Genomic DNA, 144,179 nt, shown 5'->3' on the forward strand with positions numbered 1-144,179 from the left:
CAAAAAATGCATTCCGAGTATTGCATATATTGTAATGGACACCTATGATGTGTGTAAAATACTTTTTGGAAAGTTGCACTAATTATAATTAGCTAAGCTATCTGCCAGCTATGTGTGGCGCCATGTTTGTTGACATTATACAATGCATTCTGGGTGTCATGTAATCTGCCAGACCAAATATGTTATAACGAGATGAAGGAATGGTTCACTCATCTTTCGGGTAAACTTCCGGGAAGTGAATGAAGGGAAGTGGATGATCGTAGACGACACACCCCCTTCAACATGCATACTATAAACAGACCAAACTCATCTTGTCTCTTATTATCTTTGGTTGATGCGGAAAAAAGAAGCATGGCGGCGCGCACAAACTGATTACTTTCGATTGTTTTACTCAATGATTTTGATCAATGGCGAGCGCACCAGTGATGTGATTAATTATAAATAGTAATTGCTATTAGCTAATTCATATTGTAGTTTGTCAGCCTAGGACAAATGTAGCCTACATCTTTCCGGTTTGGATGATTGTGTTATACTGTAGCTGTAGCTACTCTAAAAATAAACTGCTCACATTCTGGACATTACTTTGTAAGGACTTTGTTTGTGCAAAATGTTTCTGAAAAAAAAAAAACTGTGGCCAGCTCAAATGCTGATTGTTGCATCATGAGTCGAAACTGGACATTCTAAATACGCATTCTAATCACACCGGTTTGATCATACACCACAGGCACCACTGTAGAATGATCACACCCTTGTGTTGGTATGTGTGAAAAGGTTAATCAGCACAACAGTTTTCAGCTGTGCTAACAACCGCAAAAGGGTTTTCTAATGATCAATTAGCCTTTTAAAATTATAAACTTGGATTAGCTAACATAACGTGCCATTGGAACACAGGAGTGATGGTTGCTGATAATGGGCCTCTGTACGCCTATGTAGATATTCTGTAAAACATATCATCCGTTTCAGCTACAATAGTCATTTACAAAATTAACAATGTCTACACTGTATTTGATCAACTAGATGTTATTTTAGAAATGGACAAAAAAATAGCTTTTCTTTCAAAAACAAGGACATTTCTAAGTGACCCCAAAGTTTGAACGGTAGTGTGTGTGTGTATATATCTCCTTGTTTTTTTATTAGGGGGTAACGATAACTTTGCTATATACAAAATGGGTACCAGTACCGAGTTGATGTGCAGGGTTACGAGGTAATTGATGTAGATATGTACATGTAACTAGGAATAAAGTGAGAGATAGTAGAGTATGCGATTAGTCAAAAAAGTGTTGGTTTCATGTTTTATGAGCTGAAATAAAAGTTCCCAAAAATGTTCCATACACAAAAACAGGCTTATATCTAAAATGTTGTGCAGAAATGTGTTAACTTCCCTGTTAGTGCGAATTTCTCCTTTGCCAAGATAATCAATAAAATCGATTAAACAGCATGATCATTACACAGGTGCACCTGTTGTGCTGGGAACAATAAAAGGCCACTCTAAAATGTGCAGTTTTGTCACACAGCACAATGCAACAGATGTCTCAAGTTGATGCAATTGGCATGCCAACTGCAGGAATATCCACCAGAGCTGTTGCCAGATGATTTAATGTTAATTTCCCTACCAACGTTGTTTATGAGAATTTGGCTGCACACCAAAGTATACAATTCCTGGAAGCTGAAAATGTTCTTCCATGGCCTGCATACTCACCAGACATGTCACCCATTTGAGCATGTTTGGGATGCTCTGGATCGACGTGTACGACACCGTGTTCCAGTTCCCGCCAATATCCAGCAACTTTGCACAGCCATTGAAGAGGAGTGGGACAGTATTCCACAGGACACAATCAACAGCCTGATCAACTTTATGCGAAGGAGATGTGTTGCGCTGCATGAGGCAAATGGTGGTCACACCAGATATTGACTGGTTCTCTTATCCACGCCCATACCTTTTTTAAGGTATCTGTGACCAACAGATACTTTAAATTCCCAGTCATGTGAAATACAGAGTTGGGCCTAATTCATTTATTTAAATTGACTGATTTCCTTACTGTAACTCAGTAGAACTTTTGAAAGTATTGTATGTTGCGTTTATAATTTTGTTCAGTATATTTTGCAGTCTTATGGCTTGGGTGTAGAAGCTGTTCAGGGTCCTTTTGGTTCCAAACTTGGTGCATTGGTACCGCTTGCTGTGCGGTAGCATAGAGAAGTCTATTGCTTGAATGGGTGGAGTCTTTGACAATTTTTAGGCCTTACATCTGACACCGCCTGATATATAGAGGTCCTGGCTGGCAGGGAGCTTGGCCCCATTGATGTGCTGGGTCGTAGAGGTCAGATACCAAGCAGTTACCATACCAAGCAGTGATGCAGTCAGTCATGATGCTGTCAATGGTTCAGCTATATAACTTTGAGGATTTGAGGGCTCATACCAAATCTTTTCAGCCTCCTGATGGGGAAGAGGTGTTGTCGTACCCTCTTCACGACTGTGTTGGTGTGTTTGGATCATGATAGATCCTTAGTGGACAACAAGGAACTTGAATCTCTCGACTCGCTCCACTACACCCAATGGATGTGAAATGTGGGCATGCTCCGTTTCCTATAGTCCACGATTAGCTCCTTTGTCTTGCTGACATTGAGGGAGAGGTTGTTGTCCTGGCACCACCCTACCCGGTCTCTGACCTCTTCCCTATAGGTTGTCTCATTGTCATTGGTGATCAGGCATACCCCCATCGTGTTGTTGGCAAACTTAATGATGATGTTGGAGTCTTGCACGGCCACGCAGTCATAGGTGAACAGGGAGTACAGGAGGGGACTAAGCACTCATCCCCAGGGGCCCCCAGTGTTGAGGGTCAGCGTGGCAGATGGGTTGCTGCCTACCCTCACCACCTGGGGGCGTCCCATCAGAAAGTCCAGGATCCAGTTGAATCTGTTTAAAGGTCTTTCTCACATCGGCTATGGAGAGCGTAATCACATCCGGAACAGCTGATGCTCTCATGCATGGTTGAGTGTTGCTTGCCTCCAAGCGAGCATAGCAGGCATTTAGCTTGTCTGGTAGGCTTGCGTCACTGGGTAGCTCGCAAATGGGTTTCCCTCTGTAATCCCTGATAATTTGCAAGCACTGCCACATCCAACGAGCATCAGAGCCGGTATAATAGGATTTGATCTTAGTCCTGTATTGATACTTTGCCTGTTTAACCCTAGAGAGGTATGTGGGATGCTAACGTCCCACTTGGCCAAAAGCCAGTAAAAATGCAGCGTGCCAAATTCAAATAAATTACTATAAAAATCTATCTTTCATGAAATCACACATGAAAGACACCAAATTAAAGCTACACATGTTGTGAATCCAGCCAACATGTCTGATTTCAAAAAGGATTTACGGCGAAAGCACACCAAACGATTATGTTAGGTCGGTACATAGCCACAGAAAAACTCAGCCATTTTCCCAGCCAAAGATAGGAGTCACAAAAGCAGAAATAGAGATAAAATGAATCACTAACCTTTGATGATCTTCATCAGATGACACTTATAGGACATCATGTTACACAATACATGTATGTTTTGTTCGATAATGTGCATATTTATATCCACAAATCTCGGTTTACATTGGCGCCATGTTCAGAAATGCCTCCAAAATACCTGTAGAAATTGCAGAGAGCCACGTCAAATAACAGAAATACTCATCATAAACTTTGATGAAAGATACATGTTTTACATAGAATTAAAGATTCACTTGTTCTTAATACAGATCTAAAAAAAACTTTACGGAAAAAGCAAACCATGCAATAATCTGAGACGGCGCTCAGATATAAAAAACATTTCTCCGCCATGTTGGAGTCAACAGAAATTCGAAATTACATAATAAATATTCCCTTACCTTTGATGATCTTCATCAGAATGCACTCCCAGGAATCCTAGTTCCACAATAAATTGTTTTGTTCGATAATGTCCATTAATTATGTCCAAGTAGCTACTTTTGCTAGCACGTTTAGTACACATGTCCAAACGCTCGCTCAGGTCCAAGCGAACGTCAGACGAAAACTTCAAAAAGTTATTACAGGTCGAATAAACTGGTCAAACTAAGTAGAGAATCAATCTTCAGGATGTTGTTATCATAAATATTCAATAACGTTCCAACCGGAGAATTCCTTTGTGTCTACAGAAGTAATGGAACGCAAGGCGATATCATGTGGAATGCGCGTGACCAGTAACTGGCTCTCTGCCAGACCACTGACTGAAACACCCCCCATCCGGCCCCACATCACAGTAGAGACTTCATTCAACGTTCTACAGACTGTTGACATCTAGTGGAAGGAGTAGGAAGTGCAAACAGATCCATATCTTACTGGGATTTGAATAGGCGATGAGTTGAAAATCGACCAGACTCAGAATTCTCACTTCCTGTTTGGATTTTTTCTCAGGTTGCCTGCCTGCCATATGAGTTCTGTTATACTCACAGACATCTTTCAAACAGTTTTAGAAACTTCAGAGTGTTTTCTATCCAATAGTAATAATAAAATGCATATATTAGCATCTGGGAGAGTAGGAGGCAGTTCACTCTGAGTACGCTATTCATCCAAAGTGAAAATGCTGCCCCCTATCCTAGAGAAGTTAATGGTTCGTCAGAGGGTGTAGCGGGATTTCTTATAATTGTCTAGGTTAGTGTCCCGCTACTTGAAAGCGACAGCTCTAGCCTTTAGCTCAATGCGGATGTTGCCTGTAATCCATGGCTTCTGGTTGGGATATTACGTACGGTCACTGTGGGGACATCGTCGTCGATGCACTTATTAATGAAAACAATGACTGATGTGGTAAACTCCTTATGCCATCGGATGAGTTCCGGGAACATATTACAGTCTGTGCTAGCAAAACTGTAGCTTAGCATTCTCTTCATTGGACCACTTCTGTATTGAGCGTGTCACTGGTACTTCCTGTTTGAGTTTTTGTTGTAAGCAGGAATCAATGGCATAGAGTTATGGTCAGATTTGCCAAATGGAGGGAGAGCTTTGTATGAGTCTGTGTGTGGAACAAAGGTGATCTAGTTTTTTTCGTCTCTTGTTGCACAGGTGACATGCTGATAGACATTAGGTAACACGGATTTCAGTTTTCTTTATTACAATCACCAGCCACTAGGAGTGCCGCCTCTGGATGAGCATTTTCTTGTTTGCTTATGGCTCTATACAGCTCATTGAGTGCGGTCTTAGTGCCAGCATCAGTTTGTGGTGTTAAATAGACAGCTACTAAAAATAAACAGGGAAAACTCTAATTGGTAAATAGTATGTTCTACAGCTTATCATGAGGTATTCTAACTCAGTCAAGGAATTTAGTTTTAATTTCTCAAATATTTTTTATTTTGCTCTTCAATTTCTTTGTGCTCGCGGTAAAAAAGCTCAGCGTAGAGCCCTGTGCTGTAAAATTTGCTTATTTTAGTTTGGGAGAGCGTGAGGGTTCTTGCATGCGTGACTCAAAGGAAACACACAGATGCATGCAAAACACAAACCACGCACACACTTCCTCATCTTTGAGATGCCACAATATGAGAAAAATGGGGGAAAAGTGACTTTAATCTTTGTTTCATGCTTTGCTTGAGGAGACATCCTAGCTGTCCACACATTCTGACAAATGAATGACATTACATAAGAAAATCATGACCAAAAATGCATCCACAGTGTTCTGTCCATCAAAACAATGAGGTATTCATGAATTTTCGGTTTGAATGAAGACTACACATTGGACAAGCATTCATGTGCCAAACTCCCAGTCCATTGCATATACAGTATCAGCAATTAACTCTAAACCTGTCCTATAAACATACCACTATGGAGAAAAACATGCCTGCGTATATGGTAGGCCTAGGCCTATATGTTGTTATACCAACTGAAGTAACCTAGTAAAGTACTCCCAAACAGCAGAGTTCTCTTCACCTGTGCCTCTGATATCGTCTCTGTCCGTCATTCCCTGACAAGAACCAGGGCTTTAAACGCCTGCAGCTCTGTCACAATGAAACAGGATCTCATGCCTTATTCACGTTACATCCGAGCAGTTCATTGCGTTGCGCCGGATGTCATTCATTTCAATAGGGACTGTACGGAAAGTTCAAGGCTCCTTTGCGAAATGGGTGGCGCAAACTTTGCGTTGTCTTCAGTGCGCTTCAGTGCAGACCGTCTGTCAATAGAACAGAAAGTTAGCAAACTACTGAACATGATTAAAACGTGGTTTTCGCCTATGGCTTTATGGGATTCCTATAAGTGAGTAGTATTTTAATAGTAATGTTAAATAATACACATTGACTGTTAAGCCAATTATATTATGACTGTTGCCTCTCGTTTTAGTTTGTGATGGTAATGATTTTTTATTTTTATTTTTTATGTTAATTATTAGGTGGAGGTTACTAGCTACAGTATCTTCAACCTAGCCTAGCTAGGTGCTCTGTAAGCTATTTTGATATGCTAGAATTTAGAGAAACAAGTTGAGGAAAAAATAACTAAGCATGTTTCATTATCACCTGAAACAATATGTTTCTCCTATCTTGAATGAAAACGTCATATTTTGCAATCTCCCAAAATAAAAAAAACTGACGAGAGACTAGGCTCTCCTCCATCTTGTCTTGCGTTGTGAAACCCTATGCTCGTTCTCCCTCAATTTTCAGTCTTTTTTTTATCCCCACACACAGAGCAGACCCCTGGGAGAGCTAATAGCAGAGTTATGGGTCAAGCACATAGCAGCGTGTGTGTGTGTGCGCGCACGTACTGTATGTGTCAGTGAGAGTGGGGGAGTGAAAGAGACACCTCATCTCTGTCCTAGCTGCTCTGGTCTGGTGGTGGTGGCAGAGTCTGAAATGCTCTCAATGGTCACACAGCGGTAGATTACCGAGAACACAGCTGGAGTGTGTAAAGCCTTTAAGGAGCAGCTGCTCCACAAGATGTTTACTCCCACAGGAGCTGAAATATTGATCGCTCCCAGCCAGACAAAGCACAGGACTGAGCCAGCTCCATGTATAATTGAAGTAGGATTTCCAAGCATGGCTGTCAAAAAGGGAGTTACCCGGCGAAACCCAAAGCCCCACCAGTTCCCTTTTTCTATGTATAATTGTGTATGCAATTGAAGTTGACGAGAAGTTGGGAAGTGAGGAATTTGGATTGTTTTCGACCACTGGTTGCATTAGTTTTTATCTACACTGAAGAAGAATATAAACTCAACATGTAAAGATGTTGGTTCCATGTTTCATGAGCTGAAATAAAAGATCCCAGAAACGTTCCATTTGCACAAAAAGCTTATTTCTCTCAAATTTCATGCACACATTTGTTTACATCCCTGTTAGTGAGCATGTCTCCTTTACCAAGTTAATCCATCCACCGGACAGGTGTGGCAAAACGAGAAACTGATTAAAGAGCATGATCGTTACACAGGTGCACCTTGTGCTGGGGACACAATGCCACAGATGTCTCAAGTTTTGAAGATTTTGATGCAATTATGCTGAATGCAGGAATGTCCACCAGAGCTGTTGCCAGATAATGTAATGTTAATTTCTCTACCATAAGCCACCACATCCGGCTTCTTCACCTGCGGAATCGTCTGAGACCAGCCACCCGTACAGCTGATGAAACTGTGGGTTTGCACAACCGAAGAATTTCTGCACAAACTGTCAAAAAACGTCTCAGGGAAGCTCATCTGTGTGCTCGTCATCCTCACCAGGGTCTTGACCTGACTGCAGTTTGGAGTCGTAACAGACTTCAGTGTGCAAATGCTCACCTTCGATGGCCACTGGAATGCTGGAGAAGTGTGCTCTTCACGGATGAATCCCGGTTTCAACTGTACAGGGCAGATGGCGGTGTATGGCAATGTGTGGCCGAGCAGTTTGCTGATGTTAACATTGTGAATAGTGTCCCATGGTGGTGCTGGGGTTGGGCAGGCATAAACTACGGACAACGAACACAATTGCATTTTATCGATGGCAATTTGAATGCACAGCGATACCGTGACAAGATCCTGAGGCCCATTGTCGTGCCATTCATCTGCCGCCATCACTTCATGTTTCACCATGATAATGCATGGCCCCATGTCGCAAGGATCTGTACACCATTCCTGTAAGCTGAAAATGTTCTTCCATGGCCTGCATACTCACCAGACATGTCACCCATTGAGCATTTGGGATGCCCTGGATCGACGTGTACGATAGCATGTTCCAGTTCCTGCCAATCCAGCAACTTCGCACAGCCATCGAAGATGAGTGGGACAACATTCCACAGGCCACAATCAAAAGCCCGATCAACTCTATTCTAAGGAGATGTGTCGCGCTGCATGAGGCAAATGGTGGTCACACCAGATACTGACTGGTTTTCTGATACCTTAAAAAAAAAAGTAGGGGTGTATCTGTGACCAACTGATGCATATTTGTATTCCCAGTTATGAGAAATCCACAGGGYCTAATGAATTTATTTCAATTGACTGATTTCCTTATATGAACTGTAACTCAGTAAAATCTTTGAAATTGTTGCATGTTACGTTTATATTTTTGTTCAGTGTATTTTGGTCTTGGGGAAAAGTTTAGTCACTGTTGAAAACAGGACAAAAATGGACAAATGTGTGATGTCTAACATTGCCACACATTTGCTATTCTAGGCTAAGCGCAGGGAGGATTTCTCCTTTTGAAACCACTGTGCTCTTTAGAGAGCGCATATGCAAAAACAAAATTGCTCTACTCACGGATGTTCAAATGTTTTCCCAGTAGTGACTTACTGCCTTTCAATAAGTTCCATTTAGAAGCTACGTAATGCTGTGCGTGTTCAGAACAAAAATGCCTTACCTGTATCACTCACACATAAAGTACCAAGTGCATCAACAAACCTGGGCATGCTTTTGGAAAGAGATGGCACCATAGGTTCTTATTAACGGTCTAACAAAATGGAGTGATCAGAATGAGAGCATGAACTACAGAGCAGAGCTACATACTTCCACCTCCATGAGGCTAGCTCTCTCCTCAGGCCACCTATGGCACAACAGAGCCATCTACTGACCAAAACTGGCATTGCCTCAAACTCACAGCGAGGGTGGAGAATGAGAGAACTATTACTATCACCAACACAACTTAAAATGTCAAGTTTGACCAATAAGCTCAACAGGTACTATTAATGAGGCCTACTGTCAGAGAATGAGTGGAGCTGGTTGACATTATTGGAACACTTGAGGAACCAGGTGACATCCCGTATTGCTGAGAAAGTAGAAGTAGTGAAGGGGACAACTTCCAGCTTCATTCCAAAACTATTCCAATTTCCAAAATTCCTTAATTTTGCTAAACAAAACTTTAAGAGACTAAAAGAGGTGCTATATTTATCATTTTTATAATTCCGACTAACAAAATACACAGAACCAAAGCCTCATGGTTAAAACATTAACCTGCAATCTGTTGTATTCTTCTATTTGATTTGTTTTTATAAGGACAATGTTTCGAACCACAATAGGTCTTTGTCAGCAACTGGAAAATGTCACTGGATGTGGACATACTATGCCTAAAGAACACAGCAAGGTTTTGAATTTGAAATATAGCTTATTGAAAAAATATACACCAAGGATACAAAACATTAAGAACACCTGCTCTTTCCATGACACAGCTTTCACCTGGATTCACCTGGTCATTCTATGATCCTTTATTGATGTCACTTGTTAAATCCACTTCAAATCAGTGTAGATGAAAGGAAGGACACGGGTTAAAGAATGATTTTTAAGCCTTGAGATAATTGAGACATGGATTGTGTATGTGTGCCATTCAGAGGGTGAATGGGCAAGGCAAAATATTGAATTGTCTTTGAACGAGGTATGGTAGTAAGAGCCAGGTGCACTAGTTTGTGTCTTTCCCCCCCTCTGATAACCAGGTGGTGAATCGCATCTCTGCATGTCTGGCAGACATATCAGTGTGGATGACGGATCACCACCTCAAGCTGAACCTCGGCAAGACGGAGCTGCTCTTCCTCCCGGGGAAGGACTGCCCGTTCCATGATCTCGCCATCACGGTTGACAACTCCATTGTGTCCTCCTCCCAGAGTGCTAAGAACCTTGGCGTGATCCTGGACAACACCCTGTCGTTCTCAACTAACATCAAGGCGGTGACCCGTTCCTGTAGGTTCATGCTCTACAACATTCGCAGAGTACGACCCTGCCTCACGCAGGAAGCGGCGCAGGTCCTAATCCAGGCACTTGTCATCTCCCGTCTGGATTACTGCAACTCGCTGTTGGCTGGGCTCCCTGCCTGTGCCATTAAACCCCTACAACTCATCCAGAACGCCGCAGCCCGTCTGGTGTTCAACCTTCCCAAGTTCTCTCACGTCACCCCGCTCCTCCGCTCTCTCCACTGGCTTCCAGTTGAAGCTCGCATCCGCTACAAGACCATGGTGCTTGCCTACGGAGCTGTGAGGGGAACGGCACCACCGTACCTTCAGGCTCTGATCAGGCCCTACACCCAAACAAGGGCACTGCGTTCATCCACCTCTGGCCTGCTCGCCTCCCTACCTCTGAGGAAGTACAGTTCCCGCTCAGCCCAGTCAAAACTGTTCGCTGCTCTGGCACCCCAATGGTGGAACAAACTCCCTCACGACGCCAGGTCAGCGGAGTCAATCACCACCTTCCGGAGACACCTGAAACCCCACCTCTTTAAGGAATACCTAGGATAGGATAAAGTAATCCTTCTAACCCCCCCCCCCTTAAAAGAGTTAGATGCACTATTGTAAAGTGGTTGTTCCACTGGATATCATAAGGTGAATGCACCAATTTGTAAGTCGCTCTGGATAAGAGCGTCTGCTAAATGACTTAAATGTAAATGTAAATGTGTCAAGAACTGCAACGCTGTTGGGTTTTTCATGCAGAACAGTTTTCCATGTGTATCAAGAATGGTCCACCACCCAAAGGACATCTAGCCAACTTGACACAACTATGGGAAGCATTGGAGTCAACAAGGGCCAGCATCCCTGTGGAACGCATTCGACACCTTGTAGAGTCCATGCCCCAATGAATTTAGGCTGTTGCAAATTCAATTGCAGGCCTGCCGAACAATATAGTATTTTATGATAGCATTCAACACAACATTATTTCTGTTTTCTCTGCTCATGAATGGGCAATAGCCTACATTTCAAATCTAAACAAAATATAGCTGCGTGAAGCAATGAAAAGGGCTCACAGGTTGACAGAAAGGACAACATTTGTTGGATAACAAAGCAAGTACTCTATCATGTAGGAACTACGTTCCTTTATGTGCAATCAGTGAAAGCACTACCATGTTGATTTAAAAATATCAGTTGGTACACTTAGGGCTGTGGCAGGCATTCAATTTTGTCAGCCTGATTGTCAAGCATATAACTGCCGGTCTCACGGTAATTGACCGTTAATTAACATAAACACATTTAGTATCTCCTTGCTTCCATGCATAGCCTACAAGCCACTGATAAAGACCTTTTGAACATCTACATTAAAAAGTGTAATAAATCCATGTAACATAGCCTACACCATCACAATAAATCCATTATTTATTTTAGACCGGTCTAAAGAAACATGATATGATGAAAATGTAGTCCATTTCAGAAGAACAGAATAGCTGTTATGCCCTGATCTGGCTATGCCATATGGCTGTGGGCTACACTAGTTCATCTAGCAGACAAGATTTGCTTAGACTTCCGTGGCATTATTTTTTAGTATGAAGAATATAATTGAACATAGCTGGATAAAATACAAAGGATATTTTCTCCAAACGATTTGACGGAGTGTGCACATGCGGCTATTCTATGTTGAGTGGCTAATAAAGAAACAAGTACTTCTATATGCTTAATCTGGAGTTACATACAAGTTTTGGGCTATATGTTTAGATTTTTTTATACCTTCTAAGGCTGCATGATACAACTAATGATGATTTTTTTTTTTAAGTCGCATGAAAGGCATGATTTCTGCTTTGTTTTTTTACGCAGGCTGTACACACTTCATGAGTCTCTCATTCACAATTTGACAAGCACTTGATAATACCTCGAATTTCCCAGCTGCATCCCCTTTGTGTGGCCGTAATTCCCCCTAAAACAAATCCATGCCTTTTGCGGCCAGTGCCCTTGGGCTGAATATAATCATTATAATTCCCTTCTCCCGGCTGCGTGCCAAAGCACCCCTCACTCACATGGCTCTCCGTCACGTGATCAGGTCTTTCTCACAGGCTACAGATGAAGACATACACATTGGGGACGCAACTGTGTACGTCCTTATCCAATTCCGAGGTGCATATTGAAGATATTGGAAGAACTGTCCACATTTACTTTTCGTCAGCCAACAAGATGGGTAGGCCTAACGAACAGCAAAAGCACTAGCCTTTGCCAATCTACTATCCCCCATAGTACAAACGTTGACCTATTCTATTTTGTACCAGAAATAAATATTCCAAAACATAGTCTGGGACAGTTGTGGGATGCGATAGATCCCAAATTAATACAACCACTAGCATAAAAAACGTGTTTTAAGCAATTAGCCTGACGCAGCAGATGAGAACGTTTAGCTTAAAATGTTCAATCTTCACATTATAAGCTCAGCAATGTGCACACGGCAGTAGGCTGGCTATCAGCGCAAATGTTACATTAGCAGGAAAACACCATTCTCAAAAGTGCCCACAAATGTGATTATGTATGCAATGCTTTAATTATAAAAGGTGCATTTTTTATGGTGAAAATTATTTTCACAAACTTGGAACTCACGCGCGCTGCGTATATATACCACTTAGACTCTACACCCGTTGTAAAGTGAATTAATGTGCTTCACTTTAAGAAGTTATTTGGCCACTTTAGTTGTGATACAAACCTTATCAAAACATATAGGCCTATGGGCTAGGCTACATGAAGTGTGCGACTATGATTTGAAAACAAATGGAGAAAAACATTTTGCACTAAAAAAGCATGTGCCTTTCTTTCCTTAAACTGGGCATCATTCACAAGTGATAATATATAATTCACAAGTTAATATTGTCACCATCACACGATTCTTGATTTAATCTTGTCTTTACATATACTAAATATTATGTGTGTGAAATTTGTTTTGATTTAGAATGGACCATTATCATACACCTGTATCGAAACGGGCAGCGGAAAAAATACATGTTATCAATGTACTTAAATTGCGAATGGACACTTTTCCCATGGTTCATTTTCATGCCAGCCTGGTAGGCTATACTCCTCTTGTAACAATGTGCTCTTTGGGCTAGATGTGCCTCAAGTGACCCACCTTGACAACATCCGGTGAAATTACAGAAATTGTAATAGTAAACATTCATGAAAATACAAGTGTCATACATCATTTTAAAGCGTAATTGTTTGTTAATCCAGCCGCGTTGTCAGATTTCAAAAAGGCTTTACGGCGAAAGCACACCATGCGATTATCTGAGGACAGCGCCCCGCATACAAAAGCATAAAAACCTTTTCCAACCAAGCAGATGCATCGCAAAAGTCAGAAATAGCGCTAAAATAAATCCCTTACCTTTGAAGATCTGGTTGCAATCACAAGGGTCCCAGTTACATAACAAATAGTCATTTTGTTTGATAAAGTCCTTCTTTATATCCCAAAAAAGTATGTTTTTATTTGGCGCGCTTCATTCAATAATCCACGTTTCCTCTCATTCAAAATGCATACAAAGTTAATCCCAAACATTACCAATAAACTTGGTCCAAACATGTCAAACAATGTTCCTAATCAATCCCCAGGTACCCTAATATGTAAATAAACCATACAATTTAAGATGGAAAATAGTATATTCAATACCGGAGATAAATAACCAAGTGCGCGCCCTCACCCGAGCGCGTCAAACATTTTCTGACCAAGCAGATGCATCACGAAAGTCAGAAATAGCGCTAAAATAAATCACTTACCTTTGAAGATCTTCATCTTTTTGCAATCCCAAGGCTCCCAGTTACACAATGAATGGTCGTTTTGTTTGATAAAGTCCTTCTTTATATCCCAAAAATGTTTGTTTTATTTGGCGCGTTTGATTCAGAAATACACCTGTTCAATACACCTAGATTCCTACAAAGGAATCTAAAAAGTTACCTTTAAACTTGGTCCAAACATTTCAAACAGTGTTTCTAATCCAACCTCAGGTACCCTAATATGTAAATAATCGATCAAATTTAAGACAGAATAAACTGTATTCAATACCGGAGAAAAACAACAAGGAGCACTCATTCACGCGCACCAAAAGACTAGAGTGCTTCTGAGTGACACTTTGAAAGAATACGAATACTTCTTCACATCTTCATACTTCTCCACAGCCCCCACCTCCGGGTTAGATTTTCTCAGGTTTTCGCCTGCAGAATCAGTTTTGTTATACTCACAGACCATATTTTGACAGTTTTGGAAACTTTGGAGTGTTTTCTATCCTAATCTGTAAATTATATGCATATTCTACGATCTGGACCTGAGAAATAATCCGTTTACCTTGGGAACGTTATTAAAAAAATATTTTTAAAAATCTGACCCCTAGCGTCAAGAGGTTAAAGTTGGTGGTTACTACTGGTTTCAGATTGTGAGGGAAACTGTCTGCCATGTTTGGTGTTTTGGTAAGGGTTCGGAGTGACGTCACGCATCCAAGAAGCCTCGCCCAATCATTTTGCGACATGATATGCGATAACCATACATCCCTAAGAAATATAAAAAAGAGAGAGAGAGGACTGAAAAGGCAGGCACATGGATTTTATGTTTTGGTGCAGTGGGGAAGCCTTGGGGTTCTCTCTGAGCCCCAGGAAGAGTAGCTAAAGAGTAGCTGCTGCTTTTTCAACAGTGAATGGGGATCCTAATAAAATACAAAAAAGCTTTGCTGTGAACCCCTAATAAAAGTAAATACAGCAATAAAAGCCGTTTAAAAGTTGGGTTCTTCTGTCATTAAAAGTTCTACCTGTGAAGGAGTAAATGATGTGTCCATAAACATGAACATCCTCATTGTCATGATGTCAATGCCTCAATTCTACAGAGAGAGAAAGTGAGAGACAGGGAGAGTGTGAGTGAATGAGTGAGTGAGAAGACTTAATAGGAGCCTTTTCTTTCTGCCTTAATCACTTTGATTGTTTGTGAGTCATTCTCTTTGCCCGATATTAAAACCAATCCATCGGGACCTATGCAATTTCACTGAGCTCCCCCGCTGCTCGGCTAGAATCCCTGAGACTTTATTTGGAGATCAAACAGCAACTTGCCACTCATAAACACCAACATGAATGCAATACATCGGCCCAAATCAAATCAAAAATGGATATGCCTCTTGCAGCCTGACAGAAACCAGACCGTAGTCACTTAATAATCCTGATAAGATATATGATGTGTTACGACCGCCTGGGGCTGATGGGATCTGAAATATGGAATTAATGAAGGCCTACAGTATGCGTCTGTGAATGCAGTATTTCTGCTGCTCAATGGTGTTTGTGAACAACAGCCGTGGCAGGTAGCTTAGCGGTTAAGAGCGTTGGACCAGTAAGCATAAGGTCGCTGGTTCAAATCCCGGAGCTGACTAGGTGAGAAATAGGTCGATGTGCCCTTGAGCAAGGCACTTAACCCAAGTTGCTCTGGATAAGAGCGTCTGCTAAGTGACTAAAATATAACAGGCATGGGGTTAATTAAATTGTATTCAGTCAATTCAGGATTATTTGAAAAATACCTTAACTGAAAATGGCCATTTAATTTGAGCACAAATCCTAAATTGACTGCGTTACTGGAATTGACCCCAACCTTTGAAGAAATCTATTTACTCACTTTTATTTTTATTAAGTAGCTGACAAATTCTTAGTGCTCAAACAACATTCTTAATAGCTTGTCCTCGGAGGGGTCTAATGTGAAATGCATAATGGCATATTGCACCAAAACAATATTGGCCAATAGCTACTTAGCGACTGAGCCCATTTAACAGCTAATTGAGTGTCAGCTCTCCCTTGAACAAATTCCTTATAACTAGTCTAAAGACTGCTGACCAATGGAAGCCTTCTTAAGAATGGACTTCCATTTCCTCCATTTCCAAATATTATTGGCCTAGCCCGTGCCCCTATAGATCTCTATTTTCGGCTGGCGTTAAGGCGCGGGTGTCAATGCACATTCGTTGGGAATTTTGACCTGATGAAGGGGAATGTACACTTTAGGAAGTAAATCTAAGCAAAGAGATGTATTCAATCCACTAATACTAAAAACATGTGCATTTAACGTAAAAACATCTCTATATTTAGTATTTTGATCGCCGACAAGGTTTATTTGAGCTACGGTCAGCGCCATTTTAAATTGCCATAGTAACGACTGACGCCAGTGCGTCACTGGCAGGCATCAGCAAATTGTCCGTGGTATTGAGTTTTGCGCGGAGAGTGAATGAAGAGAGTGAGGTTAGGGGCGGACAACGAAGATGGTAACAGCAAGTTGTAATTCAAACATGAACTGTATAGCGCCAGGCTGTATGAATTGGCTCCAAAAAAATCCCTCTGTAAACTACCATCGGCTTCCCAAGGACCTACAACTTTAGAAGAAGTGGCTCCATGTCCTGAAGAGGAAGGACGTGCCAGCTTGACCTAGCAGGATCTGCAGACAGCACTTCGCGGAGGTAGACTTCGCAATGAAGGGCACTTTCGATGCGGAAACCGGGAGTTTCCGAATGGAAAGGAGTCATAGGCCTACGTTGAAGCCCTCTGCTTGCGCCTCCATTTGAAATTTAGGGTTATGGTGTAGGGGTTACCGACCGACCATCATGAACATCACTGATTTGAGTCAAGCAAAAGCAACTGAATGGAGGAGGCGACACGAGTAAATGCAATGGAGCCTGAGGTAACGTTAAACGGTCATGACTGAGCCTCTTAAAGAAGAAGTTACAGATCTGTGAGAGCCAGAAATCTTGCTTGTTTTGTTTCCACCATAATTTGCAAATAAATTCATTAAAAATCCTACAATGTGATTTTCTGGATTTCTTTTTCTCATTTTGTCTGTCATAGTTGAAGTGTACCTATGATGCAAATTACAGGCCTCTCTCATCTTTTTAAGTGGGAGAACTTGCACAATTGGTGGCTGACTAAATACTTTTTTGCCCCACTGTATTTGGGTTGAGTTGTCTTAACAAAACATTTTTTTGTTTTCAGGATGATATCTTCATCCCTGAAAACGTTTTCATCCTGGAGGAGACTGTGCTGGAGGCAGAGGTGGTACATGCAAATCCATGTTATTTCTAAGGCTATTGTTTATTTCAAGTATATGCAGTGATTCTTGAATATTACTACAGCCTAATAATAGATGCCTTAATTGTTTTCTACCAACAGGAAAGAACAGTTAGTACAGCATGCCAAACTGACTCCTGGGTGCCAGTGTTCCCATGCTGCGGTGGAGAAGACGTCCACCAGGACCATCACTAAATAGCTCAGGGCCCAGCTAGATTGCGCTCACAACCATCAGTATACAACCGGGTCCTGCCCCTATACGCCACAGATGGAGCTGACGGAGAGCGAGATCAGTGAAGACCATAACTCGCTGTATGAACCTGAGAGCTCAGAATCACAATCATCCCAGAGCGAGCCAAGATATACTATCGATCACTTTGGGGGAGCAGGATGGTGTTCTGAAAATGGAGAAAGAGCAGGCCATTCAACAGCGAATTCAAAGATACACCCATCCATAAAGGGAATCGGAGTGGAATTGTTTTAACGCAGATTTTTTTTAACCCGTTTCAATAGATGATGTGCTACCTTGTCCCGGTTCTGCTGTTTCGATTTTCTCTCTCTCAACCTATGAATGCTCAGCTACGAAAAGACAACTGACATTTGCTCCTGAGGTGTTGAACTGTTGCACCCTCTATAACCACTGTGGTTATTATTTTGATGTAAAAAGGGATTTTGTMAAATACATTTGATTGATTGTTTGCTGTGCTGGATGTTGTGTATTCACTAACTCTCTGAGTGATGGGCCATTTTTATAGTGTCTAACATATGTGTGTATTTAATCTCCATCTTAACTTTTAAAGTGGCAATCAGCAGTAGAAACAAAGTGTCTCCCTGCTCCTCTTTCAGTAAAAAGCTGAGGGATGGGGCTGGAGAAATGTAATCACTCTCAAATTCATAGACGGAGCGATAGATGCAATGACTGACCATCCATGAAATCAAAATTGTAATCATGTTTCTATGATCTATTTCCACTACCATCTACCCAGTTCACTTTGGATAAAGGCGTCTGCTAAATGGCATATATTATTAAAGTCTACTTTGACTCTGCCAACTAGCTACCCAGTGGAGTTACCATTCCTTTCCAATAGATGGCAGCCAAAGCTAGTTCAAGTCACTACTCTAGCACAGGGACATGGGATTAGTGCTCACAGAAAGTAGTTTCATTTTTTATTGAACCTTTATTTAACTGGGCAAGTCAGTTAAGAACAAATGCTTATTTACAGTGACGGCCTACACCGGCCAAACCCGGACGACGCTGGGCCAATTGTGCGCTGCCCTATGGGACTCCCAATCACGGCCATCTGGTTACGCTTGAACCTGTTGTTATACTATACAAGCTAACTAATACTTTTTTTTACATAAGGCTCAGGCATTATGTCTATGTCTTAGGCTAGATTTACTAAATTACTTTTAATCAGTGCCTTTGCTTCTGGCTATGCGCGCCTTGGAATAAACGACACACGCAGAGGATGAGACGCCGTACACCTCGTCCAATTCTCCCTTGTACCCATAGGGTGAACTGGTGATAAACTGCCAGCCTGAATGCTCTGCAAACAAAATCATGAGAAAAGTTAGTCTGATACCTAAACCAAATCACAATGTATTTATAATGACCACGTTTGAATGAGATTTCATGAATCATGATGCTGTCTGCGATTCCAACTCTGGTCGTCTAATCTAAAAGTGAATGTGTTACCAACGCGCCAAACAGCGCTGATGATAAACATCGTTATAGGATATATATATATAAAATTACAGGATACATAGAGATAATATATATATAAATAAACATAGCAAAAAAAGAAACTCATCCTCTCATTGTCAACTGCATTTATTTTCAACAAACTTAACATGTGTAAATATTTGTATGAACATACAAAACAAGATTCAACAAAAGACATAAACTGAACAAGTTCCACTGACATGTTACTAACAGAAATAGAATAATGTGTCCTTGAACAAATGGGGGGTCAAAATCAAAAGTAACAGTCAGTATCTGATGTGGCCACCAGCTGACTTAAGTACTGCAGTGCGTCTCCTCCTCATGGACTGCACCAGATTTGCCAGTTCTTGCTGTGAGATGTTACCCCACTCTTCCACCAAGGCACCTGCAAGTTCCCGGACATTTCTGGGGGGTGGCCCTAGCCCTCACCCTCCGATCCAACAGGTCCCAGACGTGCTCAATGGAATTGAGATCCGGGCTCTTCGCTGGCCATGGCAGAACACTGACATTCCTGTCTTGCAGGAAATCACACACAGAATGAGCAGTATGGCTGGTGGCATTGTCATGCTGGAGGGTCATGTCAGGATGAGCCTGCAGGAAGGGTACCACATGAGGGAGGAGGATGTCTTCCCTGTAATGCACAGCGTTGAGATTGCCTGCAATGACAACAAGCTCAGTCCGATGATGCTGTGACACACCGCCCCAGACAATGACTGACCCTCCACCTCCAAATCGATCCCGCTCCAGAGTACAGGCCTCGGTGTAACACTCATTCCTTCGACGATAAACATGAATCCGACCATCACCCCTGGTGAGACAAAACCGTGACTCGTCAGTGAAGAGCACTTTTGCCAATCCTGTCTCGTCCAGCGACGGTGGGTTTGTGCCCATAGGCGACGTTGTTGCCGGTGATGTCTGGTGAGGACCTGCCTTACAACAGGACTACAAGCCCTCAGTCCAGCCTCTCTCAGCCAGTCTGAGCACTGATGGAGGGATTGTGTGTTCCTGGTGTAACTTGGGCAGTTGTTGTTGCCATCCTGTACCTGTCCCACAGGTGTGATGTTCGGATGTACCGATCCTGTGCAGGTGTTGTTACACGTGGTCTGCCACTGCGAGGACGATCAGCTGTCCGTCCTGTCTACCTGTAGCGCTGTCTTAGGCTTCTCACAGTACGGACATTGCAATTTATTTCCCTTGCCACATCTGCGGTCCTCATGCCTCCTGGCAGCATGCCTAAGGCACGTTCACGCAGATGAGCAGGGACCCTGAGCATCTTTCTTTTTATGTTTTTCAGAGTCAGTAGAAAGGCCTCTTTAGTGTCCTAAGTTTTCATAACTGTGACCTTAATTGCCTACCGTCTGTAAGCGTCTTAACAACCTTTCCACAGGTGCATGTTCATTATTTGTTTATGGTTCATAGAAAAATCATGGGAAACAATGAAGATCCGTGAAGTTATTTGTATTTTTACTAATTATCTTTGAAAGACAGGGTCCTGAAAAAGGGACATTTCTTTTTTTGCTGAGTTTATATAGAGCACCTACCCACTACTGATATTAACAAACAATTTATAATCAAGCTAAATTTCACAAATGATTTAACTGGAATATCAGCTGCTGACTGGTCGAGTAACCACTTCTGCCAGGAAATCCTTCATAAGGATTAGTGACACTAAATACATCGCCATCCAGACAGACTGACAGGAACCTCTGACTGGATATAATACAGCCATCATTCGCTGGGATTTTGTGCTGTATCGCCACCATCTCTCTACAACATACTCATACTCTAGCTAGCCATTACTTGGCAGCATCCCCACTCACACCAGTTTGTGGTTGCAGTCCAAAAACTTAAAACACACACCCTACATCCTCTGCCCTCAAATTAAGTGGACACTTCTGATGACGTGTCATGACGTCTGACGAGTATACACTTGAAGGGCAAGGGAGGGAATGATTTTTAAAATGGACCGCCCTTGCCCGGAAATTCATCATTCATTCATCCCGCGATGATTGTGTTTTCAGCCACCAGCACCTTGTGGGTGCTTTATATGCGCTACAGTCAATTATGATTGCATGTCTACTTATATTAACTATATAATTGAGGAGAGGCCAAGATGGCGGCTTGAACAGACGCTTTTTTACAGAGTTCCGCACCAAACTTCAGAAAGATTGTGAGAAAAAAAACAAGTTTACAGTCATTACTATTACTGTCTTTATTTGTTCAAGATATAAGAACTTTCCTGTGACTGGAATAATAATTGGATAATTTATTTTGACATGTCCATGCGAAGTCGTGACAAATAAAGGAAGAAGCTAGCTGTTCTATTGCTAATCAACAAGAGAGAAACGTGCTTACAGACAACTGCCATAACAACGCTTGCCCTATGGATAATATCATGCTTTCGAATGCTGTTGAAGATGACGAGATCCCCTCTTTACCGGTTACTCTGTGCAAACCTCCACCCTCCAAAAAACCCAACATGAACTCTGACATCGTGGCTACCTTCTCCTTAATCATCAACTCCAGGTCTGACGCCATTGAGAAAATGGTAGGCATGAACACCATGGTTATCGAAGGCTTGAAAAAGACTGGACTTTGCATGTGGTGAAATCAAGGATGTGAAAACGAGAGTGGCAAAAGTTGAAAAAAGTGTGGAAAAGGTGGAAAAGAATAACAATGTCTACCATAGACGTCTCACTGATCTGGAACAATACACAAGAAGAACCTGAGACTGTACGGCGTGCCAGAGGTGGAGAATGAAGATGTGCGACGAGAGGCTATCCGCATCTGCCAAGAAGTTATGCCTGCAGAGATGAACAAAGTTGGTGATACCATTAACGTTGCGCATCGCCTCAGCAAGAAGCAACAGCAAAACGATTCAAGACCAAGGGGTATCATCATCCTCTTCACTGCCAGATTCTACAGGGATGCTGTCTGGAAAGCTGCTAGGAAGAACGCCTTCCTTCAGAGCCATGGTATGCGTTTCGCCGAGCATCTCAGCCCGGAGGACATAGAAAGAAGGAACAAGTTGTGGCCAACGATCAAGAAAGCACGAAATAAGGGAAAGGCTGCTTACTTCGTCGGAGGACGAGGCTTCATCAACATTTCAGAAATCCATATTCCTCCCTTGTATCTCACCCGAAGGAACAGATTGATGGTTTCAGCCATGGTATTCTCATTTTCCTTGTACTGATTAACGTTACCTAACAAGCATCAGGTGACTATTTTTCAGAATACTCAGGTACCTCAATGTATTAGTTTGTTCTTGTATGACCAGACCAGAAGGCCTATTATGTTTACAAACTTACGAAGAAGACTGGAAGTTGTATTTACTGTTTTAAAGGGCATACAGGTCTGCTCTGACTTTACACGGTTATTGTTCCATTTAGTTATTAATACTTATTTCCAAGTGAAAAAGGTCTTAGGAACCTGTATATGTAAAACATTTTTTATTCAATTTTTTTTATGATCAATTAAAATAGTAGGTACCCTTTTATTTAAATTATTATTTTGTATTTTATTTCTCAGAATAGTTCTTACACTAAAGATGGTTTTTAGTCTCTCTTACTACAGAAAACCCTTGGTTTAGTCTTAACATAATTTTCTGTTCAGTTGAATTTCAAAAGCCGGATAACAACTAGCTCAGAGTTTATGGTATAAGCTATTTTAACTTTAAGTTGACTTAAATGGTGCAGATCTCGGTTCCTTATCGTTTACGTTCACTGCTCCTACGTCTTTGACTCATCCTACAGTTTATACTTTCATGTAATCTTTGTGGTTTTGTCTTTGTAGTTTATCTTAATGCTAGGGGGTTACAAAACAATGTGAAGCGCAAGGCCTTGTTTTTATTTGCTAAACAACTTCGAACAGATTTTTGCTTTTTTCAAAAGTCTCACTCAATTTCTGCTGATTCCAACTTCTGGAGGTCACAGTGGGGCAACGATATTTGGCTTTCCCATGGATCTGAATGCTCCGCTGGTATCACTACAATGAAAAATACCTTTGGTGGTAATATTCTACACTCGGAAGGTGACCCTTTTGGTCACTTTATTTGTCTTGTGATCAGTTACAATGACATTACGCTCATTACTGTAAACTCCTACAACACCAAACATGAGAATGATGAGTTGCTTGAATCTATAGAGAAACATATACTTCATTGGTTATCTAAATTTCCCAATTCGTTATTATTGATAGGAGGGGACTTTAACATTACTATAGATAATTCAACTGATAGATGCCCCCCAGGTAGACCAACCAATCAGAATTTGGGTTTAATACTTTTTATGGAAAAGTTTGATCTTACTGATATATGGAGAGAGCGTTTTCTGGCCGACAGATCATTCACTTGGAGTAACAAAACAGGTTCCAGACAGTCCAGAATAGATTTTTGGCTAATATCCAAATGTATTGATAGTGTGTTACTACAAATATCTGTACTACTCCCCTCACAGACCATAGGGCCATTTACATTGATATCAAAATATTTACCCCTGATACCAACCTTGGTAGAGCATCCTACTGGAAGCTAAATAGCTCGTTATTAAATAATGATATAGTTAAGATTGAGGTTAAAGATCAGCTTTCACACTTTTGGGATGGCTTGTGAAGAAAAATCTTATTGCAAGAATAGGGAGCTCTTTAAATTTGAGGTGTCTAAATACCTTAGAAAATATGGTAGTAATCTTGCTAAGACCAGAAGAGCTGAGGAGGAAAGGGTGATCATTAAGATAACTTTCTGGATAATATATATATAGAGATTCAATAAACTGGATAATATATATAGATTAAAAGCAGAAAGAGCCTTTATTAGATCTAGGAAAAAAAGGATTGAGGAGGGAGAACAGAATTCATCCTATTTCTTTAGACTTGAGAAATTTCACTCTACAAATAACACTATCCATAAATTAAACGTTGATGGTGTTATTACAGATGACCAGAAATGAATCGCTAAATACTGTAGCAATTTTTACAGGAAATGGTATAGCTCTACGTACTGTCAGGAATCCACAGATATGTTTTTTGCCTCACTGAATAATGTTCACTCTGTCAGTGATACAGAATCTAAACAGTGTGATGAACCCATCAAAGTTGAAGAGTTGCATCTTTTTTTGGCATTGTATTAATGTAAGGAAACTGTGGCAAGACATCAGTAGATTTATAACTAAACAAATTTATGATGATTTTACTGCTTGGATTCTTTACCTACGATAGAAATAAGATGACACAATTGTATGTAATTAACATTAATTTCATTATTCTTTTGGACAAATTTCATTCACAAATGTAAATTTACAAACAAAACACCACATTTTCTTACATCACAAAAATACATTTTACTATATTTGAAGACAATTAAATACTCCACTAACAAAAAAGCTGTTAGAATTATAATTGTATGTATGTCCCTTAAGGTTATTGTGTAATGTGATATTGTACCCCCTAGCCCAATTGTCCTTTGTATATTATTTATATATTCCTGTGTTCCCACATGTGTACTTCCTGTATTGATTTGTTGATGATAAAAAATAAATACAAAAAACTACATATATATTTTTTTACCTTTATTTAACTAGGCAAGTCAGAGCAAATTATTATTTTCAATGACAGCCTAGGAATAGCCTTGCTCAGGGACAGAAAGGCAGATTTTTACCTTGTCAGCTCGGGGATTTGATCTTGCAACCTTTTGGTTACTAGTCCAACGCTCTAACTAGGCTACCTGCCACCCATATAGTTATTAATATACGCCTACTGTATGATAGCTAGCAAATGAATTAGCTAACTAACTTTAGCCTGCCTAGCTGCAACTTCTGAAGAAGGAACATTTTTAATTTCTACAATTTCCAAAAGTTAACCAGACAAAAACATCATTACTTTACGAGACGTTTGTACCGCCATGTGCATCAGTAGCAACCTTTTTACTTACACTTGTATGTTGACTTCTCCATTGGTGTTGTTTGTAAGTTTTGGCTGACTTTTCTTAGCGGATGTACAATCGTCGTGAATTGAACTGTGGGGAGTTTCAGGCCCCGGAGTGAACATAATTCTACACTCACAAACTCGACTAAAAACGAGGGCTGAGGGGCTTGTTGTAAACTTCCCTTGCTTGGTTAATCATTTGGACCGCCCGCCAAGATGGTGACGGGGATTCCCCCAAGGGCATAACGCGAGGGTAAATTGACGAGGGTGTGTCTTTTGAGTTGAACTGAACGAAGTTATTCTTCTATGATATCATGGTCCGCAAACAAATGTTTAAAGTGCATGCCGCCACCTACTGTGTTGGAATGTACTATCAACCATGATCTGCCAAATTCTGTACTACCATGAAAATAAAATTCAAAACCAAATAAATCCTTAATTTCTACCACACCAAAGAAACTCCCTAACCTCATTAAGCTTTATGTACATCATGCTGAAACACTCCACCCTTGAGTCGTATTGATAACCTTACCAATAAAAGCTATGAAGTCAACTTAATTAATTATCAAAGTGTCCATTGACACCACACATTCATGAGCACAATATTTCTTAAGGCCTCGAAACCATGCCAGACCCGACAGTAGGTCCACTTACTACAGGTACATCCATGTAAGTTTAATCAGTCGGCACTGTAGATCAACCAATCTGTTTTACTGCCTCCGAAACTGACTGTGTTCGTGCTAACGTTTTCTTCTTTAAGGTTTTATGGCAGACTACATCTAGTGGTGTATTGCCACCACCTACGGGGTTGTTCATGCAAAAAAAAATATGTTTAGAATTTAAGTGTTTTTAAATATGATGTAGTTTGTTGATTAAAAATGACCAACCAAACATATAAAAAATGTTTATATAATTATAAAAAAATAAATAATAATACAGCAGTTGTCGGGTTATGCATAAAGTAGGCAATTTGAGTAACGGGAGTACCCTACGGCTGTACCAAAGATGTTTTATATCTAACTCAAGATAGACCAGAGCCTGTCATTTCCAAAGGGAGCAAATTAATCATAGTGGGCAGAAAAAGCAAGGAGGTGGACAGAGCCAAGCACAAGCTAGTGAGATCCTATTGGCGCGTTCATACTCTGTGAGTGCGCGTGTGCAATAACTCAATTTGCCCTTGCGCTTCTTCTAAATAACGCTTCTTTTTTTTTACTTTGGCAAAGGGTAAAGTCTATAAAACGTAGTCCACTCTGTTTGCTACAGATTTTACTTTTGGAAACAGAAAAACTGTATGGATATCAAATGTTTAATCGATAAGAAAATTAGCAGTGTGTCGACCAAATATCATCTCGCTCCATCTTCTCACACTGCCGGCCACCTGACTTCCTCTCATCACCATATTTGATAGTGAGTGGAAACGCAAACCGGATGCTTCAAATTTATACATCCGGTAAAATATCTGGCTCATTGTTCAATCTGTGGCTGTACCCTACTCGGTGGCGTGGTCACGTTAAACCTTGTAACACCATTATTGATATAATGTTCATATTTGAAGATTGCCAAAAGAACAGTCTCTTTGGAAAATGAAAGGAGTGACAGAGAGTGGAATGTAATAGCTGAACAGAGACGGCAACCAGGCTACTTTTTATCTGCATCTGCCTCAGGATATTTTAAGCAGCCGTGACAGTTTATAATTTAGAAGTCAACTGTGTGCACGTGCTGTTCTGAAACACTAGATAGCAGTATATTGCACACTGCCCACAAAACGAGGTGGAAACTGAGCTGCACTTCCTAACCTCCTGCCAAATGTATGGCCATATTAGAGACACATATTTCCTTCAGATTACACCAGACCCACAAAGATTTCGAAAACAAATCCAATGTTGAGAAATTCCCGTATCTATAAGGTGAAATACCACAGTGTGCCATATTTGTGACTTGTTGCCACAGGACAAGGGCAACCAGTGAAGAACAAACACCAATGTAAATACAACCCATATTTAGTTTTTAAACTTTGTTTCCATTGAACATGCCATACAAATAAAGGCATTTCAATTAATTATATGAAGAGTGCCTTGGTCCTCCTTTCGTTTTGATGACCAATTTAACCCTTTAACCAAAGAGCACCTTCTGTCTACCAAAATGTACTATCGTACAGTCGTGGCAAAAAGTTTTGAGAATGACACAAATATTAATTTCCACAAAGTTTGCTGCTTCAGTGTCTTTAGATATTTTTGTCAGATGTTACTATGGAATACTGAAGTATAATTACAAACATTTCATAAGTGTCACAGGCTTTTATTGACAATTACATGAAGTTGATGCAAAGAGTCAATATTTGCAGTGTTGACCCTTCTTTTTCAAGACCTCTGCAATCCGCCCTGGCATGCTGTCAATTAACTTCTGGGCCACAACCTGACTGATGGCAGCCCATTCTTGCATAATCAATACTTGGAGTTTGTCAGAATTTGTGGGCTTTTGTTTGTCCGCCCGCCTCTTGAGGATTGACCACAAGTTCTCAATGGGATTAAGGTCTGGGGAGTTTCCTGGCCATGGACCCAAAATATCGATGTTTTGTTCCCCGATCCACATAGTTATCACTTTTGCCTTATGGCAAGGTGCTCCATCATGCTGGAAAAGGCATTGTTTGTCACCAAACTGTTCCTGGATGGTTGGGAGAAGTTGCTTTCGGAGGATGTGTTGGTACCATTCTTTATTTATGGCTGTGTTCTTAGGCAAAATTGTGAGTGAGCCCACTCCCCTGGCTGAGAAGCAACACCACACATGAATGGTCTCAGGATGCTTTACTGTTGGCATGACACAGGACTGATGGTAGCGCTCACCTTGTCTTCTCCGGACAAGCTTTTTTCCGGATGCCCCAAACAATCGGAAAGGGGATTCATCAGAGAAAATTACTTTACCCCAGTCCTCAACAGTCCAATCCCTGTACCTTTTGCAGAATATCAGTCTGTCCCTGATGTTTTTCCTGGAGAGAAGTGGCTTCTTTGCTGCCCTTCTTGAGACCAGGCCATCCTCCAAAAGTCTTCGCCTCACTGTGCGTGCAGATGCACTCACACCTGCCTGCTGCCATTCCTGAGCAAGCTCTGTACTGGTGGTGTCCCAATCCCGCAGCTGAATCAACTTTAGGAGACGGTCCTGGCGCTTGCTGGACTTTCTTGGGCGCCCTGAAGCCTTCTTCACAACAATTGAACAGCTCTCCTTGAAGTTCTGGATGATCCGATAAATGGTTGATTTAGGTGCAATCTTACTGGCAGCAATATCCTTGCCTGTGAAGCCCTTTTTGTGCAAAGCAATGATGACGGCACGTGTTTCCTTGCAGGTAACCATGGTTGACAGAGAAAGAACACGGATTCCAAGCACCACCCTCCTTTTGAAGCTTCCAGTCTGTTATTCGAACTCAATCAGCATGACAGAGTGATCTCCAGCCTTGTCCTTGTCAACACTCACACCTGTGTTAACRAGAGAATCACTGACATGGTGTCAGCTGGTCCTTTTGTGGCAGGGCTGAAATGCAGTGGAAATGTTTTTTGGGGATTCAGTTCATTTGCATGGCAAAGAGGGACTTTGCAATTAATTGCAATTCATCTGATCACTCTTCATAACATTCTGGAGTATATGCAAATTGCCATCATACAAACTGAGGCAGCAGACTTTGTGAAAATAATATTTTTGTCATTCTCAAAACTTTTGGCCACGACTGTATACCTTAGCAGCGCTTCCCTTCCTTCTTTTTTCTACAACCATATTTGTTTTTTTATTTTCCCTTTTGTACTTTAGMTATTTGTACATCGTTATAGCACTGTACGTAGCCATAATATGACATTTCAAATGTCTCTATTCCTTTGAAACTTTTGTGAGTGTAATGTTGACTGATCATTTTTGATTGTTTGTTTATTTCACTTTTGTTTATTATCTATTTAACTTACTTTGGCAATGTAAACATACACTACATGAACAAAAGTAAGTGGACACCTGCTCGTTGAACATTTCATTCCAAATTCATGGGCATTAAAATTTAGTTTGTCCCCCCCTTTGCTGCTATAAAAGCCACCACTCTTTTGGGAAGGCTTTCCACAAGATGTTGGAATTGCTGTGGGGACTTGCTTCCATTCAGCCACAAAAGCAATTGTGAGGTCGGGCACTAATGTTGGGCGATTAGGCCTGGCTCGCAGTCGGCATTCCAATTCATCCCAAAGGTGTTCGATGGGGTTGAGGTCAGGGCTCTGTGCAGGCCAGTCATGTTCTTCCACACCGATCTCGACAAACCATTTCTATATGGACTTCGCTTTGTGCACAGGAGCATTGTCATTCTGAAACAAGAAAGGGCCTTCCCCAAACTGGTGCCACAAAGTTGGAAGCACAGAATCGTCTAGAATGTTATTGTACTCTATGCTGTAGTGTGTCCTTTCTTTGCATGTTTGGACAATGGTCTTCATAGAAGAAAAGGCACAATACACAAGCATTTTGCTACACCCGAAATAACATCTGCTAAACACGTGTATGTGACCAATACAATTTGATTTGATTTGCCTTGACTGGAACTACGAGGTCTAGCCCGAACCATGAAAAATAGCCACAAACCATTATTCCTCCTCCACCAAACTTTACAGTTGGCACTATTCATTGGGCAGGTAGCGTTCTCCTGGCATCCGCCAAACAGATTTGTCTGTCGGACTGCCAGATGGTAAACCTTGATTCATAAATCCAGAGAATGTGTTTCCACTTTTCAGAGTCCAATGGCGACAAGCTTTACACCACTCCAGCCGGCGATTGGCAATGGTGATTTTAGGCTTGTGTGCAGCTGCTCGGCAATGGAAACACATTTCATGAAGCTCCCGACGAACAGTTATTGTGCTGATGTTGCTTCCAGAGGCAGTTTGTGCTACGCACTCAGCGGTCCCGTTCTATGAGCTTGTGTGGCCTATCACTTTGCAGCTGAGCTGTTGTTGCTCCTAGATGTTTACACTTTACAATAAAAGCACTTACAGTTGACCAGGGCAGCTCTAGCAGGGCAGAAATTTGACGAACTGACTTGTTGGAAAGGTGGCATGCTATGACGGTGCCACATTGAAAGTCACTGAGTTCTTCAGTAAGGCCATTCTACTGCCAATGTTTGTCTATGGAGATTGCATGGCTGTGTGCTCAATTTTATACACCTGTCAGCAATGGGTGTTGCTGAAATAGCCGAATCCACTCATTTGAAGGGGTATCCCCATACTTTTGTATAAATGGTGTATGTTTCTAATGCTAATAAAGCTTTTGAATTKAAAATTGCATAAGAGACAAATGTTCTGAATGGACAACAGTAGTATCAAAAACTGGAACAAAAAGGAAATTGTCTAAAATTAGAGTGGAATATATGTGTGTGAATCATAATGAATCGCATCTTGTTGAGATGCGTTTGTTGAGTAAGGATGCATATGTGGGAAATCCATTTGAGGTGTCGAAAATGGTGAAGAATGCGCTTGGAAAAGTGGAGTCTGTCAGAGTGACCAGGAGTGGTGTTATTGTGATTAAATGTATTTCTGAAGAGCAGAGGAAGATTGCAGTGGGGCTCAGAAGAATCCGGACAACAGAAGTTTTGTGTTTTGAACTTCGGAGTAGAGCACCGGTCAACGGAGTCATCTCAGGGGTGACAACAGATGTTCAGGTTGAATACATGAAGAGAATTCCTGGTGTGATTGGTGCCTGGCGTCTGACCGCTGGGTGAATGGGGGAAAATAAGTAAGTCTGTTGGTCCTGTTGTTTTTTGATAAAGATTAAATACCTACGCATGTGAAGCTTGGTTATGTAAGATAAGCCGTAAGAGCTTTCGTCCCCAAACCACTGTAGTGTAAGACTTGTAAACGATTTGGCCATCTTTCAAGTGTGTGCAGACGAACAAAGTATACTGAAGAACGGTGTGTAGAAGGACGACGGTGTTGCAATTGTGGTGGGGATCAGGATCCTGAGTTCCTGAAGTGCCCTATAAGGGTGAAGGAGATTGAGATGGCAAAAGTTAGAGCTGTCAATCGAATATCCTATGCAGAGGCGATTAAAAGAATTGAGAAAACATGTGATGCTAGTGAAGAAATGGTAGTGGATACACCACAGCCTGTAGTAAATGTTTTCTGCCAGACAAAAGATACCCTGCGTGTTAAAAGGGTGGATTTTATTGCGTTCATTGCCACAGTTATAAACTATACACCACAAGTCTCAAAGAAGAAACTGGACATTATTGTGGCTGCGGCAGAAAAGTTTTCAGGACTTAAGGATTTTTCATCTGAAGACTTGCAACGGGTACTGGTGCCGGAAGACCCACCCTCCCAGGCTCCCCTGTGTAGTGACCAGATCGGTATAATTGTTTAAATGATGGTAATTTGTTACGTTTTTTGGGGAATCCTGTTTCCATCCGGAAATCACATTAAATTGTGTGATCGCCAATATACCATAGAAGAAGATTATTGGATAATTTTACATCCTGTCCAGTAGTAGGCAGTATGAGTCCTTTCTTTGCATGTTTTTGCACAATGGTCTTCATAGAAGAAAAGGCGCGATGTTTGGACTTTTCAGAAAAAACAAACTTGTCAAAATAAGAAGTCTGAATGAAACTACAAAATATGGGGTGGCTGCAACAAGTCTGAAAGAGCTTCTCAAAAAGGGGAGTAAACTTCTACAGGTACGATTTCGCCCAGTAGTTTAGCAATATTTAGCACATTCTACTGCTACCAGACCGAAACAGCAGGTCTAGATCTGCAATAAGGAAATGGCGATAGTGACAGTTACATTGTTCTTTTGTTGAAATTATGTGAATCCTTTTCTTATAGGTTCCACTCGTCGGTTCGCATATTTGCTTGTATGAAGATGGAACAGAATTGTCAGAGGACTATTTCCGAAGTCTTCCAGACAATGCTGAACTTGTCCTTCTTGCCATGGATGAGAGATGGAGCGGATGTGAGTTAAACATTGTAACTGACTGTAAAAAAACAGTTAAAACAAACAGTTGTTTGTTAGTTGTTTCCAACTAACCACCTCAGACTTGGTTGCATGCACATTAATATAATGATGAGACCTACTTTATGTAGCTGTGCATGGTAAATATATGATAACAATACTAATTTAAATATGCACTTCTTCAAATACTTTATGTAGGCAAATAATTGAGTTAATTGATTTGAAAAGGATGGATTAGCCATGCTTTCACTTGTAGGAAGAGCAGTTAACCACACTCACTAATGTATAGCTTAACTTTACCTGCCAGTGATGCCTGGTCTCATAGACTAGACGTAACATAGTAAATGTAAATCCGGGGTACCCAAATTAGTATGATATGTTTGGTATGGTTGCATAAGACAGAAGGTTACTTAAGCAAAAAGTAGGGTGGATAACGCGAACATCTAGCAACCTAAAGGTTGCGTGTTTGAACCTCATCATGGACAGCTTTAGCAACTTTGCGACTACCTTCTACTTTACAATTATTTAGCATGTTAGCTAACCCTTCCCCAAACCCAGTGTTTCCCAGACTTGGTCCTGGGAAACACTGCCCTAACCTTAACCCTTTAACCTAACTACTCATCTTGATTCTAACCCCTGACCTAGCTAACGTTAGCCACTTAGCCAATGTTAGCAACAACAAATTGGAATTAGAAACATATTGTACGAATTGCAATTTGTTACATACAGTATTAATATGAATTTTAATTCGTAAAATATCATACAAAATGGATGATGGACATCCACAAATTAATACATATCATAAGAAACGCAACATATCATACTAATTGGAGTGTTCCAGATTTACATTTACTATGTTACGTCTACCTCAGAGTCCAGGTTGGCCAGTTAGGCTGTCTGGGCTTCAAACCCAGTTGGTCACATTGGTGCCATGGCTTAGATGTGTAGCTAACAAAAGTTGTTCTGTGAATCAATTTAAATAACAGGTATGATTTGTTATTATTCCAGTTGTCTGTGACATAGGCCGGTTGCTGGACACCGACAGGAACTCAGATCTTCTGATTGATGCGGCTAAGGGGCTTCTCTCTGACGAGCGGTCTCCAAAGAGACGCAAACTCCTGGGGGAACTGCTGCTGCATTTGAAGGACAGCTCTGAGACTGAAAACAGAGAAGACGATGAAGACTGGTTCCAAGGTAAAAAAGTCCTCTATCTTGAGATGGAAATAAATCCTGCAGGAAACAATGTGATAGCCTAAAGCAAGATGGAGCAAAGTATAAGACACTTTTTATATTTAGCTGAAACAAACTGTGCCTTTTAAAGTTGCACTCTTCCATTTCTGTGCTTTCAGGAATTGATGTCAGATTTAAGACCAAATCGGCCTACATGAAGTACAACTGTGAGAGCAGGATTCGTGGATACATGAAGGAGGTAAAACTGTATTACTGATGCTTTGGTTTGACACTAAAAGTGGTTGGGACTGTCAAGAAGTGATCCTCAAGGAGTACCTCATTATAACAAATCTACTCCAAATTGTTATCTGCCCTTCTATTTCCTGAGGGGAAATAATATACTTAATCATGACTGATTTTATAGTTTGCTTATTCACAGGTGGATAGTTATGCTCAAACAATCCAAAAGCCTAAACTCAAGGCTGAATACAAGAAGAGTGCAGAGTCCTTGGTGATGCAGCTGAAGTCTGACAAGTACAATGGCTGCTACTTCAACAGGACAGAGAAGGAACTCAATCGACTATGCACCAAGGATGGATGGTTCTCCTGTCAGGTAACATTTATGAACCTGAAAGTGGCTAGTAATGCAGGATTTGACTAATAAAGCATAAACACAACATAATTAATTATGTGATGTACAATAGTAAGTCATGATGGAGATGTGAATGGTTACCAACAGTACCAGATCATGTTTGGCTCCATAGCATCCTGTCTTATAGCCTGTGTCCTTCCCCCATCCCTCTCCCTTCCTCAGGGTGCATTTGACCAGGATGAATGCATTTCCCTCCACTCCATCAACCCCTATGGCAACCGAGAGAGCAGGATTCTCTTTAGCACCTGGAACTTGGACCACAGGTGGGTTTAGTGAATAACGGTTATTAATATCATTCAGAATGTCAGGCTCACAATCGTGTTTGAAACAGTATTACAAAAAAGCTTGCTTAATTATCAATTGGAATGTTATGTATGTGTTATGTATGTCCTGTCGGTTATGGATCAAATCTGTAGAAATCTCTGTCCCAGGATTGAGAAGAAGAGGACGGTCATTCCTGCCCTGGTGGAAGCACTGCAGAACCGCAAGAGCAGCAACATAAACCTGGACTATTTTTATAAACTGCTGTTCACTCGGGAGAATCTAAAGCTGGTGCATATTGTATGCCACAAGAAAAGTGCCCATGACTTGCTGTGTGATAAAAGAAACATGTACAAATGGGGCAAACGAAAATGATTATAAAGGGAAAACGCTTTTTACATTTCAGGGCAGATGCTTTTTGTAGTGTTTGTTGGTTATTCTTAAATGGATAAAGTACAAGACTTATGACTACTGGTAAATTGAACTAAATGTAATTCTGGGCAGGGAACATTGTTTTCTGCTGCTCTCAGAACAGCTGATTTGTTGATCATTTTGTGCTAGTGATATTAAAAAGCACTCAATTATGAGCCACTGATTGGGTAGTAGTCAATGGGCCAATCCCAAATCGTCACCTTATCCCTGTGCATTCAGTGCAATTCAATGCTTGCTACATTGTGTGACGGTTTGTACTGAAAGACACGTGTCCCCAAAATGGTGCTCACCATGCTTCAACAGCATTTGAGGTAAATGTGTGCCCGTTTGGTGGTTGTGGCCTGATCAATATGGATGTGACTATTTAAAATTTGAAACACGTGAAGCACACACCATACAATCTTCTTCTGGACCGCCATAATCGCACTGTTCTTCAACTGGTCGTTCACTACCTTTTTCCGTTGAATTTAAAATGCAAAACACTGTTTTGTTGTACTGAAGGCCCCCCCTCTCCTATCAGATGTCAAGGTGGAGCTATTACCAGATTGATTACCCCTGTCAAATCCATTTTTTATTTTACCTTTATTTAACAAGGCAAGTCAGTTAAGAACAAATTATTATTTTCAATGACGGCCTAGGAACAGTGGGTTAACTGCCTTGTTCAGGGGCAGAATGACAGATTTGTACCTTGTCAGCTCAGGGATCTTGCAACCTTTCGGTTACTAGTCCAACACTCTAACCACTAGGCTACCCTGCCACCCCAATGCATAGAGAATGATTTGTTTGGACATTTTCATATATATATATATATATAATACTTTTAATGTGTTCTCAGATTATATTTGGATGTATAACGTGTATTCTAATTTCATTACTGTTTCCACGATAGTTGTGTGGGGGGAACCAATAAAGTATTGAAAGAGAGTTGTCTCAGGTTTGACTATATTGTTTTGGAGTCACGCAGATGTTATTACAGCAGAGCTGTTTACGGCCATAAGCAAACAGGAAGACGCTCATCCAGAGGCGGCGCTCCTAGAGGCCGGGGACTTTAATGCAGGGAAATTTAAATCGATTTTGCAAATCTGACCGTAATTATATCYTCCTTATTCCTGCTTACAATCAAAAACTAAAGCAGGAAGCACCAGTGACTCGGTCAATAAGAAAGTGGTCAGATGAAGCGGATGCTAAACTACAGGACTGTTTTCCTAGCACAGACTGGAATATGTTCCGGGATTCTTTCGATAGCATTGAGTACACCACATTAGTCACTGGCTTCATCAGTAAGTGCATCGATGACTTTGTCCCCACAGTGACCGTACGTACATACCCCAACCAGAAGCCATGGATTACAGGCATCATCCGCACTGAGCTAAAGGACCCGGAAGCTTGTAAGAGCAAAGCTTCAATACAGGACAAAGATTGAATCGTACTACACCGGCTCCGACACTCGTCGGATGTGGCAGGACTTGCAAACTATTACAGACTACAAAGGGAAGCACAGCCGCGAGCTGCCCAGTGACACGAGCATACCAGGCGAGCTAAATTACTTCTATGCTCACTTCGAGGTAAGTAACACTGAAACATGCATGAGAGCATCAGCTGTTCCGGACAACTGTGTGATCACGCTCTCTGTAAGAACACTAAAATATCATGCCTAATTGAATACCAACCCATAGCACTCACGTCTGTAGCCATAAAGTGCTTTGAAAGGCTGGCCATGGCTCACATCAACACCATTATCCCAGAAACCCTAGACCCACTCCAATTTGCATACCACCCCAACAGATCCACAGATGATGCAATCTCTGTTGCACTCAACACTGCCCTTTCCCATCTGGACAAAAGGAACACCTATTTGAGAATGCTATTCATTGACTGCAGCTCAGCATTCAACACCATAGTGCCCTCAAAGCTCATCACTAAGCTAAGGACCCTGGGACTAAACACCTCCCTCTGCAACTGGATCCTGGACTACCTGACGGGCCGCCCCCAGGTGGTAAAGGTAGGTAACAACACATCCGCCTCGCTGATCCTCAACACGGGTTGCCCCTCAGGGGTGCATGCTCAGTCCCCTCCTGTACTCCCTGTTCACCCATGACTGCATGGCCAGGCAAAACTCCAACACCATCATCAAGTTTGCAGATGACAACAGTGGTAGGCTTGATCACCGACAATGATGACACAGCCTAAGGGAGGAGGTCAGAGACCTGGCCGTGTGGTGCCAGGACAACCTCTCCCTCATCATGATGAAGACAAAGGAGATGATGGTGGACTACAGGAAATGGAAGACCGAGCACACCCCCATTCTCATTGACAGGGGCTGTAGTGGAGCAGGTTGATATCCACATCACCAACAAACTATCATGGTCCAAACACACTAAGACAGTCATGAAGAGGGCACAACAAAACCTATTCCCCATCAGGAGATTGAAAAGATTCGGCATGGGTCATCAGATCCTCAATAGGTTCTGCAGCTGCACCATCGAGAGCGTCTTGACTGGTTGCATCACTGCCTGGTATGGCAACTGCTCGGCCTCCGACTGGAAGGCACTACAGAGGGTAGTGGATATGGCCCAGTACATCACTGGGGCCAAGCTTTCTGCCATCAAGGACCTCTATACCAGGCGATGTCATTGGAAGGCCCTAAAAATTGTCCGACTCCAGCCACCCTAGTCATACTGTTCTCTCTGCCACTGCACGGAAAGCTGTAACAGAGCGCCAAGTCTAGGCCCAAAATGCTTCTACACCCAAGCCATAAGACTCCTGAACAGCTAATCAAAGGGCTACCCAGACCCCTCTTTTACCTCGACTAACTGTTGCCCTCGCACATTGACTCTGTACCGGTACCCCCTGTATATAGCCTCGCTATTGTTATTTTACTGCTGCTGTTTAATTATTTGTAACTTTTATTTTCTATTTAACACTTATTTTTCTTAAAACTTCTCAAAGCATTGTTGGTAAGTAAGCGTTTCACTAAGGTCTACACCTGTTTTATTTGGCGCATTTGACAAATACATTTTTATTTGAGATCTGATTGCAGCTCCATGGCCTGTAACCGTCATCAGATAATTATGTGATAAAGTTATGCTTTCATTTGGGCAAGTGTAAATGTGTTTGTACAGACACGGGTCATTGAAAATTCAAAAAAGTTTACTTGCTCCTTGTATTGGCATTGTAACATTACCTATGTTTAACTTCTACAATGATTTTTATTGTCGACATTTACAAAGTTGGCATTGAAAATATACTTAACAAAAATATAAAAAACATGCAACAATTTCAAAGATTTTACTGAGTAACAGTTCATATAAGGAAATCAGTCAATTGAAATAAATTCATGTCTAGTCACATGACTGGGCAGGTGTGCAGCCATGCCTACCCACTGGGGAGCCAGGCCCAGCCAATCAGAATGAGTTTCCATTACCCGTTTAGGCAAATTGCACTCATAAACAGGCAACAAGCCTTTATTCTCTCCCACCTATCGGTTTCATGTCTCAGGTAGTCCGAGAAAGCCAGAATGGATATAATGCAATAATTGACTAATATTGTGCCAACGTTTCACCACAGTCCATGCCACTGAAACTTCGCTCCTGCAGATCAGAAATAATTAAATGGTGGAATTTGCCAGCCAACCAATTGAAGAAATTGATTTTGCAAGCAGTAGGCATTTAGAATTAAATGTAGCTTATAGTTACATGATGACATCACTTTCCCCATGAACCTTCCAAAGTATTCTGCAATCATTTATTCCAAAAACACCATTTCCATCATTTGTCACAAAGAAAGTTTGAAGGAAAATCCCACCTGTCGGAACAGATAGAAATGTTGTAATTTATATGACTTATAAATGTATATCATATATATAGAATTTATAAATGTCTTCAGAAAGTGTTTCCTATTTCTGCCGTTTCCATTACACATCCCCATTTTTTGTCGCTACATTGCTTTTGTCTAATAAACCCGGGTCAATGGAAACCTGCCTAAAGACTACAAGATTTATATGTTTCATTCATTCAGTCGTGCTACTACATAGCAATATAAAAACGCCAAATAAAAAGATATTACTGTGCATACATACTGACAAGGCAACCAGTAACTTACTAAAAGACACATTCAATAAAAATATAACGAGTGCTTACCCTGTACCAATTAAACAATATATACACACTATAAACTATAGGTCCTGATAATTGAAAAGCAAGAAGTTACTTTGTTAGTGCAAATAGCTTTTTAAATATCAATACAAATTTAAAAACTTTGGGGTACATGCTGGCAAAAAGTTAACTTGATACCCTCGTTCCATTGAACAAATCCACTTTCCCAGGCTCGTCTGCCATTAGGCTAGTAAAAGGAGATTTTAATCCATCCCATTGATAGGATTTAGTTACTTCTATAAACTAAGTGCCACCTATGTCCTCTTGCTGCATGTCAGTGTAGCCCTCTTCTTCTTCACTGTCCTCTTTGGCGTAGTACTGTTGTCTCCGGTGCTCCCTCCTGCTGAAGTTCGAGGAGGCTGCAGATCTCTGTGGACAATCCTACAAGGCAAATGGAAATAACACTATTTGAAATTAGGCCACATACTCCAAACATCAGACCAGTATTTCACCCATCACACCAAGCACATTGGACTTCTTATAAAAATCTCCTCTCACCTGTACAACTTCCATGTTTCCAAAGAACTTTTCCACAGGAAGAACCTGGTTACTGTCATCATCAAGGAAGATACTCTTGTCAATCACAACACCCTCTTCAGTTTCGTCACCCTCCATATTCTCTGGTAACACATTTGTTCTGCGGTAATTCAACTCAAATCTCAGACCGTTCTCTTTACCCTCCCACAATTCATCCATGTCTGGTGGTGCGCCACACCGTGTCTTCTCATCCCATTTATAACCGTCACAGATGAGCCTCTCAGAAGTAGTTGTTGACTCCCTACAACCGCCAACCATACAGTCATTCAGGGGAATTTCGGTTTTTGAGTCTTCCATTTTCGTTTTTTTAACATCCATCTTCTTCACTGAACTCTATGAAGGCAAAACAGATTATTAAAAATACTAAAAGGCTTCTATAACACTGATGGACCAGCCATAATTTAACATGTAACGTAAACTCACCCCATTCTGTACAAATGTGCGTAACCGCGACATTCAAACGAGGCTGCAATGACAACGAATGGGACTGTAGTGACTGTGTTGGCATCAAAATCCAGGGTGTGAACTACGTTTCGATTCAGCGTTGATTGACATAATGGCCTAACAGTATTGGAGAAAAAAAGAAAAAAAAATGACCCCTCTGATGCTGTACGTTACATCGTGACGTGTGACTACGTAACGTCCAGCGCGCATTTGCAACTCATTTTGTGCCTTACAGCCTCTTTCCACCAGGGGTAGCCCTTCTCTCGAAGATTAAAATCATGCTGAACCATATACACTTGTAAGAAAACGTCATTATTTGTCTAAATTAATATAATTATTGCTAATATTAAACTAATATTTCATGACTATGGTGATTAGTTGGACAAATCGGGTGAAAAAAACTATTTTCACACAACATATTTCCCCCTTTCAAGATCACTTCGTGGCGTTGGCTCCCCACCCGCCATTTGTAAAAAGACGCGACGGAGCTCATTGCCTTGTTGAATTATGCAGAGATGGGCATCATGAAGGTCTCGTCATTAATTTAGTTGGAAAGGGGAGAACTTGTGTTTTACAATGGTATTTATATTACAGTTGATCTGGAAGTATTACGTTTAATGGGCGCAAAAATAAGGTCAATAAGGTCAATTGTACGGACCAAGGCGATGTACAAAAGTGAGTGAGTTTACGTTATCTAAACCGAGAACTAAAAACAACATTCACCTTATCTGAACTCTTCACCTTGAGGTTTAGGTCGCTTGAGGCAACAGCGCACTTCTCCTTTCACCGCTTCAAGTTGCTAACTCGACATCTGAAATGAGTTTACACATTTTGTTAATCAACACAGTTGCAGACATTAACTAGCTAAGTAACTAACACTTCTTAGCTGGCTACCGTAACCAACAGATAGTTAGCTAGCTAACTACTGCCCCGCTAGCTAACAGACTACCATTAGTTAGTCGATGAAAGAAGGACTAAACAGGATTCCCACAGACAAACAATTAAATCGCTTGCTAGGTAGAATTTTGTTTTGCTAGGTAGGACAATTTAATCGCTAGCTAAATACTGTTAAATAGTATATATTGTGGGAGGCTAACTAGCTAACGTTTGCTAGCTACTAACTCGAACAAACTCACCTGTTTCTTCCTCATTTTCGGAAGTTAGCTACATGTCAGTCACTGGATTGCAATCTTGTTAACAGTCGCTTTTGCACAAATTTCTGTGGACGTAGCTAGCTAATTCAACCAAAAGAAATGTCGTTCTAAATACAGGTTGTCAGCAAACGGTAAAATCGTCGTGATAAAAAGACAGCGTGTTGTTTTCTAATCCGAGTGGTGAATCGAGACAGCGTTCGAATTCTGAAAAATATAGCTACGTCTAGAAGTCACGTGCAGTTCAATCAGAGGTCGAGTTCTCTTTGATGTTGATTGATCAAGAAACAATTGATTCCTTGTGCCAGTCAATGGTGCCTACTAGCTACTGTTTGCCTTTGTTATTTCGACTAAAACTTGAGTGTCGTGTCTTACTGCACTAAATACATGTTTATACAGAGCATAAATAAGGTCGTTGTTTGAGGTGGAAAAACACGACACATTTGACAATTTCCAAAACCGACACACGGGGGTGGTAAAAGCTTGTAATGTATTTCCTCACACAGCCCCAAGGCACCGGTTTCCCCTTTAATCTGTGCTTGGGCGTCTAGAGTTACGCTGATTTTGTCCCTGTGGATCTCTCTTTCTCTTTGTGTGTATGTGTGTGATAAATATATTTTTGTGTTAATGGGTGATTGCTGCAAAACAAATGTACCCTATAATTTATAATTACGTTTTCTGAAGCTACGTTGATGGTAGCTAAGGGACTTAAGTTTAGTTCCTTAGCTACGTTGATGGGCAATTGTATGTAGGCTGTGATATTATAATGCATATAATAATGCACAATAACCTATTATATAATACAGTATTATTATCATTATAATACGACAATACACTGTATTGCTTGATGGCTGATAAATAAATAGCAGGTGCAATCAAATGGACAATATAGCCTCAGCCTTAGTTTTTCAAGTAGTTTATGCCATTAGATATCTAATTTAAAGCCTAAAATATGAGTGAGCCAACAGGAGACGCAGTCTAGTGAGCCACCTGTGATGTGAAATAAGAAAACTGCATATTGTCACAGATAGGTGAATTGGGGAGAGGAGAAAAAACCCAGTAAGCAAAATAATGTTGAAAATACGTATTTTTCTGACGTCGAAGTTAGGTTAATTTTAGGTTATGAATGAAAGTTCAAAATACATATTTTACGGAACGGACGAAATCTGAACCAAATATAGACATCTATGATTGGTTCGGACCGGATCAAAAATCAACAACCCGTGGCTGGTCCAGGCCACACCAAAAACATACCAAACAAAGAAGGCCGGTCTGGGCAGGACCCCCAAAAAATATGTACAAAAGAAGTCGGTCCATGCTTAGTGGGAACTGAGTAAGGGGAGAAGCTTGTAGGCAACAGTCACTTTTCAAGACCAGTCCACAATCTCATCGAACAAGTTTTTTTAGTATGATATAGCAGAGATTACTTTCCAAGAAATATAGATTCGTCTTTTTGTACGCTAAAGGAATAGCATGGTGGCGTCCAGCTACCTACTTTCAAGGTAGCTGGTCACGGGACAGTGAATAGACTCACTAAGATGTAGCCAAACTGTAATTTATGCGCAGCTTTCAATTTTTCAAAATTGACACTAATGAATGATGAGATGCTTTAACAATAGGGGTACCTATTCAATTTAAGGATTTCTTATTTATTACACGTTTTGCGCCATAGATATGGATATTTTTTTCAGGAGAAAGAGGGCATTGAAAACTCTCCTGAGCTTGTCTCTAGTTTTTGCGTCTTTATTGATGATCCAAAAGTTCAAGCTTGTGGATAACAGCATCAAGGATGATATGGAGGTTAAACGCATGGAAGACGCCGGTTGGTGTGGACCTGAGTGTGATTTCTACAAAGGAAAAGGCCTATTGAAAAGCAGTTTGGGAAACTACTCGCCGCCTGTTCTTGGTGATGATTTGGATGCGCCACGGGTGAAGGTGTCCAACGCTACTCTGGCTACTTGGGATGTACACGTTATGAACTGCAGTGAAGATTCAGCCGTGAGGAAAAATGATTGGTTTCGACGTTTGGATCCGAGGTTCCACCAATTTGTGTTACACAGACATTGTCGGTATTTCCCAATGTTAATAAATCACCCGGATAAATGCAGGAATGGAGACGTGCACTTGCTCATGGTTGTAAAATCCGTTATAGAGCAGCATGATAGGCGAGAGGCCGTGCGGAATACCTGGGGTAGGGAACAGGCAATTGATGGTAAGAGAATAAAAACGCTGTTTCTTCTAGGAAGCCCTACAAATGGTAAAGACACGAAAAACCTTCAAAAGTTGATTGAGTATGAGGACATTATATATGGAGACATTCTTCAATGGGATTTTATGGACACATTTTTCAACCTCACCTTGAAAGAGGTGAATTTTCTGAAATGGTTTGATATTCACTGCTCCAGTGCCAAGTTTATATTCAAAGGGGATGACGACGTTTTCGTGAATACAAAGAACTTACTGGAACTTATTAGTTTCAAGACTGAGGACCGCAAAGTGCTGAACTTATTTGTTGGGGACACCATATCCAAAGCCATCCCCATCAGAAACCATCAAAGTAAATACTACATCCCCAAAGAGCTGTTTGACAAACCGTACCCACCTTATGTTGGTGGTGGTGGGTTTTTAATGTCCTCACAATTAGCTCAGAGACTGTTTGTGGTTTCGGAGGACTTGGAGCTCTATCCCATTGATGATGTGTTTTTGGGAATGTGCCTCCAGAAGCTACACTTGACTCCAGAGATGCACATAGGTTTCAGGACATTTGGCATCATGAAACGCAGAGTGAGTCCAATGAACAGAGAACCTTGCTTTTTCAAAAACCTCATCGTAGTCCATAAATTGAGTGCTCAGGAGCTATTCAGGATGTGGAGTGTAGTGGAAAATAAGGAGCTGGTTTGTGCCAAAAACACTGCACCATGATTGTCCAGTGTGACAAAGGTTATGCAACAAATATTGTTAAATTGTTAATTGTAATATGTGTATGTAGGCCTAGTAGGACACACTGATGTCACTAAAATATCCAACTAAGAAAGACAATGTGAAAAGAATGACATTCTTTCATTCTCACTGACCTGTTTAATGTTTCACTTTTGTAATGTTTATTGTAATGTCAATAGGTAGGAAAACAAAATTAGTAAGTGTACATGACTTATGTCTATACAAAATTAACCACTTTTTCAGCAAACTGTAAATATATGGCAGCATTTAACACTGAAAAGCTTTTTTCATGCCAGTTTAGTGCCTTTGATTTTTGAGATTAGGGATGTTTTAGTAACTAAAAAGGATACATAAAAATATAATTTAGTAAATGTTTGCCATAGATTCTAGAACAAATATTTAATGACATTTTAAGTCACAACTAGTTTTTGTGTTGATGTTTAACAGATTCATTAAATATGTATTGTTATATCAGTGTTTTAATGTGGCTGAGTGCTGGGTAAGAGTTGAGGGCTTCTGGGTGGATAACAGATACTGTAATTGTTGGTGTCAAATATTGCAACAGGTGTCTTTGAAATACATATTTGGCATCTCAAACTCACCAGAGTAAGAGACAACAGCACTGTATAGATTCATTTAACTTTATTTAATCAAACATAGATGTTTCAATCTCTGCACAAAATGTTTGTAAATCAAATATGTACAGTCAATACTGATTGATATGTACTGAAAATCCACAAGGAAAATATACATCAGTGGAGGCTGCTGAGAGGAGGACGGCTCGTAATAATGACTGCAACGGGGCAAATGGAATGGCATCAAATACATGTAAACCATGTGTTTGATGTATTTGATATCATTCCACTGATTCCGCTCCATCCATTACCACGAGCCTGTCCTCCCAAATTAAGCTGCCACCAGCCTCCTGTGATATACACCTATGTCATTTCCTAAATATGAAAAAGCTGAAAGAGACAAAAATATTGGGATGTAAGAAAATGTCAAATTGTCCTATAATTTGATCAAGATTGGTAACTCAAGGCAAAGGGCCAGCAGATAACAATGAAACACACCATATAACATATGAAGCAGTAAAATAGTATTGTCTGCTAAGTGGACACTTTATGTTAGTTCCAGTCCACATTGTACTGGTGTAGGGTGTACCTTGGAGATAATTATAACTTGTAGATTTAGGTCAAGATTCACACATTTGGTATAAAATCCCTCTGATTTAGGCTACCTATACAAAATACAATAGCATGTTAAGTAACATATGGGGAAAAAATGCAACCCTATAAAAGGGTGCATCTTACCCTATCTAGAAAGTATTACAGTGAACTAAGTGCCTAAGATGTTTCATCAAGTGGGACCATTCTCAAATCTTAGATATTTGGGAAAATTACCACTAACGTACATTACTCCTAAAGAAAAAAGAGAAGGTTTGCTCTCATTTATTTTCTATTTCAATTAGCAATTAAGAATTCCTATTTTACCTGAAATGACTTTTTGGCTAGGCCAAATATCTGTGCTTAGTGTTGATTGTCTAAACACTCAAAATATAAAAACACAGATTGAGACAATAAATAGTGTGACAATGTGAAAAGCATGATAAATTCCATTGGCAAGCAAAAGGTGCTATATAATAACTATGTAGGGAAATTAATTACAGTAAGAAACAAAGACACACATTTACACAACTACTGTATCAATGTAAAACATATTTGATTCGATTACAAGCCACACAGAGAGACATAAAGAGAAATGTAAACAGATGCCCTGCATAAAGCTTGTTGTAAAGCTACACTCAGGCTGTTATTGGATTTGGAGTAATCAATAAACAGCTTAGTATTATTACTATATTATAATAACTTAGTATGTAGTATACTAATATATAATATATTGCAATATCATTCAGTATCCCTCCCTTTTGATTTTAGCCAGATTTTGGTCCCTGTTCTGACGGACTCAGTTGCAAGGGAAATTAATCCAGTCCTCCCTAGTCAGGGTGTCAACATGAAACTGTAGCCCAAAACGGACAAATTTTCTTCCCTCATTTCCTCTCCCATTGGTGTAAGGCGACTACATAGGTTGGGATAAAGCCATATGATTGAAACCTATCATGTCATTTTAGATCAGTGATCGTAAAGGAAGGTATTTTATACTGTTGGGACGGTACCATGGTTCTTCCTCATTCCAAGCATTTGGACAATCTAGGGTGCTCTTGTGTGAGAAGACTGGGACAGGGACGGTTGGGTGTGGGTTCACCGTTTGACTGGGGTGAGGCGGCTGGTGTGGGTTCGGCTGGCTCTGGGTGCCAAGGCCGGAATCCTGCTCCCTTTGCCCATTGCCCTGCCCCTACTTCCCACTGACCACACCTGCTTAAGCTTAGCCACACTGCCAGGCTTCCCTGAACACAGGAGAAAAAGAAGAGAATGACTTCCTCCACCATTAGGAAGTACTGAGTGTTATTCTAAAATACTTTTTTCCCCCCTCAACCACACGCACACATGGGCACATGCACACACACACACACACACACACACACACACAAAATACCCCATAATGACAAATTGAAAACAGGTTTGTAGAAATGTTTGTAAATTTTATAAAAATAAAACAGAAATATCTTATTTAATGTAGTATTCAGACCCCTTGCTATGAAACTCGAAATTGAGCTCAGGTGCATCCTGTTTTAATTGATCATCCTTGAGATGTTTCTACAACTTGATTAGAGTCCACCTGTGGTAAATAAAATTGATTGGGCGTGATTTGGAAAGAAAACACCTGTCTAATTAAGGTTCCACAGTTGACAGTGCATGTCAGAGCAAAAACCAAGCCATGAGTTCGAAGGAATTATCCGTAGAGCGCCGAGACAGGATTGTGTCGAGGCACAGATCTGGGGAAGGGTACCAAAAAGATTCTGCAGCATTGAAGGTCCCCAAGAATACAGTGGCCTACATCATTCTTAAATGGAAGAAGTTTGGAACCACCAAGACTCTTCCTCGAGTTGGCCGCTTGGCCAAACTGAGCAATCGGGGTGAGAAGGGATGGTCACTGACAGAGTTCCAGAGTTCCTCTGTTGAAATGGTTGTCCTTCTGGAAGGTTCTCCCATCTCTGCAGCACTCCACCAATCAGGCCTTTATGGTAGAGTGGTCAGACAGAAGCCACTCCTCAGTAAAAGGCACATGACAGCCCGCTTGGAGTTTGCAAAAAGGCACCTAAAGGACTCTCAGACTATGAGAAACATGATTCTCTGGTCTGATGAAACCAAGATTGAACTCTTTGTCCTGAATGCCAAGTGTCTCATCTGGAGGAAACTTGGCATCATCCTTACGGTGAAGCATGGTGGTGGCAGCATCATGCTGTGGGGATGTTTTTCAGCGGCAGGGACTGGGAGAATAGTCAGGATCGAGGAAAAGATGAACAGAGCAAAGTACAGAGAGATCCTTGATGAAAACCTACTCCAGAGAGCTCAAGACCTCATACTGGGGCGAATGTTCACCTTCCAACAGGACAACGGCCCTAAGCACACCCCCAAGACAACGCCGGAGTGGCTTCGGGACAAGTCTCTGAATGTCCTTGAGTGGCCCAGCCAGAGCCCGGACTTGAACTCGATCAAACATCTCTGGAGAGACCTGAAAATAGCTGTGCAGCGATGCTCCCCGTCCAACCTGACAGAGCTTGAGGATCTGCAGAGAAGAATGGGAGAAACTCCCCAAATACAGGTTTGCCAAGGTTGTAGCGTCATACCCAAGAAGACTTGAGGTTGTAATTGCTGCCAAAAGGTGCTACAACAAAGTACTGAGTAAAGGGTCTGAATACATTGTTTTATACATTTGCAAACATTTCTGAAAACCTGTTTTTGTTTTTGTCATTATGGGGTATTGTGTGTAGATTGAGGGGAAAAAATGAACCAATTTTAGAATAAGGCTGTAACGTAACAAAATGTGGAAAAAGTCAAGGGGTCTGAACACTTTCCGAATGCACTGTAGGTCTAAAATTGGCCTAAAATGGCCAATTGTCATCATGATTTAAAAAATAAAGTGATACAAAATGTAAAAGCATGCCAAACATCTTTCCTCCCAATGAAGTTTCTATGTGATAATTGCCAGAACAATCTGATAGCCAAATTATTTTCAGTCTGGAATTGCCTTGTGTGTACTGTATACAGGTAAACTGCAAGGCAAGAAGGTTGTACAGTGTTTGAATGCTGTGTGTGTGTGTACACGTTTGCAGAATGTGCATCACAGGAGATTGGTGGCACCTTAATTGGGTAGGACAGGCTCCTGGTAATGGCTGGAGTGTAATAGTATAAAATACAGCAAACGTTTGATGCCATTCCATTTACTCCATTCCAGTCATTATTATGAACCGTCCTCCCCTCAGCAGCCTCCACTGACGGGCATGCATGTATGCGCACACAAAGGACAGAGGAAAAAACATGAAAGTTCCTGTGATGGCAAAGGTCAGGAAAGGACAAATTCAAACAAAAAATAAACTTTCAGTGAAAGGATATAAACAGACAATTCGTAACCAATGACCTATCACTTGAGCACATACTGTACTGATCATTCACATGCACTCATTGGTTTTGCATTTTGAAAGCATTACTGCCTTTTTCAGTTTTTATGAATTCACAAGAATGCAAAACACATTATTTACTATACAACAAATTGACATTTCAATGCACCTCTCGGCATGAGACTGGAACACAGCTCTATATTTGACCACTATGCAGCATGGGCCCTTTCCATGGGTCTAACACTACCCCCCCAGGCTTGGGTGGAAGAGCGGGGGGGGGTGTTAAGTGGGTGTATGAATGACTTACCTTGTGCCAGCTGGGCTCTCTGCAATACCGCAGTCCTCCGTGAGTTCTGTTTACAGCCCTCTCGGCCCATGAGGTGAGCCTTCCAGGCCTGGAGGACAAAGAGCAAGTCAGTCTGCTGCTGCCCTATAAAATTGACTCTCTTACTCCATGCATGCCTTTGCTCTGCAGCAGCACTGTGGGCCGGTGTCAGAGCCTGGCTAATGGCCGACTTGGCTCCAACACAGGGGCTTTTCATCTGGCACACCAGGCAAGGGTTTGGGCCGCTACTGAGAGTTTTTCTTGTCGAAGGTAAGAAGGAGAAGTGTGAGGGAGAATGAATGCGGCAGCGCTGCTTGAGGGCTTCCTGAAAATGTGCATCCTCAGTTCATCTTAAGAAGGACACTGCATGTGTGTTTTTATGAATTTAAAAAAGGCAAGGCAGTTAAGAACACATTTTTATTTACAATGACGGCCTACCAAAAGGCAAAAGGCCTCCTGCGGGGATGGGGGATTAAAAATAAAAATGTAGGACAAAACATACATCACAACAAGAGAGACCCCACAACACTACATAAAGAGAGACCTATGGCAGCAACACATGACAACACAGCATGGTAGCAACACAACATGACAACAATACAGTAGCAACACAGCATGGCAGCAGCACAAAGCATGATACAAACATTATTTGGCACAGACAACAGCTCCAAAGTCGCTGAAAGACATTTTCAATCTTTGCCTGACTGTCAGACACACAAACAGGTTCCGGATGTTATATACAGAAGAGTCACACACTGTCAAATTTCCCCAAAAAGGAGGCTTAGTGTCGACACTGTCAAATTTCCCCAAAAAGGAGGCTTAGTGTCGACATGCATTGACAATGCAGCTCAAGTAGAGCATTTACATTCTATTGTAATATTTCTATTTACAGTGGCAAGAAAAAGTATGTGAACTCTGCATAATTCGGTCATGAAATTTGATCTGATCTTCCTCTAGGTCACAACAATAGACAAACAAAGTCTGCTTAAACTAATAACACAAGAAAACGTATAACTTTATGTCTTTATTGAACACACAGTGTAAACATTTACAGTGCAGAGTGGGAAAAATGTGAACCCTTGGATTTAATAACTGGTTGACCCTCCTTTGGCAGCAATAACCTCAACAAAACTTTTTCTGTATATGCAGATCAGACCTGCACAACAGTCAGGAGGAATTTTGGACCATTCCTCTTTACAAAACTGTTTCAGTTCAGCAATATTCTTGGGATGTCTGGTGTGAACTGTTCTCTTGAGTTCATGCCACAACATCTCAAATCGGGTTGAGGTCAGGACTTCTGTTGAAGCCATTCTGTTGTTGATTTACTTCTGTGTTTTGGTTCGTTGTCCTGTTGCATCACCCAACTTCTGTTGAGCTTAAATAGGCGGACAGATAGTCTTACATTCTCCTGCAAAATGTCTTGATAAACTTGGGAATTCATTTTTCCGTCGATGATAGCAAGCTGTCCAGGCCCTTAGAGAGCAAAGCAGCCCCAAACCATGATGCTCCCTCCACCATAATTTACAGTTAGAATGAGGTTTTGATGTTGGTGTGCTGTGCCTTCTTTTCTCCACACATAGTGTTGTGTGTTCCTTCTAAACAACTAAACTTTAGTTTCATCTGTCCACAAAATATTTTGCCAGTAGTGCTGAGTAACATCCAGGTGCACCTTTGCAAATTTCAGACGTGCAGCAATGTTTTTTTTGGACTGCAGTGGCTTCTTCCATGGTGTCCTATGAACACCATTCTCGTTTAGTGTTTTATGTATCGTAGACTCGTCAACAGAGATGTTAGCATGTTCCAGAGATTTCTGTAAGTCTTTAGTTGTCACTCTAGGATTCTTCTTAACCTCATTGAGCATACTGCGAGGTGCTCTTGCAGTCATCTTTGCAGGACGGCCACTCCTAGGAAGAGTAGCAACAGTGCTGAACTTTCTCCATTTATAGACAATTTGGCTTACCGTGGACTGATGAACATCAAGGCTTTTAGAGATACTTTTGTAACCCTTTCCAGCTTTATGCAAGTCAGCAATTCTTAGTCTTAGGTCTTCTGAGATCTCTTTTGTTCGAGGCATGGTTCACATCAGGCAATGCCTCAGATCAAATTTGATGACCAATTTATACAGAAATCCAGGTAATTCCAAAGGGTTCACATACTTTTTCTTGCCACTGTATAATACTCATCATCCTTAAAAGAGCAGGGCTGTTCAATTCCGGTCCTGGAGGTTTTTGTTTCTACCTGGTAGTTAATTGCACTTACCTGGTATCCCAGTTTTGAATTAGTCCCTTATTAGAAGGAGAGGATGAAAACCAGAAGTGTTTCGGCCCTCCAGGATTGATACTTAACAGCCCTGATAAAGAACATATTTCTTACTATTTAAAAAGGGGCAATCTGCCATTGCTATATACATTTTGTAACTTTTAATATCATGATATATACTCAGGCCCATAATTATTTGCACCCTTGATAAAGATGAGCAAAAACGACCAAAATAAATAATACAAATACTGAGCTATATTGTATGCTCCAAATGTTGGAAATTACATTATTTTATACTAAGACGGCCATTGCAAAATGTGGATTTTGTGGTAAATTAATTTCTTTGTGGCTTTTGATTAGTGCATAGGGTTATTGTCTTTCTGGAAGATCCACTTGCGGCCAAGTGTCAGCCTCCTGGCAGAGGCAACCAGGTTTTTGGCTAAAATGTCCTGGTCCTCGGTAAAGTCCAGTGGAAGCAAAATAGCCCCATAACATCATAACAACACCATATTTTACCATAGGTATGAGGTACCTTTCTGCATATGCTTCAGTTCTTCAAACCCTCCACTGGTGTGGTGGCCAAATATCTCTATTTGCATGTCATCTGACCATACCACCTCCTAGAGTTTGATAAACATTTACATTTTAGTCATTTAGCAGACACTCTTATCCAGAATGATTTACAGTTCGTGCATTCATATAGCTAGGTGGAACAACTACATAACACAGTCATAGCAAGTACATTTTTCCTCAATAGGGGGCTATCAGAAAAGTCAAGTGTGAGTGTGAGTGAGAAAAAAGTCAAGTGTGAATGTTAGTTCACCAAAGACAATTGGGGGATAATTTGAATAAGAGGTAGGGTTTCAAATGTTCAAATGAGAAGCTTGGCCTGGGCTGAGCGGGAGCGGCCTTCCCGTAGGAGTGGGAGAGCCAAGAGACCAGAGGTGGCAGAACGGAGTGCTCAGGTTGGGGTGTAGGGTTTGAGCATAGCTTGAAAGTAGGGAAGGGCAGTTCCTCTTGCTACTCCGTAGGCAAGTACCATGGTCTTGTAGTGGCTGCGAGCTTCGACTGGAAGCCAGTGGAGTGTTCGGGGAGCAGGGTGACATGGGAGAAATTGGGAAGGTTGAACACCATGCGGGCTGCAATGTTCTGGATAAGATGTAGGTGTTTGATGACASAAGCATGAAGCCCAGCCAACAGAGTTGCAGTAGTCCAGATGGGAGATGACAAGTGCCTGGAATAGGACCTGCGCCGCTTCCTGTGTGAGGTGGGGTTGTACTCTACAGATGTTGTAGCATGAACCTGCAGGACAGAGTCACTGCTTTGATGTTTGCAGAGAACGACAGGGTGTCCAGAGTCACGCCAAGGGTCACCAGGAGGGAGAAACCATGGAGTTGTCAACCGTGATGGAGAGGTCTTGGAGCGGGCCGACCTTCCCCGGGAGGAAGAGCAGCGCCATCCTGTTGAGTTTGAGCTGGTGGACCGACATCCAAGCTGAGATATCTGCCAGGCAGGCAGAGATGCGTGTCGCCACCTGGGTGTCAGAAGGGGGGAAAGGAGAAAAGTAGTTGAGTGTCATCCGCATAGCAATTATAGGAGAGACCATGTGAGGATGTGATGGAGCTGAACGACTTGGTGTATAGAGAGAAGAGGGCGTAGAACTGAGCCCCGGGGGACACCAGTAGTGAGAGTAAGTGGTGCTGACACAGATCCTCTCCACGTCGCCAGGTAGGATGCAATCCAAGAGTGTGCAGACCCTGAGACGATCACAGCCCAAAGAGGGTGGAGAGGAGGGTCTGATGGYTCACGGTGTTGATGACAGCGGATAGATCTAGGAGGATGAGAACAGAGGAGAGAGTGTCAGCTTTGGCAGTGTGGAGAGCCTCCGTGACACAGAGAAGAGCAGTCTCGGTTAAGTGACCCGTCTTGAAGCCTGACTGGTTAGGGTTAAGAAGATCATTCTGAGAGAGATAGCAAGAGAGTTGGTCAGAAACAGCACGCTCAAGTGTCTAATTTTTGACGTGAGAGGAGTCGAGTGAGGGAGGAGGGGAGTGAAGAATGGGAGAAGGTCTTCAGAGCTGGTCTGGAGAAGGGGATGGGGTTGAGCAGGCAGGTTGTCGAGTGGCCTGACCACACTAGTCGCTGGATTTCATCTGGAGAGAGGGGAGAAAGAGGTCAAGGCGGAGGGTAGTTCTGTGTGAGTGGGACCAGTGGACTCAATAAGCTGAGTGAATGAGGAGTGGATGTCGTTAACCTTTTTTTCTCCAAAGTGGTTGACAAAGTCGTCCGCAGAGAGGGAGAATGTGGAAAAACAGTTTCATAGGGTTAGAGGCCGAAGCTTGACATTTAGAGTGACAGAAAATGGCTTTAGCAGCAGATACAGAGGAAGAGAAAGTAGAGAGGTGGGAGTGCTACCCGCAGACCTAAACAGCATTGGCACTTGGATTGGAACCGGTGCTATGGTCAGATGACATGAAAATAGACCTCTTTGGCCACGCACACTAGTGGTGGGTAAGGCATTGAAAAACAGAAGCATAAGCAGAAAAGTTATCATTGAGTACAGAGCAGAAGACGAATTTACAATGTTCGCTGTAACATATGGACAATAAAGTTGAATAGTATTGTATTGTAACGTGTCAGCCTTGTTTTGAGCCATTTCATCAGAAGGATGAAAGGTTTGAGGTGGTTAGAGGTTTGAGGTGCTGCCAGTGTTTATTTTGCCCCGTGGACACAAGAGCATTTCATTACTTTAGTCAGGGATGGGCAACTCCAGTCCTCGGGGGCCTGGATTGGTGACACACTTTTGCCCCAGCCCCAGTTAACACACCGGACTCCAATAATCAACTAATCATGGTTTTCAGTTTAATCAAGTGTGTTAGCTTTAAGGCTGGGGGAAAGGTGCGACAAAAATCAGGCCCCAGAGTACTGGAGTTGCCCCTCCCTGACTTAAGTGGCCAGGCAACATGGAAAGCCCAAGTATCAAACGATGGAATTAAGTAAAGGAAGAAGATGCTTTGCCGTGAGCTAAGCTGTATGATTGATTAGGGAAAAAAAGACAAATGAACATCGGAGAAAGAAACTGAAAGGCGATTACATTTTTAACCGCACATTTTTTTCCCCAAAATGCCATGCCCAAAAGAAATCATAATGCAAGAAAAGTTGTCACATTTTATTTTCCTTTGGATTAACAACATTTATCTTTTGAAGTGAGGGCTTTGGAGTCCACTGTGACATCTACTTTGTGCATGACACAAGTAACTTTTCCAACAATTGTTTACAGACAGAGTATTTCACTTATAATTCACTGTATCACAATTCCAGTGGGTCAGAAGTTTACATACACTAAACTGACTGTGCCTTTAATTAACTTCTTATGGCTGCAATCTCGTTACCGGGATCGATATGACAACAGCCAGTGAAAGTGCAGGGCGTCAAATTCAAACAACAGAAATCTCTTAATTAAAATTCCTCAAATATACATGTATCTTATACCATTTTAAAGGTAATCTTGTTGTTAATCCCACCAAAGTGTCCGATTTCAAATAGGCTTTTCAGCGAAAGCACCACAAACGATTATGTTAGGTCACCACCAACTCACAGAAAAATTCAGCCATTTTTCCAGCCAAAGAGAGGAGTCACAAAAAGCACAAATAGAGATAAAATGAACTAGCCTTTGATGATCTTCATCAGATGACACTCATAGGACTTCATGTTACACAATACATATATGTCTTGTTCGATTAAGTTCATATTTATATCCAAAAAMCTCCGTTTACATTGGCGCCATGTTCAGAAATGCCTCCAAAATATCCGGAGAAATTGTAGAGAGCCACGTCAAATAACAGAAATACTCATCATAAACTTTGATGAAAGATACATGTTTTACATAGAATTAAAGATACACTTGTTCTAAATGCAACCGCTGTGTCAGATTTCAAAAAGCTTTACGGCAAAACGCAATATTCAATAATCTGAAAACAGCGTTCAGCCACAAAAGCAAGCCATACAGATACCCGCCAAATTGTGCAGTCAACAAAACTCATAAAAAACATTATAAATCTTCACTTACCTTTGCTGATCTTCGTGGGAATGCACTCCCAGGACTCCCACAAGAAATGTTCATTTTTTTTCCGGTAATGTCCATCATTTATGTCCAAATAGCTATTTTTGTAGCGTGTTTGGTAAACAAATCCAACGTCAGTTCACTAAAACCTGACGAAATGTCAAAAAGTTCCGTAACAGTCCGTAGAAACATGTCAAACGATGTATTGAATCAATCTTTAGAATGTTTTTAACATAAATCTTGAATAACGTTCCAACCGGAGAATTGCATTGACTTCAGATGAGCGATGGAACAGAGCTCCCTCTCATGTTACGCGATGGTCAAAGAATGGTCAGGTCATGGCAGACCTGACTAATTCCCCTCTCATCGCCCCCTTCACAGTAGAGGCATCAGACAAGTTCTACAGACTGTTGACATCTAGTGGAAGCAAACTCATCCATATCTCGCTGTGATTTCAATGGGATTTGTGAAAATCGACCAGCCTCAGAATTTCCACTTCCTGTTTGGATTCTTCTCAGGTTTTTGCCTACCATATGAGTTCTGTTATACTCACAGACATAATCAAACAGTTTTAGAAACTTCAGAGTGTTTTCTAACCAATACTAATAATAATATGCATATATTAGCAACTATGACTGAGGAGCAACTATGACTACAGGACAATAGGCAAGCAGCTTGGTTGAGAAGGCGACAACTGTTGGCGCAATATTAGAAAATGGAAGAAGTTCAAGATGACGGTCAATCACCCTCAGTCTGGGGCTCCATGCAAGATCTCACCTCGTGGGCATCAATGATCATGAGGAAGGTGAGGGATCAGCCCAGAACTACACGGCAGGACCTGGTCAATGACCTGAAGAGAGCTGGGACCACAGTCTCAAAGAAAACCATTAGTAACACACTACGCCGTCATGGATTAAAATCCTGCAGCGCACGCAAGGTCCCCCTGCTCAAGCCAGCGCATGTCCAGGCCCGTCTGAAGTTTGCCGATGATCCAGAGGAGAAATGGGAGAAGGTCATGTGGTCTGATGAGACAAAAATAGAGCTTTTTGGTCTAAACTCCACTCGCCGTGTTTGGAGGAAGAAGAAGGGTGAGTACAACCCCAAGAACACCATCCCAACCGTGAAGCATGGAGGTGGAAACATCATTCTTTGGGGATGCTTTTCTGCAAAGGGGACAGGACGACTGCACCGTATTGAGGGGAGGATGGATGGGGCCATGTATCGCGAGATCTTGGCCAACAACCTCCTTCCCTCAGTAAGAGCATTGAAGATGGGTCGTGGCTGGGTCTTCCAGCATGACAACGACCCGAAATACACAGCCAGGGCAACTAAGGAGTGGCCCGTAAGAAGCATCTCAAGGTCCTGGAGTGGCCTAGCCAGTCTCCAGACCTGAACCCAATAGAAAATCTTTGGAGGGAGCTGAAAGTCCGTATTGCACAGCGACAGCCCCGAAACCTGAAGGATCTGGAGAAGGTCTGTATGGAGGAGTGGGCCAAAATCCCTGCTGCAGTGTGTGCAAACCTGGTCAAGAACTACAGGAAACATATGATCTCTGTAATTGCAAACAAAGGTTTCTGTACCAAATATTAAGTTCTGCTTTTCTGCTGTATTAAATACTTATGTCATGCAATAAAATGCAAATTAATTACTTAAAAATCATACAATGTGATTTTCTGGATTTTTATTTTAGATTCCGTCTCTCACATTTGAAGTGTACCTATGATAAAAATTACAGACCTCTACATGCTTTGTAAGTAGGAAAACCTGCAAAATCGGCAGTGTATCAAATACTTGTTCTCCCCACTGTATATATATATATTTTTTTACTGTTTGAACTTAGTCATCCCCAAAAAATGCATAGGTGGCCCTTCCAAATGCTTAGGTGGCCCGAGTCTGACAGTGACTGGCTACAGTGAAAAGGACCAAGGCCAGTATTTGCGGTCCTTTATTATATAATCTGTGGGAGTGCAACAGAAGCTCACCTCTTCTCCGGACATGAAGTTGTTGTGACACAAAGGACAGTGGTTGGAGCCTTTGACTGAGCCAGGAGCTGAAAACAAAGAGAAACATGAGTAGCACAGCCCTGCACAGAACCCCAAAATGCCCACAGAAAATGACATCACCAGTGGCATGTATTCATGAATGCCAAGAGAAGCCAGGCTTCCCCCCAAAAATGGACCAATARTTTAGTTTAAAACTATTTCTCTTTCATCTCTGTGTTTTTATAATTTCCCTTCAATTCGCAATTGACTGTACCTATCTCACCGGAGAAATCTTCAGAGCGAGGGAAACAGCGCCCCTCTCATGTATCTAATGCTGTCTGAACAAAAAGAGTATGACATATTGCTGCTGTAGCATTTGATTGATTGTTCCCAGTGAGCRTAAAAAGTATAAAATAATTACCCAATCAGTGTTGAGCTGAGCGCAACTGTGGGTGGTCCTTGCACACCAAAACACCCCCCAAAGGGAGGCCAGTTTGGATTTGGCATCACACCAATCAAATCACATCAAAAGTGAAATTGTCCAACATTATTTCCTTTCTGCATCTGCTTGTGATGTGTTGATGTTCTGAATTAGTTAGCTGTGTCATTCCTACAATGCGGTGCCTTTTCTGTCCCCAGGAAATATAATTTTGTAGGGTAAAATGTGGATTGCAAAAGGCTTTAAATATAAAAGGTCATGTGTTATTTACCTTAAAAACACAAAAATATGGATCTTGAAAGAGAATTTTATGCATTTTGAAAACTTTTTTTTCAGTGGACATAGGCATTTTTGACATGTCCTCGGGTGTTATTCATCAACTTCTACGAGAAATAGAAGCCATAAAATAATAATACATTTAATATCTTTCTTCATTACTTTATAACTTTTTTTCATGATTGTATTTATTATTATTGTATTTAACATTGTGTGTCCCTGATATCACTTTCCACCCTGTTAGTTTGCAGTAATAGTCCTTTAAGAAAACAGCCCCTTCCCACAATGRCATCATGTTCATGAAGTGTCATCATTTGTTTGGTGGGAAACCAATGGTGCAAAGCTAAATAAATATAAACACTTGGTTTTATCTATTTTTCCATATTTCATTATGTTAGTCTGTCTCACTCCTACATTGCCACAATGATAACATTTCTAAATGTTAAAATCTTCAAGTGTTTACCATTATTCTAACCTTAACCCACAGAGCTATGGCTAAATTAGGCTCCAAATGTTCACCCTGTTAGGTTCCACCCTGTTAGGATTATTCTCTCTAGCTTGTGCTTGGCTCTGCCCACCTCCTTGCTTCTTCTGCCCACTATGACTCATTTGTTCCCATTGGAAAAGACAGGCTGTGGTCTTGGGTTAGTTATACAAATCTTTGTTTGCAGTTTGCAATGTTTGCTTTGTCTCGGATTTATATTCACTTATAGATGGGTTAGCTGCCAATGTCACGAAAACAATGCACACGCTTCAATGAGGCAGAAGTCTGTGTGTTGTTGTGATTCTGGATGGCCAGATAGCTAGCAACAATGACAAGAAGCTCCCATGTGGGGAATCATAGATGGCTTGTTTCAGCTCACTGTATCTTGTTATTGATACCACGTCTTGTTTTGAGGTGTTTTGACTGATGTCACGTTTATGCTAATATGGATCAAATCTCAAAACTGTAACAATGTATTTGGGATACAACAAGTGCTCATTGTGCAAATGTATTTATGTTTTCAATAAACAGACACGAAATATAGTTTACATGTTGTCAACAATCTAAGCCAACCCAGTCTGTTTTGCCCCATAGTTGCACATACGTGGCGGTTTTGTTGCTAAACAACCAACCAGTCTATACATTTCCATACTCACCAAGAATTACATTTGGTAGTTCATTTCAGCAGAGACGGTGGCTTTTAGTATAGTTTTTAATCTTTACAAACCGGACAAAACGTATAGACGGGTTGGTTGTTTAGCTAAAACAAGCCACCTACGATTCCCCACATGGCAGCTTCGTGTCATTGTTGGTAGCTGTCTGACCATTCAGAGTCATTACACCACACGGACCTCTGCTTAAAAATACAATAAAATGAAAGTATTAGAACTGTTAYGACGATTATTTTATTCATGATCCTTATCCATAATCATTGGTTRCACGGTTATACATTTACCATGCTAGCCCTAATAATAACACTGCCATGGTATTGTTTTACAAAAATGTTTTGTAAAACATTTTATTCAGCACTATTTAAGCTATAGATTAAACTGATTGGCCACATTTTGGTTGAGCGCCAATGTATATACTCCATGCAGTGATGTTACCGCTCAGTGATAATGTTTCCTTTCTATCAGTCATTTACACAAGTACTGTTTTAATGAGCTTACTTGACAACCCAACTGTTAAGAGCCCCTGAGGGTTAATGGACAGACATGAATGAAAGAGTAGATGAGTGTATATAGTAACAAGCACAAAATACTCAATATCTTTGGCTGTGTTGGATTCTTGTAAGGATATACTTGCTTACAAAGACTAAAAGAAGGGATCAAGTGTTTGGCAAGGTTAGCAGAGTTAGCAGTTAGCAGGGTAAGAAGTTAGCACATTTAGCTATTAGCAAAGTTAGCAGTTTGCTAGTGCTAGAGGAACGTTGAGACTTACGGTTGCAGGCAGGGCTCTGGGTGTGGTGGGTGAGCTCGTCAGTGGACACGGCCTCTGAGCAGCGAGGGCACTGACTGAACCTGGCCCTGTTCTCACACTCCCCCAACAGGTGCTCTGTGAGGCTGGCTATCTCAACCACCTGAGAGAGACAGCGTAAGTCACAAAAACACACTGGTCTCCAACACAAGGACACACAAAAACACACTTCACTGCACTTTTATGCACTACACGGTCATATCCTTACTCCACCCAAAGCTCCTGCTGGTTCCCCACCCTATGGTCCTTCCGCAATGGGTCATTTAGATTTTTTTTTATAGGAGTTACTTGAAGTGGCCCTACTGGCCTTTGGGTACCTGTCTACATTGGTCACAGCAATGCAACATAGGACAGTGCTTCCAGTAGTGCAGGTCCAATCCATCCTCAGTGAAAGACTCATCTTTTTCACCGCAGAATATACAGAGGCTGAAACACATTGAGAATATACACACCGACCGAAACACATTGAGAATATACACAGGCTGAAACCAATTCAGAATATACATACGCTATAACATTAAGAATACACAGACTGAAACACATTATGAATAAATACAGGCTGGAAAATCAAATTCAAAGGCATTCCATGTTGCCAATTAAGTGTTTTCCACTCTTTTATGTGTTAGACAATTTTTCACAGCATTTCAGTCAGCTTCGTAGATTCCTTTCTGATTTTGCTGGGCATCAACACTCACTTGTCCAAGTTGTTGACAATTGAAGACTGGTTATCTCCTGCATCTTCCGGGTTGCTTTGGGGTGCAGTTTTGACACCTGGAAAGCAACAGGGATTTTTCACCTGTCACTACAAACTAGAGGGACAGTGTATTGTAGTCCCTAAAATAATGCCTCAAAGTGACAGTTTTCCACCGTAAAAAAAACAAAAACGTGAACCACAATGGGTTTGGCCAAAACCTTTTGTGGCATTTGAGGTGGGTTTATCAAAATCAGTATACGTGTGAACAGTGGTTGAGGATAGGGTTCATACAGACCTGTTTTTACAACTTTAACAGCCTCTTTCTTCTGTCCTTTGGTATTTCCCTTCTCGTTTTCCACTTTGGAATTGCCCTTCTAAAAAAACAAACAGCAAATCAACATCTTGCAGAGATATAGTACATACAGTCTAAAAAGTGTTGTAAAACCATATACCTGTGCTTATATCCATACCAATGGTACATATGATTAAGTGTCTTTTGGAAATAATYAATACCATAGAGACTATTACGTGTGTGTTCTATTTACTTCAGTGGTCTATACTGTGGACATACAGTACAGTGGAATGAGTGCACAACAAGGAGGAGTGACACAGACACGCTGGCCTGTTGAATGAAATTAGGTAATAGTGCAGTGATGACAGCTCCACCTACACTGATCTCATTCAAGGCAGCCAGCTGCTCCCGAAGACTACGGATCTCCTCCTTCTCCTTCTCCCCCTCCTGCTGTGCGCCTCCCTTCTTTGACGTCTGAAACAAAATTAAAGGAGTCTAGTGACACACTTAATGCCATGGTACTGTATAAGTCTCTCTCTCACAAACTCATTCCTTTTCTCCTCTCCTTCTGTCGTTCTTCTTCTCCTCTATCGCTCTTCCTCTCCCTCTCTCTGTGTTTGCCCAAGCTTCTCTAACAACCCAGTCATGTCTGGAAGCCTTCCAGACAGACTCTACTGCAATGATGACGATGTGTCCTTAACTTACCCAAGGAGACACTGCCAGAATTTTAGCAGTGGAACATTACTCAATAGTAGCACGGTCATTACTTAATGGGACTAATGGGGTGAGAGAACACAAGTGACAAAAAAGAAGCAGCTCGTCACCCATCCCAAACAACTGTGAGAACTTGTTCAGAATCACAGYGTGTCCAACGTTAAGTCATGACTCATTCAAACACACAGATGGGCCGAGCCTTGCCTGGGACTCCACCGGCCGCCCATCGATCCTGGCGAAGCCGTCAAATATGTTTTTATAGAGGACGTTCTTGCGAGTGGCGGCATCGTTGGCCGGGAGGTAGCTGAGGATGGCGGTTTTGTGCAGGCGGTACATAGCCAGGATGATGAGCACGACCATCTCTCTCACCTCTGACGCGCTGTGCTGCAGCGCACCTGTACAGAACTGACACAAAGGCACAGAGGTGATGAACAAGAGAGAACAAGAGCTTTTAGAAAGCTGAAACGGAAACAAAAAGACTGGTTTACCGGAGACAGATTAAGTCTAATCCTGGACAAAAAAAACTCCTGCTTAATGGAGAATCTCCATTGAAAGTGCTTTTTAGTCCAGAACAAGGCTTCATTTGTAGTCTGGGAAACCGCCTATAAGAGCCTTAACAGAAATTAAACAAAAACAAAGAGGATACAGTGGAAGACTAAAAAAGCTACAACATACTGAGTTTAGCATGATGTACCTGTACAGAGGATGAAATACAAAAGGAGGTTGCATGTCCAAAAAGAAGCAAGCATGCTAGCACCACTCAGRTAGTGAATGAAACTACAATGTATAAATTACAGTTATTTTGACTGAATGAAAAAGCCTGCATATGTAATTGATATGTAGAAATTCTACAGATTTCATTGAAACATGATACTAATCAATGCTTGTTTAAACCAACAGTCATTCTATTACGATAGTCTGGTGAGAATGATAGCTCAATAGCCGTCATAGCATATCGGATAGAGAACATTCAGAGAGAGCATTTACCTCAAAAGGTAAACTGTGTACAAAGGGCACCTATACTCTCCCTGAGTCAATGGGCTGGGGACAGGCAGCCATTATTCTATGTTGTCTCTCTCTGCTTCTCATTTTAATTACAGGAAATTCAATCACCTCTTTGCTCCGGCTCCCGGCCTATCTCCCAGGTAACCGGAGGGGAAAGGGAGAAATGTATCAGTCCTCGGACCAGGGGGAAATAACCCGGCTGACCCTGCACTGAGCAAAGAGCAACCTAGCAGGGTTCTCCAAAGGATTTTTTTTAACAAGGTGGTGCTACTGACTACTGCCGGAAGGGAGGCCTCAGAGATTTTAGCGTTTTTTAACACCTGTAACTGCCATTTCATGCAATCTAGATAAAAAAAATTGCCTTATTTGATAACTAATCTCTTACATTCTTTGGAGAAACCTGCCTAGGTGCAGGCTCGTTATACTCACTAAAGAGAATGGGGAAATGGTGGGCTCAATTACCATCAAATTCAGGGTTCGTACCAATCTGGTCAATGTGGCAAGCATTACACTAGGAAGTTATGCTATAGGCTACTATCTTAAAACAAATATATTTGAGCCAGACACAACAACAGGTACACAATCCAGACCTCTTCAGGTTTGTTCCTACGTGTTATAGACTCTATTTTTATAGATTCTACAGTAGTCCCAAGCGGCCCTGCCGTGCCCATCAGTCTGTCCGCTGTAAGAGGGGAGAGGGAGCCCGAGGAGGAAGGTGTGAAACTCAAGCAGTACGACTCAGTTGCATAAACCCCCATTGTTCAGTGAGACGACACAGGCCTGAGGATGGACATGAAGCCATCATCTCACAACAGCAATCAGGTGTGTTGACAAAACTGGAAAACAGGGTCTGGGAATTCACGTTTATGACCGTGAGACCGATTTTCATATAACACCTCACTGACTGAACCCACAGGGTTTACATATGATGTGTTTTTAGGCCAAGTGGTGCGCCAAGACTCCTGAAGGGCTGTCAATGAACACCAACAGTTTTCAACTGAAACCAATTCCAGTCTTAGGCAGTGAGCAAGCATTATAGGGAAATGCCCTCCCACTATTGCCTCCGAATGCAACGCTTACCCCAAAAGTTCAGCAAACATTGAAAGGAGCTGACATAAATCAGTTGGTGCATGTGCTAGCTGTCTGCAAGCACGCACAAACAAACATGCAAACACAGGCCACCGAGGAGTGTACCGTCTTGGGCTCTTCAACTTGAGGCACTCCGGTGCAGAATTTAACAATTTGCTCTCGCCTACCATAAAGCCAGCAGTGAAGCATAGGCCGGCCAAAAGAAGTCTGACGTCAACTAGAGAGGACAGACAATCACACTGCCCACTTTGTCAACACTTGGATAGTTGACACATAGATACTAGGTCACTGTTGGAAGTGAAGAGACAGAGACACAGAGAGAGAGAAAGAGAGAGACAGACACAGAGAGAGATGCAGAAAGAGATGCAGAGAGAGAGAAAGACAGAGACACAGAGACACAGAGAGAGAGAGAGAGAGAGAGAGAGAGAGAGAGAGAGAGAGAGAGAGAGACACAGAGACAGAGAGAATACATCAAAGACTTTGCTAATCGTTTTCCCCAGGAAACGAGGTGACAGGCCGCTGACCCACCTGCAGAATCTCGATAGTGGAGAGAAATCTCAAAGACCAGATTACCTGCTGAACTTTGCCACACAGACAAATGCGTGGGACAATGTTGACCATCCTAGCAGCCGGGTCTGTCTTCTTCCCAGGCCTGTTATTGGTCTCTAAACAATGCATCAAGTACTGTACATCCCTGCACTGAGGTGGAACGAAGGGAATAACGCCTACTCACTCAGAAGACCTGGCTCCTGGATTCCTACCAAACATAGCTATACTAAATATGAAAAAAGAGAGAGGGAAAATAAAATGTGATACAGTAACCTTTGATGCATGCAAGAAAGAAGATAATGAACATGTTGTCTCATTAACATTTGTCTATATCATGGCTCTCCAACCATTTTCCTGGAGAGCTACCCTCCTGTAGGTTTTCGCTCCCACCACAGTTCTAACTAACCTGATTTAGCTTATCAACGAGCTAATTATTAGAACCAGGTCCACTAGATTAGGGTTGGAGTGAAAATCTACAGGACAGTAGCTCTCCAAAAACAGGATTGGAGAGCCCTGGTCTATATGGAGAAAACATAAACTATTCCCTATGTTCATTGGGTACTGCTTCTTGCATTTCAAGCAATGTATGCCGCAATATGCTTGTTATTTATTTATTGTTTATTTATTTGGTGGTTTAATTTGTGGAACACATATTTATGCATATGTGCGTATGCTTCTGAGCCTTATGTGAAGGCTATATTGTATATCATAGCTAAAATATGATCTTCTGTTCTGAGAGAGAGAAAGAGTTGGGGTGTGCTGTGGCATTCACCAATGACAGCATGCCCCCAGCTGACCAGAGGTGACTAACGCCTATTTGAGTTGAGTGAATTAGGATGACTGATTCAAAACACGGACATCATCTATTTGGCCATCCTCTCTCATCCTTCAATTCCACTGATCAACTTATGATATAGAACTGCATAGAAATGGACAACAGTCAAGATAAGTGGAGGCCTAAAGTCTATCTTTACTCTAGAGTGTGTTGATTGACTTCTGGGGCGTCTTCATTCACTGCTTCTCAAGAGCCCGGATAGTGGAACTACAGATTCTTCTTCCCATCTATGCCTGAGCCCAGAAACGTGTGACAGCAAGTGGCACTAAGGTGACGACAATGCTCAAAAGCCTGCAGAAATGTGCCAGAGTCTGGTGTAGTGGTAGTGTTGCTGACTCTAGACCACACATGGGTTCAAAACCCGCCCTGCAACTTTCTATTCTGTCTCTCCATGTAATTCTGAATGATACAATAAATAAACAAATATGACAGGGGAGTGGACATCCACTGTTCTTAAAAAAAAGCCTGCACACACTGCAACCCTCCAGGAGTGGGAGTAAAAAAAATCATGGTTGCCTTAAGTGTTTACCTTCATGACGTTGTCCAGAGTGAAGCCTGAGTTGTCTGTACCCAGTTCTCCCAGCAGCTTCTCCAGTAGCTCAGCCCTGCTCAGGGCCTGCCGTGTGGGGATGTTGGATTTAATGGGCTTCACCAGCTCCCCAGGGACCAACTGCAGGGCCTGCACCTCTTTAAACAGGGCCATATCCTGCACAGGAGCGAGAGGAAGAGGCAAGGCAGCCATTTTGAAACCAGGAGGTAGTAGTGGAGAAGCAGTAATGCTGGAGAGGGAGCTACGACCAGGAATTTCAAGATTTAATAAAGCCCAGAATGGGTGCTCAGTCCTTGGAGATGACAGAAGTGAATATAAAAAGGTTCAGGATGACCCTTCAAATCATGTTTCATGCTGAAAAACATCCCACAAAAATTCTCTATACAAACATGATATTGATACATTAACATTTTCTAGAATGCAGACCTTAGGCACAACAATTGCACCATAGAAAAGTACTGGAGTTAATTAAAATAACCTAACTCATCAATATACTTTTTAAAAAGACAGCTTATCGTAATTTTTATGTTGGCAAAGCCCATTCATGAAAAGCTACAGTACAAGCTTGTTCTCTATTTGCTAATATCTTTAAAAGGTGCATAGTCAAGAGCCTTTAAAGAAACATTGTGCTAAAGTTCTATAATGTGTAAAGGGCCTTTAAAGGTCATTGCATGCTAACCTACAGTACCCTACCAATGTTTTGCTCACAAGAATGTTCTGGGAAAGTGAGATGAATGCATAATGAATAAGGACGTATTATTGCTCCTAGAATGGACCAGAAGACCCTTTCATGCTATGTGTATTTTTATGGTACTACTAAAAATGTAAAGTTTCATTTGTGTGTCCATTGTTGTTTATATAGACCAAGGCCAATAATGTTTTGCGCGCACACACACACACACACACACAGTCCCTCGGTTTCTCTGTAGGGCCCCAACATTTCTAGTACAACATGGGGCTTGTTGGAGAGTTTGAAATCAGCTGCAACACCTCTAGCTCTTCATCCAAACAGAGCTACAGTAAATGTTAGCTACATGTCTAAACGTTCTAGATCGGGCGCGGGCCTCGATGGCATGCAGTCAATGAGACGTTTGTAATGGAATGGTGATGTATTGTACAGCAATATTCTCTAATTAATCTCATCCACAACTACCAACATGTAGTTCCCACCTGTGTGATCGGCAGCAGACATTTTGTGGCCAAACGCCTGCCACACAATGGCCTGCTATCACAGTGTAGGTTAGGTACGTACTACAATAGCAATATAGGCCTAGCAAGAAATCAGGTCTGCAAATGAAGGGGACCAGGTTGGGAATTTGSACAGAGCACGATAAGTGCATCCATGGAGCAGCAACCCACCTGGCTGAAGTCCTCAATGATGCTGCCCATGCTAAAATAGGCTTTGTGGCAAAGGTGGGCATGCGGCCCGCAGCTCCCCTTTTGAATGCCCTCGGATCAATCACCCCCTCCGGGGTCTCAACTTACTGTTGCGAGTTAGTACAGTAAAATGTTCTTGTGCATCAGCAGTTTTTCTATTTGTATGTTAGTCACTGATAGTCAGTCAATTACCCCATGTCAGCTAACATTTTTTAGATTGCTAAGTTAGTTTAGCAGCCAGCTCATTGATTTTGTTAGTCAGTCTCACTCAGATATAATTTTTAAAACTGCAAACATTCCTGTGTAGTATTGCATGAAATTTACTATAAAACTTAAAAAATGTATCTCCGTTGTCAAGAGGGGGGCCGCTAAAATGTTTTGCTAAACAATGTGTGTGTGTGTGTGTGTGKGGGGGGGGGGGGGGGTGTATGTGGGTACACAGACCCGCGAGCAACTGTGGCCCCTCATGAGGAGTTCAGATTTTTCTGGCCCCCACCCCCATTAAAGTTGCCCATCCCTGATCTAACTCTACCCACCTGGATGAAAGCTGTGGCCATGGCCCGTAGTCTGGTGGCCGAGTCCCCGGTCCTGGAGAGTAGGTTGGGCCAGGTCTGCTCCACGCAGTGGACCACCTCGGCTCTACCCAGGGCCTGGCCTGGGATCAGCTGGGTCAGCAGCAGCCGCAGCAGCTTCAGAGATGCCTGGAACACCTACAACACACACATACATTAGAAGTAACCAAAAAGTAATCTCATTACAACATTCTGTAATGTCCTATTAAACATGGTTACTTACTCTAGTTTTATTTTTGTTTGTATAACATTAGTCAACTCAGCAGCTGAGTGTCCTCCCTGAGATTGGAAGTTTTGGGGGTTGGAAACCCGGTGGACACAATGCCTCAGGACCATCTTTCTCATTGCAGGACAAGTCAGGGAAAGTGGTTGCAACTTACAAGGCCAGCATTGTCACCAATCCTCTCTAATATTTGTTTAAGGAGAGACCTCTAGCAGCGAGCAGTGGGAATGTGAGTGGGACTGGGACAGCATTGTTGAGGGGGTAGAATGTGTGTGTATATAGCACTCAGAGAGCCTGTGACAGGAATAAACATATCTGGCCTTCATGTGTGTCTGTGTGTGTCACTGCTAACAAATTATCCATTTTCAATTCAATTTACACAGCCTAAAGCTTTCCAATTAACAACAAAACCTTACACATTCCAGTGGTGTCTATTCATGGGTGCCAAGATAAGCCAGGCGTCCCACCCAAAAAAAGACATCAAATAATGCATCTTCTTTTGATTTTCCCATGATGTCAAGCAAAGAGGCACTGAGTTTGAAGGTAGGCCTTGAAATACATCCACAGGTACACCTCCAAGTGACTCAAATGATGTCAATTAGCCTATCAGAAGCTTCTAAAGCCATGACATAATTTTCTGGAATTTTCCAAGCTGTTTAAACTTAGTGTATGTACATTTCTGACTCAATTATAAGTGAAATAATCTGTCTGTAAACAATTGTTGGAAAAATTACTTGTGTCATGCACAAAGTAGATGTCCTAACCGACTTGCCAAAACTATAGTTTGTTAACAAGAAAATTGTGGAGTGGTTGAAAAACGGGTTTTAATGACTCCAACCTAAGTGTATGTAAACTTCCGACTTCAACTGTATATATATATATATATATATATATATATATGTTTTAATTTAACCTTTATTTAACTAGGCAAGTCAGTTAAAAACGAATTCTTATTTTACAATGATGTCATACCCTGGCCAAACCCTTCCCTAACACGGATGACGCTGGGCCAAGTGTGCACCGCCCTATGGGACTCCCGATCACGGCCGGTTGTGATACAGCCCGGGATCGAACCAGAGTCTGTAGTGTGCACTGAGATGCAGTGCCTTAGACCACTGCGCCACTCGGGAGCCTCCAAAAATATCACAGTGTCAACGCATATGAACTAACAGGTTAGAGCAAACAACGCAATTATTACAACTCATAGGTTGTAGTATACCTTTCTTTTCTGGCTTGGCTTACCCAGTGATTTTACCCACGCACCGCTACTGCCTTCAAAACATGGACAATGCCTTTCACTTAATCAGTCTATATTACGCTGATCGTATAGACTTAAGGGAAAAACCCTGTGAACTTGTTCATCAAACACAGGGAGAAAAGTGTCACAAATAACATCATCCCATGTTAAATAATGCCTAAACAAGGAAGTCCACAAATAAGAGCATGGTTCGAACACAAAAATAGACAAACATTTATCAAAAATGTCCCCGCTGCCTGCTGTGTAGGCTAAGCCCAAAAATGTATATATTTWTTTCTGAAGTTGTCTATTTTTGTGTGCAAACCACCCTCTAAAACTGCATGACCAATATTTACTCTGTTCACAAACTTCTCAGTGCACATAGACTTCTCTGTTCATTACAACACACTACTGTGAAACGGTACCATATCACTTCCCCCAGTGCAGGTTTCCCAAGCGTGGGTTAGATGTTGGCCTACTTAAATCAGCCCCAGGCAACAAGAGTGGTTAGTCATTGTGGCATAAGGCATGTAGCTAGCTCTTTTTATGTTCTACATGTTGTTTGTAACTTCAATCTGGGCCAAGTGTGGTTAAAGGCACTAAAAGGTAAACATGTTAACCTACTGTTCTGAGTAATAACGAACACAACCCCCAAAAGATCCCCTGGCATCACTAAATAGGGAGTGTATGTGTCCAAAATGACACCCTATTCCCTATATAGTGCACTACTTTTGACTAGGTTCCATTGGGATCTGGTCAAAAGTAGTGCACTATATAGGGAATACGATACCATTTGGGACACACATTGCGATGCCATTTAAAACTCACAGATGATACTTTATCCTTGAGGGCCTTCTTGACCAGAAACACTGCTGCCCTCATCATGTTCCTCAATTTCTCCTTGGGCGTCCCGGCCGATACTTCCGTCAGCTTCTTGTAGACAGCCAGCAGGGCATCTTCCCGGTARGACCAAGTTTTTGAATAAGCTCCAGCCACCTAGGGTGGATGAGAGGATTAGAAAGTCAAACTGTCCAGAGGATGACTGACTGACTATGAGAGATACATCATGTAAAGTCTGGGTTTTTCCTGTGTATGTGTGTGTGTGTATGCATACATGCTTGTGTGTATTTATCTCACCAGTCCGTCTCCGTACACCTCGATAGGGAAACTGGCCTCTCTCTGGGCACTCTCTGTCAGGGGCTCAGGCTCCCCAGTCACACCAGGGCTACAGGGGATGATGGTGGCCAGGGGAGAGGGGGGGAGACTGGACTCCTCAGGGTGGCTCTGAGGCATCTCCCCCTTTCTCTGCAGGGCAGGTAGGGGTCTCTCGTCATAAGGCAGGGCGGTGACCTGTGCATACAGTCATTCAATGGGAGATCAATGGGACGTCAAACTATTGTTTAATTATTGTGGTTAGATCATGTTTCTATATAGATCAATTCACTTCTTTAAGATAACCTCACATGACGCTAATATTACTTTGCTTGCAGCAACACTAATTGAGGATTGAAATAAACAAAAGTTACCTGTTGGGGTGGTTAAGAGTTTGGACTTGATGAGTGAAGATTTAAGCAGGTTTACATTTCTTACACCCAGATATCGCAAGTGTTGAGATACACTGAAATGTTCAGTGTTCAAGAGAAAAATACCATGTAACCAACCAAACAGACCGAGCTAGACAGACTGGTGAAAAGATTGATTGATCAGATTATCTACTAAAACAAATGTTGCTTTCATTGAGTTTGCTGTCGTTGTATGTATAATGAGTTTTTAGAACCCAGGTATAATATCTAATCCAAGTTTAACTGCCAGCCAACTGGCACAATACTCCTGTAAAAAAAGCAGGGCCTTCCAGCCAGGTTGGCTCGTGCTAAAGTCACTCAACTGTTTCACACTTTTAAACTGAACCTGTCTGCAGTCACACTGGTGAGTAAACCATATAACATCTTGGTCATAATCTCACATTGAGTGTTTCAAACACCCCTGCAGATTATAAGGAGGGGCTCAGTGTGTTTCTTGTCGCGACATTGTGGCTATAACTCTTCTTCAATAACTTTTGGGGTTTGGTATAACATGGGAAAAAGGAAAAAGTTGTGAATAGCATAAGAAAACTTCAACTATAACTGGGCATCAATCAGAGCTTTTTAACTTGGCAGGTTAGTCTTTGCTAGCCTTGAAATCCAAACAGAATCATGCTTCGTTTCACAAGTGAAACAATAATGCTACATTCAGTGATTCAGTGTGGGACTCACGTCTATCCTGGGCACTGCTGGGTAGGAGCGTGGTGTCGGCGGGAGGGAGCGCAGCAGGGTTTGGGGGGGACTGACAGGTTTGGGGGGTAAAGGATCCACAGTCTCCGTGATCACAGGTTCCTGGTTTCTCCTCCTCCTCGTTTCCGTGACAACCCTCATCTTGTGTCCTACTTGGTGGCGGCGTGGGGAAGGCACATCGGGAGAGTCCTCGGATGGTGACTCTGTCATCTCCCTTATCTAAAGTCAACATGAGGAGAGAAGAGGGAGGGCTTTCCTCGTCAAACTGCTTGGCTTTGCAAAGTTGGTGGGTGTCAAGGTTGAAAGATGACCAAATGTCATTTAATGCAAGATGATGGAAGATGGGATATATGGGGAGCCTAGCGTTTAAGCACAATGGGCCAGTAATCGAAAGGTCACTGGTTCAAATCCCCGAGTAGACTAGGTGAAAAATCTGTCGATGTGCCCTTCAGCAAGGCAGTTAACCGTAATTGCTCTTGTAAGATGCTCTGGATAAAAAAAATATGAATATTTGTAGACATGCTAGTTAATTTGGTTACAAAATAATAAAAAGACCATTAATTACCATAGTGCAGTGGTTTTCAACCTGTTTCTTTTTTTTGTGAAAAATAATAACAGTTGGGACTATAATGATGTTGTAAGCAATTTTACATTACTTTTCACAATGCAAATTGTATAACAAACATAATAGGCCTTTAAGCTGTTACATTCACTGATAAAATAGAAAAAAATTGACCGCTAAGATAGATATTTTATGTAAAATAAATATGCGACTCTGCGAATGGTGGACCTCAATAGCCTTTGACTGTGACTTGGTGGTCCCCGGATAGGAAAAGTTTGGGTACCGCTGCCAGAGTGAACGAACTTGTAATGTATTTTTCCATTATACGGTCATGTTTTCAGTTGATATGTTGTCACAGCACTGTTTTTATGCTGTTTTAAAAAACCCAATGAATATTGTTAAATGAGGGCATTAAGATACACTACATGACGAAAAGTATTTGGACACCTGCTTGTCAAACATCTCAATCCGAAATCATGGGCATTAMTATGGAGTTGGTCMYCCCTTTGCTGCTATAAYAGCCTCCACTCTACTGGAGGCTTTCCACTAGATGTTGGAACATTGCTGCGGGGACCTGCTTCTACAAGAGCTTTAGTGAGGTCGGRCAYTGATGTTGGATGATTAGGCCTGGCTCGCAGTCGGTGTTTCAATTTATCCCAAAGGTGTTCGATGGGGTTGAGGTCAGGGCTCTGTGCAGGCCAGTCAAGTTCTTCCACACCGATCTCAACAAACCATTTCTGTATGGACCTCACTTTGTGCACAGGGGCATTGTTATGCTGAAACAGGAAAGGGTCTTCCCCAAACTATTCCCACAAAGTTGGAAGCACAGAATCGTCTAAAATGTCATTGTATGCTGTAGCATTAAGATTTCCCTTCACTGAAACTAAGGGGCCTAGCCCAAACCTTAAAAAACAGTCCTAGACCCTTATTCCTCCTCCACCAAACTTTACAGTTGGCACCAGGAATTCAGACAGGTAGTGTTCTCCTGGCATCCGCCAAAACCAGATTCATCCATCCAGATGATGAAGCGTGAWTCATCACTCCAGAGAACGCGTTTCCACTGCTCCAGAGTCCAATGACAGCGAGCATTACACCACGCCAGCCAACGCTTGGCATTGCGCATGGTGATCTTAAGCTTGTGGAAGAGGCAGTTTGGAACTCGGTAGTGCGTGTTGCAACCGAGGACAGACTATTTTTAACGAACTGACTTGTTGGAAAGGTGGCATCCTATGACGGTGCCACGTTGAAAATCACTGAGCTCTTCAGTAWGGCCATTCTACTGCCAATGTTTGTCTATGGAGATTGCATGTCTGTGTGCTCAATTTTATATACCTGTCAGCAACGGGTATGGGGTGTCCACATACTTTTGTATTTATAGTGTACATTTCCAGTCACAACAATTTAAATGACTGAAGAAGCCACATTGAGCCACTCACCATGCCCATGTCCAGTAGGTTGTGGACCTCTAGTTGATGGTACACCGTCATCCTGTACTCCTCCATTTGCTCCTTCTTCTTCTTGGCTGTGTCATAGTCCTCCTTTTCTATGGCACAGCATTTCTCCACGTCATATCGGCCCAGACGTTCTCCTACCTAGCCCACAGTCACACAGGGGGATAGAAGGAAGAAAGAGGAGATAGGATGGAGAAAGAGGATGGAGAAAGAGAAACAGTATGTTTTTTTGAATGGACAACTAAAAAGCCTAGATGTTGGAAGGAAGTGGCAAACTATCTATTATTGTTCAACATGACTGCATAAAAGAAATGTTGAGCAAATTCTCCTTAAATTGTGGTTAGTATGCAACGGGGCATTGCCATGCCCACATGGCATCATGGTATTCCATGGACGGAATCGTTAACATTTACGAACTGGATATTTTACCGGTGTCAATATCCAAAATGGTACCCTAATCACTTTATAGTGCACTACTTATGACCAGGGCCCATGGGGAAGTAGTGCAGTACATAGGGAATAGGGTGCCACTTAGGACGGAGACCATAGGTTCCAGTTCAATGCATCATTTTACAGGGAAATTCCATAGAACTGAGCGAGCTTGCTAGTCCGGTGCCAGGTAACACAGATATATAAGTCTATGGGTAACACAGCATTAGCTACTGATGTAAAATACAATTAGTAGTTGATATATTTGAAGTATGTGACAATATTCAACCTTTATTTAACTAGGCAAGCCAGTTAAGAACAAATTCTTATTTACAATGACGGCCTACCCCGGCCAAACCCGGACAACGCTGGGCCAATTGTGTGCCGCCCTATGGGACTCCCAATCACAGCCGGATGTGATTCAGCCTGGATTCGAACCAGGGACTCTAGTGACGCCTCTTGCATTGAGATGCAGTGTCTTAGACCGCTGCGCCACTCGGGAGCACAATATGAAGTAATTGCCTTTTCTATCAATCCTACATTGGTGTGAGTTATGCCCTCAAGAGGCTATGGTGGAAGAGTTTCGGTTTGACCACCTTGGCAACAGCAGCGCATGCAATTCTAATTGGCCAAGGGGAGAAGGGGATTGGAATTGGGTTTGGGAAGTTCTTTGGCTACAGGGTGGCGTCTGAATTCACTCACAAGATGTGATATGGAGTATACCTTATGTGTCCACTTGTAATGCAAAGATAACATATCTGTGTACTGTTTCAATGTCAAACTTCTTGCTTGTGATTCTAACAACACTTTTTCCCCTACCCCTAAGCACTTCATGTAGATGGATAGGTAGGTACTGTATAAGCAATATGGCACTCCACCTTATCCTCTGATAGGCTAGGTAGAATTTCCGTCATATTACTTATATCTAACTATGCAATACATCTTTTCAGATCTACACAAGGGCCAAGGGGGGGGGGACAGGCTATTGAGTATTTTGTTCAATTTTCACACAGAAGACCCTAGAAGTACCTTCTGCAGGTCAGCGACAGCCTGCTTGAGTGTTTTGGCAAACTCGTATCTCTCCTGACGGACCATTTCCTGCTTCTTGTCATCCAGCAGGCGGATGATGTGGGCTACCTCGGGGTCCTGGTACATGTCAAAAGCCAGGTCATCCAGAGGAGAGATGGACTCACACTTACTGAAAAAAACAATGGGATAGAGCCACTTTTAATGCAGAGACCAGAGCTTAATTTCACACTTTTAGATAACAATGTACCCCAATTAGGTATTCAAAATGTTATCTGAAAGTGAGTGATTAGTTAAACACATTCTTTACATTTGTTGAGTCACAACACGACTCCCAAGTATCATCAGTATTGTTAAAAAAATATGATTTTTAACATCTATGGCAGGAAGCCGTTTTTCTTTTGCTTTTGCCAGAGGATCTCTGCCTAGAAGGCCAGCATCCCGGAGTCGCTTCTTCACTGATGACGTTGAGACTGGTGTTTTGCGGGTACTATTTAATGAAGCTGCCAGTTGAGGACTTGTGAGGCGTCAGTTTCTCAAACCAGACACTCTAATGTACTTGTCCTCTCGCTCAGTTGTGCGCCGGGGCCTCCCACTCCTCTTTCTATTCTTGTTAGAGCCAGTTTGCGCTGTTCTCTGAAGGGAGTAGTACACAGCTTTGTACCAGATCTTCAGTTTCTTGGTCATTTCTCACATGGAATAGCCTTCATTTCTCAGAACAAGAATAGACTGACGTCTAATGTTCTTTGTTTCTGGCCATTTTGAGCCTGTAATCGAACCCACAAATGCTGATGCTCCAGATACTCAACTAGTCTAAAGAAGGCCAGTTTTATTGCTTCTTTAATCAGCGCCACAGTTTTCAGCTGTGCTAACATAATTGCAAAATTGTTTTCTAATGCCATTGGTTGCTGATAATGGGCCTCTGTACGCCTATGTAGATATTCCATAAAAAATATGCAGTTTCCAGCTACAATAGTAATTTACAACATTAACAATATCTACACTGTATTTCTGATCAATTTGATGTTATTTTAATGGACAAAGAAATGTGCTTTTCTTTCAAAAACAAAGTCACCCCCAACTTTTGAACGGTAGTGTACATACACACACTACTGCTCAAAAGTTTTAGAACACCTTCTCATTAAAGGATTTTTCTTAATTTTTACTATTTTCTACATTGTAGAATAATAGTGAAGACATCAAAACTATGATATAACACAAATGGAATCATGTAGTAACCAAAAAAACGAATCAAAATATATTTGAGATTTTTCAAATAGCCACCCTTTGCCTTGATGACAGCTTTACACACTCTTGGCATTATCTGAATGAGTTCCCACATATGCTGAGCACTTGTTGGCTGGTTTTCCTTCACCTACACCGCGTATCACAAAGAAACGGCGGTTGGAACCAAATTTCCACCGGTCTAATGTCCATTGCTCGGGTTTCATGACCCAAGCAAGTCTCTTCTTCTTATCGGTGTCCTTTAGTATTGGTTTCTTTGCATCCCAAAATAAACTCAAGCCCACTACTAAAGGACACCAATAAGAAGAAGAGACTTGCTTGGGCCAAGAAACATGAGAAATTTACATTAGACCGGTGGAAATCTGTCCATTGGTCTGATGAGTCCAAATTTGCAATTTTTGGTTGCAACCACTGTGTATTTGTGAGACGCAGAGTAGGTGAACGGATGATCTCGGCATGTGTGGTTCTCACCGTGAAGCATAGAGGAGGAGGTGTGATGGTGCTTTGCTGGTGACACTGTCTGTGATTTATTTAGAATTCAAGGCACACTTAACCAGCATGGCTACCACAGCATTCTGCAGTGATACGCCATCCCATCTGGTTTGCGCTTAGTGGGACTATCATTCGTTTTTCAACAGGACAATGACCCAACACACCTCCAGGCTGTATAAGGGCTATTTGACCAAGAAGGATAGTGATGGAGTGCTGCATCAGATGACCTGGCCTCCACAATCACCCGACCTCAACCTAATTGAGATGGTTTGGGGGAGGATGAGTTGGACCGCAGAGTGAAGGAAAAGCAGCCAACAAGTGCTCAGCATATGTGCGAACACCTTCAAGACTGTTGGAAAAGCATTCCTCATGAAGCTTGTTGAGAGAATGCCAAGATTGTGCAAAGCTTTCATCAAGGCAAAGGGTGGCTACTTTTTTGGTTACTACATGATTCCATATGTGTTATTTTATAGTTATTCTACAATGTAGAAAATAGTCAAAATAAAGAAAAACCCTTGAATGAGTATGTGTGTCCAAACTCTTGACTGGTACTGTATATATATAGACCAAAGAGATGTGCATAGACTTCAGGAAGTGTACAACACCTACCTCTGCAACATGTATCAGAGGTCAGAATATAGAGATTGTAGAGGAATAAAAATACCTGGGTGTCCTCTTGGACAATAAGCTTCAGTGGAGTAAATGTACAGACCTGATCTACAAAGAGCCAACAGAGACTGTACTTTCTCAAAAAGCTGGGATCTTTTAATGTAGACTGTACTATACGGACTCTGTTTTACAAATCTTTCATTGAGAGTATTTGAACTTTTTGTATTGTTTGTTGGTTTGGCAATGCCACTGTCAGCCAGAGAAATATGCTGAGAAGGATTATCACCACAGCAAGCAAGGTACTTGGAGTCAAACAGACAGGCCTGGATGAGATCTTTAAGGTCAGGGMCCTCCGCAAGGCTCACAAAATCATTTTAGACCCAAGCCACCCCCTGTACCTGTACTTTGAACTACTCCCCTCTGGGTGCAGGTATAGGGCACCCCTCAGCAGGAAAAACAGAACTAGACAATCATTTGTGCCAGGTGTGATATCCCTCCTAAATAGCTCGGGCTAATGTTCCTATCAACTCAGTAAGGCCAGCAGGCTAGTCTTTAAAAAATATATATATATATTGGTATGTAACTGTTATTAAAGTTGTATTGTCAATTTTGTTTTGTATTTAAACGCCACTTTAAATGTGTACATGACACTGCAACAAAATTTCCCCATGGGGACAATAAAGTCAGTGGGTATATTTAGGATTTTCGTTTTTGTTCATAAACTAAAATCACTAGGAATTCAGCAAAAAAATTGTTTAATTTAGGAAATCTGTTCACCAAGTATTCCCACGAATAAAAAAAAAGATTGTCTCAATGTATTCAAGGTATGAAATTCTCTCTTTTTGGGCTTACAGTAGTTGTGGTCAATTTACAGTGTACAAAATAGTATAATTATGTTCCGGCCCCCCAACCATCTGCTCCAAGAAAAAAATTGTCCCGAGGCTGAATCTAGATGCTTACCCCTGATCTATGGGATATTGTTTTGTTTTTCTAAAAATGTGAATGACATCTTGGAGTCTCAGAGTGACAAATTGACAACTATTCCAATTGACGCATCAGTTCCTGGGTTCTACATTAGCCAGATCTACTGTTAACAGACTATAGTCCAAGCTAAAGAGAAAAAATGGAAATGGCAAATTGAGTGGTGATCATACGTCAACTTCAAGGCTAATGTTTTGTTTAAACAGCATTGTCACAGAGCACTTCACAGTACAATGCGCCTTGAGCCTTCAACCCTTACCCCATGTATGTTCCATCCAAGGCGGTCTCGTGCTGACTACTGTTGAGGTAGTGCTCAATCAGTTGCTCTCTGCTAGGCTGAGGGCAAACAGAGGTACAATTAACCTCCCTCAATGACAGGCTGCAAAACACACAGCCATAAGGCCCAGACAGGTCATCTGCTCAGTAAAACACACAACCACTGTTAACGGAGTCATTATTATGGATACAGGAATGGAGTATAGTCTACTGGTAAACAAGAGAGTGAACAGTAACATGGACTTGATAAGAGGACTACTCAACTCTGTATAATACTTGATGAGGCAAGTCATCAGTGCCACAACACCACAGAGTTAGGTGATCTACCACAAGTAGTATGTCAATGATACGACCAGCTCTCACTCCACATACTTCAAAGTCACTCTATAGGCTTTACCTGTACAATCACAACATACATGCAGCAGTAAGAACACTAAAATCCCTGAGAGATAACCAGGCAAGCTAAGACTGTGGCCGGGTGGAGGTGCCTAAGAGTGGGATTAGAGAGTGACAATGTGAAGCTTGTACCGTGGAATCTGCCTATCTGTGTGTTGGAGAGGTAAGGCTGGGCCACTTGGTGTAGGGGAAAGTTGCACCTAGACGCTGATCTTTGGTCAGCTTTGCATTTTCCACATGAATGGTTAAGGTTAGGACTGGGGAGGGGAAGCTGATCTTATATCTGCAGCTAGGGGAAACTTCCCCCCGGAGCTGGGCCACTCTCTTCCAGGGGCTGTCCGTCCGCAGGTCTATCTGATTACAGTGGCTAAGGCCTCCTCTGTGATTACTCTGCCCTCGGAGTCGGATTACCACATTCCTGCCCCACGCCTGTCAGGGCAAGCAGCGCACACACCAATACAGATGCCAATACAGGCACACACAGTGACCACCATGCAACCACGCAACAACAGAAACACTGTGTGTGTGTGCAAACTGTAGTCTGTGTGCATTTTGTAAACATACAGTGACACACAGTTTGCATACATAAACAGTGGAAAAGGTTTTTTTCTATTTTCTCTATACACAAATACATATTATGGAAACACATAACACCAATAAAATATATATATGCCATTTAGCAGACGCTTTAATCCATTATTTTACCTTTATTTAACTAGGCAAGTCCACAATATTCAGAAATATCGACCATGATTATCTGCAGAACAATGTAGGTATATAATGGGTATATGGTTCTACAGTAGCCATACTCACCGTTGTGGGTTAAATGCTTATGGACAAGTAATGAAATCAAATAGATGTTTTTATTAGCGCAGCCTATCAAGAMATTTACTTCAGGTTGGCAGGCTCACACAAATACTAGCACAGCAGCGCATTCTAGTGTTTCACAGTAGTACTGCACCTTAAATATACAGTAACATAAAACATGTCAGAACACACACATTAAAGAGCGACCACTTACAATTGTGTCAACAGCAGTGCCATCCACAGAATCTCCCAAAACATTAATGGCAACCAATGCAACCTGAAATTATAAACAAAAGTCGATGAAAAAATAAATGAAATAAACTATAAAATGATATGAATGTGGTAGTATGTAAGTCAAATAAACAGGTTAAGGGGAACGACTTTATGTCTTTATGACTTTATAGTGGAGTACCTGGTTGTAAAGGTTGTAGCGGTTGACATGGTTTCTGTGAAAGGTTATACGGAGGTATGTTCCAATGGCATCCACGTGAACAGACTTCAGCTCCCGGGCTTTGAAGCCGGTTTTCTCATTGTCCGATAAAGAAACATACCTATGGCAAAAGTTGCATATCAATTTCTATTACTGTGCACCTTTCTTGTAAYGACAAAGCAGTAAATATGATGAAAATGTAGGCCTATATATCATAATAGTAATATAGTTACTTAGAAATAACAGATGTTGAAGTTCAGCATGTATATTCATTACTGCGTGTGTCAGGTAGAAATTGAACCAACAACCTTTCTGTTCACAGCACCATGCTCCATAGAAACATGACAACCAACTAAGCCAGACTCATATACATTAGGGTACACCATAGCAAAATGTTTTGCAACAGAAAAAACTGATTTTCTATCAGACGAGTTCAGATACTCCCTCCCTGTTTCAGCTCAGTTTCTTGCTTTGGGTGCCTTGTCTGTGTCGGTCAGACATCTCTTTTCGCTGGTTCTACTGACTCACCCTAGCCTGCGGAGGTGCCCAGAGAGACCAGGTGAGTCGGCCTCTAGTAGTCGGTCCCCGATGTGGAACTCTATTTTTCCTGAGATCAGGTACTGGTGGGCAAGCAGCTGCAGCTTACGGACCCGACTCCGCTCTGGCAACTGCAAAGTGACCTGCTGAGGGTATGGACAGAACCTGTGGAAAGAAACAGTGAGGTTGGTACTTCTAGTACTGGACTTCCAGTACATTACTGAAAAACAGATCTAAAAGCAGTGTGTGTGTGTGTGAATCTCAAACCAGCCCCTCGCCCCAACAAACTCGTTTGGAGGGCCCTTCGTTGTCACGTTTTGGTGACGAAACTCAGAAGGTGACTTCAATAGAGTGGCGACGAGATCAATAAACCYATCAACTTCAGGACACACTCGACTTGAATGACGCAATTCATGTTCAACATTTAAATAATAAAACAAGCATGAAATTCCCCCTGTTGTTTAACAAAATATAAAGGTCAGTAACAGTTAAACATTTAATTTGGGAGGTATTTCATTTGTTTCATGTGTCAAGCCTCGAAATCAGACAAACAAACGCACGTGTCATATAATTTGTCACCCCTTGCAATTTTTTTGTATGAAATTGCACAAACTCCAAACATATTGCAGTGTGTATTGGGATAGCACTTCGCTCTGGAGCTTGCTGGCTTGGTCGAAGTGGCTTTCGGGGGCTTTGGGACACTTGCATATGGCGGAGGCGCACATGAGAGAGTGTGTGTGTGAGAGAGAGTGTCTACCTGGCAGATCTCCAGCCATTGACCGTTGGTGCATGGACCATCAGCTCCTTGGCACTGAAGTTATCTTCGTGACCAGAGGAACTGACCAGGGTGAATCCTATCTTCTGGGGCATCCTGCTGCTGCACACTATCAAATATGGAGAAACATAACATAATCTACAACTGAATATCATCTGATGCACCTTTCACTATCAAATAGATTGGCACAGTAATTAGCTAGCTAAGTTACCTATACTCATAAACCATGGAAGACTGACAGCAATATTCACCCTGGGATTGAGATAAACCTTGACAGCTAGCGTTACACTACTCTACAATGGACACAAGATTAGACGTGTAGGTGAACTTGGGATATCATTCTGCCATTTAATTTTCATATCATTCTGCCATTTAATATCAAATGTATGCCCCTAAACAAATTAGTTCAATAGCATACATTTCAATACTCCGTGTTAGCTATACGGTATTGTATTGCTTGCTTGCATCTGACGTCCCTGGGGTGGGAAGGAATGAACTTGGAGCTGATGACAGCGCGAGTTAAAGACAGCCTAGCTAGCGTGTTGTAGCTAGCTAACGTTAGCTAACTCGTTCCTACTTAGAATGGTAACGTAAAACACCTTGAATTCATATAAATATAGTGACACCGGATGCACAATAAAACCTCCGTTTGAATAMAACGTATTTCCTATTGAAGTATAGTGTTACTACAAATATATCAAAGATATCTTACCATGAACATTACAAAAATGTTGACAGCTCGCCCAAGTCCCATTTCATCTCCATAACCACCGCTGACAACAACTAGTAAGCTAAGGTGCGCATGCGCCGGACCATCGTCTCACCGCGAAGGACTGTGGTCCATGAAGTTTTTAATAAATTCAAAAATATTTTTGAGTATCCAGTCTGCACGTGTACTGCGCATATCATCTCCACTGCTCGATGCATATTTCACTGCGCCTTCCATTCCGCAGATAACATTTTTAAAGTGTATGTGCTCAAGTGTTACCGGGTGGCTAAAGGCGTCTGTGCTCAAGTGTTACCGGGTGGCTTAAAGCGTCTGTGCTCAAGTGTTACCGGGTGGCATGAGTTTTCCTTTTCCGGGTCTGGTGTAGCAGCATGGATGGTCAAGAGAGTTGGCCAGAAATTGAGAAAGCCTCAAAAGAGAAAAGACGCGAACTGGTCCTGCAAGGTGCAGTTATCGATGAAAAGATATCCTCGAATGGAGGTCTGTGTTCCGCAATCTATTCTCTCAAGCTCCTAAATTACCTAGAAATCATCCAATGTCCGAGTTTGACAGAGATTCATGGAGACATACAAAATCTGACCACCCTTACGAGCTTGATTCTTTGTAGGAATAAGCTCTCCTCTATTCCAAAAACCATTGGAAATCTGAAGTCCCTGAAAGTCCTCGACATTTCAGTCAACAACCTGAAAGCTTTGCCTGAAGAGATAACCCAGCTAAGCGATCTCAATACACTCAACGTGAGCTGCAACAACATCGAGTCACTACCAGATGGACTGTCTCATTGCACGAAACTCTCTACCATCAACATCTCCAAAAATGACATCACTCGGTTCCCTGATGACTTCTATCGCCTGGATCTCCTCAGCACCGTCATCGCCTCTGAGAATTCCATAGAAGAGCTGAGTGGCGATGTTCACAAGCTCTCTGCTCTAAAGGTTTGTAGCTGAAATAATCCATAATTCCACTGCTACCAAAAATGTGCATGACATCATAAATACCTCTTGTCTATTCCTACTGAATTATGGTCATGATTGACAGGGTAGCTCTCAGTTAATCTTATCAACATTGTATTAAACCTGAGACTGTCTTAACATTTTTCTGGCACAAGGCCTCGCCGATGGTGAGACACCTGAGACCAGGATAAAGCCCTGTTTTGGTTATTAATCTTAATTCATGTTATTACATTCAACTATGATAACAAATATAAAATTTTCCWCAGGTTTTGGACCTATCCAACAACAAGCTCAGTGACATCCCCTACGAGCTGAGTGACTGCTCCAAACTGAAGGAGATCAACTTCAAAGGAAACAAACTCAAAGACAAGCGACTGGAGAAGATGGTCAACGGTTGCCAGACCAAGTCCATCCTGGACTACCTTCGGGCCGGTGGCCGAGGGAAAGGCAAAGGCAGTAAGCAGGCCGACGGGGACGGGGATAAGGCCGACGGGGGCCGGAACGCAGAGAAGACCCAGACCAAAAAGCAGCGCAAGCAGAAAAAGAAGAAGACCGAGGAGGAGGAGGATGAGGTGGATGAGTTGAACCGGCTGGTGGTGAAAGTGCTTCATGTGTCTGACAACCCAGGGGCATTCACTGTAAAGGTGGCAAATGAACTGAAGGACGTGAGGCCGTACTTGGTGTGCTGTGTGGTCAGAGGCATGAACTTCAGGTCCGGGAATGCGCTCAAGAGGTTCCTGGTTGCGCAGGTAATGCTGTTCAGAGATTAGAACACGTTAGCCTTGGTACCAGTCTGTTTCTGCGTTAGTCAACGTCATATTTGCCAAGGAAACTATGTAGGCTAGTAGTTTGTGAATGCAGAAACAGACTAAGAACACGCTTCAAAATAAACTCAAGTTCAGTGGTGGGAAAAGTACTCAATTGTCATACTTGAGTAAAAGTAAAGATGCCTTAATAGAAAATGACTCAAGTGAAAGTTACTTTTAAACTTTTACTGGGTATTTGGTTTTAAATTGACTTAAGTACCAAGAGTAAAAATAAAAGTATAAATCATTTCAAATTCCTTATATTAAGCAAACCAGATGGCACAATGTTTAAATGTTTTATTTACATATAGCCAGAGGCACACTCCAACATCATTTACAAACTAAGCATTTGTGTTTACTGAGTCTGCCAGATCAGAGGCAGTAGGGATGTTCTCTTGATAAGTGCATGAATTGGTCCTTTTTCCTGTCAAAATTTAACGAGTACTTTTCGGTGTAAGGGAAAATGTATGGATTAAAAACTACATTATTTTCTTTAGGAATGTAATGAAGTAAAAGTTGGCAAAAAATAGTACAGATACCCCCCAAAACTACTTAATTAGTACTTTAAAGTATTTTTACTTAAGTACTTTACACCACTGTGCAAGCTCATAAATTGACACCATCCTCGATAGGCTATGTAACATAATATATGATCGTTAAGTCTCTTTTGCATTATTCCGTTTTCACCACTCTTTCTCTTACCTGTTGTATTTTAGACCAAACTTCACGATGACCTATGTGGTAAAAGGACAACTGCGACCATCGCAACACACGACATGCAGCTACTCAAGGGACCTCTCATGTATGATGCCAGAACACCTCCTATGTTAAAGGTATGACACATTGCCTGACATTTTGCTCATACAATGTTAGACAGCCACAAATTCTCAAATGTAAGTCGCTCTGAGATGGAATTAAAAAACACATTTACATCTGACACATTTACTATGACTAACTTCTTGAGCTTATATTAGGGCTGGGAATTGTCAGGGACCTCACGATACTTAGGTGCCGACACAATATGTATTRCGATTCGATATATAATTCAAATGTATTGCTCACTACAGTATGTCTGCTGAAGAGGGACAAGAGAGCCATGAGAATTTTGAGATAAAAGCGCCCAAAACATGTTGTCTCACCATTTTAAAAAGAAGATGGAGAACAAGCAATAGGATGAGAAATGCCTGAGTTTTGCCGCAGGTACAGCCTACTATAGCGCTAGTTAACGTTAACTACCCAGGTACCCCYGCCCCCATTCCTAGCTTCTATGTGTTTTCCAAGCTATTTTAAACTCTTCTCAATTGATTGGTTTATGATGACATTTCTCAGGACCTTGTTCCATGTCTTTGTTCAAGTAGTTTATGCAGGCAGTCTCAAATGTTTCTGGAGAATATAACAAGGCTCTTTTTCTATTGAACATAATACCTCTGTTTTCTTGAGTAGAATCCAGTATTTTGAAGGACAGTTTTAATCAGTAGTTGTGAGCCATAACATTATTCCTTTCTTAATAATTCATGATCCTTTTAAATATATTTTACGCCAAAGCCAGGCAACAAGCCTTTTATAGTGACATCAGTCTGTTATTGAAAGACCTTCATGCGGATTCACCTCAACAGTTTGAACACAAAATAATTGTTGCTGGTTGTTGCCTGTCGCTCTTGGCATATGAACAAATCATTATATTCATAAATTGCATTCAGGTTTGTGTCAATGCATTTCGGTTCCATTCACGGTTATTTAAACAAGCAAAATATATTTTGAAAGGAGCATAAATCTCTCATAAACTCCCAACATAAAATGTTGTTTACTAGATAGTCCCCCTGGGCCGTAAGGAGATGACTGCGGTGGAGCTGATGAGGCAGCTGCAGCTAGAGGCAGAGGACCAGAGGAAACAGAGGAAGAGGCAGAATGTGTCTGGCCTCCACAAGTGAGTATTAACACCTGTCTTTAAGGCAGAGCTGAAAGTATAGGTGAGTCCAGATTCTGTACTCTTCTCCCAAAGTGTATATTTGCAGACTTCCCTTCATGGATTTAACAATGATGGAAACTCTACACAGCAAATGATTACACAAATTCAATGCTTATAAATCCATGACAGGAAGTATAAAAGTGCACACTTCTGGAGGATGTAGAATCGGAAACGCAGCCCAAAGCTGCAGTCGGCCTGATGCCCATTCTTTTTTGTTTTCTTATTAAAAGGAGGGGRMAAAAAAAAAATCACAAAGTGGCCTCTGGGTTGATGTCAGCATTCTTAAAGGTAGAGTCAGCGATATGACGTAGATGCACAAATAAACAGCATAGTGAGTCAATTTCCGCAACAACAGATTGCGAGGCTAAACTTCACCACTGTTTTGGTCCCGTGACTACTAGGAGTGTAATATTCGTATTCGTACCAAACCGTTTTGTATGGGGACCTCGGTTCGGTCCGCACTGTGAATCCGAATGAAAACAAAACAAACACAATTAAAGCTAGGCCTATAGGCTAAGCCTACGCTGCTTTGTAGACCTATGCCTCTTGAGTAAATCTGAGCAACAAAAAAATAATTTCAGGCTATTGCGTTAAGACAACTAGAGCCTATGCGCACATTGTAATAAAATTATAATCTTAATTGGCGCATTTCAAACTGTTCTTCATGAGACGTAGCCAGGAACTAGTTCTGTACGATGGTGAGTGGTGGGGTCAATAAACCAGAATTGAAGGATCCTCCATCATCGTTTAAATTTCCAGTTTGGGAACATTTTGGCTTCCCAGTAGATACAGTGGGGAGAACAAGTATTTGATACACTGCCGATTTTGCAGGTTTTCCTACTTACAAAGCATGTAGAGGTCTGTAATTTTTATCATAGGTACACTTCAACTGTGAGAGACAGAATCTAAAACAAAAATCCAGAAAATCCCATTGTATAATTTTTAAGTATTTAATTTGCATTTTATTGCATGACATAAGTATTTGATACATCAGAAAAGCAGAACTTAAWATTTGGTACAGAAACCTTTGTTTGCAATTACAGCGTTCATACGTTTCCTGTAGTTCTTGACCAGGTTTGCACACACTGCAGCAGGGATTTTGGCCCACTCCTCCATACAGACCTTCTCCAGATCCTTCAGGTTTCGGGGCTGTCGCTGGGCAATACGGACTTTCAGCTCCCTCCAAAGATTTTCTATTGGGTTCAGGTCTGGAGACTGTCTAGGCCACTCCAGGACCTTTAAATGCTTCTTACGGAGCCACTCCTTAGTTGCCCTGGCTGTGTGTTCGGTCGTTGTCATGCTGGAAGACCCAGCCACGACCCATCTTCAATGCTCTTACTGAGGGAAGGAGGTTGTTGGCCAAGATCTCGCGATACATGGCCCCATCCATCCTCCCCTCAATACGGTGCAGTCGTCCTGTCCCCTTTGCAGAAAAGCATCCCAAAAGAATGATGTTTCCACCTCCATGCTTCACGGTTGGGATGGTGTTCTTGGGGTTGTACTCATCTCTTCTTCCTCCAAACACGGCGAGTGGAGTTTAGACCAAAAAGCTCTATTTTTGTCTCATCAGACCACATGACCTTCTCCCATTCCTCCTCTGGATCATCCAGATGGTCATTGGCAAACTTCAGACGGGCCTGGACATGCACTGGCTTGAGCAGGGGGACCTTGCGTGCACTGCAGGATTTTAATCCATGACGGCGTAGTGTGTTACTAATGGTTTTCTTTGAGACTGTGGTCCCAGCTCTCTTCAGTCATTGACCAGGTCTGCCGTGTAGTTCTGGGCTGATCCCTCACCTTCTTCATGATCATTGATGCCCCACAAGGTGAATCTTGCATGGAGCCCCAGACGAGGGTGATTGACCGTCATCTTGAACTTCTTCCATTTTCTAATAATTGCGCCAACAGTGTTGCCTTCTCACCAAGCTGTTTTTCTATTGTCCTGTAGCCCATCCCAGCCTTGTGCAGGTCTACAATTTATCCCTGATGTCCTTACACAGCTCTCTGGTCTTGGCCATGTGGAGAGGTTGGAGTCTGTTTGATTGAGTGTGTGGACAGGTGTCTTTTATACAGGTAACGAGTTCAAACAGGTGGAGTTAATACAGGTAATGAGTGGAGAACAGGAGGGCTTCTCAAAGAAAAACAACAGAGAGCCGGAATTCTTACTGGTTGGTAGGTGATCAAATACTTATGTCATGCAATAAAATGCAAATTAATTACTTAAAAATCATACAATGTGATTTTCTGGATTTTTGTTTTAGATTCCGTCTCTCACAGTTGAAGTGTACCTATGATAAAAATTACAGACCTCTACATGCTTTGTAAGTAGGAAAACCTACAAAATTGACAGTGTATCAAATACTTGTTCTCCCCACTGTAACAATGGCGATGGACAGAGAGTTGTGGATAAAACGCTGACAGTATGTCGTCACACTCAACGAGAATAGCCTATGCAGCTGCCAACACCTCAAATATGTTGACACATTTAAGCCGACATCACCCCAGTATACCGGCGCAAGACGGAAACGCAAAGAAACAACAACACAACACGTCTCCCCTCTGCATTCAAGCGGCCTTTGGCAGCTGATTCTGACTGGAGAGCGATAAGTAGGCTCTTACAGTTTTTGGTTTATAGCTGTGGGTGTGCTCCCATTCTGTGGTTAAAAATGGGGAGCTTCAGGGCGCACCTCGTGAAACTGCTCAAACCACGTTACGAACTTCCCTCTTGCATCCATTTCAGCATACCGATACCCCCTCTAAAAAAGCCAAGCCAAAGTTTTCAATGAATAGGCCAATGCACCCTGTTTTGCGCTTACTTAACAGTGACAGCCCATCACATTTCCCCGGAGGGGGATGTATCGTGCTGCAGACACGCCCCCTTTACGAGAGTCACAAGTACTCATATGGCACTGAAGGAAACAGTGTCATGTGTTTGTAACCAAGATGGAAGTGGGAATTTATCACATACGACTAGGAAAAATCCACTTGAACGGCCATCCAACTGGCAATTACTAGTGGGAAACTCGTCTATCATCGAGAGCACCCACTTCTCCCACATGGTGACATCTGACATCACCTACTAAAGAAATGTCCTCTATAACAGCACTTTCGGCAATTGAATGCAACAACACATTATTTATAAAAAGCAGTCTATTAATGTGGTTTCTGAACTGTCATTTGTTTACAAGCATGATAGATGTACTTTTAGTTTATGGTGTATGCATCTTGTTGGCCATTAGCCAATCTGCGATAATCAACCAGTTCAAATCACATTAATGTATCCAACTGGTATTTATGACTTCATAACTGGTCAATTCACACCTCCCACATGGTTACAAACGCAGCATCAGAGTGAAAACTTGAGAGGCCCAACATAACAATCCGGTCACAACAGACAATTCCAGGAACATTGTGAATGGCATTTAATTTTCCCGAACGGTGACCCCAAACCATAATACTACTGAACCGTGGGTTTGTCAAACCTTTACACCCCTAGTGGCTACTACGTTGTATGACCGTGTGAGAGCGAAGTCTTGCATCATGTTCATCGCAATATATGCGCGGCTGCTCGTGAAATGTCATTTTAAAGGGCCAATCAGCAGTTGAAACAATAACAGTGATTTTTGTGTAAAAAACTAAGGGATGGCAATTGTAAAATGTAATCCCTCTCAAGTTCATAGACAGAGCTATGGATGCAAGGACTGACTATCCATGATATCAAAATGATATACTGAACAAAAATATAAATGCAACATGTAAAGTGTTGGATTCATGAGCTGAAATTAAAAGATCCCTGATATTGTCTATATGCACAAAAAGCTTATTTCTCTCAGAATGTTAATCCATCAGGTGTGGCATATCAAGAAGCTGATTAAACAGCATGATCATTACACAGGTGCACCTTGTGCTGGGGGCAATAAAAGGCCACTCTAAAATGTGCAGTCTTGTCACACAACACAATGCCATAGATGTCTCAAGTTTTGAGGGAGTGTGCAATTGGCATGCTGACTGCAGGAATGTCCACCAGAGCTGTTGCCAGGGGTTTTTATATTAATTTCTCTACCATAAGCCGCCTCCAAGGTMATTTTAGAGAATTTGGCAGTACGTCCAACTGGYCTCAACCACAGATTACCTGTAACCACGCCAGCACAGGACCTCCACATCCGGCTTCTTCACCTGCGGAATCGTCTGAGACCAGCCACCTGGACAGTTGGTGAAACCTTGGGTTTAAACAACCAGAGATTTCTGCACAAACTAGCAGAAACTGTCTCAGGGAAGCTGCCTGCTTGTCATCCTCACCAGGGTCTTGACCTGACTGCAATCTGACTTCAGTGGGCAAATGCTCACCTTCAATGGCCACTGGCATGGATAAGTCCCGGTTTTTAACTGTACCGGGCAGAAGGCAGACAGCGTGTATAGTGTCAACATTGTGAACGGTGGGGTTATGGTATGGGCAGGTATAAGCTACGGACAACGAACACAATAGCATTTTATTGATGTCAGTTTGAATGCACAGATACCGTGAAGAGATCCTGAAGCCCATTGTTCTGCCATAAATCCACTGCTATAACCTCATGTTTCAGCACTTTAATGCATGGCCCCATGTCGCAAGGATCTGTGTACAATTCCTGGAAGCTGTCCCAGTTCTTCCATGGCCTGCATACGCAGCATAAACGTCACCCATTGAGCATGTTTGGGATGCTCTGGATTGATGTGTACGTCAGCACGTTCCTGCCAACATCCTGCAACTTCACACAGCAATTGAAGAGTGGGGCAACATTCCACATGCCACAATCAACAGCCTGATCAACTATGCGAAGGAAATGTGTTGCGCTGCATGAGGCGAATGGTGGTCACACCAGATACTGACTGGTTTTCTGATCCACGTCCCTACCTCTTTTTTTTTTTTTAAGGTATCTGTGACCAACAGATGCATATCTGTATTCCCAATCATGTGAAATCCATAGATTAGAGCCTAAAGAGTTTATTTAAATTGACTGATTTCCTTATGAACTGTAACTCAGTAAAATCTTTGAAATTGTTGCATTTATATTTTTGTTCGGTGTAGTTAACCATGTTTTGATGCTATACAGTGTTTGTTTACATTAACTGTGTTTACAAACATTGGACTAAAACAAGTTTATATTTTGGGTTCTAATGGGGTACGACAAGCAAACTAAGCACCTTATCTCAGCTCACTGATCGTATAGCAACACCCACCCGTAGTACACGCTCCAGCAGGTATATTTCACTGGTCATCCCCAAAGCCAACTCCTACTTTGGTCGCCTTTCCTTCCAGTTCTCTGCTGCCAATGACTGGAATGAATTGCAAAAATCACTGAAGCTGGAGACTTATATCTTTAAGCATCAGCTGTCAGTGCAGCTTACCGATCATTGCACCTGTACACAGCCCATCTGTAAATAGCCCACCCAACTACCTCATCCCCATATTATAATTTTTTTTGGCTCCTTTGCACCCCAGTATCTCTACTTGCATATCATCTTCTGCACATCTATCACTCCAATTTTTCTATTGTGTTATTGACTGTATGTTTGTTTATTCCATGTGTAACAGTGTTGTTTATGTCGTACTGCTTTGCTTTGTCTTGGCCAGGTCGCAGTTGTAAATGAGAACTTGTAAGTTATATTCTTTATGTATCAATAGGTACATATCGGTCTAAAATGTATGTCGCAACTGCTGATTGCCCCTTTAAATGTTATGGTGTAGTAATAAATGAATTCATATTTCATTTTCTATTTACAGTATGTTGGTGTGGTGTCCTATGCAATAATGCATTGTTTTTATCAAGCACTTCAGTAGCTCAAAACAAAGGCAAAATGATCAGGTTTCTCATTCAACACATGAGGGCGCCATACGGCTTTTTGATCCAGAAACCATGTTGCCACCACGTTGAAGTAAATAGACCTACTCCTTTATTTATGTGGATGAGAATTTGTGGACTGTTGTTTTTAGGACGTGCCATGGTTGAGCCCAGCTGAGTTTTGTTCACCCATTTTCTGTAAAGATATTGCCATGATATAGGCAAGTGATAAAGATGACATTATTTACAAGATTAGGTTAGATAACTTGCCTAATTTTCATTTACTTTAAGGTAGATGACACAGTATACCATGACACAGTATTTTGGGGAGTTTTCAAAGAGCTCAAATGTCACTTCAATCTGCACCATTAGTATGGGTGTAGACCTTTCAATGGGCTCTTATGAAAGGGTTCTTTTGGCTATTGTAGCCATAGTTGGCATGAGGGAAATATTACACTTTAGCCATTGTTTCTCAGCTAAAGTTATTTGACTTTATTTTACTCAGATACCTGCAGCTTCTTGATGGAAAAGAACTCTACCCATGTCTGGTGGATGCAGAGGATCATGTGATCTCMTTTCCACCAATCACCAACAGCGAGAGAACCAAGGTGTGTGTGTGATCTTTATCAGACCAAAGACGGGTGCCTTTCTTACAGGTCACACTCATACACTTATCACTTGCTGATCCAGCAGTGCATTCACAATACAGCTACACATAGAAATGTCATAATGTTATGATTTAGAATAAGTCTTTGTTCTCAGTATCTACATTTAGCCAACCTATAGAGGCCCAGCAGTGTAGAATGCAGTCTAAAACCTTGCTGAGTTGTACTTTCCCTTAGACTTTGCACACCTTCAGCACTTTGACTTTGGAAGCTTTAAATTTCAGCCGCACCAGATAAAGAAACAAATCTGTATCTTTATTGCTTGCTTAATTGCAGACATGCTTGTATCCGGGTTGCAATAAATTCATCTTGAGTATAGTACTTAGCCTTGAAATCAAACGCTGGCTTTTTAAGACTTAGTTGATGACGCAACCAGGTGTTGTCCTACCTGACATTTTCTGATTCTAAAATGTAGTTCTGATCCCTTATTCTGAATTTCGAGATAGTAGCTTGTAAATTCAAGGGAATATGACGTGGAATAGTCTTACAGGCAATGCACTGCATTTATTCAATGTATTTATTTTCTAATGCCGGATGGATATGATATCGTACTGTCAACTCTATCCTGTCATCCCTCTTTACAGATTGAATTAATTTGATAATAAAAAATAGTAGTCTGCTTTAGCTGGGGACAATATTACATGCAAGTGATGTACTGTGTCTTTGTCCCGTATTATAGATCAGGAAGACGACTAAGGAGCTTTTCTTRGAAGTGACCAGTTCTACCAGCCTGCAGATCTGTAAAGACGTGATGGATGCTCTCATAGTGGTAAGCTCAGCTCTCTCCCTGTATACAAAGAGACATGCAGTAGGACTGAATCCTACATTGCAATGCACATGCATAACACATACAGCCGTTGATTGCATGAATTAAACATTTACACATGCATGCATCAGTCAGACACACACGGTGGCTGGCGAGAGCAGAAAAGTGTCATGACACCCGGTGTCATGCTCAGTCTCAGGGTGTTGTGCTGGTTTGACGTCTGGATCCTGGCCTCTCTGGCACTCAGTGGAATAAGTGAGCTCATCTGCCCGGGGTGACTGGCCCGGCGGTGTACGGTGTCACCGTCTAAACATACAGCTCACAATACGACTGCAACCCTAGAGCTGCATACACCCACCAGTACACACAGCAGCAGACACGTTTCAATAACAGCCTTGTCGAAACATAGCAGCCGATAAGGGTTTAATCCACACTCTGATTCCTGCCCCAAAATAGGCATTATTGAGAGAGGGTACGGTTTTGATTGGGTGTGGTGATTGAAGGAGTGATTTGAGGTCAGGTCATGAGAGTTTGGGGTTGATTTAATTCCTGCTCGAATTGGCACACCTCAACAATCCGTCTCAATTGTCTCACTCTCAAGGTTTAAAAATCCTTCTTTAACCTGTCTCCTCCCCTTCACCTACACTGATTTGAAATGGATTTAACAGATGATATCAATAAGGGATCATATCTTTCACCTGGTCAGTCTATGTCATAGAAATAGCACTCTTAATGTTTTGTACACAGTGTAGGTTGCACTGTTGATGAGACTTCCTGTTCTGGAAGTGCTTGTCCTATATTTCCACAATCTCATTGACAGATTGTATACCTCCCCCTATATATTTTACTGTGTCAACAAACGTGAGTCGAGTGGGGCAAGTTAGTGAGAAGTTTACAATACCTTCAACAAAATTTGCCGCCATATCTTAAGAAATAAAATTAGGAGAATGTAAAGATTGATGCTATAATAACAATTTCATACCTTGATTACATTGAGACAATTTTTTTTTTTGGGGGGGGGGGAGATACTTGGTGAACAGATTTCCTATTTAGATTTTATTTTTGTGGAATTCCTGGTGATTTTAGTCTCATTTTTTGGACCAAACACTAAAATCCCCCCCAAATATATTTTTAAAAAATGACTCATTTGCGGCCGACCCCTGCTCTAGTTTACTTTCTCAAATAGACTTCATCCATATGGTCCCAATGGTCAGCAATTAACACATCTCTCTGTTTCCTGCTCAGAAAATGGCGGAGCTGAACAAGTTCACGTTTGAGCACAGAGAGGAGGCTGGGTCAGAGGGAGAGTCGGATTCACCCCCAGTCCCTGCCTCGGATGGTACCACCTCAGGAGAGCTGGTCATCCAGCAGGTTCGCACCGTGGACCCTGACGGGAACCTCAAGGTCGTCTACCCGTCCAAAACGGACCTCTGCACCGACGTCGGCGACCTGAACGTCATTTGGTAGTTGCGCAACAACCAGCCTTTCGATTTATACACTTACAGTTAATCACAATACTGTATATGAGTTGCCACTGTTCAATGTATTTGGTTTGCCGGGTTCCCTTGGTAAGCAAAGCCGATTACATCCACTAATTTCTCAAACATAGAAATAGTGTAATTATAGCCTTGCTTAAGTTCTTGATTACTATTTGGCACGTACAAACAGATTCTGCTGTATTAAGGTATAGAATATATCAACTACCTACCCAACCTAAAATATTGCAGTTTTTGTATACTTATTTTTATATTGCTACACACTAAAGGCAACTCACAATAACTGTAAAGTCTGTAGCAAGCCTGTGTGGTCTGTAGAGTGTAGACATAGTTAATGACAACATTTTAGCATTTGTGAACTGAAACAAGTATAAAACCTTTTTCCATTACTCGCTTTAATAAATTAAGAGCAGGGAATGTGTATAATGTCTAATATTTTAAAAGATCTCTAAAATAAATTGAACCTTGAGGGCAGCAGTGGTTATGCATTTCTTTATTGCACATGTTGAAAGCCAATGCTTTGTTCTGGGTAGAAACATTTCTCCTATTTTCTTGATAATTTCAGGAATGCTTGGCCTCAATGACACAGGAAACCCCAAAGTGATTGGTCAATTAATGTGCAAGCATGGTGAACGGCCCTTTGACTGAATTGTAAAACTGCTTGGGTATTAACAGGTTAACTAAAAAGTGCGGGGTACTGTTACATATCAAGTGTCCAGTAAGGGTTGGGGGGAGTGTGTAAATGGATGTGTCTCAGACACACACACACACGGTATAAAAGAATAGCCAGAGAGTTGCAGTTAGGTGTCCTATACGTCAAGGACTGAGTTGGACTACTCGACACAAGATGCAAGCTTCCATTTAAGGCAACCCATTCATTGGAACTATGAAAAGTACTTACAGAGTACAGAAGAAGCAAGCCTGGTCGGATACAAACAGGGAGAAAAAGTCACGGTGGAGAAGCATTAGTGAAAAGGATATGCGGTTCTTGGAGATTAATGTGCAACGGATTGACAGGGCGAATGCTCCACGAGGAGACCCTGCTCAAGCGGATGCTAACCTGAGACCAGCTCCAAAGATAAACCCAATTAACTATCTTACTTGTCCTAGGCATTTAATGATTCAAAATAAACTAGGACGTGCAAGCACAACCGCTATCACCCAGAGTATCCTTCTGCCACCCATCACTGGATCAAGAATCATTGCTGGTAAAGCGGAGGGCGCAAATGTGCCGTTTCTCTCTGCAAGACCAGCCGGGTCACTACAAGACAACGGAGATACGTCTGGTGTAAATACAGTGTTTCGGGTACTGGTTGCTCAACATGCGCAGGATTGTCAAATTGCTAACAAAGCTGGGTTAGTTAGTGGTAGTCTAACCATGTTGAATAGGTCTGCAAAAGATTCCATCCAGAACCCAGACACTCGCTCCAGACTAGATTGCACCAAGGGGACCTTTGGGGCCCAGCCAGCTGTGGCATCAAGTTTCTCACCAACAGACCCGTTAGTAAGGCAACGGAGAAATGATGTGAGTAACCCTTGTGCCAACTACAGCGGGGTGAAGACGGAGAGACTTATACATGATGCCAGTCTATGTGAAACAAAACAGCAGAGAGATTTCTCCTCTGATGACTCGGCTATTAAAACAGAATCCCAGTACTCTGAAGACAAAGATACCATCAAGACTGGCATAGACTCTCTTTGTCCCAATGATGCAGATTATTATACAGACCAGAGAATTGCAGAATGGGTCTTGAAAGTCAACTCCACCCTATTTTCCTCATCAGATGATGAAATGCATTGCGTAAGTTCTGTTGAGCAAGATATTGCCACCATAAAAATTATCTATGAGGGAGAGTAATAAAAGCTGATTTGATGAGGTAGAGCAACGAGGTGAGATTTTCTTTTTCACTGTCATTTATACTGAACAGAAATATAAATACAACATGCAACAATTTCAAACATTTTACTGAGTTATAGTTCATATATGGAAATCAGTCAATTGAGATTCATTAGGCCCTAATTTATGTATTTCACATGACTGGGAAGGGGTACAGCCAAAAGGGCTTTATTACAGACGGAAATACTCTTCAGTTTCATCAGCTGTCCGGGTGGCTGGTCTCAGACGATCCTGCAGGTCAAGAAGCCGGATGTGGAGGCCCTGGGCTGGCGTGGTTACACGTGGTCTGCGGTTGTGAGGTGGCTTATGGTAGAGAAATTAACATTCAATTCTCTGACAACAGCTCTGGTGGACATTCCAGCAGTCAGCATGCCAATTGCATGCTCCCTCAACTTGAGACATCTGTGGCATTGTGCTGTGACAAAACTGCACATTTTAAAGTGGCCTTTTGTACCCAGTACAAGGTGCTCACTAACAGGGATATAAACAAATTTGTGCACAAAATATGAAATAAGCGTTTTGTGCATATGGTACATTTCTGGGCTCTTTTATTTCAGCTCGTGAAACATGGGACCAACGCTTATGTTACGTTTTTATATTTTTGTTCAGTATACATTGTGGACATTACAGCCTCTATGGGCAGTGGGCATAGGTTTGACTTCAACATTGGGGAGGGGAACATTGCAGAGGACAACATTTGCCTCTAATATTGGGAGCGGGGGCAATGTCCCCCCTTTCCCGCTATAAATTACACCCCGGTCCAGGGCTCAAATGTACAGACTTTTTTAATCTCTATGACAGTTTGATTATAAAGCTATTTCTCGTTACAGACTAGATGGATTTGAGGTGAGAAAATAAATATTAAAGTGTATTTTTGTAATGATGATTAGGTTTAATATATTTGCAGATGACACCTAAATAAATAAAAAATCAGTCCTTGTCAAGAGAGGCAAACCTCTTGTTTGAAAGCATATTTACCACACCATGTTTGTTGAATAACACAGGTAATTAACATATTTTCAACAGCTTTTTTATTACTATTAGTATTGCCTGTGTCCTTTCATTAAAATATTGAATCCACATGRCCTTGATATACAGTTGAATAGGCTAACATAACAAGCCCTGTAGTACAATCTTGAAAAAACAATTGAAATAGATGATATCACTTAGTGACAAGAACATATTGAATACCAAGCACTGTAAGTCAAACATTATGTTCATGTTTTTGGACTTAATTGCAATGACTTTTCACATATAAGACAAAGCTGTGGGAAGCTGTAAAATTACTTTACAACAAGCAAACTGCAATCCCAACACAATCCCTACATAACATAATTCCATCTGTTGAGGGTCCTTCGGTCAGTGTCCGGTCAGCATTTGTGGACGTAATATCCAGTGACGTATCCTATGATGTAAACAGTCACCAGTGCAGCCAAAGCTCCGGCCACCTTGATAGCTATGCCCAAGGTGCCAGTGCAGACTCTGTTGTAGAGCCTTTGGGGAACAGAACATGTCATGTCATAATATGACCACTGATTACAGTTGGGGTCAGTCCATACACAATCAGTAAACTCAAGGGGTCATCATTTGGGAAAGTTAATAAACTAGGATTAAAGGTAGGAAACACTGCACTGAATACAATTTTCAACTTCATATACCTTAATTGAAAGTAAAGTAAGTGTTTCTTGAACTGCCTAGAACATTGTCCTTCACTATAATTTATATTGCCTGTCCCCTGTGATTAATAAACAACGGGTACCCTATAATAGTAAGAACACTGATTGTATCTTCTGTCACCCAGTCATGAGTCTTCCTCAGAGCTTACCCCGTTACACCTGTTCCAGCCACATTCAGATTGATGTTGTCTTCATTCCAGCGGTTGTATTGCACACCAGCAGTATTGGAGTCCATGTCAGAAGCCATTCTTCCCTGAATTTTATTTACTGCAAATACCACTTACTCCTTCAACAACCTGTAAAGATGAGATAGAGATGGAGTTGCACAATATGGATATAGAATAGGTAATATCGTGAAAAGACATTTGGTCTTTCTTACCACAATCAATTTAGACCTATTCAGTCCCCCATTTAGGCTAACTTAAATTTCAATAWATGATTGAATTTGTTTTATTTGATTATATCTCATTGTATCATTCAATGAGTCTTTGTATGACACATTAAAACTCAAAACAGGTGGCTAGAGCTGTAGGACATTGATCAGCTTGCCCAAACCCACTGGCTCAAACTATAAACAAATCCTATTGCTAATCACCCAACTTAACCAGAAAATAACTGGCAGTCTACTCACCACTGCTCTTTTGAGGACTGAAGGCAGATTGTGTTGAAGAAGGCATGCCTCTTTCTCTTTATATATGTTCATCACAGTCAGCATTCATCACCTGGTCATAAATTGAGAAGGCCATAGGAGTTTTATGGCTCTTTCCAATGATTAAAGCAATTAAAATTATGTGCTCTGTGTTTGCCTCCGGTTACAGATACAGTAACTGCAGATCTTTCTTGATAACTGCATGCAGATTATTCACATCACAAAGGTAAAGGTCAATATTTCAACAGGCAATTACATGTTTACTCATAGCCATGTGGTAAAATGAAAAAAAAAAGAATAATATGTTTACATACATTTCCCTACTTAGCTATTTTGGTTGTTTTGAAATAGCCTACAGTGCTAACTGCAATTGACAAAGGCTATGCGTCATACATTCATCAACACCATTCCATGCAATGTTTGCTGAATATTTTGTGTTTTTTAAACTTTTGTTGTAGACTTTTACTGTTCAACTCTTATGTAGCAGGCTACAGTCGAAAAGAGGATGCATTTATCCTTTTTGACAGATTACATTTTGTATGCTTGTATTGGACACCTATCGATGTCATCGACGGATTGATTACTTGACCTGTGACCAGGCCTGCGACGGGATCCTAGGGACGTTCCAACTCTGACATTACCCCATTGAAGTTGAATTTTAAAATGGTTAAGGTAAGGGTTAGGTAAGGTTAGTGTTATGGGTAGGGACGTCCCAAGGAATCCGGATAGCACCAACCAGCCTGCGACCATAGTTGTAACTAGATTGAGTACAGCTACGGCTGGAAGTGACTTTTCGTAGCAGGTTAGGGGAGCATTTTAGCTAACACTAACCCTTTTCCTAATTATCTTAACCTGCTGCAAAAATTATCCTAACCTGCTGCTTAAATTAATCTAACCTGCTACGAAAAAGTAACTTCCGGTCGTAGCTGTACGTATATACCACTAGTCAAAACCTGCGACGATATTCCCTAAAAACACGCCACTTCAATACAGCTACGACCGGAAGTGACTTTTTTGTTACAGGGTAAGAGCACTTCCGCAGCAGGTTAGAGGAATTAGGTAAGGTTAGGAAACGAGTTAGGGTTAGCAAAAATGCTCTCCTAACCTGCTACGAAAAGTTACTTCCGGTTGTAGCTGTATCGAAGTGTCTTGTTTTGACTAGGTGGTATACAGCTACGACCGGAAGTCACTTTTTAGTAGCAGGTTAGATTAATTTACACAGAAGGGATCTAGCTTTTGTCAAATGAATGTCCAAATTTGAACATTTTTGCATTTTAGCTAACCTTAACCCAGGGATGGACAACTTTGATTGGGGTGGGGACCACAACAAATCTGAACTCATCATGAGGCTGCAGTGGCTCGCGGCTGTGAATACCCAAATCCATATTGACACATGCAGTCAGAGCCGGCCCTAGTTTTTTAGGGGCCATAAGTGAAATTTTGTTGCGAGCAAATCATTTTAATGACCACCCTCTTGACAGAGGAGAGAAAAAAAATTATACATTTTGCCATGGGGCGGAGAGAAGATTTTGCAATTTGTTAACTAATTTCATGCAATTCTACAAATTCTGCCATGGGACAGAGATAAATATTTGCAGTGCAACAGCTACTTTTCTGCAATTCTGCTAATTTTGCCATAGGGTGGAGAGAAATGTTTGCAGTTTTAAATATGATATCTGAGTGGGAGTGAGAGTGACTAACAAAATCAATGGCTAGACTATATTACCGAAGTAAAACAAATGTTGCTGACATCGGCTAATTGAGTGGATGTAATTGAGTGGATGTCAGTGACTGACGTAACAAGAGAAAAACTGCTGCTGCACAACTACTATTCTAACTCAATATTAAGATGAGACCCCTATATATATGTATATATAAATATATATTAACATTTTAAAACAGAAATACCTTATTCACATAAGTATTCAGATCCTTTGCTATAAGACTCGAAATTGAGCTCAGGTTCATCCTGTTTCCATTGATCATCCTTGAGATGTTTTTACAACTTGGTTGGAGTCCACCTGTGGTAAATTCAATTGATTGGACATCATTTGGAAAGGCATACACCTGTCTATATAAGGTCCCACAGTTGACAGTKCATGTCAGAGCAAAAACCAAGCCTTGAGGTTGAAGGAATTGTCTGTGGATATATATACAGGACCAGTCAAAAGTTTGAACACCTACTCATTCAAGGGTTTTTCATTATTTGTAATATTTTCTACATTGTAGAATAATAGAGAAGACATCAAAACTATGGAATAACACATTTGGAATCATGTAGTAAGCAAAAAAAGTGTTTAACAAATCGAAATATATTTTAGATACTTCAAAGTAGCCACCCTTTGCCTTGACAGCTTTGCACACTCTTTGCACACTCTGACTCTCAACCAGCTTCATGAGGAATGCTTTTCCAACAGTCTTGAAGGAGTTCCCACATATCCTGAGCACTTGTTGGCTGCTTTTCCTTCACTCTGCGCTCCAACTCATCGCAAACCATCTGAATTGGGTTGAGGTCAGGTGATTGTGGAGGCCAGGTCATCTGATGCAGCACTCCATCACTCTCCTTCTTGTTCTTGGTCAAAAAGCCCATAGAGCCTGGAGGTGTGCTGGCTCATTGTCCTGTTGAAAAACTAATGATAGTCCCACTAAGCGCAAACCAGATAGGATGGTATATCCCTGCAGAATGCTGTGGTAGCCATGCTGGTTAAGTGTGCCTTGAATTATATAAAAAAAAATCCCTAACAGTGTCACCAGCAAAGCACCATTTGTATTTTACCTTTATTTAACTAGGCAAGTCAGTTAAGAACAAATTCTTATTTTCAATGACGGCCTAGGAACAGTGGGTTAACTGCCTTGTTCAGGGGCAGAACAACATATTTTTACTTTGTCAGCTCGGGGATTCAATCTCGCAACCTTTCAGTTACTAGTCCAACGCTCTAACCAGTAGGCTACCCTGCCACCTCATCACACCTCCTCCTCCATGCTTCACAGTGGGAACCACACATGCAGAGATCATCTGCTCACCTACTCTACATCTCACAAAGACACGGCAGTTAGAACCAAAAATCTCACATTTGGACTCATCAGACCAAAGGTCAGATTTCCACTGGACTAATTTCCATTGCTCGTGTTTCTTGGCCCAATCAAGTCTCTTCTTCTTATTGGTGTCCTTTAGTAGTGGTTTCTTAGTAGCAATTCAGCCATGGAAGCCTGATTCACTCTTAACAGCTGATGTTGAGATGTGTCTGTTACTTGAACTCTGTGAAGCATTTATTTGGGCTGTACTTTCTGAGGCTGGTAAATGTAATTAACTTATCCTCTGCAGCAGAGGTAACTTTGGGTCTTCCTTTCCTGTGTAGGCCCTCATGAGAGCCAGTTCATCATAGCGATTGATGGTTTTTGCAACTGCACTTGAAGAAACTTTCAAAGTTCTTGAAATGTTCCCGATTGATTGACCTTCATGTCTTAGTAATGATGGACTGTCGTTTCTCTTTGTGTGCAAATTTGTCATCAAGGGCAATGGCTTCTTTGAAGAATCTCAAATATAAAATATATTTTGATTTGTTTAACACTTGTGGTTACTACATGATTCCATATGTGTTATTTCATAGTTTGATGTCTTCACTATTATTAGGTGTGTCCAAACGTTAGACTGGTACTGTATATGCGTATACTAAACATTAAGGACACCTGTACTTTCCATGACATAGATTAGGTGAATCCAGGTGAAAACTAAGATCCCTTATGGATGTCACTCGTTAAATTCACTTCAATCAGTGTACTGTAGATGAAGGGGAGTAGACTGATTAAAGATGGATTTTAAAGTCTTGACAATTGAGACACGGATTCTGTATGTGTGCGATTCAGAGGATGAATAGGCAAGACACTATATTTAAGTGCCTTTGAACGGGGTATGGTAGTAGGTGCCAGGTGCACCGTTTTTTTCAACCTCAACAGTTTCGCGGGGGTATCAAGAATGATCCACCACCCAAAGGGAAATCTTACCCTGCAGCATACGAAGACATTCTAGACGATTACAGTGGCTTGCGAAAGTATTCACCCCCTTGGCATTTTTCCTACTTTGCTGCCTTACAACCTGGAATTAAAATAGATTTTTAGGGGGGTTTGTATCATTTCATTTAAACAACATGTCTACCACTTTGAAGATGCAAAATATTTTTTTTTGTGAAACAAACAAGAAATAACAGAAGAAAGCAGAACTTGAGCATGCATAACTATCCAACCCCCCAAATTTTTGCCCATTCTTCAAGGCAAAACTGCTCCAGCTCCTTCAAGTTGGATGGGTTCCACTGGTGTACAGCAATCTTTAAGTCATACCACAGATTCTCAATTGGATTGAAGTTTGGGCTTTGACTAGGCCATTCCAAGATATTTAAATGTTTCCCCTTAAACCACTCGAGTGTTGCTTTAGAAGTATAATTAGGGTCATTGTCCTGCTGGAAGGTGAACCTCCATCCCAGTCTCAAATCTCTGGAAGACTGAAACAGGTTCCCTCAAGATTTTCTTTGTATTTGGCGCCATCCACAATTCCTTCAATTCTGACCAGTTTCCCAGTCCCTGCCGATGAAAAACATCCCCAAGCATGATGCTGCCACCACCATGCTTCACTGTGGGGATGATGTTCTCGGGGTGATGAGAGGTGTTGGGTTTKCACCAGACATAGTGTTTTCCTTGATGGCCAAAAAGCTCAATTTTAGTCTCATCTGGCCAGAGTACCTTTTTCCATTTGTTTGGGGAGTCTCCCACATGCCTTTTGGCAAACACCAAACGTGTTTGCTTATTTCTTTCTTTAAGCAATGGCTTCTTTTCCGGACACTCTTCTGTAAAGCCCAGCTCTGTGGAGTGTATGGCTTAAAGTGGTCCTATGAACAGATACTCCAATCTCCGCTGTGGAGCTTTGCAGCTCCTTCAGAGTTATCTTTGGTCTCTTTGTTTCCTCTCTGATTAATGCCCTCCTTGCCTGGTCTGTGAGTTTTGGTGGGCGGCTCTCTTTTGGCAGGTTTGTTGTGGTGCCATATTCTTTCTATTTTTTAATAATGGATTTAATGGTGCTCCATGGGATTGTCACAATTCCAATAGTGGTGATGAAGGAGTCAGGCACAGAGAGCAGGGTAGTGAGAATACAAGAGAATACAATTATCCTCCTCAGGACTTTAAATGGCCCCACACACTGCAGCCCCAGCTTCCGGCAGGGCAGGCGGAGGGGCAGGTTTCGGGCCGAGAGCCAGACCCTGTCCCCTGGTGCGAACACAGGGGCCTCACTGCGGTGGCGGTCAGCGCCCTTCTTCTGCCGTCCACTGGCCTGCTGAGAGAGTCCTGGACTGCCCGCCAGGTCTCCCTAGAGCGCTGTACCCACTCCTCCACCACAGGAGCTGACCGAGACCCCCAGACGCTCCATAAACGCCCTCCAAACACGGGAAGTGAACTGGGGACCTCGATCAGATACGATATCCTCCGGCACCCCGTAGTGCCGGAAGACGTGGGTAAATAGAGCCTCCGCAGTCTGTAGGGCCGTAGGGAGACCAGGCAATGGGAGGAGACGGCAGGACTTAGAGAACCGATCCACAACGACCAGAATGGTGGTGTTCCCCTGAGATGGGGGAAGATCAGTCAGAAAGTCCACCGATAGATGAGACCAGGACCGTTGTGGAACAGGGAGGGGCTGTAACTTCCCTCTAGGCAGGTGCCTAGGAGCCTTACTCTGCGCGCACACCGAACAGGAGGAGACATAAAGCCTCACGTCCTTAGCTAAGGTGGGCCACCAGTATTTACCCCTAAGACCACGCACCGTCCTCGCAATCCCCGGATGACCTGAAGAAGGTAGTGTGTGAGCCCACCGAATCAATTGATCACGAACACCAAGCGGCACGTACCTAAGGCCGGTCGGACACTGTGAGGGCGCAGGTTCCGACCGCAACGCCCGCTCGATGTCCGCGTCCACCTCCCATACCACCGGAGCCACCAGCCTAGAAGCTGGAAGGATGGGAGTTGGATCGATGGACCGGTCCTCAGTGTCATAGAGACGGGACAGCGCGTCGGCCTTAGTGTTAAGAGACCCTGGTCGATAAGAGATGGTAAATCTAAATCGGGTAAAGAACATGGCCCACCTAGCCTGACGCGGATTCAGTCTCCTCGCCGCCCGGATATACTCCAGATTGCGGTGGTCAGTCCAGATGAGGAAAGGGTGTTTAGCCCCCTCAAGCCAGTGTCTCCACACCTTCAGGGCTTTTACCATAGCTAGCAACTCCCGGTCCCCCACATCATAGTTCCACTCCGCCGGATCCAGCTTCTTAGAAAAGAAAGCGCTGGGGCGGAGCTTCGGTGGCGTGCCCGAGCGCTGTGACAGCACGGCTCCAACCCCAGCCTCGGACGCATCCACCTCCACTATGAATGCTAACGAAGGGTCCGGATGCGCCAGCACGGGCGCGTCAGTAAACAGAGCCCTCAGCTGGCTGAAAGCTCTATCTGCCTCGGCCGACCAACGTAAACGTACTGGCCCCCCCTTCAGCAGTGAGGTAATAGGCGCCGCCACTTGGCTAAAACCCTGAATAAACCTCCGGTAGTAATTGGCAAACCCTAAAAACCGCTGCACCTCCTTTACTGTGGTCGGAGTCGGCCAATTACGCACGGCGTTAACGCGGTCACACTCCATCACCACCCCTGAGGTGGAAATGCGATAACCCAGGAAGGAAACGGCTCGTTTGGAGAACACACATTTCTCAGCCTTGACGTATAGGTCATGCTCCAGCAGTCGCCCAAGTACCTTGCGCACCAGGGAGACATGCGCGGCGCGTGTGGCAGAATAGATCAAGATGTCATCAATGTATACCACCACACCCTGCCCGTGCAGGTCCCTGAGAATCTCATCGACAAAGGATTGAAAAACGGCTGGAGCATTCTTTAACCCATACGGCATGACGAGGTACTCATAGTGGCCTGATGTGGTACTAAACGCTGTTTTCCACTCGTCTCCCTCCCGAATACGCACCAGATTATACGCGCTCCTGAGATCCAATTTTGTGAAAAAACGCGCTCCGTGGAATGATTCCACCGCCGTAGCGATGAGAGGTAGCGGATAACTAAATCCCACTGTGATCGAATTTAGACCTCGATAATCAATGCACGGACGCAGTCCTCCCTCCTTTTTCTTSACAAAAAAGAAACTCGAGGAGACAGGTGACATGGAGTGCCGAATGAACCCCTGTCTCAGAGTTTCCGTGACATATGTCTCCATAGCCAACGTCTCCTCCTGAGACAGTGGGTACACGTGAAGTGCAGCGTTCTCCTGGAGGTTTATCACGCAATCCCCCCGTCGATGGGGTGGTAATTTGGTCGCTTTTTGATCGCCAAATCGGCATATTCTGGGGGGATACGCACAGTGGAAACCTGGTCTGGACTCTCCACCGACGTGGCACCGATGGAAACTCCTATACACCTACCTGAACACTCCTCTGACCACCCCTGAAGAGCCCCCTGTCTCCAGGAAATGAGGGGATTGTGACTAGCCAACCAGGGAATCCCCAACACCACTGGAAACGCAGGTGAATCAATAAGGTAGAAACTGATCCGCTCCCTATGATTCCCCTGCGTTACCATGTCCAGCGGTATTGTGGCCTCCCTGACCAGCCCTGACCCTAACGGTCAGCTATCTAAGGAGTGCACGGGAAAGGTGGGTCTATCTGCACTAACGGACTACCCAATTTACGGGCGAGTCCGCGATCCATAAAACTCCCAGCTGCGCCTGAATCGACTAGCGCCTTATGCTGGAGAGAGGGAAAAAACGCAGGGAAGAAAATAAACAAAAACATGTGACCGACAGGGAGCTCTGGGTGAGTTTGGTGCCTACTCACCTGGGGTGGCCGAGAAGTGTTCCGCCTGCCATCTCGACTCCCTGACTGACTCCTCCAGCACCGGTCCAAAGTGTGTCCTCTCCGGCCGCAGTAGCTGCAGGAGGAGCCTCCTCCGCCGGTCCCCCTAGATGCAGCTCCTCCCAACTCCATCGGAGTTGGAGCGGGAGGGCTGGGAGGTGGAACTGACAGGACCCCCTCTGAACGCCCGCGGGCAGCTAGCAGGTTGTCCAGTCGTATCGACATGTCAATGAGCTCGTCGAGGGAGAGTGTAGTGTCCCGACAAGCTAGCTCCCGACGGACGTCCTCCCGAAGGCTACATCTGTAGTGGTCCATCAGGGCCCTGTCATTCCACCCCGCACCAGCAGCCAAGGTCCGGAACTCCAAGGCGAAGTCTTGCGCACTCCTCGTCTCCTGTCTGAGGTGGAAAAGTCGCTCACCCACTGCTCGGCCCTCCTGAGGGTGGTCAAATACGTCCCGAAAGCGGCGGGTGAACTCTGGGTAGTGGTCCCGAGCCGAGTCTGGGCCGTTCCATACAGCGTTGGCCCATTCCAGGGCTCTACCCATCAGACAGGAGATGAGGAGGCTAACACTCTCCTCTCCCGAGGGAGTCGGACGAACGGTAGCCAGGTAGAGCTCCAGCTGGAGCAAAAACCCCTGGCACCCAGCCGCCGCTCCATCGTATTCCCTCGGGGGCGCGAGGCGCAACGCGCCGGAACCAGACGACGACGTGGAAGGAGTGGGTTGCATCGTCTGTGGAGGAGCTGGGATAGATGTCGGGAGACCACTCCTCTCCCATCGCTCCATCCTCTCCATCATCAGGTCCATCGCCGAACCGATCCTATGGAGGACGGCGGTGTGATGGAGGACACGCTCCTCCATCGATGGAAGAGGGGTGGTCGCTGCTCCTGCTGACTCCATGTTTTGGTGCGGGCTTCTGTCACAATTCCAATAGTGGTGATGAAGGAGTCAGGCGCAGAGAGCAGGGTAGTGAGAATACAAGTGGATTTAATATTCCAAAAGAATATAACGAGACGGCTACGCCACACATATAAGGGCGCGTCAAGTACAGTCCAAAACAAACAGGACAAAATCCACATGGAACAGACACCACAAGAAAATACGACACCACAAACAGAAAAACAAGCCCGCACAAAAGTCGGCGTGCCAACTGGGTTTAAATAGCCCACAATAAACCTAAACACAAAACAGGTGCAACAAATCAGACAAAACTAAATGAAACAGAAAATGGGATCGGTGGCAGCTAGTAGGCCGGAGACGACGACCACCGAGCGCCGCCCGAACGGGAAGAGGCACCATCTTCGGCGGGATTCGTAGCAGGGATGTTCAAAGTTTCAGATATTTTTTTATAACCCAACTCTGATCTGTACTACTCCACAACTTTGTCCCTGACCTGTTTGGAGAGCTCCTTGGTCTTCATAGGGCCACTTGCTTGGTGGTGCCCCTTGCTTAGTGGTGTTGCAGAATCTGGGGCCTTTCAGAACAGGTGTATATATACTGAGATCATGTGACAGATCACGTGACACTTAGATTGCACACAGGTGGACTTTATTTAACTAAATATGTGACTTCTGAAGGTAATTGGTTGCACCAGATCTTATTTAGGGGCTTCATAGCAAAGGGGGTGAATACATATGCACGCACCACTTTTCCATTTAAATTTTTTTTCATTTCACTTCACCAATTTGGACTATTTTGTGTATGTCCGTTACATGCAATCCAAATTGCAACAAAATAGGAAAAACGCCATGTCATGTAGTTAATATACTTTTTGGGAGGAAATTGATCGAACGGTCAAATCTGACGTTTAATCTTCTAGCCATGACCGTCCCGCTCAGCGGCTTGTGTTCGCATTAGCGAACTGTAAAGGTCATATCCAAGCGACAAAAACAACAGTGGATGTAAACAAATATACAGACAGGGGAGGTATAATTAGCATGTTACTGTGTATTATGATTAAATCCAGAACAGATTTAGAAACAGCAGTGTTTCGTTTTTCAGAGGTTGGAAGTATTGCATATGCGCAATTCTTTCTAATTGTCTTATCAACTTGTTTTTTTACTTTTGGAACTAAAGAGGTGGTCTCACATCATTCGGCTTAGATCAGTGGTTCCCAACTCCGGTCCTCATCCAACAGTACACCGTTTTATTGTAGCCCCGGACAAGCCAACCTGATTCAACTAGTCAACTAATCATCAGGCCCTCAATGAGTTGAATCAGATATGTTTGTGCAGAGCTGCAACAAAAATGTGTGCTGTTGGAAGTACTTTGTCAGAAGGTGAGTGTAGCTGGTGCATGAAGTCAGGCGCAGGAGAGCAAAATGAGTGAGCAACGTACTTTACTCAAAAATAAAGGCACAAGGTAAACAAATACACTTGACCAGAAAACCAACGGTAAATATTACGCACGGGTGAACACAGCACCCGTCGAAAAACCAGCCATCATGAACCGAACTGAACATAGAAATAATCACGCACAACAAACATGGGGGAAACAGAGGGTTAAATACATGAACATGTAATTAGATAATGAAAACCAGGTGTGTAGAAAATAAAGACAAAACCAATGGAAAATGAAAGATGGATCAGCGATGGCTAGAAGACCGGTGACGTCGACCGCCGTACGCCGCCCGTACAAGGAGAGGGACCGACCTCGGCGGAAGTCGTGACATACTTAAGGACTGGAGTTGGGAACCACTGGCTTAGGCTTGTGTTCTCATCCCCGAGCGACCACAAAATGACAACCCAAACAAAACCTAAAAAGTATCAATAATTTTAAATCGACCTGTAAAATGTGCATTTCAATTGAACAATTGAATTGTCATATAAACAGTAGTTACAGCCTGTGTTCTTTTGCAGTGGTGGCTGACATCTGAGTTTTTGGAAGTGGCAATTCATCTCATCCTCTATGTATGAGAGGTGTACCATAAAGGTGTACCCATCTAGGATATTCCAGAAGAGAAAGAAATACAAAGTACCTGTTTAGGTAAGGTTATCTCCACAAGTGTAATAACCATGGCAGCTACAATTMACTGTTATGTGCAAAATCTCATATGTTGCATTACTGTCTAGACTCTAGATGCTCTTTACTGTGTGAAACCCCTCATTGAGAAGGTGAGAGAATAGATTAGCCTATATATGATTGACATAGTCTTGCAAAGCCAATGGCTGATCATGCTAAATATGTTATTGCACGAGGGCACACCTTGGCTGAGTACATTATTACTCACATGAAGTTCTACATTGCTCCCTCAGAATGATGCAGAAAAAGTGGTGGTGATCATCATAGACAAAGAGCATCATCCAGTGGAGAGATTTGTCTTTGAGATTTCTCAGCCTCCTCTTCTATCCATCAAGTCAGTATTATGGAATTCCTGCTGTCTCTGTTCGCTTTAACACAAAAAAAACATAAGGATGAAATGAAATGGGGTGTTTCAAGGAAAATACACAAGGTATGATCTTTACCATAATAATTATTTGGGCAAGTTGTGTCATTGTGTTAAATCTTCACCAGCAACTAGAGCACAAGCAGAATATTGGGAAACACCCACCTTGGTAGTGACTTTGCAGGGATATAGACCTTATGGTTTGTTGGAATGCCCTTTTCAATACCTTGAGCTTTAATGATACCTTGAGATCAGTCTTCTGGTTCTACAGCTCTGATACATTGCAGTCACACGTGGAGCAGTTACTGAGGGTGGTTATCCTGAAGATCAGTGTATGTGATGCAGTTCTGGATAACCCACCAGGTAAGATAGAAAAAGCTATATTGTAGAATGGAGAGACACTCCGTGAGATACAGTGCATTTGGAAAGTATTCAGACACCTTCCCTTTTCTACATTGTGTTTCGTTACARCCTTATTCAAAAATGTATTAAATATATTTTTATTTCTCATCAATCTACACACAATACACCATAATGACAAAGCGAAAACAGGTTTTTAGAATGTTTTGCAAATGTATTACAAATATAAAACAGAAATAACTTATTTACATAAGTATTCAGACCCTTTACTATGAAACTCGAAATTGAGCTCAGGTGCATCCTGTTTTCATTGATCATCCTTGAGATGTTTCTACAACTTGACTGGAGTCCACCTGTGGTAAATTCAATTGATTGGACATGATTTGGAAAGGCACACACCTGTCCATATAAGGTCCCACAGTTGACAATGCATTTCAGAGCAAAAACCAAGTCGAAGGAATTGTCCGTAGAGCTCCGAGACAGGATTGTGTCGAGGCACAGATCGAGGGAAGGGTAACAAAACAATTATGCAGCAATCAGGGGAGAAGGGCCTTGGTCAGGGAGGTGACTAAGAACCCTATGGCCACTCTGACAGAGCTCCAGAGTTCCTCTGTGGATATGGGAGAACCTTCCAGAAGGACAACCATCTCTGCAGCACTCCACCGATCAAGCCTTTATGGTAGAGTGGCCAGATGCAAGCCACTCCTCAATAAATGGCCCATGACAACCAGCTTGGAGTTTGCCAAAAGGAACCTAAAGGACAAGATTCTCTGGTCTGATGAAACCAAAATTGAACTCTTTGGCATGAATGCCAAACGTCATGTCTGGAGGAAACCTGGCACCATCCCTACGGTGAAGCATGGTGGTGGCAGCATCATACTGTGGGGATGTCTTTCAGTGGCAGGGACTGGGAGACTAGTTAGGATCGAGGGAAAGATGAACAGAGCAAAGTACAGAGAGATCCTTGATGAAAACCTGCTCGAGAGCACACCTCAGACTGAGGCGAAGATTCACCTTCCAAAAGGACAACGACCCTGCACACAGCCAAGACAATGCAGGAGTGGCTTCGGGACAAGTCTCTGAATGTCCTTTAGTGGCCCAGCCAGTGCCCGGATTTGAACCTGATCTAACATCTCTAGAGAGAACTGGAAATACAGTGCCTTGCAAAAGTATTCACCCCCTTGGCATTTTTCCTTTTTTGTTGCATTACACCCTGTAATTTAAATTGATTTTTATTTGGATATCATGTAATAGACATACACAAAATAGTCCAAATTGGTGAAGTGAAATAAAAAATATAACTTTTTTTTTTATGTAAAAAATAAAATTAAAAAACGGAAAACTGGTGCTTGCATATATATTCACCCCCTTTGCTATGAAGCCCCTAAATAAGATCTGGTGCAACCAATTACCTTCAGAAGTCACATAATTAGTTAAATAAAGTCCACCTGTGTGCAATCTAAGTGTCACATGATCTGTCAAATGATCTCAGTATATATACACCTGTTCTGAAAGGCCCCAGAGTCTGCAACACCACTAAGCAAGGGGCACCACCAAGCAAGCGGCACTATGAAGACCAAGGAGCTCTACAAACAGGTCAGGGACAAAGTTGTGGAGAAGTACAGATCAGGGTTGGGTTATAAAAAAATATCTGAAACTTTGAACATCCCACTGAGCACCATTAAATCCATTATTAAAAAATGGAAAGAATATGGAACCACAACAAACCTATCAAGAGAGGGCCGCCCACCAAACCTCACGGACCAGGCAAGGAGGGCATTAATCAGAGAGGCAACAAAGAGACCAAAGATAACCCTGAAGGAGCTGCAAAGCTCCACAGCAGCGATTGGAGTATCTGTCCATAGGACCACACTCCACAGAGCTGAGCTTTGCAGAAGAGTGGCCAGAAAAAAAGCCCATGTTTAAAGAAAGAAATAAGCAAACACGTTTGGTGTTCGCCAAAAGGCATGTGGGAGACTCCCCAAACATATGGAAGAAGGTACTCTGGCCAGATGAGACAAAAATGTAGCTTTTGGCCATCAAGTAAAATGCTATGTCTGGTGCAAACCCAACACCTCTCATCACCCCGAGAACGCCATCCCCACAGTGAAGCATGGTGGTGGCAGCATCATGCCGGGGGGGATGGTCGGCAGGGACTGGGAAACTGGTCAGAATTGAAGGAATGATGGATGGCACTAAATACAGGGTAATTATTGAGGGAAACCTGTTTCAGTCTTCCAGAGATTTGAGACTGGGATGGAGGTTCACCTTCCAGCAGGACAATGACCCTAAGCATACTGCTAAAGCAACACTCGAGTGGTTTAAGGGGAAACATTTAAATGTCTTGGAATGGCCTAGTCAAAGCCCAGACTTCAATCCAATTGAGAATCTGTGGTATGACTTAAAGATTGCTGGAACCCATCCAACTTGAAGGAGCTGGGGCAGTTTTGCCTTGAAGAATGGGCAAAAACCTCAGTGGCTAGATGTGCCAAGCTTATAGAGATATACCCCAAGAGACGTGCAAAAGTTTGTGAGTGCTTTTGGTGACAAGCCGAATTTCTTCAGCCTCCTGAGGTTGAAGAGGCGCTGCTGTGCCTTCTTCACCACGCTGTCTGTGTGGGTGGACCAATTCAGTTTGTCCGTAATGTGTACGCCGAGGAACTTAAAACTTAATACCCTCTCCACTGCTGTCCCGTCGATGTGGATAGGGGGGTGCTCCCTCTGCTGTTTCCTGAAGTCCACAATCATCTCCTTTGTTTTGTTGACGTTGAGTGTGAGGTTATTTTTCTGACACCACACTCCGAGGGCCCTCACCTCCTCCCTGTAGGCCGTCTCGTCGTTGTTGGTTATCAAGCCTACCACTGTAGTGTCGTCTGCAAACTTGATGATTGAGTTGGAGGCGTGCATGGCCACGCAGTCGTGGGTGAACAGGGAGTACAGGAGAGGGCTCAGAACGCACCCTTGTGGGGCCCCTGTGTTGAGGATCAGCGGAGTGGAGATGTTGTTACCTACCCTCACCACGTGGGGGCAGCCCTTCAGGAAGTCCAGTACCCAGTTGCACAGGGCGGGGTCGAGACCCAATGTCTCGAGCTTGATGACGAGTTGGGAGGGTACTATGGTGTGCAGTGTGGTTGCGATTGCGTCGTCTGTGGACCTATTGGAGCGTTAAGCAAATTGGAGTGGGTCTAGGGTGTCAGGTAGGGTGGAGGTAATATGGTCCTTGACTAGTCTCACAAAGCACTTCATGATGATGGAAGTGAGTGCTAAGGGCGGTAGTCGTTTAGCTCAGTTACCTTAGCTTTCTTGGGAACAGGAACAATGGTGGCCCTCTTGAAGCATGTGGGGACAGCAGACTGGGATAAGGATTGGTTGAATATGTCCGTAAACACACCAGCCAGCTGGTCTGCGCATGCTCTGAGGACACGGCTGGGGATGCCGTCTGGGCCTGCAGCCTTGCGAGGGTTAACACGTTTAAATGTTTTACTCACGTCGGCTGCAGTGAAGGAGAGTCCACAGGTTTTGGTAGCGGGCCGTGTCAGTGGCACTGTATTGTCCTCAAAGCGGGCAAAGAAGTGGTTTAGTCTGTCTGGGAGCAAGACATCCTGGTCCGCGACGGGGCTGGTTTTCTCTTTGTAATCCGTGATTGACTGTAGACCCTGCCACATACCTCTTGTGTCTGAGTCGTTGAATTGTGACTCTACTTTGTCTCTATACTGACGCTTAGCTTGTTTGATTGCCTTGCAGAGGGAATAGCTACACTGTTTGTATTCGGTCATGTTTCCGGTCACCTTGCCCTGATTAAAAGCAGTGGTTCGCACTTTCAGTTTCACGCGAATGCTGCCATCAATCCACGGTTTCTGGTTTGGGAATGTTTTAATAGTTGCTGTGGGTACGACATTCCCGATGCACTTGCTAATAAACTCGCTTACCGAATCAGCGTATTTGTCAATGTTGTTGTTTGACGCAATGCGGAACATATCCCAGTCCACGTGATCGAAGCAATCTTGAAGCGTGGAATCAGATTGGTCGGACCAGCGTTGAACAGACCTGAGCGCGGGAGCTTCCTGTTTTAGTTTCTGTCTATAGGCTGGAAGCAACAAAATGGAGTCGTGGTCAGCTTTTCCGAAGGGAGGGCAGGGGAGGGCCTTATATGCGTCGCGGAAGTTCGAATAACAATGATCCAGGGTTTTACCAGCCCTGGTTGCACAATCGTTATGCTGATAGAATTGAGGGAGTCTTGTTTTCAGATTGGCCTTGTTAAAATCCCCAGCTACAATGAATGCAGCCTCAGGATATGTGGTTTCCAGTTTACATAGAGTCAAATGAAGTTCGTTCAGGGCCATCGATGTGCCTGTTTGGGGGGGAATATATGCGGCTGTGATTATAATCGAAGAGAATTATCTTGGTAGATAATGCGGTCGACATTTGATTGTGAGGAATTCTAAGTCAGGTGAACAGAAGGACTTGAGTTCCTGTATGTTGTTATGATCACACCACGTCTCGTTAATCATAAGGCATACCCCCCCACCCTTCTTCTTACCAGATAGATGCTTGTTTCTGTCGGCGCGATGCGTGAAGAAACCAGCTGGCTGTACCGACTCCGATAGCGTGTCTCAAGTGAGCCATGTTTCCGTGAAGCAAAGAACTTTACAGTCTCTTATGTCTCTCTGGAATGCTACCCTTGCTCGGATTTCATCTACCTTGTTGTCAAGAGACTGGACATTGGCGAGTAGTATGCTCCGGAGCGGTGCGCGATGTGCCCGTCTCCGGAGCCTGACCAGAAGACCGCTTCGTCTGCCTCTTTTACGGCGTCGTTGTTTTGGTTCGCTGGCTGGGATCCGATCCATTGTCCTGGGTGGTGGGCAAAACAGAGGATCCGCTTCGGGAAAGTCGTATTCCTGGTCGTAATGATGGTGAGTTGATGTTGCTCTTATATCCAATAGTTCCTCCCGACTGTATGTAATAAAACCTAAGTCTACCTGGGGTACCAATGTAAGAAATAACATGTAAAAAAACAGAATACTGCATAGTTTCCTAGGAACGCGAAGCGAGGCGGCCATTTCTGTCAGCACCGGAAGTTTCTCACTAATTAATGGGCAAGTTATCTATCAAACTAAAGAAACAGCACGATTCTGGATTAATGTCACGCCCTGACCCTAGAGAGCTGTTTATTCTCTATGGTGGTTGGGGTGTGACAATGACTAGGGTGGGTTATCTAGGGGAATTATAATACTATGTTTGCCTGATATGGTTCCCAATCAGTCCAGAACGTCACGTTTCGTTTGTGCTTATTTGTTTTGTTTGGTGAGTTTCGATTTATTAAAATATGTGGAACTCTACGCACGCTGCGCCTTATGACGAGCATGACAGAAGATCCCACCACCAAAGGACCAAGCAGCATGGCCAGGAGGAGCAGGGATCCTGGGCCCGGGAGAAAAGGGAGTGGAGGACATCATAGACATGGGAGGAGGTTATGGCAGGGGACAAGACCCTGCCATGGAAGCAGATGGAAGCAGCGAAGGAGGGACAGCGACGAAGTCGGGAAGGAAGGCCACAGAAACCCCCAAAAAAWTTKGGGGGAGGCACATGGAGCAGTCGGTGGAGCCGAGGAGTGAACCAGAGCCAGTCTGTGAGAAGAAGGAGAATTTAGAGGAGAGAGAAATGGGAGAGTTGCTGATTTGGTGGAGGATGCACGGATTTGGAATAAAGGAACGTGTTGTCAGTTTGGTGCCACCTGAGTCAGCTCCCCGTACTCGTCCTGAGAAGTGTGTTAAAGTTCCGGAACAATTGATGCCGGCTATACACACCAGGTCTCCAGTGCACCTTCACAACCCAGTACGTCCTGTTCCTGCTCCTCGCACTTGCCGTGTGAAGTGTGTTAAAGTTCCGGTACCATTGATGCCGGCTATACGCACCAGGTCTCCAGTACGTCTCCACAGCCCGGTATGTCCTGTGCCTGCTCCTCGCACTCTCCCTCAAGTGTGTGTTCCCAGTCAGGTGCGTCCTGTTCCTGCTCCTCGCACTCTCCTTGGAGTGCATGTTCACAGTCCAGTACGTCCTGTGCCTCCTCCCCGAACTCGCCCTGAGGTGCGTGTCATCAGCCCGGTGACACCTGTACCGGTCCCACGCATCAGGCCTCCAGCGCGCCTCCACAGTCCAGTAAGTCCTGTGCCTCCTCCCCGCACTCGCCCTGAGGTGCGTGTCATCAGCCCGGTACCAACAGTGCCGGCCCCATGCACCTAGCTTCCGGCGACAGTTCCCATTCCAGAGCTTCCGGCGACAGTTCCCAGTCCAGAGCTTCCGGCGACAGTTCCCAGTCCAGAGCTTCCGGCGACGTTTCACAGTCCGGAACCTCCAACGACGGTTCACAGTCCGGAACCTCCTACGACGGTCCACAGTCCGGAACCTCCTGAGACGGTCCACGGTCCGGAACCTCCTGAGACGGTCCACGGTCCGGAACCTCCAGCGACGGTCGGCAGTCCAGAGCCTCCAGCGACGATCCACGGTCCGGAGCATCCGGCGACGATCCAAGATCCGGTGCCTCCGGCGACGACCCACGGTCCGGTTCCTACGGCGACGACCCACGGTCCGGAGCTTCCGGCGACGATCCCCGCACCAGAACCGCCATGGAGGACGACGTATCTGCGAGCGGAGTGGGTACTTCGTCCCGCACCGGAGCCGCCCCCGACGGTACATGCCCACCCGGACCCTCCCCTATTGAGTCAGGTTTTGCAGTCGGAGTCCGCACCTTTGGGGGGGGAGTACTGTCACGCCCTTTACCATGGAGAGCTGTTTATTCTCTATGGTGGTTGGGGTGTGACAATGACTAGGGTGGGTTATCTAGGGGAATTATAATACTATGTTTGCCTGATATGGTTCCCAATCAGAGGCAGCTGTTTATCGTTGTCTCTGATTGGGGATCATATTTAGGTAGCCATTTTCCCCATTGTGTTTGTGGGATCTTGTGTTTGTGTAGCTGCCTGTGAGCAGTCCAGAACATCACGTTTCGTTTGTGCTTATTTGTTTTGTTTGGTGAGTTTCGATTTATTAAAATATGTGGAACTCTACGCACGCTGCGCCTTGGTCCATTCCTTAATTGTCACGAGCGTGACAATTAATCCCATCTACTCATGTTATTTGATGCTGGAAATGAATTAATCTGGGCCAAAACACAAGGTGAGACGTAATGTACAATAGTGGTTATTAACTTGTTGTCCAGCAGGGGTCATAGTATATTCACACGTCTATGTAGTCTCCATTTTCCCAGGATGTACGTTTACAGTGCTGGTCCACACCAGGGAGGCTGCCACGCGCAACATGGAGAAGGTTCAGGTCATCAAGGTCAGTATTGTCACAAACCTGACATTTCAATACTGTATATACTGTATATCTGTATATCTACACTGACTTGTTTGTGTACCTACATTCAATCACATCTGTTGTATTCTAGTGTGTGGGTTCATAGAAATAGAGTGAATCTATTAATTAATTAATATATTTCTATGAGTGGGCTACATGTGATGTTGTCATTTTCTATCCAGGATTTTCCATGATAGTTGCAGATGAGTAGGAAGGACACATGCAGGAGCCCAAACTCATACCCCTGAAGACCATGACATCAGTCATTGTAAAAGTAAGCCAGAGGTCTGTCACGCCCTGACCGTAGATTGCTTTGTATGTTTCTATTTTTTGATTGGTCAGGGTGTGATGTGGGTGGGCATTCTATGTTTGTAYGTCTAGGTTTTGTATTTCTATATTTTGGCCGGGTATGGTTCTTAATCAGGGACAGCTGTCTTTCGTTGTCTCTGATTGAGAACCATACTTAGGTAGCCTGTTTTGTTGTGGGTGGTTATTTTCTGTTTAGTGTTGGTTGCACCTTGCAGAACTGTTTCGGCTATTCTTTTTGTTATTTTGTATTCAGTGTTCAGTCAGTTAAGCGAATAAAGATGAACACGTACCCCGCTGCATTTTGGTCTGACGAATCCTCTTCTTCTTCCGATGAATGCCGTGACAAGGTCAACAATTCCATGGTGCTTTGTGAAGATTACAACATTTGTATGAAAGCCCATAGTAATAGACAGTGATATTGTTTAAATGTGAATAATTTGATGTTGTGTATATTATAACATGTATGTAACAACATATTGTCTTTGTTTAGATGCAGCTGTATGTGGAGGAGAGGCCACTGGAGGCTTCATAGACCAAGCTTGATGGCAATCCTCTGCACTGCAGCTGCCACAGGAATCCACTAGCAAAGGAATTGATTTGGAAAATGCTTTTTGTAAATGCCTTATTAATGAAAATGTATTATTTTTGCCTTTCGTGAACTAACACTCGTACTTGACTCTTTTCCCCCTTTCTAGCTCTGACTTTTCTGATAGCTACTTTATTGCAGAAAAATGTACTTACTACAACTGTGATATGTGGTTGTCTCACCTAGCTATCTTAAGATGAATGCATTAACTGTAAGTCACTCTGGATAAGAGTGTCTGCTAAATGACTAAAATGTAGATGGTTTATTATTATAAAGTGTTAACCATGTTTGGGTTAAAGCATCCAATGTATATTTTGGGGGCATATAATGTAGGTGAGGTAGGTTTGGCTGATAGTGTGCAGAGTCTTCACATTAGGAGTGTGAGGGAAGTAGATTTGGCCAATAGAGCACGGTAATGTTTAGGGAAGAGGTCCCTCAGTAGCCTTTCTTCAAGTTGTGAGTTGGGATGCTTGACAAGTATAGGGATGCCTTGCTCATGATGTACTGTCTGCAGGGAAGATGGAACACACAAAAAGGCAACACACATAAATGCCATCACTGTAACAAAAAGTGTTTACTAATTGTCAATTTCTTTTGCCCTCACCCTTTGCTGGGGATGGAAGTGCCAGAGTTGGGTCTCTGGAGCAGGAGAATGCCTGCCTTTCTGTCCACCTCACATAGCTCCTCCCTAGTCACAGGCTTGGGCTCCATGGTCCGTGGCAGAGAGAAATGAGACATCGGGAGCCTAAGGTGGACCACAGCAGATTTCAGCACACACATACAGCACACACCAACACTGATGTGACATTATTGTACTCACATACTGTACATTACTTAATAAAATAACAGTGAGCAAAAGAGACGTTGGCCACAAGGCCTATGATACACATTGCATCACCTACTGAGCTAAACACATGCCCATATGGAAGGAAATGTGTTTCATAGTCACAGCTCTTACCTGTAAGGCTGATCTTCCTCTGAGTCCCAGTCCTCAGGTACCTACCCTGCTCACATTGCCTAGATTCTAGAGCGTCAAATATATGCCTCTCTGACAAAACATGGTAGAGGACAGGACACCCAAACGATACATATGTTAGAAGAATGAATGTGAGAGTGTTTATAATAGTGTTAGAATAACTATATTGCATGATAATCATAGAGGGCAGTGTTGGGCCACTGTGTAAATGTGAGCCATACTGTAAGTGGGAGTGCTGTAAAGGCACCATGGTTCAGCAGCATGTTGTCTCACCGTGGCCCCCAGGGTGGGCACTCCAACAGCGGGTGTGGTGGGGCTGGTTGACCCACTGCTGGAGGCGCTGGAGCTCCAGGTCCCCTCTCCTCTCATGGGCCCGCCGGGTTCTCTCTCTCCGCACCTTCTGCAGGTACTCATGTCTAGGATTGACCAAGCAGGGGAACAAGTTAGAGGGAAATATAGTATATATTTGTAAATGATTATTACATGTATCTGATTAAATTGTTGTGAGATATGTACTGTACAAACACAATACTGTAATACATGCATCAGCCTCCTCACCTCAGGAGCTCCTTTTCCACCTGGCTCTCAACACTGTCCTCCAGCTGACGTAGAGCAGAGTTCCTCCGTGTCCTCCTGCCTTTCTTGGCTGGGTCTTTGGCAGAACTCCGAGGGTGAGAAATAGTATGTATTACATATAGAATAGACATCTATGATATAATTATAGTGGTAAAAGATATTGTTTTTGTCACCAACCTTATCTGTGTTGACTTTCACCAAAGTAGAGGACAACTGATGTTGTGTGATTGATGGGTGTAAAGACTAATCCGCTATGGTCATATCTGGGCCTTCAGAGGGACTTGGGAACCGGATACTCCTGCCTAATACCAAATACATACTTTAGTGTTAAAGATGCACTCTAACTGATGTATAATTTCAGCCGTTAGTTTTGAAAGTGGTGCTCACAAGCCAGAAGTGGTCCCTGTTTTTTGTGTACTACATCATCCAATTGTGTACTATGTCATCCATTTCGTGTGATATGTTACGATTCTTGCAATTTGTATGATATCATACGAATTGTGCATTTCTTGTTATATGGTACTGTGTGTGTGCAATATGTTACAAATTTGATGTGTTTAATATCCCAATATTCAAAGGGAAACTTTGGGACTTTGGCAATTAGGTCCTTTATCTACTTCCCCAAAGTCAGATGAACTTGTGGATACCATGTATATGTCTGTGCAGTATGAAAGTTTGAGGTAGATTAGCGAGCCAATGCTAATTAGCGTTAGCGCAATTACTTCTGGTCTATGGGAAACTACCTCTAACTTCCTTCATACTGGACACAGAGACATACAAATGGTATCCACAGGTTCATCTGACTCTGGTGAAGTAGATAAAGGACCCAAATTCTGAAGTATCTCTTTAAGTAAATGATGGACAGAGGTAGTATGTTTATGGATCATGTTATGAAGCTTACTGTAACTGTCCTGAGCTTTGACATCCTCTGACTCTTGGACTGAGGAAACTTCAGCAAGCTGGAGGAAAACAGAAAACACATCTCATATATAATCCAGCATAATAAAGATCATGATAAATAGTTAATTTCTATGATAGCCTTTTCGAATATTTACACAAAGTTTTGTCATTTGTTTCAACGTTACAGCTGAGGCACTTGTTTAGCGTGTGTGTGTCCAAAAGCAAAAGTAATTCCACTACCTAAAAATAGTAAAGCACCCTTTGCTGGCTCTAAGAGCTGATCAATCAGTTTGCTGCATGTTCTTAGTAAACTAATGCCCAAAATTGTGTTTGAACAAATACCATGCTATTTTTCAAAGAACAAGMTAACTACTGACTTTCAGCATGCATATAGTGAAGGGCACTCAACTTGTACTGCACTGACTCAGATGTCTGATTGGCTAAAATACATGGATAATAAGATGATAGTTGGAGCTGTATTGTTAGATTTCAGTGCAGCCTTTGATGTTGTTAATCATAATTTGTTATTGAAAAAACTAAACTCACTAAAAGTGGCAGTAATAAAACACTAACGGCTTATATCGAATCTCCCATTCCTCTCAAAAATGTTAGAAAAATATGTTGCGCAGCAACTCATTGCCTTCCTGAAGACAAACAATGTATACGAAACGCACATCATATCACTGAGACTGCACTTGTGAAGGTGGTAAAATACATTTTAATGGCATCAGACCAAGGCTCTGCTTTTGATACGATCGATCACCACATTCTTTTGGAGAGATTGGAAACCCAAATTGGTCTACACGGACAAGTTATGGCCTGGTTTAGATCTTATCTGTCGGAAAAATATCAGTTTGTCTGTGGATGGTTTTTCTTCTGACAAATCAACTGTCAATTTCAGTGTTCCTCGAGGTTCCGTTTTAGGTCCACTATTGTTTTCACTATATATTTTACCTCATGGTGATGTCATTCGGAAACATAGGTGTATGGACAGGGCCACAGTGTCTCCCAACCACTCCTGTCTCAGTCTCCAGTATTTATGCTGCAATAGTTTGTGTCGGGGGGCTAGGGTCAGTCTGTTATATCTGGAGTATTTCTCCTGTCTCATCCAGTATACTGTGTGAAATTAAATATGCTCCTTCTAATTCTCTCTCTCTTTCTCTGTTCTCTTGGAGGACCTGAGCCCTAGGACCATGCCTCAGGACTACCTGACCTGATGACTCCTTGCTGTCCCCAGTCCACCTGATCATGCTGCTGCTCCAATTTCAACTGTTCTGCCTGCGGCTATGGAACCCTGGCCTGTTCACTGGACGTGCTACCTTGTCCCGGACTTGCTGTTTTGGACTCTCTCTCTACCGCACCTGCTGTCTCTAACTCTGAAGGATCGGCTATGAAAAGCCAACTGACATTTACTCTAAAGGTGCTGTCCTGTTGCGCCCTCTACAACCACTGTGATTATTATTATCTGACCCTGCTGGTCATCTATGAACGTTTGAACATCTTGGCCATGTTCTGTTATAATCTCCACCCAGCACAGCCAGATGAGGACTGGCCACCCCTCAGAGCCTGGTTCCTCTATAGGTTTCTTCCTAGGTTCTGGGCTTTCTAGAGAGTGTTTCCTAGCCACCATGCTTCTACATCTGCATTGCTTGCTGTTTGGGGTTTTAGGCTGGGTTTCTGTACAGCATTTTGTGACATCGGCTGATGTAAAAAGGGCTTTATAAATACATTTGCTTGATTGATATAGAGGTATGTTTGTTATAGAAGTTCTTCTGCATTTTTGACACAAAGATCAACTGTACTAGTTGTTCAGGCTCTGATCTTGTCCCATCTTGATTACTGTCCGGTAACAGCGTCAGGTGCAGCAAAGAAAGATCTAGCTGCACAAATAGAACTAACATCAACAACATGCATGATAGTCTTTCATGGTCGAGGTTTGAGGAGAAATTCCAGGACACCTACACCACCCGATGTCACAGGAAGGCCATAAAGATCATCAAGGACAACAACCACCCGAGCCACTGCCTGTTCACCCCGCTATCATCCAGAAGGCGAGGTCAGTACAGGTGCATCAAAGCAGGGACCGAGAGACTGAAAAACAGCTTCTATCTCAAGGCCATCAGACTGTTAAACAGCCACCACTAACATTTAGTGGCCGCTGCCAACATACTGACTCAACTCCAGCCACATTAATAATGGGAATTGATGGAAATTATGTAAAAATGTATCACTAGCCACTTAAAATAATGTTTACATACCCTACATTACTCATCTCATATGTATATGTATATACTGTACTGTATATCATCCACTGCATCTTGCCATCTTTATGTAATACATGTATCACTAGCCACTTTAAAATCTGTCTCTTATACACATCTAGATGTGTATAAGAGACAGTGTATAGACTGTACACTATACCATCTACTGCATCTTGCCTATGCCGTTCTGTACCATCACTCATTCATATATCTTTATGTACATATTCTTTATCCCTTTACACTTGTGTGTATAAGGTAGTAGTTGTGGAATTGTTAGGTTAGATTACTTGTTGGTTATTACTGCATTGTCGGAACTAGAAGCACAAGCATTTCGCTACACTCGCATTAACATCTGCTAACCATGTGTATGTGACAAATAAAAATTTGATTTGATTTGAATTGACTGTTTCTCTTCTAGTCTTTTTTTAAGAAACATTTGTGTGTTGAAAATGCCTAACCACTTGTATAATATATTTGCATACACTTCAAACACACATACATAACCCACCAGACACGTCACTATGGGTTTCTTCACTGTACCCAAACCAAAAACAGATTTAATGTGTCACTCAGGTATGTATAGAGCCATGTCATGGTGGAATGCTCAGGTTACTAAAAAGAAAGTTTTGCTTTGAAAAACAGATTTAAAAAAACATGTATTGTATTACAGAGCCTCTCCTCTTTCTAAAGCTCTAATTCAACTGTATATAAGAATATGAATATGTATAGTGTGTAAATATTATTTTTGTTGTCTCTTGGTGTCTTTCCAATATATAACTATTTTATTTTGTATTATTATTATGTTGTATGTTTTTATATAAAGTCAATGACTGTTCTGTACTTTGTCATGTATTTGTACGTTTTATGTGGACCCCAGGAAGAGTAGCTTCTGCATGTGCAGTAGCTAATGGAGATCTAATAAACTAAACAACAATACATGACACAAATATTTTGGCCACCTGCTCGTTGAACATCTCATTCCAAAATCATGGGCATTAATATGGAGTTGGTCTCCCCTTTRCKRCTATAMCAGCCTCCACTCTTCTGCGAAGGCTTTCCACTAGATGTTGGAACATTGCTGCAGGGACTTGCTTCCATTCAGCCTCAACAGCATTAGTGAGGTTGGGCACTGATGTTGTGCAATTAGGCCTGGCTCGCAGTCGGCGTTCCAATTCATCCCAAAAGTGTTTGATGGGGTTGAGGTCAGGGCTCTGTGCAGGCCAGTCAAGTTCTTCCACACCGATCTTGACAACCCATTTCTGTATGGACCTCGCTTTGTGCACAGAGGCATTGTCATGCTGAAACAGGAAAGGGCCTTCCCCAAACTGTTTCCACAAAGTTGGAAGCACAGAATCGTCTAGAATGTCATTRTATGCTGTAGTGTTAAGATTTCCCTACCCTGGAACTAATGGGCATAGCCGAACCATGAAAAACAGCCCCAGACCATTTTTCCTCCTCCACCAAACAGTTGGCACTATGCATTGGGGCAGGTAGCATTTTTCTGGCATCCGCCAAACCCAGATTCTTCCGTCAGACTGCCAGATGGTGAAGCTTGATTCATCACTACACAGAACACGTTTCCACTGCTCCAGAGTCCAATGGCGGCAAGCTTTACACCACTCCAGCCGACGCTTAGCATTGTGCATGGTGATCTTAGGCTTGTGTGCGGCTGCTCAGCCATGGAAACCCATTTCATGAAGCTCCCGACAAACAGTTYTTGTGCTGACGTTGCTTCCAGAGGCCGTTTGTAATTCGGTAGTGACTGTTGCAACCGAGGACAGACGATTTTTACACGCTACGTGCTTCAGCACTCAGCGGTCTTGTTCTGTGAGCTTGTGTGGCCTACCACTTTGCGGCTGAGCCGTTGTTGCTCTTAGACATTTCCACTTCACAATAACAGCACTTACCTGGGCAGCTCTAGCAGGGCAGAAATTTGATGAACTGACTTGTTGGAAAGGTGGCGTCCTATGACGGTCCCATGTTGAAAGTCACCGAGCTCTTCAATAAGCCCATTCTACTGCCAATGTTTGTCTATGGAGATTGCGGTGCGCTCGATTTTATACACCTGTCAACAACGGGTGTGGCTGAAATAGCCGAATCCACTAATTTGAAGGGGTGTCTACATACTTTTGTATATATAAAGTGTATGTTATCTGAGTCACTGTGAGCTTTAATGGGTGCTTTACCTGAGGTAAGGGTGTGGCTTGGGGGTGGGTCAGTCACAGGGCTGGGTAATCTATTGGTCACAGTGCTGGGTCTTCTGTCAGGTACAGAGCTGGGGGTGTGGCTGGACTCCCTTCTAGATGCAGAGGTTGTCTTTTTGGGAGTCCTATCCTCACTCTCATTCTGCTGCTCACAAAACAACATTTACATCAAGGTAACAGGCACATACAGTACATCTAACAAGCATTTTTTGCAGCACAAGAAGAATGATGGTGTGGCTTAAACTGGAAAATAAATGTATTTTTACAGTTGATAAGGTAAGCGTAACTATTACTGTTAAGTCATCACAACAATTAACTAATGTAATGTAAGCATTATTACAGGTTGTGCTATATTATCTACCTTGACCTTTTGACTTTTGACTGCAGGTGGCCTATGAGAGTTTGCTCTCCTCTGAGGCCCCTGAGAGGGCTGTCTCAGGYCAGATGTGCGCTCTCCGGGCCTGCTCTTAGAGACAACAGCAGCCTGCCTCCCTCTGCCAGTCCCTGGTGAGGAACGTGGGCAGGACACCACAGGCTGCCAAGCTTTCTGAGGAACCTGACCAGATGATAGTGATTTCAAAACCAATTTGAAAATCTTAATACCTGCCTTAAGCCTTAAACCTTAAACACAATGTCAGTGATAAGGTATACACTGAATGACTGTAGTAGAGTGTAATAGCCATAACAAAGAACCAGGGTATGGAGTGGATATGACCTGTGTAGGGGAAGCTTTTGTGGCCTCTGAGGGGAGGGGGAGCCTGTGACTCAGGGTTCTGCTGCTGTCTGGCCTCTGCAGCTGGGGGAGCTGGAGCTGGAAGAGGCGGTGGTCTGGGAACAGCTGTGGGACCAAACAAAGTATTGTTCCAATTTCAGTTTTGCAATTAAAACAGGACATAATATTGATGAACAACGTTGAACTGAAGAAGGCAGACAGCAACCTATCTTCACAGTGGGTCTGTGGATGTCGGGGATGGTGATGCAAATGTTGGTGAAGTGCGAGGCAGGCAGCTCCTTCACGATGCTGGTCAGCACAAAGATTGACACAATGTTCTCCACTGCAACTGGTGGTGGGGATATCTGTCAAATGTTGTGACAAGTTAGGCCTAACATTACCTCAATTCTGCGTCTCACACACACAGGCCAATGCCCTTGAGGCTAGGATTTAACAATCTAACAGTGCCAAAGAAATGTAACATGGAGTACAAGAAATCTGACACATCTGATTACACAACACTCCTTCATTAAGAAATACTGTAGTTTTGGTAAAGACTATTATCCTGAGTAAAAAGGAAATAGTGTTAGTACTGTGACTGGTGGTTGAAGGAATGTGGGAGGGTGTTCCTCTTTCGGAGAGTCTGGACACTCTATTGTAATGCGATCTCTAGTATGTCTGATTGGACCTCCCAGGATTCGTTTTCCTCTGATTGGACCAACGCTGGGGTGGACTCAGCAGGTTGGGGAGACTGCTGCCTCAATAACTGATCTTGTGCTGCATCGGGGATAAACACTGCAAAGTTATAGTAAATAACAATTAATCATTCTCATCAATATCTTACACAACATCAACGTGTCTGACAACAGAGTGAAATGACTGCTGCTGTCTTCCACAGCTCGAATGAGGGATTGGTGTGCTCAACTCAAAAGTTTGTAGCTCCACAGTCATGCATACTGTACACAGCTGAGCCTGCTCAAACCTCCATCTTTGACTATCTAATTGGTGTGTTGCAGATGGAGAGATGGTTGTGCTGTCAGTGAGTAGTTCGACATGCTGGAGGTCTGGGAAGCCTTCCTGAGGTTTACTGTAATGACAGCATTGGACTGGCGCTCATGTTTTGGACCATAGCGCCTGAAGATGAAACACGGCATTAAAGCGTACCTTTAAATAAACTACTGAAAGAGATTTGAAGCTAATTGTAATACAAGATACACATGTAAAACACTATCTATGTCACCCCGCTCCTCCGCACACTCCACTGGCTTCCAGTTGAAGCTCGACTCCACTACAATACCATGGTACTTGCCTACGGAACAGCAAGAGGAACTGCCCCTCCCTACCTTCAGGCAATGCTCATACCCTACACCCCAACCCGAGCACTCCGTTCTGTCACCTCTGGTCTCTTGGCCTTCCCACCCCTATGGAAGGACAGCTCCCGCTCAGCCAGGCCCAAGCTGTTCTCTGTCCTTGCACCCCAATGGTGGAACCAGCTTCTCCCTGAAGGTAGGAGAGCAGAGTCCCTGCCCATCTTCCAAAAACATCTGAAACCCTCCCTCTTCGAACCCACCCTTTTGTGAACTAACACTCACACTTCTTTTTATTTTCTTTCTTCTTCTTTTTTCTTACCAACTCTGACTTTATTGAGAAGTGTACTTACTACGACTGTGATATGTTGTTGTCCCACCTAGCTATCTTAAGATAAATGCATTAACTGTAAGTCGCTCTGGATAAGAGCGTCTGCTAAATGACTAAAATGTAAAAATAATATTTTTTAAAAGTATGATTGAACTATCTCTTTGGCTTATGTCTCACCCAGGTTCTGTATGAGGTCAGTGGTGGACTGTCCAGGTGTGAGGAGCAGGGTTCTGAAGGACAGGGCAGACAGAGAGGAGATGGGACTGGGCAGGGACTGGTAGGTAAGGGAGGGAGCTGGTATCATCTCATCCACACTGGACTTTGAGTCCTAGAGAGAAAAACAAAAATAAATGTGTACACACACAGATAGCTTTGAGAGAGAGAGAGAGAGACTTATTTGCACATCATTACAACACTGTAAATAGACATAATATGACATTTGAAATATCTTTATTATTTTTGAACTTTTGTGAGTGTAATGTTTACTTTTCATTTTTTATTGTTTATTTCACTTTTGTTTATTATCTATTTCAATTGCTTTGGCAATGTAAACATATGTTTCCCATGCCAATAAAGCCCCTTAAATTGAAATTGAATTGAGAGAGAGAGAGAGAGAGAGCGAGTTCCCCCACCTCCTGCCCATCCTCCTCAGAGAAATATAGGCCCTTTAGTGGCTGAAGAGTGAACTAACCTGCTAGTGAAGTCAACCCCCTGGTAAAGCTCCTGAAAAGGCTAAATATCATGAATAAAGACATGGAAACATAATAAATATAATACTTTTTGTAAAATAATTCAGTCATACTGAGATTCATTAATACAATGTTATTTTCCATGTCAATGGGATCCATCTCCTTCCTGAACTTCTTATTATCAAAGGTCAAGCAGGGATTCTCATAGATGTATGATTCTGCAATAGGAAAACAACGAGTTGATGTAGAAAACAATGGTCGTATTCAAATAGAAAATAATAATTTGATGAACCAAACAAAGATGGTGGATGTTGCCATCAGTGAATAGGCATATAGAAGTCAAAACCAAAGCAGAAGACTGTTCCCTTGGTCTTTCCCCCTCTTCACCTGTGAGCGAGGCCTGTGAGGCGGAGGACTTGTTGAGGGCGGAGGGCAGCAGGTGGTGGTGGGACAGTATGAAGACGTTGAGTCTGAAGCCCACCAGCAGGTCTCCCAGGGGGTTGAGGAAACAGGCACAGCTCAAAGAGGAGTCCAGCTGTACCTCAGCCAGCAGGAAGCGCTGTTCATCCCACAGCTTGATCAGGGAGTCAGCTCTGAAACAGACAGGGAGGAGTAGGATGGGATAGTGACAGCAGTAGTGTCATAAAAAGGAATATGCCACAGTCCTGTGTGTGTGTGTGTGTGTGTGTGTGTGTGTGTGTGTGTGTGTGGGAAATGTCATGCACCACAGAGAGTACAGTAGGAAAATAACATGGAAACATAATAAATAAATATCATATACAGTATATGTTACCATATACTGTATATGCCTTTCTGACTTTTTGCCTTCTTAATCTCCTTTATTTCCTGTCTCTTACCATCCTTGTGAAGACGGTGACATCACTGTGGACGGTCACCTGGTGTAGTGGCTCCAGCATGGGGAGGCTCCAGATCTGCAGTAGCTTGCTGGAGGACTAGACACACATGTTGAGCAGCTGGCCATGGTCCACATCATAGGACTTCCACACCACCTGGCCCAGTACAGGGAGCGGAACCATGGTGCAGGAGAATTATGATCATACATCAGCCCATGCTGTAGGAAGCCATTCAGTTCAGTGGAAAATATATATGTAACTGAAGGGAAGTTTGTAGTGGAATGCTTACAGGATCTTTGTGGACTTTAATCTCACAGAATTTCAGATTTCGAATGATGACATCCATGAATAGTATTCTTCCGTCCTGAAAAGACAATTATCAAAAGATATGGATACACGAATGATGGTGAGAAATGACACACTGATACAGTAGACATAAAAAAGGCAGGCAGACAAATGGAAATTGGGGTGTAGATAACTTCATGCCACACAGTATGAAGGTAATGGCATGTGCACAGACCATTCCCTCATCAGTCCAGTAGCAGACAGGAGAGCTGAGAAATCCCAGGCTACAACACTCCCAGATTTGGCTCTTCTCACAGGAGACGTCTAATGAAGGTGCACAGACCCCTTGACCACTGGACAATAACACCAAACTGGATGCTGTAGTCACAAGGTGCACCTCCGGTGTCAATGCAAATGCCTTTTCCCTTTTTGTGTATAAACATTATATAAACAACATGCATGCATTTACTACACATTTCCACTGAAAACCTGACCATGCTTCAGCGGAGCCCCTCGTCATTCCCTCACCTATTTACACATGCCCTGTCCTTTGGCGTGATGTAAGCATTGAGCTGCTGCATCACCCTGATTTCCAACATAGCCACACGGAACACTGGGTCAGTCCTGCAGAGATTACAGGAAAAAATACTTTTATCAAACCCTTTGATCACATCTGATCTCATAGTGTCATATAAACAACTACAATGACTCAACCCACTCCCAGCAGCACCTGTTCTGACCTACTTACCTGGCTGTGTAGACCCAGATCTCCCAGGATATGAACAGGAGGGCGATGACCCCACTGGCCCGGCCATAGGCAAAGTTAGGCAGGACTTTCAGCAGTGAGTGTGTGGGGCATCATGCACAGCTTCTTACCATCTGTACAGGAGAAGATGTGGATGCTGTATAGTAGACAGAGGCAGATCTATGGAAGGCTTCAATAAAATATATTGCACTATTATGTTCTATAAAATGCTGCAATTGTGACTTTGAGGCAATTTCCTTGCCAATCAAAATACCATAGTTGCCATTTGAACAGAAAGCCTGCCATCTAAAAATGAAATACAGGAATGGAACACTTTACAAGGAAACAGATGTCATTTCAATACACTCTGTATGAAGAAGATTGAAGATGATGATAAAACCTGGTGAACATAGCGAACCGGTTGCCCTCCCCCAGGGTGAGAAGGCGTGTGGTCTTGTCCAGGGCCTTGCACAGTGTGATGGAGAGGGCTGGCTGGGTAGCGCAGGTGGCTCCAGAAGTCCAAGAAGTGGTTAGGTTGGTAGAGCTGCATGTTCCTCAGAGACCAGGCATTCAGCAGCCCCTCCTCTGTTAGCCCCAGTCCCAGAACCCCCTTCACACATGTTACACTACAGATGGAGGGGTGATAACATGAAGTAAAGGAAGTAAGATGAGGGATATGGAAAATAGAAAGTTATCTGAAAAAAATGTGGGGGAGAGTGGAGGGAAAGAGAAGAGAAAGTGAAGGCTGAAGGGACTTCACTAATCAGACTGTGTCCATTTATGAATGTCCGCCCTCAAGTGTTCACAAAATATACTGCATGCCAACCTTTCAATGAACTACAATTCAGAGTCTAGATGAGTGAGAGGATCAGGGTAGAGGGAGCAGGGGGTCACCTGCAGAGCTGGGTCAGGGTGTCCAGGCACCAGAGGCAGATGGTACCATCCAGAGAGCCAGAGATGAAGATAGAGGGGGTGTCAGGGTGCAGGACCAGGTTGGTGACAGGTCGGTTATGGCCCTCAAACACATGGAGGAGATGAGCTGCCTCGCTCCACGCTTTGACTCCAGAGAGAACAGGATGGGAGAGTGATGGATTACAAACCACAGATCACTGACTACGGTGTTATAATTTCACTACACCCGCAGTAACATCTGCTAAATATGTGTATGTGACCAATAAAATCTGATTTGATGTTGGAACGTTACTCCACTCTCATTTGAGAACAGTAGACCTGGTTGGTGGGCTGATGCTATAGCCTGGTCCCAGATGTGTTTGTGCTGTCTTTCCAACTCCTATGTTAATTGTCGTCTGACAATGGCAATAAGAGATGACAAGACAGCACAAACAGATCTGGGATCAGGCTACTGATGCTGCTGGTCACTCACTCTCAAAGCCAACGGATGCAGTGAGCAGCATCCTGGAATAAGCGGCGAAGATGGAGGCCTGCACCATGCCCTGCTGGGTGTTCTTCAGCTGGGACACCAGGGTGCCCTCCATGTCTTAGCACAGCAGACCGAGGTCTGGGAAGCAGTAGAAGTGCTGGTGGGCCACGTCCAGGTCCATACGGGTACACCAGCACCCCTGGGCCAGCAGAAACTCCTGCCTGCAGGAATCAGAGGTCAGAAAGGGATGGGAGGGCCTCCCGAATGGCGCAGCGGTCTAAGGCACTGTTTTGCAGGGCTTGAGGTGTCACTACAGACCCGGGTTTGATCCCGGGCTGTGTCGCAGCCGGCCGCGACCAGAAGACCCATGAGGCGGCACACAATTGTCCAGGTCAGGGGAGGGTTGCCCTCTAGCGACTCCTATTGCCCTCTAGCGGGCGCATGCACACTGACACTGTCGCCAGTTGTACTGTGTTTCCTCTGACACATTGGTGCGGCTGGCTTCCGGGTTAAGCGAGCAGTGTGTCAAGAAGCAGTGCGGCTTGGCAGGGTCGTGTTTCGGAGGACGCATGGCTCTCGACCTTTGCCTCTCCCGAGTCCGTGCGGGAGTTGCAGCGATGGGACAAGACTGTAACTACCAATTGGATGTCACGAAAAAGGGGTAAAAAAGTTTTTACAAAATTGTTTAAAAGGGATGGGAGGGGATTCCTTAGGTTACACTAACATTGGTCCTCAAAACCAAATCATTTAATTCATCTTATAGAGGTAATACAGTAAGAGGTTTAGAATATGGCATTCCATTTACATGAGATAATAATACAACTCAACATATTTCCTTTCACCTGAGAACGAGGCCATAATTTGCCATTGATACATGTTGATTGAACATATCAGTCTCCATTTKCTGGTAACTCCAAAACTAGAATGAAAAATACAGGTGGGAAAATGGTATTCACGTTATCTGTGGTTATGAATGCAGCCCCTGGTGCTATCTATACAATAATTCAGTGATTCTGGCCAAGTCTCTGTACTCAACCCTAACTGAACACAGAGAAAGCTGATTGGTTTACCCTGACACAGTCACCACATGTGATGAGCTCATTCTTGACCGGGTTGAAGAGCAGGTGAGTGACCAGACTGCAGCTCTCCATGGTCGCCCTCTCCGTCTCCTCAAAGTCCTTGTTGTACACCTGTCATTGTTGTACACCTGCCATGAATGAGGAAAATGCACTGTAGTAAATCTCTGTCAGGTAGTTTCACTACTGTCAGGTAGTTTCAATACCACATTCCTACTCTAGCTGAAGATGTAAAATCTACCCTGAGTGCATAATCCTTTCCCAGTCCAAAATAGACATTCATTTTCTTACAGTAGAGGATTATGATGATAATGTTGAAGTGGTACTTGGGGAAGGCTAACTCTCTCTTCACTGAAAAAGTTAGTAAGAAAATGTTATACAGTGGAGAATAACAGTAAAGGGCAGATACTGGTCACCTCTGGCACATTTCTAAATGATGATGATTATGATGACATTGCATAAGCCACTTACATGAATGACAACTGCAAGACACAGACCAGCTAAAGCATCCACGTGAGTCCAGGATGATAACCCTTTGGCTTCTGCCATTGTAAGTCACTGTACTTAATCAATCATATCAGATACKTTAGGAATGTGAAACTGGACAGTCACAACGAAAACCACCACATTGCTCAATGCGCATTATGCAAAAATTTCAGATGTCTGTACTGATGGGCATTCCAATTCTTTCCAGTGAGCCGGCTCATTTTACTTCATTCACTTAAAAAAGCTGGCTTATTTGGCTCCCAAATAACAAATAGTTGTTCGACCTAGAACCATTAAAAAAATGCTAATCTACAACGTAAAGCCCTAAATGTAGGCTACCATTACATCAGATCGTGAAATGTGAGTTCAAATAATTTTTTACCTGGCCAAATTATTAGATGGCCTGCACTGAAAATATCAGCATGGACCAGATTGACACGCTCTCCCCACTAGGCCTATTTATTGTTTCTACAGTGAGGACCATCTTAAAATGATTATGTTGTAACTTATCTGTAGAAAAACGTAGCTTTTAGCAACAACAACAAAAATGTAGTAGCAGTAGGCTATGCAAATCAGGGAGAAAAATGAACAGCTCTTTCACCGATGCGATTCGGTTCCGGACGTTCACCAAAAAGATCTGTTCAAAAAAGCAGACCCATCACTAGTGATCTGTTTGTGGTGCATGCTCTCGCAAGGTCGTAGGCAACAAACTCACCTCCTCTGATCTCTGTCCGGTGCTTAGGCTGATTGAAACTTGTTGGTGTAACTGTTGTGAAATTACTAGCTAGTTAGCGGGGTGCGCGCTAATAGCGTTTCAATTGGTGACGTCACTCGCTCTGAGACCTTGAAGCAGTTGTTTCCCTTGCTCTGCAAGGGCCGCGGCTATTGTGGAGCAATGGGTAATGATGCTTTGTTGGTGTCAGTTGTTGATGTGTGCAGAGGGTCCCTGGTTTGAGCCCAGGTAGGGATGAGGAGAGGGACAGAAGCTATACTGTTCCATTGGTGCCGTGACCCGGATCACTGGTTGCTGTGGAAAAGGACGAGTTCAAAAGGGGAGTGAGTGTAACTGGTGTGMAATGGTTWGCGGGGTGYGCGCTAATAGCGTTTCAATCGGTGACGTCACTCGCTCTGAGACCTTGAAGCAGTTGTTTCCCTTGCTCTGGGGCCGCGGCTTTTGTGGTGCGATGGGTAACGATGCTTCGAGGGTGGCTGTTGTCAATGTGTGCAGAGGGTCCCTGGTTCGAGGCGAGGGACGGAAGCTATACTGTTACATTGGCGCAGTCTTGAGACCTAGTGTTGGAATGAGGCCCCTCGATTCCAGGACTGTATACATCTCCGACATCCATAGCAAACCCAGACACAAAGCTGGATCTAGGCTACTAGCTAAACTTGCTGGACTGGTTAAACAAAATATTTGTGTTATTTACACACCTTACAGTCGACAAAATTAATGTGAGCGAGGGGTGGGTTGGCTTCAAAGCCGGGGTCTAGTTTCTCAACCAGATATGTGGTCAAATATGTGGCCCTCTCTGAAGAACGGACTGGTGGTTGCTTAGCAACAGGTGTTCCATCATTTGCCTCYGGCTGTTGGTTCAATGATGCACATGTCAGGATGTTCAAATTAACGGCTACTCAGTTATTAGGCTACAGAAATACTTAACGGGACTGTAATTGGTTGGTTCAAACCATTTTGTATCCCTAGTATAAACCTAATTTAGTCTAGTCGGTTTTGAATGTGTGTCAAAGTTAGCCTAGAGGAGTTGAGGTGAGTTTCCCTCCACTATCTGTTCACCTCGTTTTAGAACGTTGCTATGGCCACAGCCAAACAATGGAGGTGATGGGTTCGAATTCCGCTTTACTTCCTATTGCAGGCGTGCCGCGTGTCAAACTTATAGAGTATAAAAGTATAAGACACCGACTTCGAAGCCATTATCAATTTAAACAACGGGTTACCAATATATTCAAATAATGGTTGACATATTTTCATTAACAACGTTATTTTGATGTATTTATTCATACTATTTTATCCTTCCACAAGATATAGTCCCTACACAAATCTAGGGTCGCTACCCAAGCCGGCTGGTCGTTCGTTCTATCCTTTCAGTTGCCAGAGACACGACCCAGTCCTAGTCTTTCTGTTCTATATTGTTCTAAATGTTCAATTTCCATGCTAGCTGGCAACGTTCTTATCCCTTGCTTGCTAGCTAGCCAACTACGGCTAACTTACAATCACGTCAAACAGTGCAGGCAGAATAACAGCAAAGTAGCTGCATTTGTTTAAACATTTATTTGGATACATCCATAACAATGAGCTAATGATACACGATTCTTCCTGGCATAGAAAATATGCTCTCTCGTCAGGACACTGTTGTTCAGAGGTGCTAGGCAACAACACAACCTACACAATCMCTTCAAACTGAAGCTGGAAAGACAGYAAACTAGCTGCTCTTCGTTTTCTATTGCTAGTTCTTTGTATATATCCATAGAAATTATGCTGATTCATGATTTTGACTGGCTGAGAAAAGCTGCCTGCCTGTCTGCCTCATCCCGACACGTTAATTACTATGGGACAGCTGGAGATTGAATTTGAATATTGAAACAATGTTGCAAATGTCAGAGAAAKAGACAGCAAGGTTTATACAAATTKCCGTTGTTTAAAACTAAATGGTAGTCTAAAAGAAATGTGAGATAATGTCTAGATGCTTTTTATAGTTTAAATCAAGTTAATAAATTGCCTGGCTGGGCTGATGAGACAGTGGATTGYTCCGTCAGATGGAACAGAGTAAATAGGCAGTTTAAGGTCATAGATTTAGCCAGTGGTAACGTGGAATAGACACCGGCTTTAACCAATCCACATTCAGGATTATACCCACCCGTTGTATAATGACAATTGCAAATAATACTTAAATGTTTTTATTTAACCTTTATTTAACTAGGCAAGTCAGTTAAGAATAAATTCTTATTTACAATGACAGCCTAGAAACACTGCCTTGTTCAGGGACAGGATGACAGATTTTTACCTTGTCAGCTCTGGGATTCGATCTAGCAAACTTTCGATACTGGCCCAACGCTCTAACCACATTAGGCTACCTGCCACCCCAATGTACGGTCCATTAGGAAGTATTCAGACCCCTTGACTTTTGACACATTTTGTTACATTACAGCCTTTTTCTGAAATGGATTAAATATTTTTTTTCTCTCATCAATCTACAGACAATACCCCATAATGACAAACCAAAAACAGGTTTTTAGACATTTTTGCAAATGTAAAAAATTWGATATTACATTTACATAAATATTCACACCCTTTACTCAGTACTTTGTCGAAGCACCTTTGGCAGTGATTACAGCCTCGAGTCTTCTTGGGTATGACGCTACAAGCTTGGTACACCTGTATTTGGGGAGTTTCTCCAATTCTTCTCGGCAGATCCTCTCAAGCTCTGTCAGGTTGGATGGGGAGAGTCGCTGCACAGCTATTTTCAGGTCTCTCCAGAAATGTTTGATCGGGTTCAAGTCTGGGCTCTGGCTACGCCACTCAAGGACATTCAGAGACTTGTCCCTAAGCCACTCCTGCGTTGTCTTGGTTGAGTGCTTAGGGTTGTTGTCCTTTTAAAAGCTTTCTGGAGTAGGTTTTCATCAAGGATCTCTCTGTACTTTGCTCCGTTCATCTTTCCCTTGATCCTGACTAGTCTCCCAGTCCCTGCCGCTGAAAAACAGCCCCACAGCATGATGCTGCCACCACCATGCTTCATCTTAGGGATGGTGCCAGATTTCCTCCAGACATGAAGCTTGGCCAAAGAGAATCTTAGTTTCATCAGACCAGAGAATCTTGTTTCTCATGGTCGAAGAGGCCTTTAGGTGCCTTNCTTTGCTCCGTTCATCTTTCCCTTGATCCTGACTAGTCTCCCAGTCCCTGCCGCTGAAAAACAGCCCCACAGCATGATGCTGCCACCACCATGCTTCATCTTAGGGATGGTGCCAGATTTCCTCCAGACATGAAGCTTGGCCAAAGAGAATCTTAGTTTCATCAGACCAGAGAATCTTGTTTCTCATGGTCGAAGAGGCCTTTAGGTGCCTTTTGGCAAACTCCAAGCGTGCTGTCATGTGCCTTTTACTAGGAGTGGCTTCTGTCTGGCCACTCTACCATAAAGGCCTGATTGGTGGAGTGCTGCAGAGATGTTTGTSCTTTTGGAAGGKTCTTCCATCTCCACAGAGGAACTCTGGAGCTCTGTCAGAGTAACCATCTGGTTCTTGGTCACCTCCCTGACCAAGTCCCTTCTCCCCTGATTGCTCAGTTTGGCCAGCGGCCAGCTCTATTGTCATGTCTACTCCCGCTCTGGTGCTCAACTTTGCCGGTTTACTAACCACCCGTCCTGGAACCCCATCATTGCGCACAACTGGAACTCTCATTACGCACACCTACACTCCATCATGAGCCACACCTGGACTTCATTACTACCCTGATTTCTCCCCCTTTAACTAGCACTCCCTAGCATCACTCAGTATTGGTTCTGTTTTTATGCCCAGACGCTTCACTTGTTTTGTAGCTCTCCATGTTCGTTATTATTAAACTCACCATCTGCACCTGCTGCTTGACTCCCTGCRTCTTTGTTACATCCAGGAAGTGCCTTGGTGGTTCCAAACTTCTTCTATTTGAGAAAAATGGAGGCCCCTGTGTTCTTGGGGACCTTCAATGCTGCAGACATTTTTTGGTACCCTTCCCTAGATCTGTGCCTCGACATAATCCTGTCTCGGAGCTCTACGGACAATTCCTTCAACCTCATGGCTTGGTTTTTGCTCTGACATGCACTCTCAACTGTGGAACCTTATATAGACAAGCGTGTGCCTTTCCAAATCATGTCCAATCAATTACATGTTCCACTGGTGGACTCCAATCAAGTTGTAKAAACATCTCAAGGATGAACAATGGAAATATGATGCATCTGAGCTCAATTTTGAGTCTCATAGCAAGGGTCTGAATAGTTATATAAATAAGGTATTTCTGTTTTTTTTATTTATTMATTTGCAAGCATTTCTAAAAACCTGTTTTCCCTTTGTCATTGTGGGGTATAGTGTGTAAATTGATGAGGAATTTGTTTTATTTAATCAATTTTAGAATAAGGTTGTAATGTAGGAAAAAGGAAGGAATGCTTTTTGAATGCGCTGTATGTGTATGTGATCAATAACATTTTATTTTATTTTAATAGTCTGCGACAAATATCACAGCTAAACATGGCTGGACTTGGTTAAAACCCAGGATGGGAGACCAAAGGATAGCTATGGATTCTCCAGTACGAGGTGCTACACAGTCTATTGTTTTTTTTATGATAGTGGAAATAACGTTGAAGACTGACGTTGTTTTAAAGGTACAAATTCATAATATTTTATACAAAGTTTGTTTATGTTGAAATTTGGTTACCATGATGACATACAGTGCCTTGCAAAAGTATTTATCCCCCTTGGTGTTTTTCCTATTTTGTTGCATTACAACCTGTAATTTAAATTGATTTTTATTTGGATTTCATGTAACAGACATACACAAAATAGTCCAAATTGGTGCAGTGAAATGAAAAAAATTAAAATTCAAAAAAATGAAAAACGGAAAAGTGGTGCGTGCATATATGGCACCATTAAATCAATTATTAAAAAATGGAAAGAATATGGCACAACAACAAACCTGCCAAGAGAGGGCCGCCAMCAAAAATCATGGACCAGGCAAGGAGGGCATTAATCAGAGAGGCAACAAAGAGACCAAAGATAACCCTGAAGGAGCTGCAAAGCTCCACAGCGCAGATTGGAGTATCTGTCCATAGGACCACTTTAAGCCGTACACTCCACAGAGCTASGCTTTAAACAAGAATGTCCAGAAAAAAAGCCATTGCTTRAAGAAAAACAATAAGCAAACACGTTTGGTGTTCACMAAAAGGCAATTGGGAGACTCCCCAAACATATGGAAGAAGGTACTCTGGTCAGATAAGACTAAAATTAAGCTTTTTGGCCATCAAGGAAAACGATAAGTCTGGCGCAAACAAAACACCTCYCWTCACCCTGAGAACACCATCCCCAAAGTGAAGCATGGTGGTGGCAGCATCATTTTGTGAGGATGTTTTTCATCGGCAGGGACTGGGAAACTGGTCAGAATTCAAGGAATGATGGATGATGCTAAATTCAGGGAAATTCTTGAGGGAAACCTGTTTCAGTCTTCTAAAGATTTAAGACTGGGCGGGAGRTTCACCTTCCAGCAGGACAATGCCCATAAGCATACTGCTAAAACAACACTCGAGTGGTTTAAGGGGAAACAACTAAATGTCTTGGAATGGCCTGGTCAAAGCCCAGACCTCAATCCATTTGAGAATCTGTTGTATGACTTAAAGATTGCTGTACACCAGCGGAACCCATCCAACTTGAAGGAGCTGGAGCAGTTTTGCCTTGAAGAATGGGCAAAAATCCCATTGGCTAGATGTACCAAGCTTATAGAGACATACCCCAAGAGATTTGCAGCTGTAATTGCTGCAAACGGTGACTCTACAAAGTATTGACTTTGGGGGGTTGAATAGTTATGCACGCTCAAGTTCTGTTTTCTTCTCTTATTTCTTGTTTGTTTCACAATAAAAAATATTTTGCATCTTCAAAGTGGTAGGCATGTTCTGTAAATGATACAAACCCCAATTAATGTTCATTAATTGTTTATGGTTCATTGAACAAGCATGGGAACAGTGTTTAAATCCTTTACAGTGAAGATCTGTGAAGTTATTTGGATTTTTACGACGACATTATCTTTGAAAGACAGAGGTCTGAAAAAGGGAAACGTTTCTTTTTTTGCTGCAGTTTAGGTGAGATGGGCCGCTACAGTCAAGTGCGCTCTTGATGAAGCTCAAGTAATTAGACACATTTGTCATAAAGTTGGGAAGGATGTCTAATGTTGTCTTTTTACCCACTTTAATTCATTTATTGCCTGGAGAAGCTCCCATGGGCCTATTCTGAAGATGTGGTTTTCATCAATACTACTCATAGTCACAAGGCTGTGACATTGCTCCATGAAATATATTTTCTCAGTGGTGTTTGCTTGCTTCGAATGCAGACCTTTTCAGAATAACTTCCCTGTACACTGAAATGACTAGGGGCAATCATGTTATGTATTGAAGTCATTCCAACTAAGTCTCATAAATGTGTGTTTATATGATTTGTTTATTATTCTAAAAAGAAGAAGAAAAATAAGTATTGCAGGCAGTTAAAGAAGTAAAAAGGTTGGTGTAGGCTAGAGTGTAGTCAGCTCGGACCCGGGTCGGGTCTCGGGTATATTGGTTCCCCTGGACCCATGAAGACCTCTAGTGTAGGCTAATCATAGAAATGTAATTAAATTCCATTCAGTAATGCTAAGTTGTTACACTTATAACATTTGGGATGTTGGTGTTGACAGATTATTCCAATATAGTCATTACCTTATTTGTCCCAAAATGCTCAATACAGTAGTGACATACCATAATCATGTTTAAAACACCGCTAAATGGTACAAACTTTTGGGCTTTTAAACTATGAGCTTTTCTATTTCTGGCAGGAACATTGAGTTTATAAATATACTGTGGTCGCCCGACGACTCGGTTCGCTCCTAGAACTCTGAGGAAGACAATAAAGCACTTGGCAAGATCTCTACCTCCATGCATCTCTTTCAAGAGGATGAAGCAAAGGAAAATGGTTTGTTGTGGTATTTGGAATGGTATTTTGAAGACAATAATGAAATGGCTTTTTGAGTGTTTGCATGGTGATAACCTTACATGTATTGATTCACTATAAATGAGCTTTGAGTTACACCACCTGGGTGGATTTTCAAACCCAGAGCCATGAGTTAGATAGCTTTCTAACCCGAAACAATTGCTTTACGTGAGTGGCAAGGACATTGCATCTATAGGGGATCTCTACATCAAATCTTTTATGCCTCAAGTCAAACAGTTCATATCAAAAGCCAAGATTATGTCAAATCAAACCTACATCCTACTGTACCCACGTTTAAATACGACGTGTAAAGAAAAAATCGTGTCAAAAACATGAAAAACAGGGTCTACAGAAAAAGATGAAAGGGTGAAAAAGGAGGAGAGAAAGAGTAGTGTAAATGAGGCGTGACTGTATGCTAAAGTCAAACCGTAAGACGAAATCATTCTGGGAGGCAGATCACCCCTAAAACCTAACTCTTTTCGGTGGAGGGGCTGGATTACCGCCTGGGGTTGACAAGTGAGAACAGAGGAGGACTAGTGGCCGTGTCAAATCTGAAAGAAGCTTTCAAGGCTTAAAGCGGTGACGCTCGGCTCATTAATATTTATTTACTTTACACTTTAATTCACTATAAAACAAACCTAGAAGCAGCTGAGGCGCTGATGTTTATGTACTCTCCATTCCAGCAGGTTTAGAAATTAAGCATAAAGAGATTTAGGAAAGTTGTGTGAATGAAGACACCGACCGCTAGTTCATCAAATTCCTTTCATCTTCTCTTGAAAGTCAACAGGTAAAGCTCTGTGGCCTTTGACAGGGATTGGATGCAACCTAGGAACTACATACACAACCACGACAGGGTAGAATCCACTACAATAAAAGTCTTAATTGGCAGATTTAGAAAAGATGTTCACTTTAACGCTCTCATTTTAAACATTTTGACCTTGAGACTACTGCTGTTCTATAAAGGTGTTGCATTTGTGTAAGGATCTAAGCAGGTGCTTTCAGCTGCAGTAATCAGTAACTTTTACATTCGAGGAGACTGATGAAACAAAAACCTATTTGATGTACTGTATGATTATGGCAACCTTTTTCATAATTTCCTTCCTTCAATCCTAAAAAGTTAAAGGATAATTCACTTCACAAATTATAAAACGGATACATTGGTTTTCCGTATCCAAATCGGATTGTATTGCGTCACATAGCAAGATGTTATTGGCGGGTGTAAGCGAAATGCTTTGTAAGCAGTCCTATGGACAATGTATGACAAGCAAACTACCACTGCAAATTCATGACGATCCGCATACGGATACTTAGCATTTTTTGCGGCATTATGTTCAAATCCCTCTATAAGTTGCATTGTTGATCTTCAGCAATCAATTTTAAGATACATTCGAGGATTTGGACAATGATGTGTGAAAAATGCTAATATCGGTACCGAGGAACTGGATGGGATTTGTTCCACCAAATGCAAAAAACTTTTCATTTGGAAACAGTGCCCTGGGGAAACTAAACAATGCATGATTTGCTGCATGGATTGATGTAATGTTCTAACCTTCTCCATAGACTACTTCCAGGGGTAAAGGAAACAAATACCCCATTATGTAATTTGGGGTGAACTATCTCTTTTAACTTTCTTCTGTATTTCAGCAAAGCAAGTGAGTTTAGATGGAGAGAGGAAATCTCCTCATGTCAACTGGGGGTCCAGCTCAGAGCTGGCAGCCTAAAGGTGAGATAATAACATGTTAAATGACAATAATGCCTTTCCTGGACAGCAAAAGTAATATCATGACCATGATTTTGGCTGCACCAACTTCAATTACATTCTAAATCAGCTAATCTGATCGGTGGGAGTGAAGAAGGTGCATCATCGGGGTTTGTAACAAAAGGCTTCGCAACACTAACCGGATTAGCCTCCTCAACAGGAGCCCTCAACATGGAGACGACCCATCTTCCAGTGTGGACCAACAAATAAACCTGTAGCAGTTAGGAGAAGGAGTTATGAGAAAGTTTTACATCAAGCTTTACTAAGTGACTAGGGCAAACTGGTGGGATGCCCAATTAGAACAAACTGGTGGCACACACCACAAACGTACGCACAAAGACGTGTCCCCCCCCCCCCCCCACACAACAAATACAGCCACAAACCCAGCAAGGAAAATCAAGGCAAAAAGAAAATCCCTAATGTGAATATAAACAAAAGTAAATGGTCCATTAGCTTTTTGATACAGTTCTAATGAGTTGAGCTTTTGTTGTAATTTGTTTTAGTTGAGCGGGCCCCGGGTCTTGTGAAGGAGGAATACAGCAGGATCTTCATCCTTTCTCCATCCCTGCGGTAGAGGTATGAGTAATAGGAAAACAATGCCAAGTACCATTCAGATTTTATCAGATTCACATTCACCATAGGTGAAAAACTCATTCATAGAACAGACTTTACTTGGACATATGTTTATCAAAATGTTTTAATAGCTTTCATTATCACAGATAATAAAAGACAAAGGGGTTGTATATGTTTTTTTTTTCCTACTCTTTTGGCAAAACTGCATTGTAGATCTTGTATTTGATTGTATACTCCCAAGTAAGCCAAATTGAAATTTCCATACAGCAGTTACAAAAAGTATGAAAATAATGCAGTGGGATAATAAGTGTCTTGATTAACCAAATTCTGTTTGAGTTGTCAATATATGTTTTTTGATTGATCATTAACATTGCCTGGAGCTGTGCTTATGGGCCAAGGACTAGAAAATGGAAAGGAAGAACAGCTCAAGTAAGTGGCTCAATGTAATGATAATTAATTGGAAGAGAAGCGATGACATCGCAGGGAAGCCGATCGATAATCATAGCCAGTGGCAAGGGGGCGGAGGCGACACGTCACATCCTGCGTGTGTCAGGGGGAGATGGTTAATGGAAGGGACGAGGGACATGGCACTTGAGCTCTGCTCAAGGCATATATTTCTATCAGACGGAGAAGGGAAGGCAAGTCCAAGGGAGAATCTATAGGCATAGACAGAGAGTAGTTGGAGAGGGAGAGAGAGTGGGTGTGTGGGGGGCAAAAAACAGTTGAATGGGTGAGAAGGCTTTTGGTATAGGTAAGGAGAGGACAGATAGCCTACTGTCCAAATGGTGATGTTGTCTGAGAGGTTAAAATGAAGAAAAGGGCAAAATTATGTTTCTTGACATGGTTCAGGTGGGGTAAAAAAAGCCACTGGGGTTTTGGGAAAATTACATTTGAACACAATTGCTTAATTGCTCAGTTAATTTTTTATCTCATTACTAACATAAGCAATTATTGGAGTAGTGATAGATAAGCATACATTAGTAATTTTGTTGGTCAGCAGGATTAACAACTAAGGTTAAAACTGCCATTTAAGGGCTTTTCTCTAATTATGATCCGTTTCAGCATACACTTCCTCAAAGTGAATTTTGTGACAAGATTAGTAGGGGAGAGTGGGGTAAGTTGAGCCATTTTTTACATTCAGCCATAATTCTGTAAAGGAAATACAGTATTCTTTCCAACAAAGATGCTTACCATATATTTTCAGGATGTTGTGTATCCCTGGAAATAAATCTGGAATTCATGTAAACATTTACAGTTTTGGAAAACATAGCTTGTCC

General features: G+C 42.6%; 6 protein-coding genes, 1 long non-coding RNA gene and 1 pseudogene across 10 annotated transcripts; 5 read left to right on the plus strand and 3 right to left on the minus strand.

The window, feature by feature from the left end:
- The first annotated feature begins 6,154 nt into the window (after nt 1–6,154).
- Nucleotides 6,155–18,263, plus strand: LOC111966085 (uncharacterized). Its single transcript, XR_002877615.2, has 3 exons — nt 6,155–6,236; nt 17,100–17,159; nt 17,277–18,263. It is a non-coding gene; the product is annotated as an uncharacterized lncRNA (long non-coding RNA).
- Nucleotides 18,264–31,320: 13,057 nt separating this feature from the next.
- On the plus strand, nt 31,321–35,209 carry LOC111966553 (DNA fragmentation factor subunit beta). The gene is made up of 7 exons (XM_023991294.2): nt 31,321–31,495; nt 31,644–31,770; nt 32,779–32,964; nt 33,120–33,199; nt 33,380–33,553; nt 33,755–33,855; nt 34,024–35,209. Exons 1-7 carry the CDS (start codon nt 31,334–31,336, stop codon nt 34,226–34,228), a joined length of 1,035 nt encoding a protein of 344 aa, XP_023847062.1. The 5' UTR covers nt 31,321–31,333; the 3' UTR covers nt 34,229–35,209.
- Nucleotides 35,210–37,560: 2,351 nt separating this feature from the next.
- LOC111966558 (UPF0688 protein C1orf174) lies at nt 37,561–40,986 on the minus strand. Of its 2 annotated transcripts, XM_023991299.2 has the most exons (5): nt 40,557–40,986; nt 40,144–40,231; nt 39,400–39,537; nt 38,938–39,309; nt 37,561–38,820 (listed from the first exon to the last, which is right to left on the minus strand). In XM_023991299.2, exons 3-5 carry the CDS (start codon nt 39,430–39,432, stop codon nt 38,683–38,685), a joined length of 543 nt encoding a protein of 180 aa, XP_023847067.1. In that variant the 5' UTR covers nt 39,433–39,537; nt 40,144–40,231; nt 40,557–40,986; the 3' UTR covers nt 37,561–38,682. The 2 variants fall into 2 exon arrangements, with proteins under 2 accessions (XP_023847067.1, XP_070300615.1); XM_070444514.1 differs by lacking the exon at nt 39,400–39,537 and having other exon boundaries at nt 40,557–40,979.
- A 384-nt stretch (nt 40,987–41,370) lies between these two features.
- On the plus strand, nt 41,371–43,985 carry LOC111966557 (UDP-GlcNAc:betaGal beta-1,3-N-acetylglucosaminyltransferase 7-like). Its single transcript, XM_023991298.2, has one exon. It carries the CDS (start codon nt 42,246–42,248, stop codon nt 43,491–43,493), a length of 1,248 nt encoding a protein of 415 aa, XP_023847066.1. The 5' UTR covers nt 41,371–42,245; the 3' UTR covers nt 43,494–43,985.
- Nucleotides 43,986–44,138: 153 nt separating this feature from the next.
- LOC111966554 (centrosomal protein of 104 kDa) lies at nt 44,139–81,546 on the minus strand. 3 transcript variants are annotated; one of them, XM_070444513.1, is made up of 22 exons: nt 81,473–81,546; nt 80,743–80,869; nt 79,977–80,150; nt 79,431–79,569; nt 79,233–79,295; nt 77,799–77,875; nt 74,216–74,384; nt 72,743–72,898; nt 70,727–70,963; nt 69,612–69,824; nt 69,303–69,470; nt 66,979–67,152; nt 65,045–65,221; nt 61,242–61,442; nt 60,702–60,797; nt 60,327–60,402; nt 60,033–60,108; nt 59,655–59,763; nt 59,302–59,440; nt 56,663–56,730; nt 48,341–48,428; nt 44,139–45,918 (listed from the first exon to the last, which is right to left on the minus strand). In XM_070444513.1, the coding sequence occupies exons 2-22, from the start codon at nt 80,853–80,855 to the stop codon at nt 45,773–45,775; spliced, it is 2,859 nt and encodes a 952-aa protein (XP_070300614.1). In that variant the 5' UTR covers nt 80,856–80,869; nt 81,473–81,546; the 3' UTR covers nt 44,139–45,772. The 3 variants fall into 3 exon arrangements, with proteins under 3 accessions (XP_070300614.1, XP_023847063.1, XP_023847064.1); XM_023991295.2 differs by having other exon boundaries at nt 60,327–60,405; XM_023991296.2 differs by lacking the exons at nt 44,139–45,918; nt 48,341–48,428 and adding an exon at nt 48,762–52,448 and having other exon boundaries at nt 60,327–60,405.
- A 209-nt stretch (nt 81,547–81,755) lies between these two features.
- Nucleotides 81,756–94,438, plus strand: LOC111966556 (leucine-rich repeat-containing protein 47). Its single transcript, XM_023991297.2, has 7 exons — nt 81,756–82,422; nt 82,707–83,189; nt 83,963–84,079; nt 85,058–85,173; nt 91,543–91,645; nt 92,382–92,471; nt 93,714–94,438. The coding sequence occupies exons 1-7, from the start codon at nt 81,859–81,861 to the stop codon at nt 93,933–93,935; spliced, it is 1,695 nt and encodes a 564-aa protein (XP_023847065.1). The 5' UTR covers nt 81,756–81,858; the 3' UTR covers nt 93,936–94,438.
- A 2,437-nt stretch (nt 94,439–96,875) lies between these two features.
- Nucleotides 96,876–98,255, minus strand: smim1 (small integral membrane protein 1). The gene is made up of 3 exons (XM_023990511.2): nt 98,169–98,255; nt 97,687–97,833; nt 96,876–97,355 (listed from the first exon to the last, which is right to left on the minus strand). The coding sequence occupies exons 2-3, from the start codon at nt 97,782–97,784 to the stop codon at nt 97,232–97,234; spliced, it is 222 nt and encodes a 73-aa protein (XP_023846279.1). The 5' UTR covers nt 97,785–97,833; nt 98,169–98,255; the 3' UTR covers nt 96,876–97,231.
- Nucleotides 98,256–108,665: 10,410 nt separating this feature from the next.
- On the plus strand, nt 108,666–118,127 carry LOC111966937 (mitotic spindle assembly checkpoint protein MAD2B-like; annotated as a pseudogene).
- Nucleotides 118,128–144,179: the final 26,052 nt, after the last annotated feature.

Source organism: Salvelinus sp. IW2-2015, linkage group LG7 (genome assembly GCF_002910315.2).
Source record: "Salvelinus sp. IW2-2015 linkage group LG7, ASM291031v2, whole genome shotgun sequence".
In the NCBI taxonomy this organism is placed as follows: Eukaryota; Metazoa; Chordata; class Actinopteri; order Salmoniformes; family Salmonidae; genus Salvelinus; species Salvelinus sp. IW2-2015.

What these genes read in the sequence shown, in the direction of transcription:
- LOC111966553 (XM_023991294.2), top strand. Translation starts at nt 31,334, where the DNA reads ATGTTTTTGCACAATGGTCTTCATAGAAGAAAAGGCGCGATGTTTGGA. An exon ending in TTCGTGGATACATGAAGGAG is followed by an intron (nt 33,200 to 33,379) that starts GTAAAACTGTAT and finishes GCTTATTCACAG; the next exon opens with GTGGATAGTTATGCTCAAAC. An exon ending in ACCTGGAACTTGGACCACAG is followed by an intron (nt 33,856 to 34,023) that starts GTGGGTTTAGTG and finishes TCTCTGTCCCAG; the next exon opens with GATTGAGAAGAAGAGGACGG.
- LOC111966558 (XM_023991299.2), bottom strand. Translation starts at nt 39,432, where the DNA reads ATGTCGCGGTTACGCACATTTGTACAGAATGGG. An exon ending in GCACATTTGTACAGAATGGG is followed by an intron (nt 39,310 to 39,399) that starts GTGAGTTTACGT and finishes TTGCCTTCATAG; the next exon opens with AGTTCAGTGAAGAAGATGGA. An exon ending in GAAACATGGAAGTTGTACAG is followed by an intron (nt 38,821 to 38,937) that starts GTGAGAGGAGAT and finishes TTTGCCTTGTAG; the next exon opens with GATTGTCCACAGAGATCTGC.
- LOC111966557 (XM_023991298.2), top strand. Translation starts at nt 42,246, where the DNA reads ATGGATATTTTTTTCAGGAGAAAGAGGGCATTGAAAACTCTCCTGAGC.
- smim1 (XM_023990511.2), bottom strand. Translation starts at nt 97,784, where the DNA reads ATGGCTTCTGACATGGACTCCAATACTGCTGGTGTGCAATACAACCGC. An exon ending in GCTGGAACAGGTGTAACGGG is followed by an intron (nt 97,356 to 97,686) that starts GTAAGCTCTGAG and finishes TGTTCCCCAAAG; the next exon opens with GCTCTACAACAGAGTCTGCA.